General features: G+C 33.0%; 9 protein-coding genes, 2 non-coding genes and 2 pseudogenes across 13 annotated transcripts; 8 read left to right on the top strand and 5 right to left on the bottom strand.

Annotated features, from left to right (window-relative positions):
* Nucleotides 1-10329: 10329 nt before the first annotated feature.
* LOC137818860 (G-type lectin S-receptor-like serine/threonine-protein kinase LECRK3) lies at nucleotides 10330-12988 on the top strand. Its single transcript, XM_068622488.2, has one exon. It carries the CDS (start codon nucleotides 10402-10404, stop codon nucleotides 12934-12936), a length of 2535 nt encoding a protein of 844 aa, XP_068478589.2. The 5' UTR covers nucleotides 10330-10401; the 3' UTR covers nucleotides 12937-12988.
* A 2783-nt stretch (nucleotides 12989-15771) lies between these two features.
* LOC137818862 (small ribosomal subunit protein eS6y) lies at nucleotides 15772-19499 on the top strand. Its single transcript, XM_068622491.2, has 6 exons — nucleotides 15772-15835; nucleotides 15937-16001; nucleotides 16995-17052; nucleotides 17160-17268; nucleotides 17546-17818; nucleotides 18931-19499. Exons 1-6 carry the CDS (start codon nucleotides 15830-15832, stop codon nucleotides 19167-19169), a joined length of 750 nt encoding a protein of 249 aa, XP_068478592.2. The 5' UTR covers nucleotides 15772-15829; the 3' UTR covers nucleotides 19170-19499.
* A 6937-nt stretch (nucleotides 19500-26436) lies between these two features.
* Nucleotides 26437-32167, top strand: LOC137818487 (serine carboxypeptidase-like 20). 2 transcript variants are annotated; one of them, XM_068621942.2, is made up of 15 exons: nucleotides 26437-26642; nucleotides 26899-27045; nucleotides 27151-27296; nucleotides 27720-27796; nucleotides 27943-28065; nucleotides 28174-28276; nucleotides 28355-28392; nucleotides 28463-28564; nucleotides 29038-29118; nucleotides 29199-29444; nucleotides 30208-30273; nucleotides 30345-30466; nucleotides 31220-31333; nucleotides 31526-31571; nucleotides 31934-32167. In XM_068621942.2, exons 2-15 carry the CDS (start codon nucleotides 26900-26902, stop codon nucleotides 32015-32017), a joined length of 1494 nt encoding a protein of 497 aa, XP_068478043.1. In that variant the 5' UTR covers nucleotides 26437-26642; nucleotide 26899; the 3' UTR covers nucleotides 32018-32167. The 2 variants fall into 2 exon arrangements, with proteins under 2 accessions (XP_068478043.1, XP_068478044.1); XM_068621943.2 differs by having other exon boundaries at nucleotides 26450-26731.
* A 2055-nt stretch (nucleotides 32168-34222) lies between these two features.
* On the top strand, nucleotides 34223-41107 carry LOC137819358 (putative linoleate 9S-lipoxygenase 5). The gene is made up of 9 exons (XM_068623174.2): nucleotides 34223-34623; nucleotides 35129-35412; nucleotides 36070-36310; nucleotides 36739-37080; nucleotides 37333-37418; nucleotides 37724-37813; nucleotides 38550-38848; nucleotides 38988-39251; nucleotides 40117-41107. The coding sequence occupies exons 1-9, from the start codon at nucleotides 34404-34406 to the stop codon at nucleotides 40892-40894; spliced, it is 2604 nt and encodes an 867-aa protein (XP_068479275.1). The 5' UTR covers nucleotides 34223-34403; the 3' UTR covers nucleotides 40895-41107.
* A 2562-nt stretch (nucleotides 41108-43669) lies between these two features.
* On the bottom strand, nucleotides 43670-54500 carry LOC137818741 (ATP/DNA binding protein). The gene is made up of 5 exons (XM_068622322.2): nucleotides 54438-54500; nucleotides 52807-52985; nucleotides 49346-49556; nucleotides 45065-48707; nucleotides 43670-44942 (listed from the first exon to the last, which is right to left on the bottom strand). The coding sequence occupies exons 1-5, from the start codon at nucleotides 54469-54471 to the stop codon at nucleotides 43853-43855; spliced, it is 5157 nt and encodes a 1718-aa protein (XP_068478423.2). The 5' UTR covers nucleotides 54472-54500; the 3' UTR covers nucleotides 43670-43852.
* Nucleotides 54501-60514: 6014 nt separating this feature from the next.
* Nucleotides 60515-61869, top strand: LOC137812789 (uncharacterized). Its single transcript, XM_090296042.1, has 4 exons — nucleotides 60515-60592; nucleotides 60679-60859; nucleotides 60975-61785; nucleotides 61860-61869. Exons 1-4 carry the CDS (start codon nucleotides 60515-60517, stop codon nucleotides 61867-61869), a joined length of 1080 nt encoding a protein of 359 aa, XP_090152168.1.
* Nucleotides 61870-62382: 513 nt separating this feature from the next.
* On the top strand, nucleotides 62383-63336 carry LOC137812798 (uncharacterized; annotated as a pseudogene).
* Nucleotides 63337-73643: 10307 nt separating this feature from the next.
* Nucleotides 73644-85331, top strand: LOC137812810 (uncharacterized; annotated as a pseudogene).
* A 1699-nt stretch (nucleotides 85332-87030) lies between these two features.
* LOC137819487 (protein FAR1-RELATED SEQUENCE 5) lies at nucleotides 87031-90014 on the bottom strand. The gene is made up of 3 exons (XM_068623356.2): nucleotides 89885-90014; nucleotides 88753-89180; nucleotides 87031-87419 (listed from the first exon to the last, which is right to left on the bottom strand). Coding segments are annotated over exons 1-3 (600 nt in total). The 5' UTR covers nucleotides 89886-90014; the 3' UTR covers nucleotides 87031-87248.
* Nucleotides 90015-91552: 1538 nt separating this feature from the next.
* Nucleotides 91553-104632, bottom strand: LOC137818194 (Sec23/Sec24 protein transport family protein). 2 transcript variants are annotated; one of them, XR_016516219.1, is made up of 12 exons: nucleotides 103622-104629; nucleotides 102762-102935; nucleotides 101134-101295; nucleotides 98902-99044; nucleotides 97206-97281; nucleotides 96953-97128; nucleotides 96775-96870; nucleotides 94975-95052; nucleotides 93816-93977; nucleotides 93456-93719; nucleotides 92814-92918; nucleotides 91553-91886 (listed from the first exon to the last, which is right to left on the bottom strand). XR_016516219.1 is itself a non-coding variant. In XM_068621469.2 (12 exons), the coding sequence occupies exons 1-12, from the start codon at nucleotides 104351-104353 to the stop codon at nucleotides 91746-91748; spliced, it is 2295 nt and encodes a 764-aa protein (XP_068477570.1). In that variant the 5' UTR covers nucleotides 104354-104632; the 3' UTR covers nucleotides 91553-91745. The 2 variants fall into 2 exon arrangements, 1 of the variants encoding a protein (XP_068477570.1); XM_068621469.2 differs by having other exon boundaries at nucleotides 96775-96856; nucleotides 103622-104632.
* A 6591-nt stretch (nucleotides 104633-111223) lies between these two features.
* LOC137812816 (Putative membrane lipoprotein) lies at nucleotides 111224-111607 on the top strand. Its single transcript, XM_068615040.2, has one exon. It carries the CDS (start codon nucleotides 111224-111226, stop codon nucleotides 111605-111607), a length of 384 nt encoding a protein of 127 aa, XP_068471141.2.
* A 2168-nt stretch (nucleotides 111608-113775) lies between these two features.
* On the bottom strand, nucleotides 113776-113849 carry TRNAV-AAC (transfer RNA valine (anticodon AAC)). The gene has a single exon. It is a non-coding gene; the product is annotated as a tRNA-Val (tRNA).
* A 3131-nt stretch (nucleotides 113850-116980) lies between these two features.
* TRNAV-AAC (transfer RNA valine (anticodon AAC)) lies at nucleotides 116981-117054 on the bottom strand. Its single transcript has one exon. It is a non-coding gene; the product is annotated as a tRNA-Val (tRNA).
* Between the last annotated feature and the right edge of the window lie 5768 nt (nucleotides 117055-122822).

A 122822-nucleotide genomic window follows, 5' to 3' on the forward strand; every position in this document is an offset into this window, starting at 1 on the left:
GTAAACATATCTGCCAATTAGAGTCTTGAAGGGATGTACTCAGTGGCTTTAAGACCATCATCCAACTTCTCTTTAATAAAGTGTCGGTCTATCTTTACGTGCTTTGTTCGATCATGTTGAACCGGATTGTGTGCAATACTAATAGCGGACTTATTATCACATGCCAAGCCCATAGGAGCTTCATATTTTATTTTTACGTCATCAAGTATGATCTTCATCCATAAGAGTTCACACACCCCTTGAGCCATGGCTCTAAATTCTGCTTCTGCACTTGATCTTGCAACTACATTTTGCTTCTTGCTCCTCCATGCACCAGATTTCCACCCAAGAACATGCAGTAGCCTGTGGTGGATCTCCTATCAACAATCGATCCTGCATAGTCAGCGTCAGTATATACTTTCATGGATAAGTTTTCCCCCTTTTTGAATAACAATCCTTTTCCTGGAGAGGTTTTTAAGTACTGAAGAATTCTATCTACTGCCTGCGAGTGTCTTTCCCTTGGATCATGCATAAATTGGCTAACCACACTAATTGGTCACCTTGGCTTTTTATAAACAGAGTATGGTCACCTTGGCTTTGTCGGTACCCTAAAGATACCATAACTTGAGTAAACCAACCAAACCAAGCACGAGGTGATTGTTTAAGACCATACAGGGCCTTCTTAAGTCTGCACACCTTATTTTCTTCATTAACATTACCATAACTAGCTGGAATCTCCATGTATACTTCTTCCTCCAAGCTTCCATGCAAGAAGGCATTCTTAACATCAAATTGATGCATCTCCCAACCAAAGTGCACTGCCAAGGAGAGAATAATTTTGACTGTATTCATTTTTGCTACTGGAGCAAAAGTTTTCTCATAATCGATCCCATAGGTTTGAGTGTACCCTTTTGCAACCAACCTTGCCTTATATCGATCCAATGTGCCATTAGATCGAAACTTCACTGTGTATATCCACCGACAACCCATTGTCTTCTTATCCTTTGGTCTCTCTATAATCTCCAAAGTCTCATTCTTTTCTAATGCCTTCATTTCTTCATTCATGGCTCGAACCCAGTTCTCATCCTTTAAGGCTTCTTGTACTGATGTAGGGATTCTAATAGAATAAATAGCTAAAAGAAAACTCTGGAGCTGCATAGAAAGTTTTTCTATAGACACAAATTGAGATATAGGATATTTGCCACAAGATCTTTTTTTCTTTTCTCAAGGCAATAGGTAAATCATCTAGGTTAGTTTCATTTAAGGTGTTCTCAAAAGTCTCATAGATATGAATTCTTACCTCCGATTCAGACAATTGAAGTTGTTTTTCGATCAGGACGGGTTCTTGTTGCCTTCGTTAATATTGTTTCCCAAAGTATATGTCCTCATTATTCTTCTCTGGTAATGATGTTGGCATAGGGTCTTTGTCATTCTCCCTAAGAACGAAATCCTGCAACAAAGGAAAAGGTGGCAACTCAAGGTCCTCAACTTCTTGAATACTCTCCCCCTAAAGCTGAGAACTGGGAAAGAAAGACTTTGTTTCATGGAAGGTGACATCTTTGGAAATATAAACTTTACGTCTTTGAGGATGATAACATTTGTACCCCTTTTTGTTGGGGGCATAACCGATGAAGACACATTTGATGGCACGAGGATCTAACTTACTCCGATAAGGACTATGAACATGGACAAAAGCAGGACAACCAAAGACACGATTCTGAAGACTATTCAACATGGGAATAGAAGGATAAAATGTGGTCATAAGCTGAATAGGAGTAACACCCTCTAAAACCCGAGAGGGTAATCTATTAATCAAATAAGTGGCAGTCAGGACTACTTCCCCCAGTAAGATCTAGGAACAGATGTTTGGAAAAGTAAAGCTCGAGTAACCTCAAGGAGATGCCGATTTTTCCTTTCAGTAACCGCATTTTGTTGAGGAGTGTTCACACAGGTTAATTCATGAACAACTTAGAAAGGTTTTGGTTCACATATTCTCTTCCATTATCAGAACGCAATCTCTTAATTGGACTTTCAAATTGTGTTTGAATCATTCAGTAAAACTTTACAAATAGGTGAAAAACTTCAGACTTATCTTTCATGAGGAATATTCAGGTAACCCGAATACAATCATCAATAAATGAAACAAACCATTTTGCACCCGAGATATTAGGAATAGGTGAAGGTCCCCATACATCTGAATGAATAAGATCAAAAGGTTTAGAACTTGTATTACCATTGGGAGGAAAAGTTGTCCGATGGTGTTTAGCAAACTGACAAACATCACAATGAAATGACTCAACAGACACTTTTGTAAATAAAACAGGAAATAAGGACTTAGGGTACTAAATGGAGGATGACCAAGACGTCTGTGTTGAAGGCATATTGATAAGTGTCTAATTTCAGTAATATTTCATATTAAAATATAGGCACTTATGAGGATTTATTGCTAATTTACATATAAAATAATCCCTAATTTATGAATTTATACCTTTTTACATTTTTTATGATCTTTATTTGAATAAGAGTATTTTATTCCCAAATTTGGTGTTAATTGCAGATTTCTAAGGAAGATTGGAGATTTGGATTAAAGATGAATGATTTGAGCTAAAAAGATAAAGATAGAAGGTCCCAGAATGGAAAAGATGCAAAGAAAGATTGGGCCTTTTTTATGTTTTATCATTTAGCCCATTAGTGCGACACAATAAACAACCTAATCCTAGAAAACTAGGATAAATAGACGGCTAGAGGCTCAACCTTAGTGTGCCAGATTGAGAGGAAAACACCATAGAGTGAATTGTAACCCAATTGGGGGAATGGAAGGTGATAGAAGTATGCGTGGCTAATTCTACCCTTTGGAATTGGGAGTAATCTGCTCAAACTCTTATGTATTGAGGTGATATTTTATATATTAATATTCAGTTCTTGATTGATTATTGGTATTGTTGTTTTACTTTTAATTCTCCGTGACAAATTGAGAATCTTAAATCTGACCGGGAGGTATTTTTAGGGTTCGGACCTAAACAACAATACTTAACATATTTGAGTGCTAGAAATAGACTTGAAATGTTAATTGTTATTAAACGTCTGAGCTTCGTTCTAAGTTGTTCTTATAAGTATGTGAGGGATCGATAGTTAGGGAACATTCTTAAGGATTTTATATGCGAGGAATCGATATAAATGATTTTTATACGGGCATCAATTTCAATTAAAGAACTTAATATTAACATGCTAATCAAAATACATGAGAGTGAGAGAGATGAAACTTAATCCCAATTTTTCCAATTGAAGCAACTAATTCTTTGTTTGTTTTCTTATTGATCAGTGCCAACATAATCACTTCACACTCTTTTTTATTGTTCTGTTGTTATATTTAGCGAATATTATACTCGATGATTCATTGTTCTTTGTGGAATCGATATCCGTCCTTAGGGACAATTATTACTTCTGACAAATGCGGTGCACTTGCCGTAAAAAGTCATCAAGTTTCCGTTGCCGGGGACAGGTTTGATTTGTTGAGTATAATTTCCTAAATATTGTGAATATACTAACTATTTTTTTTATGTGAATAATTTTTTTTAGTTTTTATTTTTTTTTTAATTTGAATATTTTTGTAAATATTTTGTTTTTCTTTTTAAATGTGAATAATTTTGTTTTTTTTGTTTTCTAGATTTTTTTTATTATTTTGTAAAGATTTTGTTTTTTTTTCTCTAGTTTTGAATACGTACAAAGTTTTTTTTTAATGTGAATATGTTTGTTTTTTTTTTTTAAAAAACTGTTATTTTTATGTTAATATTTTTCTTTTAAGTTTTTTTTTTATTTGTTTACTTTATTTATTTTATTTGTATTTTGTTTTATTATGTTTTATTTTATTCTTTACTTTTTTGTTTTATATTGTTTACGTAGTTTTTTTAACTGTAATTATTTTATTTTGTTTTGATTTTTGTTTTTATTATATTTTTATTTTATTTTGATTTGGATTTTGTTTGATCATATTTTATTTTTACGTTTAGCTTAAGTTGTTTATTTAGAGTTTACGTAGTTTTTATTTATTTATTATTTATTACTATTAGTTTCTGTTTTATTTTTGTTTATTTTTTAATAGTTATTTATTTTATTTTATTTTATTTTTATTTTTAGTTTTATTGTTTTCTTTGATTTCATTCTTAGTTTTTATTTTACGCAAGTTGTTTTTCTATCTATATATTCTGTTTTAGTTTTCTTAGTTAGTTATTTAATTTTGTTTATTTTGTATATTTTTAGTTTTTATATATTATTCTTGTTTTTATTTATTTTATTTTTCTTTTTGTTAAAAATTATAGTTTTATTATTTTATTTATTTTTTAGTTTTTATTTAAGTAAGTTTTTGTTTTTTTTTCTGTTTTTCATTTACTATTTATTTCTCTTTCTCTTGTTATTTTAAATTTTCTGTTTTCTTTATTTCATTTTTTTAAAAAAAAAAAACTATTTACTTGTTATACTAATCTTTGCTTGTGTTGTCTTATGATATTAAGAAAACAAGTTTTTATAAAATTGAGAAGACAACCCAGAAGAATAGAAGTTAAAAATAAAGAAAAAAGAAGCAAGGAGAGAAGTTAGAAAAGACTGAGAGATGATGATGACGGTACCTATCACCAGTTGAGGGAGAACATATGGTTTTAATAATGAAGTGGCTAGGAAATTCTGTCTAGCCAATCACTTCTATCAAATAAGCCCAACTGGTAAACCATGGAGAATTTCAAGGGAAACCTAACCTATGTTATGTATTTTGACCTGGGGACAGGTTTTATTATTTAGGGGCAGATCCAGCAAATGAAGCAAAGACTGTAGATAAAGATCTTAACAAAAAGTTGGATGATTTCTTAAGAAGAGAGGATTGAGCAAAAATATGGTTTTATCTTTCTAATTCTCTTTTCTTTTCAGTTATTTGAATTTTGTCTTATTTTATCTATTTTATTTTTCGGTTATTTTGTTTTCTGTTTATTTTCTTATTTGTTTAGTTTGTTTATATTGCTTATTTTGAATAAATTTCATGTTTTGTTAGTTTGTTCGTTTTAAGTCTTGAATTATCTTTCTTGAATAAATTTCAGTTTTAATTTTTTTATTTTTTTATTTTTTTTCAAATAAAAAAGAACTAGAATATTAATTTTGAATTGTGGAAAAAAGAATTTGTGTTTAAATATTAAATAGTGAGATGAATTAGACGCAGGTTAGAAAAGAAAATATGATTGAATCCCTATTCAAATGTAGTTAAAATTATGATACATGAAAATTTAACAGGATGATTGATTAGGACAGATAATGACAAGACAAAAAGGAATGAGACCATTTAAACCAAGTGAGTGTGTGAATCTTAAACAGTTTTGAGAGTTTTACTGATGATTTGACAGTTGTGGTTGCTTAATTTTTATTTTTGTTGCATCATAAAAGAGCATGAAGATGATTGAGGCATTTGTTTGTGTTAATTAGGAGTCAGGGCCAAAAAGCCAACCTTTATATTAGAATTCCATTTTTTTATATCCCCTTTGGGCTAAGAAATTTTTTGTTAATATTGCACCTTAACCTTTATTGATATAATTTTCTACCCTTTAGCATGTTTAAGGAAGGAGAACATAGATGCAATACATATAGAAAAGGGAATGGTTGGTTCTGATTGTGAAAGTCAAAAAGTTGAAAATAGGAAGAATCTTTTCCTATTATTGAAAAGAAAAAAAAAGGAACAAAAGAATAAAAATAAATAGAAAAGAAAGATAGAAAATTTCATGAAAATCATGAAAAGTCAGAAAGAAAATGAGGGAAAATGTGACATCGAAAGAAAGTGGTAATTAGATAACATATATGTTCTCTATAATTGAATTGTAGATATGTTCTTCTTCTTTAATATGTGCATTTTGTTATCTAAGAAAAACCAATATTTTTTGGAAGCCCAACCTCATTACAACCCTGGAAAAGACCTCAAGATTCATGTTTCTAATATGTTTGTGATTTGAAGATGAAATGAAAAGCAACTGTGATTTGTTATGATTCAGTGAAAATAGAGAGAAACAAACACTTACCCGTGAGCATATGAGAAGATATTCCTTGATGAATTGTCATTTATTTGTTTTGATTTGATCCTGGAAATTGATTGTGTCTATAATTTTCTATATTTGAATTTGGAAGCATCATAAGTTTCTAATTTGATCTGTTGTTTAATGAATTAAGCTGTTTGATATTTAAATTCAAATATATTCATTTACTTTGCTTGAGGACAAGCAAGATTCTAAGTTGGGGAGAGCAAAAACTTGATGACTTTTTACGGCAAGTGCACCGCGTTTGTCAGAAGTAATAATTGTCCCTAAGGACGGATATCGATCCCACGAAGAACAGTGAATCATCGAGTACAATATTCGCTAAATATAACAACAGAACAATAAAAAAGAGTGTGAAGTGATTATGTTGGCACTGATCAATAAGAAAACAAACAAAGAATTAGTTGCTTCAATTGGAAAAATTGGGATTAAGTTTCATCTCTCTCACTCTCATGTATTTTGATTAGCATGTTAATATTAAGTTCTTTAATTGAAATTGATGCCCGTATAAAAATCATTTATATCGATTCCTCGCATATAAAATCCTTAAGAATGTTCCCTAACTATCGATCCCTCGCATACTTATAAGAACAACTTAGAACGAAGCTCAGACGTTTAATAGCAATTAACATTTCAAGTCTATTCCTAGCACTCAAATATGTTAAGTATTGTTGTTTAGGTCCGAACCCTAAAAATACCTCCCGGTCAGATTTAAGATTCTCAATTTGTCACGGAGAATTAAAAGTAAAACAACAATACCAATAATCAATCAAGAACTAAATATTAATATATAAAATATCACCTCAATACATAAGAGTTTGAGCAGATTACTCCCAATTCCAAAGGGTAGAATTAGCCACGCATACTTCTATCACCTTCCATTCCCCCAATTGGGTTACAATTCACTCTATGGTGTTTTCCTCTCAATCTGGCACACTAAGGTTGAGCCTCTAGCCCTCTATTTATCCTAGTTTTCTAGGGTTAGGTTGTTTATTGTGTCGCACTAATGGGCTAAATGATAAAACATAAAAAAGGCCCAATCTTTCTTTGCATCTTTTCCATTCTGGGACCTTCTATCTTTATCTTTTTAGCTCAAATCATTCATCTTTAATCCAAATCTCCAATCTTCCTTAGAAATCTGCAATTAACACCAAATTTGGGAATAAAATACTCTTATTCAAATAAAGATCATAAAAAATGTAAAAAGGTATAAATTCATAAATTAGGGATTATTTTATATGTAAATTAGCAATAAATCCTCATAAGTGCCTATATTTTAATATGAAATATTACTGAAATTAGACACTTATCACATATCTGAGAGGATGACCAAGATTCACGACCTTGCTGAAGATTAGAAGTATGTGCCTGTAGTCTAGCACACTTTTTTATTTTCTTCATGCTGTAAATAATATAATCCGCCCTGCTCTTTAGCAATTCCAATAGTCTTCCCCGTGGCAAGATGCTGAAAAACACAATGGGAAGGGAAAAATACCAGTGCACAATTTAAATCTTGGGTAATCTTTTGAACAAACAAAAGGTTATTTGATAGTTTAGGGACATGAAGCACATTTTTTTAAAGGAAATGAAGGTTGGAGGTGAATGTTACCACGACCATTAATGGGGGTAGTGGAACCATTAGCAACAGTAATATATAGGTTACCAGATAAAGCAGTGTAGGATGAAAAAGAAGAGGAATGAGGTGTCATATGATCAGTATCACCAGAGTCTATAATCCAAATATTTTTAGTACTAGAAGCATTAAATGATAAAAAACTAAAACTCTTACCACTCATAGTAAAGGAACAATAGCTAGATGGCTTACTAAGGGAGTCCGTGAGAGCTCAAAACCAACTGAGTTTTTCGGATTGGCAAAATTTGATCTTGTTTACAAAAAAAAATCTGCTGGAAAAATTTTCTAGTGGCGGTTTTCGGTGGCCGGCAACAGTTTCCGGCGAGCAGGGCAGTTCCAACGAGCGGTGGTAGTTTCCGACGAGCGACGACGGCTGTGGTCGGTGGTGGTGGTCGGCGACGGTCAATGGCAGTGGCAATAACAGTCAATGGTGCAAGGTGGTGGTGGTGGTCAATGGAGAAAAGACAAGGAAAAGAAAAAGTTGCAGCAATGAAGGTTGCCAAGGAAAATAATTGCAACAATGAAGGCTGTCAAGGAAAATGATTACAACAAGGAAGACTGCCAAGGAAAATGATTACAGCAATGAAGGCTGCTAAAAAATTTTGCAGAAGCAGAGTCTCCCAGATCAAGAGCTTTGATACCAAGTTGAAAGAAATAGATGAAATATATGAGATATTTTACAAATGTGATTACAGTCTCTATTTAAGGAAAGAAATAATAGGTAATGAAAGCCATAAATAATGGGTGTTTAAAGTTGTACAAATCAAATCAAATCAAATCACTAACAAATTTGTCCTAATAAATATAGAATGGAATATGCACTTAATTATAACATAATTCTCCTCATTATGCAACAACTTCTAACTAATGAAAAAGGTGCAATACTTCAACTAATAAAAGTGTTGGGCAGTTGGTAATTATAAAAATTAGACAACAGATACCGAAGGTATTGCTTTAGTGGAAAGGTATGCCGAAAATGGAAGCAACACGGGAAGAGGTAGAAGTGATACAAAAGCATTATCCCAATTTCAACCTTGATGACAATGTTAATTTCAATGAAGGGGGAATTGTAAGGGACTCAAATATAAAGAAAATTGTTACTGAGACAAGTAACAAAGGAAAAGAATTTAAGTCGATTGGAGGAATGAGACACATGGCATAGGATCATAAAAGAGGGGACACGTGTGAAGGACCAAGTAGCAAAGGGAAAGAATTTGAGTCGATTGGAGGAATGAGACACATGGCATAGGATCATAAAAGAGGGGACACACGTACGAGAAAAAGAAAGTGCCTAACAGAAGGTAGGGTGACTACATGATTTAAGGATCATGGAGGTGGGAAAAAAAAGAATATTAGATAAAACCTTTATGTCCCGAATTCTCTCCCTATTTTCCCTTCCTTGTCTTGTTCTAAATTTTGTTAGTATAAAAAAATAGTAAAAAAGATTTAAGGGCAAAGTAGTAAAACAATATAGGGGCAAAAGACACATGCGCATCATATGACATTTGCTACTTGACCGTCACATTAAACTTTGCGGTTATGAGACTTGAATACTTATCTTAAATGATGTGTTCGTGTCGAATACACGTATTGACACTGACACTCATAAGACACGTATCGATGAAGTATCTAATTTAAAAAAATATTTATTGGATTTTACATTGGCATTAACAACTTAGCACTGAAAAAATTAGGTTTTCTTTCCTTCCATTCATTCATTCCAACGCTCAGGTTTTCCATTCATTCTATTTCTCCACTGCCACTCCGCTCTATGCAGGTTATTATGAATCCATAACTGTCAACTTAATTATGTGTTGAAAAGATGCATGTCTTGTCTGACTTTTATTTTTTCTGTGCTTCTATCCATTTTCAAATTGAAATAATACACAAAAAAACATATCCAGCTAATTTTTCATTTTGCAGTGTTATATATTTTTCTCTTGGTATTACATATCCCTAATTCTATTTTTTTTTAAAGTAAAAAATTAAACCGTAAAATTCACGGATGCATAGACTTATGGGTCTTTGCCCTAGTGCTAACCAAACAAATAAAATAGACTTTTTCACTTTCAAAAGCGTGTCCAATCCATTGATAATAATTGAGAATTCACAATCATGACATGTTCATTTAATTTTTTTTGTTATATGACATTATTTTTAAGTTTTTGTAATAAGTTGTTTTTTCAACACTTTTAACAAAAATCTATTTTAACAATTTTCTAAAAAATTATTGAATACAGAATTACTTTTAAGATAAACAAATATTTTTTTATTTCTATAATTCAATTCAATTAAATTTTATATCATGCTGTTAAACTGATGTCTTAAACTCATTTCAAGAGTATGACTGGTATGAAACGAAATAAATGTTGTGGAAAAAGTGAAACACTAGTAGAATTCAAATGTAGAAAAAAAAATTAAAGCAATAATAGCTAGTTATATTGGTACATTCGTGTTGGATACGCACTACATTTGGGTCGTGATTGACTAATAAAAAGTAAAATTAAAAGTAGATTTAACTTGTATTAAATAAATAAATGCTCATTATAATTGGTAAAGTACTAGTTGATTATTCAATACAAATATCGATTATGTATTTTAATAATATGAAAGTCTGATACAGAATAAATAAAATCCTAAGCAGCTAAGAAAAACATTGCATGATTTACATAAACAAAAACTCAATGAACATATGATCCAATTTGTTGATTCTAGGTGGTCATGGCTTCACCTCTGTTTGCCTTTCTTCTTTGCTCAATGGTGCTGCTACACATCTTTGTTGTAGCTGAAGCCAGAAGCAACAAAATCATTGATCACTCTCTTCTTAAAGAAACTAGCAAAGTCTCAGGGGTAGTTTCATCTTCTGGTGAGATAAACCAAACCAGAAGAAACATAACAGTTGGTGATTCTCTTTTTGCAGAAACAACTAGCAACAACAACTCCTCAACGTGGGTGGTTTCACCTCTTGGTCACTTTGCCTTTGGTTTTCTTCCACTTGAGGACTCTAATCATTTCCTACTTTGCATTTGGTATGCTAAGATTCCTGACAAGACTGTTGTTTGGTATGCCAATGGAGACAGTCCTGCTCCAAAGGGGTCAAAGGTTGAACTCATTGATGATGATGGGTTAGTCCTCACTGCCCCAAATGGTGAACAGTTATGGAAAACTAAGAGCCTTGATGGAAAAGTTCAGCAAGGTTTCTTAAAGGACAATGGAAACTTTGTGCTTCTTAATGAAAATCATCGGGGTGTGTGGGAGACTTTTAAGCATCCAAAGGACACCTTGCTGCCCTCACAAACTCTTGAAAAAGGTGAGAGGCTTTCATCAAGATTTCTAGAGTCAAATTACTCAGAAGGAAGGTTTGAGATGCTTCTTCAAATGGATGGCATTCTTTCCATTCATGCTTTAAACTCACCCTCTGCATATGCCAATGAAAACTACTATGAAAGTAGGACTGAAGAGTCCAACACATCAAGTCCTGGAACTCGGTTGGTGTTTGAACCATCAGGGTATGTGTATGTTTTGAGGAAGAACAGTGAGAAATACAACTTGTCAACATGGAGTGGAGCCTCTACTGATCAATCTTACTTCAGAGCAACTCTTAATTTTGATGGGGTGTTTACACTCTATCAACATTCTAAGAGTTTGCTTGGGAGTGATGGTTGGAGTGCTATTTGGTCTCAGCCAGATAACATATGTCTCAGTAGGCTTGCTACTGAAGGTAGTGGTGTTTGCGGGTTCAATAGTGTCTGCACCTTGGGAAGTAATCAAAGGCCAAGTTGCCAATGCCCAAAATGGTACTCTTTAGTTGATCCTAATGACCCCTATGGTAGCTGCAAGCCAGATTTCATACAAGGATGTGCAGAAGATGAGCTCATTGGAAAAGAAGATATAGCTGAATATGATTTTGAGGTGTTGATAAATACAGATTGGCCACTTTCAGATTATGTGCTTCTTAAGCCCTTTACTGAGGAACAATGTAAACAGTCATGTTTGGAAGATTGTATGTGTGCAGTTACCATCTACAAATCAGGTAATGATTGCTTCAAGAAGAAGTTGCCTCTTTCAAATGGTAGAGTTGATGTTGGACTCAATGGTGCAAAGACTTTCATCAAAGTGAGGAAAGATAATTTCTCTTTGGTTGTTCCACAAGCCAAAGTGAATGAGAATAGTAAGAGCTCTTTGAGTTTGGTTGCTTGGGTACTTTTTGGAAGCTCTTCATTTCTCAATGTCATGTTTATTGCAGCCTTATGCATGAGCTTTTTCTTCATTTTCCAGTACAAGAAGAAGCATAGAGGAATTGTCAAAAGTGACAATGCCCTTGAAACTAACTTGCGTTGCTTCGGTTATGAGGAGCTTGAAAGAGCTACAAATGATTTCCAAAAAGAGTTAGGAAGAGGGTCTTTTGGTGTTGTTTATGAAGGAGTCATAAACATAGGCTCAGCAATTCCAATAGCAGTGAAAAAATTGAACACTTTGCTTTTCCAACAGGTTGAGATAGAGTTCAAGAATGAGTTGCATGTCATTGGTCTCACTCATCACAAGAACTTGGTGCGGTTGATAGGCTATTGTGAGGCTGAAAAGGAAAGATTGTTGGTTTATGAGTACATGAGCAATGGCACTTTGGCAAGTCTTATTTTCAATAAGGTGAAACCTGAGTGGAAACTAAGGTTAGAGATTGCATTTGGGGTTGCTAGAGGACTAGCATATTTGCATGAAGAGTGCATCACCCAGATTATCCACTGTGACATAAAGCCACAAAACATACTCCTTGATGAGTACTATAATGTCAGAATTTCTGACTTTGGATTGGCCAAGCTCTTGAAGATGAACCAAAGCAGAACCAACACTGCCATAAGGGGAACAAAGGGGTATGTGGCACTTGAATGGTTTAAAAACATGCCTATCACAGCCAAAGTGGATGTGTTTAGTTATGGGGTGTTGTTGCTTGAGATCATTTGCTGCAGAAGAAATGTAGAAATGGATCTAGAGGAGGAAGAGAAGGGTATATTAACTGATTGGGCTTGTGATTGCTACTCAAGAGGCACTTTTGATCCCTTGGTTAAAGATGACAAGGAGGCATTGGATGACAAAAGGAACATGAAGAAGTTGGTGATGATTTCCCTTTGGTGTATCCAAGAGGATCCAAGTCTTAGACCAACCATGAGAAAAGTGACACAGATGCTTGAAGGTGTTGTTGAAGTCCAACCTCCACCATTCCCCTCACAATTTAGTAGACATTCTCAAAATCCCTGAGTTTTTTTATGTAACATCAAGAAATATCAAAATAAAACATCTTTTTTATTTACTAATTTTATGTTGTCTCTATTACATCTCACGAGATTATGAATTTTTCTTATATTATCTTATTTTTTATAATATATTTATATAAGGTTTAGATATTACTTTTACCGGTTTGAACAATTGTTTCTCGTTCCTCTCGGTTGTTCTTCGGTCACTTTTTTTGGTATTCTTTTTTGTACTCGTTCTTTCATACTCATTCAAAAATGATTTTGCAATATGTTAAGTATACCTTACTCTATGTATAACTATGTATGTTTATTTATTGTATTTATAGTTAACTATTTTGTTTATGAGTCGTACTTAATACATATATTTATTAAAATAATATTATTATATTTATCACGTATTACCGAATCTATAACATATTATCTGATTTGTCATGTATTTCTTTATTTTATTTTAATATATTAAATCTATCGGATTGATTAATTTTCTAAATATTGTAATCCACTCTTTTATAAGCAATTCCAAAAAGTTGTGTATTTCTTTATTTTATTTTAATATATTGAATCTATCGGATTGATTAATTTTCTAAATATTGTAATCCACTCTTGTTTATAAACAATTCTAAAAAGTTGTTTATGGTTAAGTAGATTTGTGATAGGTTGTCTTGTGTTGGTTTGATGTATATGTTTGGGGAAAGTTGATGGTTTGGTTGAGTATATTTGTGTTTAATTTGAATGAAAAGTGATACTAATAGGTAAAATTATTAGTTACAAACTGAAGGTGTAAAAATATTTTTCACTAATATAGGTATATAAGCTTAACTCTTACTCTTTTTTTTGTTAGTACCTGCTACAACAACTTCTTTTTTTTAAAGACATTTAATATTTTAATAATAGATCAAATTAATACTTTATTATATAAAAATAAAATATTAAATAAGACTAAAATCAGACATTTTTAATCTATTAATTTAGTTATAATAAAAAACAAATAAATATATATTTATATCTATGTACCAAATAATTTCACAACTATGGATTTCATAGAGTTTATTTTATTGGATTAAAAACCATACAAATTACTAATATAAATATCATCTAAAAAATTAAGGAGATGATAATATAATTTGCACTTATGATATAACATATTATTTTTTCATTCTTAAATTTATTATTTCTTTCACCTTGACTCTCTTCACACTTTTATATAGTTATAAAAAAAATTATTTTCTCTCTCTTAATTCTTTCTTTGTGTTACTCATAAAAGTAAATAGAATATACTATGACTGTTTTCACATTATATATATATATATATATATAATATTTTTAGTGTCATTTTTCATTAAATAATTTGATTTTTTAATATTTATATTATTATTATATAAAAGGAATGTATTTTTTAACTGCTTTTATTATAATTTTAAATTATATCATTTTATCTTTTAATAAATAAAGTAATTTTTTATTTAATAAAAAATGTAATTGTATAATTTGTCTTGTGTAAATTTTCATTTAAAATAATTAAAATATACATTTTTTTAATTTTAAATTGTTCTTTTAAAATCATATTCTCTTAAAATTATACACTTTTTTTTAAACTGCATTATTTGAATTTAAAAAAGAGAATATCCGCTAGTATATAATAAATTTATTTACTTATATTAGAAATATTTTAAGGAAACGTTTAAACAAGAGGGATTTCTAATTTTTCGAAAATCTAAATTATATTTCTCGTGCTTAATTTTTTTTTCTTTAAATAACATTCTCATAAACCAATATTTCTCAAAAATAGTTTTTGACTAAGTTTCTCACAAGATTACTTTCATGAGAATCTTTCCTAAATTAAAATATTTTTTTATAAAAAATTTCTTGTTACTCTTATTATACCATTTAATTAAAACTTGACAACAAATTAAAAATATTAGTAACAGTAACACATCTTCTTAGAAAACTTACATATAAACATTTTTAGAAACATTTGTTAAATGAAATACAATTTAATCATTTTATTATTTGTTATTCTTAAAGAATCAAGATTCTTAAACATGAATAAACACCTTCTGAAAGTTATTTTGCCAATAAGTTTACATTATCTAATAATTTGTACCTCTTAGAATGGATGCAATTTTTTTTTAAAATAAAATCTAATTGACTAGGTTCTTAATGAAGTATTATTTTTTAAAATTTATAGTAAGTAAAAATAATATAGTTATTAAAAAATTATGTTATTTTAAAAAAATAATCATTCTCTATTTACATTAAATTTAAAAACTTACATAAATTTTAGATTCTTAATATATAACTGATTTTTACTTTTGAGTTCGGAATAACTTTCTAAATTAGGGTAACTAATAAATTAAATATTTTAATTTAAGGTTGTTGTGTTAAATAGTTTCTTATTGAAACATGTGGCCACAATCTAAATTATTAACTTTTTTATTAAATAGATTCTTTTGCATATTCTAATAATATACATTATTATATCAAAAAAAGACATTGATTAACATGATAAAAAAATAAGTTTGGAAATTAAAATACTTTTTTTAAATATTTCAAAAAATTAGTTAAAGAAATAACATAATATAAAAAATAAAATATAAATAAATAATTCTATAAATAAATTAAATTTTTTAATTAACCAATTTGTAAAAATAAGTAATTTGATATTCAAAATTAAATATTATATTGAGAATCTAACACTTGTTTAACTTAAAATTAAAATATGAGTAATACTTAACAAAATTTGAAAAATGTAATTTGGGCTTTTTAGCCCATTTCCGGGCCCATAATACCCACAAAGCAGGGTTAAACCCTAGTTCAATTTCGTGCGCCATTTTTGAGTGTTGAAGCTCTGAGCAGAGGCATCGGTCGTTCGCTGGCTCGCAGGAAGAGACTGCACAATGAAGGTTTCATATTCAAACCCTAATAATTATCCAATATTATCGCTTCGATGTCTCCTTCCTTTGTTTCTCAATTTTCCTAATTTTCTTTTTTATCTTTTTCGCAGTTCAACATTGCAAATCCAACCACCGGCTGCCAGAAGAAGCTCGAGATCGATGACGATCTGAAGCTGTAAGTTCTCCACTTTTTTGTTTTTATTTTGGTTTTTAAATGTTATATGTTGCATTTGTGCTGTGTTTCTCCGTGTTAAAAGCTGGTTGTAGTTTGAGTTTAAAAGATGTTAAGTTCACTTACACGTTTGTTAGGGGTGTTTTCTGCAGTGAGTTGACTGGGGTAGCTTTCTATCGATATAATTTTTTCTATTTTAAGTATGTATTTTAGTTATGCTTATTGTTGAATCTTAAATTAAGAATCTTTAGTAAAGTGTTGAAGTGGAAGTGGGTTTAGTTGGATATCCTTCAACGGATATGTGGATATGTGGTTAGCGTACGTTCCATACCGTTTGCCAATTAGAATTAGAGATTCACCTTGGTTAGGTGACCTTTAATTTATCATTAGAGGGCAGTATATTTTGTTATGATGAAATAACTATTCTAATTGGAGAGCAGTACTGTAAGCACACAAGAAACTGCAACCAAATTTTTTAATTGAAGATCAAGACAAGGAAATGATGATGCATGCATCCATGTCCTTAGACCTCACCAGTGTTGTTAAATTGGAGGTGGCACCGAGGCAGACTGTTTGCCAACTGCAATAGGCAATTTATAAAGGGAGGCCTGTTATGGATGTTGCCAAAGGCCGTGATGATGTGTTTCTAATGCATAATTTTGGTCTTCTGCTGTATCCGTCACCTGAAATTGATAACACTGAACCATGTTGGCTTTGCTCCATGTCACTGTTCTCATCCCGTAATGTGATTATTGCAAATACCATGATAGCTTCCAGTGGGATGCATGCTGCTTGCATTGTTGCTCTTTATTTTATCCTTTTGCCAGTATTACCATTTGTACAGAAAGCCACAGTCTGAAAACCATGTTTTTTTTCCCGATTTTTAAGTACTTTTCTATTTTTTCTGCCATACAACCTAGGTACTTCTGTATCCTGTGCTAAATATTGGGCCGTGTGACTTGATTTCCTGTTAAAATGTTCTTTTGAAAATTGCAGGCGAGCATTTTGGGACAAGAGAATTTCACAGGAAGTCCAGGGAGATGCTCTGGGCGAGGTATGTTCTGTACATTGAAGCCTTCATATACCTGTTTCAATATCTTTTGAGGAGCATCAATAATTAATTAATTGATCTGTTTTATTTTACGATTGTGCTACTGACAGGAGTTTAAAGGATATGTGTTCAAAATCACTGGTGGTTGTGACAAACAAGGATTCCCAATGAAGCAGGGAGTGCTAACACCTGGTCGTGTTCGTCTTTTACTCCACAGAGGTAGAACAAAAATGAAGCTTTACTTTTATACTGTGCTGATTTACCAGATTATAATGTGGAGTTTGGGCAACCTTCTGATCTGCATTATCAGTGACTGTAATTTTTCTAGTTGTCATTCATAACGTTCAATTCTTTGTTTATGAACTTCTTATATGATTTTTTTAAGCTTTAAATGATGTAATAAAGGAAACCATTCATGGAAGATGCATTTCTCTTTATGCCTTTTGAAGATAATCCAGAGGGATATTAATTCTCCTTGCATTGATTGTGTAAACAGGAACTCCTTGCTTCCGTGGGTATGGAAGGCGCAATGGAGAGCGTAGGAGGAAGTCTGTTCGTGGGTGCATTGTCAGCCCAGATCTCTCTGTTCTGAACTTGGTAATTGTGAAAAAGGGAGAAAGTGATTTACCAGGGCTTACTGACGTTGAAAAGCCAAGAATGAGAGGTCCAAAGAGAGCATCCAAGATTCGTAAGCTGTTCAACCTGTCTAAGGAAGATGACGTGAGGAAGTATGTCAACACATACCGTCGAACCTTCACAACAAAAGCTGGTAATTTTCCCTGCGCTTTTAAATTTGTTTTTTGGCCTTGTCTTATAATTGATGTAGCCAATCTGCCATTGGATTTGAGAGAATGAATGGTTTTATTATAATAATGAGAAAATGAGTAACCTTTGCCCATCATAGTAAAATTGGGATGTCGTGAATCAGAATGCTTATTTTCTAATTTGGAAGTGGAATCGTACTGAATCCTAAGAATCATGATCAATATCAAATTGTAGATATTATATATATATATATATATATATATATATAAATGTATACTTGGATTTTTTATATGTTTTACGCACATTAGCTTAGCATTTTGAAATCAAGTAGCTAACAGTGAAATATAAGCTTCAATTTAAACATACAAATCATACAGCCATAATTGCAAGAAAATTGTGGCTACTGTTGCTACACATTCATCAAACAGTAGTTGGTTGTTGACATACAATTCAGCAATGTAGCCTCCATAGAAGTAGTGGCTGTGTGTTGGGTTTTGTCAGGTGGACTATGGGGACTGCTTTTCTTGTACCGACCTGGTGGTAACAGTTGAGTGTGAAGAAGATTTTAAGAGAGACCGGTTACGTAAACCAACAAATCCTTGAAACCAACCTTTGCCCAAATTTAGGAGACCACGAATACCTGATTCAACCAACCAAAATAAAAATCCTTGAAACCAACCCGTGCCCAAATTTAGGAGATCACAAATACCTGATTCAATGCAAGCCCCAAAATTAAAAGTATAATTGACCACACACCCATAAACTAACAACTAATTTTTTCATGACAACAAGCTGCAAGCGGCAGCCTGACCAATGACAATCCGCTTGTCAAACACACATCATTGTCAGTGACAATGAATGTAATGAGTTTTTGTATCTTGCATTAACAAAAACGTGCTGGACATGTATTTTCTTTTTCTGGAATTTTTCTTCTGTCTTTTGGTTTATTAGATGTTATTATTGTCATAATAAAAGATAATTACGTTTGTTTGACTTCATTCCTTGTGAAACAACAGTTTAACTGTGCTAAGAAACTGGTTCCTTTTCCAACATCGAATTAAAGTTAAACTGGTCATATTATGTATTTTATTCTCAATAACGGACTTTTGGTTTCAGGGAAAAAGGTGAGCAAAGCTCCAAAGATTCAACGACTTGTCACTCCATTGACACTGCAAAGAAAGCGCGCAAGAATTGCTGATAAGAAGAAGAGAATTGCAAAGGCAAAGTCGGAGGCAGCTGATTATCAGAAACTTCTTGCCTCCAGATTGAAGGAGCAGAGGGAACGCCGCAGTGAGAGTTTGGCAAAGAGGAGGTCCAAAATTTCCAGTGTTTCTAAGCAGCCTGCTGCCGCATAGGCCAGCTGCTCTCACATATGGTGAAGATGAATCTCATCATAGTTTTGGTAGTGTCACTCCATGATGGCTGCTTTATGCTTATGATTTTGCTATTTAAGCACACTTGAGTATATTCAATGTTTCTTGGCGTTGTATTTGAGGTGACCTAATTGAATAGTTTTGCCTGCTTGAATTTTGTACCCTTTCGAGTATGTACTATGTAGCATTTCGTATTTGTGAACATGAATATATTTTACTCTTCATTTTATGTCTATTCAGGGATTAATATGAACACAACATTTTGTTTCAGCTATTTTATGGGGAAAACTGTCTGCTAGCCTTTTGTTGCAATTGTGTTTGGTCCTAGTTGTTTCATGGGTTTTCTTATTTCCTATCTTATAGTCCCGATACATTGTTAAACATGTATTATATTATGAAACTGTCAATTCACGAGTTTATTAGCAGAAACATAACACTGCATTTTATAAATTCTTATTTATGTCGTGTCTTGTATTAGAAAACAGTAAGGGAGTGATTGATAGAATACAAATCTTGGTTTTAGGGACTGAGACTGGAAATCTATTTCTTGAATTTACTCTAAGTCCCAAAATCCAAGTAATTTTAAAAAGGAACATTAAAAAAGTATTTTACTCATCACTAATGTTTGCACTCAAATACTTTATATTTATGTAATTATCTTATATTTCTATTTCCCACAAATAGAGTTCAAAATTATTAGTCCAAATAAAAAGAACCCATAGTTAATAATTGATATTTGTTTTTTAATAAAATCTTAAATCCATTTTATTCGAAAATAAATTGTATGGTTTGATGAGATCCTGTTTATAAAATTGGAATAACCAGATAAATGTTGGGAAAAATACCAATATGACTATGCAAGATGTGCACAATTGTCATAGTGGCTAATATGGTCACAACAACTAACTTAATAAACTACCTTGATAAATGTATTAATGATGAGTTGTTTTGATTCAAGCAAGAGCTATACCACTAGGATGAAAAGCATTCTTCCATCTAGTGTGAACTAATAGGAGCAGGTATCTTGATGCCTACAAATCGAAACCTTGGGATACTTGTAAATGAGAGGGGTATTTCAACTTAGTAACTCACTTCCTAAGAACTCTACAATAGGTAGGAAACTTGATGACTACACAAAACAAAAATAATAGGAATCTTAATTCAAATAGGATGTACAACTGTAGACACTTTTCTTAAGTTTTTGGTAGAAATATGGAACTTCAACTTGAAAAATGGTAAACCCTTATTTCTCATAATGGACTTGAATGAATAGAATTATAAAAAGTGAAGAGAACACATAGATATATGGTTGATGGAACATTATACAAATATAAATAGAGATAAATATAATGAAGAAGGGGAAAAGGAAGTTCAAGAATAAATAAAGAAGCAAAGAAAATCAAAAAAATAAAAGAATTAAGAAAGAAGATTTTATGAAGACTTTCAAGGGAGATTCAAGATAGGCGAACTAAAAGAAGTAGAATGAGATATAAAGAAACTCTCAATTTTTTTGTAAACTTTTAGATTATAAAATATTTCTTTATTCTTTTTTAATATTCTATATTCCAAGAGTCATCAAGAGATACATATGAGACGAAATTCATGAGTGTAGAAGTCATATGAAGAGTTTCTAATCAACACATGTTACGTATAAATGTAATGATGGTTGTAACTATTTCACATAACTCTTAACCTCTCACACATGTGCTTCTTGGAAGTGTAATGATGAGTTTTCCCTTAATTTTAAGACCTATCATGTGCCTTTTTCTATTCTTAAGAAATCACTTATGTGTTAGGATTAATTAGAAGTTAACATAAAATTAGTTAAGTTAATTTTAACTTAAGTAGTACTTATGTTTGCATTTGGATTTTCTAATATTTCCTTGAGGTGTTTTTTCCTCTTCAAAACCTTGGCATGTGAGTGAACCCCTTTTATAAAATTACTTTTTGAAATTGATTGAAGTTCTTCTTGTGAATTCACTTTGAAAACCTTAAGAGTTTTCTACCCATTCTAAGGAGGTGTTCATCACCTTCTAAGTAAGTGTATTCTTCAAGAATAAGTATGAAACCTAATTCTATTTGGATGTGATTCTTTGTTCTTTCTCATGTTCTTCCTTTCGTCAATAGTATTGATGTTGTTTAGAACATGTTTTTTCTTTCTTTGTTTTATTCCTTCTTCCATTAGTCAAGTCATTGTATCCATATATTGTGAATTGGTCAAATATTTTCTAAGAAAAATGGTATGAAGTTGATGCTTGGTTTATTTTGTTGTGTCTTGCTTTGTTCTTTGAGTTTTTGTTTTGTTCTTAAAGTTTTCTAGAATTTTGAAAGTATTAAATATTTCATGAAAGATTAGCTAATATTAATATTGAACATGTTTTTGGAAGATTTGAGACTCATTAATATTTAGATGCAAGTCACCATTTTCTTTTGGTTGTTCATGTGGTGATTATTTTCAAGAATAAAAAACTTAAACAAAATCAATCTTTAGACATTCTACTTTGCAGTTTTGAGACACATTCAAGCCTTAAAAGACCAAGAAATGTTTTTAAAAAAATGGTAAAAGTTAGAAGAAAAATCACTTGAAAAATTGATGTTTTATGATTAATTTTTCCTAACTTCTTGAATTAATAGACTATATGACTTTGAGTTGGGATTGTCAAATTGTCGAACCATTTTGTATGTGTTTTGTCTCCTTTAATGTGTATATTTTGGGTACCTTTCATTATAATATTTAACAAGAATCCTACGGTTAAAATTTTTGCTTAAATTTTGCCTTTGTAAGTCTACTATTTTTTAATTTTTTGTTTGTAATTTTTGGGTAATTTATCATATATTTTGGTGCATCTTTTGGTGTCATTTTCTTGCTTAGAAATCAGTTTTCTCCATTGATTCCTTTCGGTTTATGATTTGAGTTTTCATATTTTAAAGATTTCTAAGTGTATTTAGATTTATTTTTATTGAGTCCTTTTAGTTTATATCTTGAGTTTTCAGTTTTTAAAGATTTCTAAGTGCATTTAGATTTATTTTTATTTCACTGGACAGAAAGTATTCCATGATTTGAACTTTGAAGCAAATTTTGAGAACTTTTGAGCTTTCTTTTCGAGTGATTTGAGAGAAACCCACCTTTTGCAGATTTTAATACATCTTTTACAGAAAAGTTGAAGCACTTTTTGAGTGAAAACACTTAAGAGAGTATTAGGAAATTTTTTACAAACCCATATTCTAATGTTTTTGTTTTCTTGTGTTGTTTTTGAATTGTTTTACAAATTTGTCTACAAGCCTTTATAAAAGCCAATGAAAAATAGTGAGGAGTGTGGAGAAAGAACATGAGAAAATGATTATGCAAGAGCTCCAATAAGAGATGCAATGACAAAAACTAAAATTGATTGAATTAAGATAAGAAAGAGAAAGAGAAGATAGAAGAATAAAAATGTTATAAAGTTATTCTTTTTTTCTAATGAAGAAAAAAAAATATTATTATGAAAAAAGAAGAAGAGGTTCAAGAACTTTTCCCTCTTATCAAAGTGCAAAAGATTATGAACAATGTCAAAATCAATTGGGCAGAGGAAAAGCAGATTCGTAGAAGAGAGAGGACATTCTACCATGTGTGCATGGTAAACTTTATGGGAAAACTACATGCTTTTACTTTTGTAAAGATTCTTTGCATAGAAACTTTATCCATTATAATTTAAGTGAAAAACTTTTACTAAAAATCATATAAGTTTAGGAAATTCAATGGATTTTGAAAAGTAGTTCATAACTTTGAGAATGCATTGGTTTGTTTTTGACCAATGAATACAAAAGGGTAATGAAATATGTAAATATTATTAATAATTTTGTTTTCTTTAGAAATAATACTTGTATTTCTTTGTTTTGTAGGTATGCTAAATAATAGTCACAACTTCAATGATTGTAACTTATAAAAAATGTAGGTTATTGAAATTTCATAGACAATTTTTCTCCTAGATGGGGATGAGAGTAAACATGAATAGGAAGAAATCTAAAAAAAAAAAAAGGAGAAAAGAAACTTAAAGAACACATACAAGAAACAAAGCAAAGAAAAGAAAAAAAAAGAAAATAAAAAAGAAGACTCCATAAATTTTTTATGGAAGATTCAAAAGAGACAGGTTCAAATAAGAAGATATAAAAAATTCACAATTTTTGTAAACTCTTGGATAAATATTTAATTCTTATGTAATATTATACAATTAAAGAGACACGTGTGGGACGAAATTCATAACTATAATAGTCACATAAAGAGTTTTTAACCAACACATATCACTTTCATAAGTATAATGATGATTGTATATACTTCACATGACTTTTAACATTTCCATGAACATGTGCTTCTTAGAAATGATGAAATATTCCTTAATTTTAAGATCTACCATGTGTCTTTCCATAATTTTAGGGAACCAACCATGTGCTAGGATTAATTATGAGTTAACTAAGTGTTAAACATAGCATTAACTGAGTTAATTTTCGCTTGTACATTGATGATGATATAACTCAATTATTTTTATCGGTCATTGGACGAGTTCATGAGGGATTAATTCAACCATCATCTTTGACATCTAATTTAGTTAGAGTAATGTTTGAATCAGTTCAAGATGTTGATGTTTGAGTCTTTATACCCAATGAAAATGTGAGGTTAGTGAAATAAGTCATATATACTTTTATTACTTGTCCTAAACATTTAGTATGGTCTCTTTGGAATAATATACACTTTTTTCTTTAATTATAAAAATGTAATGTCGTTTAATATTTTTTTTTCATGTTAAAATTAATTGTTTATGATATGAGAATTTTTTTTTGACTAAACATATTTAAAATAAATCAACTAATATTAGACTAAATTTTTTTTGTAAGATTTGTATTTTCATTAATAGCCCACAACTTTACAACTAATCTTATGTACTTAGAATTTGGAAGTAAATAACAAGAAATTTTCTTTGTAGCACTTGGAATCAGAAATGTACAATCAATATGTAAATGTTGTTTTACTATTATGAACCACGTAAAAACATCTTAACTATTCATTTTCTTCTCTAAATTACACTAAGAGACAATGTAAATTTAACATCTAATTTTGAAATAATTTCATTATTTCAAATTTTTAAATGAATTATTTAAAAATTAGAGGATTGATAAGATGTATTTTTTGTGGAGTTACAACCAAATAAATTCCTGGAGCCTAACATATTATTCAATATATAGTTCAATATTTAGTTATGTACATAATTACTCTTAAAATATTAAAATATGAATTTTTAACTATATCTCTTTTAACATTGACTTTGAAACCAATATAAAATCTTTTAATGGTATTATTGTAGTAATGATACACACCTTCCAATAGAAAAGCAATTAAAGTTGGACAATTTTTTTATTCAACCTCAATGTTTACGCAATAGTGTTTAAATTCTCACATTCAAAGTAAAAAATATGTTAAGAGTCTAGTAAACAATGGCAAGAAAAATGAAAAAAAAGTTTTATAAAATAAAAAATATATTTATTACTAGTTTGACATCCAATCGAAACCACATATTATTTATATATAAAGTATAATCCACTTTAAAACTTGAAATTCTGTGAATATTTTGTCCTTAAAATATATTTCGTTGAAACCATTAATTTATAATTATTCATCTCCTTAACATTAATAAATATTTTTTAATTTACTAAATCAATCATAAAATAAATCAATATCACTACCAGAAAATCATGAAATAGAAACCAATTTTTAGAGACCAACATAATTAGTTACAATAGTAACTAAATTAGAGACAATTTTAAAAACTAAAAAAAAGATTAATTTCTAAATTAGTTTATATTATTGTTAAATAGTTTCTAAATTGGTATCTAATTAACAACTAATGTTTTAACTACCAATTATTTAGTTTCTAAATTTGGTCTCTAAATCCTTATATACTAATTTAGAAACTATTTAACAATAATATAAACTAATTTAGAAACCAATTTTTTTTAGTTTATAAAATGGTCTCTAATTTAATTACTATTACAACTAATTATTTTGGTTTCTAAAAATTGGTTTTTAGTTCATGATTTTCTTGAAGTGTAGAAAAGAAAGGGTGATAAAGTCATCCAATTATAAATGCAATATTTTTTATTTCTTAAAATAGCAATGATGAAAAAAAAAAGACTACTTAAAGGGGAAATAAACAATATCATCCAATTATAAATGCTATCATTTTTTATTTCTTAAAATAGCATGATGGGAAAAAACTACTTGAAAGGGCAATAAACAATACTCAAATTTTTTAAAAGATAAAAATATAATAATTTTCACAATGAAAACTATGAAAATAGAAATAATATATTTGACCTAAAAAGGAAAGCATATTTTTAAATACTATAGAAGTTTAGCATTATTATAGTGTTCCAAAATAAATACTTTAGAAGGCTAACATATCTTGTTAGATTAATATATTAGACGATTAATGATAAAATATTGTTATTTTTATAGCCAAACTCTTCAAATTAAAACTACTAATTTAATAGTGAACACGTTTCAAATGAAATATTTTATAATTAAAAGAAAATGCCAAAGACCCACCCATTCATGTATGTCTTTTCTTGCATTTTTACTGTATATTGTTAAATGAATCTTAGATAATACAAATATAATTGTATAAAATTTATTGGACCACAATTTTATTTTTTCAATGTAGTTGTTTATGACATCAAATCTTGCATCATTCTTATTGCACATATAACTAGATTTCAGATTTCAGAGTTGATGGATCATGTTTCTTCCATTTTCATGCATGTTTTGTTAATGTATTTTGTTTTCCAAAATAATGCATATTAAATGTCCTTTTATGTTACTTTTGAGTATATTTTTTATTTAATTTTTTACTTTGAAACACAATAAAAATGGGATGCTTGTTATGAATTTGCAATTAAAATGTTCCTTAATTGTTTATGCCCATTAAATAAAGATAGTCACATCTTTTTTAATGCTTTTACAATGTTTAAGATGAAAAAAATTAAGATTAAAATTCTCATTCAATTTTTTCCTCTAGTGGTAGGTGAAAGAGACATAACTTGTCCTTCTATTATTCTCACAAATAATTAATGAGCATCACATGATAATTCCAAAACAATGATTTTAAATTATTGAGAAATGAGAATTAAATAGAAAACTAAAAAAATTAAAATATAAACTCACTTTTATATAATCTTTTAGTCATGATTAAGGACTTAATATAAAATCCCTTGACTTGGATTTCTTTAACATTTTCCATAGATCCAATGCTTAATACAGAAAGCAGTTTCTGCAGCAAACCAAATCCTTATCTTGGTTGGTTTCTCTCTCAACTATTGGGCCTTCATGGAACATTCAACTGCTTCTGCAGCATGCTTAATAACCTTAAACTTTTTCAACATCAACCATTCTTAGAAAGCCACTTTGGTTGTCTTCATAATTCAGTTAAGCATGTACCCTTATTGGGCAATCTCTCTTCTCTCTCCTATTCTTTATATGAGTAACTACTCTCTTGGCTTCTAAGATAACCAAGGTGCACACGTTTTGCAACTTGTAATAATGAAATATTGTGTGGACCTATCTCTGCTTCATATAGCACTCTTCTATAAATTGAGCCTCAAACTAGCTGTTTATGATAATTTATGAAGATTTTCTCAGATATTTTTATTTTCCTTGTTTCTCTTGATTGACTGAGAGCAGGATGGAGTCTTGTGGTACTATGTGCTTGTGTTTGGTCTTACTTCATATTTTCCTGTGCTTTGTGTCAACACAATCAGCACCAGAAAGTGCCACTGTGACACAGGTTCCTGGCTTCAGTGGGACTCTACCTTCCAAGCACTATGCTGGGTGAGAAGTGCTGTTATTTTCTCCAAATATGTCTTTTTGTTTTCTGAAATGTTGACCCTTTGGGAAATCAGTGTTGTTAACCCTCAAGTTTTTGGATTGTTGAAGGTATGTGACAGTGGGTGAGAATCATGGGAAGAACTTGTTTTACTATTTTGTTGAATCACAGGGTAAACCCTCTGAGGACCCTGTGGTTTTGTGGCTTAATGGGGGACCTGGCTGCTCTAGTTTTGATGGATTCGTGTATGAGCATGGTAATTAATTGTTCATTTTCTACACTGCCCTTTTTTCTTTTGACAGAGTTTAGGAAGAACATTAGGAATTTTGACCTAGACATGATTAAATATTACTCACACCGTAGTGTTTTCTTCACACCAATTGTAGTTGGGCCTAGTGAGGCTAATCTCTGACAATGTGATGAATCATGGTTTTGAATCCTTGCCAGGAGATGTTTCACATTTAGTGTTTGACTGTGTTTCAAACATCATTATCTCTGAAGAAAGATACTTATGCAAAACAAGAAAAAAACATTTTTTAATGAATAGCTGGTACTTTCTTCTAAGTAGATTTGATGGCTGTTCTAATAGGCCTTCAGCTGAAAATATGGTTCCGGTAGAGGCATTTGTTGTCCCTAGGTTTACTTTATGGATCATGTGACAAGTAATTATGTGTTTCAGGTCCTTTTAATTTTGAGGCAGCAAAGACAAAGGGGGGTCTTCCCACACTACACCTCAATCCATACAGCTGGTCAAAGGTATGTACTCTATAAACAGTGTGGAATTTAGATGGGGAAGAATGATGGTTTATTGTGTTACAGTTATGTTTTGGGTTCAGTCTCTGTAATTCATCAATCATTCAGTGGTTGTGTTTTCTTGTTATCAATTCTGTGTTGCATTATAGGTTTCCAGTGTTATATATTTGGATTCTCCTGCTGGTGTGGGGTTTTCATACTCAAAGAATGCAACTGATTACATAACTGGAGACACACAGACTGCCTCTGATTCACATGACTTTCTCCTTAAGGTAATTAAGGAAACAACTGGGAGATACTGAGTAAATATTTGAATCAAGAAGTTTGTGTTCATCACAATTCTCTAACATATATACCTTTTTGTGTGTTTTAAAAAAAAGTGGTTTGAACTATACCCTGAGTTTCTTTCCAACCCGTTCTTCATTGCTGGAGAGTCCTATGCAGGAGTGTATGTGCCTACACTTGCTTCTGAAGTTGTGAAAGGTAGTAGTTGTAAGTTGTGTTCTTAAAGTTTTGAATGATAGAGTCAGAAATAAGATGCAGTTTCTTGATGTTCCACAGGAATTGAGGCTGGTGTGGAGCCCAAGCTAAATTTCAAGGTCTTTATCTTTGATGGCTCAATTTATGTTTTCAAACCTGTGGATGCAATCTCATGGTCATTGTGTGCAGGGTTACATGGTTGGAAATGGTGTCACAGATGAACAATTTGATGGCAATGCTCTTATTCCATTTGTACATGGGATGGGACTTATCTCAGATGACCTGTTTGAGGTGAAAATTAATCCCTCATTATAGCAAAGGTCACCATTAATAGACCATTATATTATTTGATTGTCTTTGTTTTATAAAATATGTAAAATTTGACGATGTGGAACTAAACACACTTAGTCACACCCAGCACAAGGAAGGTGCTGGAGACTGCAACGAATGCCAGACAGAAGAAGCTCCAACTTAGGCGGGTTAGGAATGATATTGATTGCAATTAAGGAAACTTTCCAATATGTATTACAAAGCAATATGCACCAAGGTTATCAGATTCACGGGTCTACTCAAACTTGTGGGAGTTCTGTAAACTCGATTCGTAAACCCAATTTGTAGACTGATAAGAGTCTACCATGCACTATTTAAGAACACGTTTAGAACTTTAAATTTTTGGTTTTAACGAGTCTGTTTTCTGTTTGAAAGCTTGCTATGCTTTGTTGTCATATACATATGTTTCATTTAATAAGTGGTACTATCTGCAGGAGGTGACCAGTGAGTGCAACGGAAATTTTTATAATCCAACCAATGAAAGTTGTTTTATCAAGCTTGCAAAAGTTGATAAGGTGATTTAACTATATATAAATGATTGGCAAGAAATGAGCTAAGTGAATTTGGAACTCATTGATGATTCTTGTTGTTTTAGTTGATTGATGGGGTTAACATTTACAACATCCTAGAACCATGCTATCATGGCACAGAGGCAGTGAATATTACAGAATCCTATATTAGGTTGCCATCTAGCTTCCGGAAGTTGGGTGAGACTGAAAAACCTTTCCCAGTGAGGAAAAGAATGTTCGGTCGTGCTTGGCCCCTAAGAGCACCTGTGAGAGATGGAATTGTACCAACTTGGCCCCAGCTGATGAATTTGCAGCTTTCTCCACCATGCACGGTAGGTTCCATCGCTGCTATCTATGTATCTATTTTTACCATTCAACATCTACTTACCAACTACCAAATGGTTTTAATTTTGCTTGACTATTTCATGAAGTTCATGGCTACTTGTACACACCTCAGAACTGTTGATTCCTTTCTGCCAAAATCAAAATAGAACTTGTAATTCTTTCATCTTTAAAACAACTAGTGGTGATTTCTGAATTAGAAATTGATGAAAAATAGTCCTGAAAAAGAGAATGTGCCAAACTTAGTTAGAGAAACTCTTAAAAGTGTCCTCGATATTGTTCTAAAGCTTATATATTTGAAGTAATGCTTGTTTCTCAATTCAGACTAGAAATAAGCGATACTGGAAACATTTCTAACAAATAAGGATATGCCAGATTCCATTGGCACATAATGGAGTTCACAGAAAACTAAGTTTTACCTTCTAAATGTCATTACTATTGAGGGCTTTAACTATCTGAAGTTATTGTTCATTCCCTACCAAAAATCAAAGCTATTATATTTCTGACAACAACTTGTTTCATTCTTGTGTCATTTGTTGTGATTTGGTTTAGAAGTAAAGTACTAGCTTGTGACAAAATATTTCAATGTTGAAGGGGCAATATTATTGTCAGTCTGTCTTATGCTATCATATCTGCTTTGGTCAAAATGTTCCTGGGGTCTACATTCATGTTATAATTGGCATCATTTTTAGTGTATCTATCACCTTTTCATTGAATGTTTTAGCTAGTAACAAGATGTAATACTATCTTTAGGACGACGTGGTTGCAAACGCATGGTTGAACGATGAAGCAGTCAGGACAGCAATTCATGCTGCACAGGTGATGTTTCTTGTAAGAATCCTAAACTTTAGATATGAAAACACTAAATTGTGATCTTTCTGATGAAACAGGAAAGTGAAATAGGTAGTTGGGATATTTGCACAGACAGAATTACCTTTGATCATGATGCTGGGAGCATGATCAACTACCACAAGAACTTAACTTCCAAAGGTTATAGAGCACTTATATTCAGGTGAATTTCCAGATAACATTTTTTATATTCTGGTAACTGAGAATATTCCATTGCAATAATTTAGGCAATTAACTGTCCCAGTTGATTGTATGAAAGCAAATTTGGACACCTTTTCAGATGCAATAGTCCCTGTTGTTTTCTGCCAATGTTTACCAAAGGAAAATACATAGGTGAACATGTTTTAGAATAGCCACTGGAGAGTGTTGTTGAATCACCGTTTACTTTATTTGAATGTCAACAAATGTGCTGCTAAATTCTAATCAGTTTCACAAAGCTATATGCTTGTTCTATTTATTGTTTTCCTCTCTGTCTTATGATGCATTTGTACAACGAGTTTTGAGGTTTATGCCATGGAATATGTCAAAAGAAGTACATTGTTAGATTCTTTAACATTTTAGATTTCACAGCCATTGCAGAACTGCAGGAATCAAGTGTATTTAAGGGTTTGAACATACAGAAAGAAAACTGTCTTTCTGGAAAATACCATACTAGAATTCTATGCTATTTCCTCCATTTTGAGAAAATTCTGAAAAGGTAGAATGAAAACTTTTGAAGATGTCAAAAATAACTAAGGCTCTCAAATGTTATGATTATGACCACATAATGACTGACACTGCTAGTATCTACTTTCTTAACTTGATAAACTTTTCTTGTCACAGTTCATTGCATGTCTACTTATTTTTGCTGTTATCTTTGGTAAATGCTTCATGGTGTTAATTGGTAGAAAATTTAAAAGTTTCATGTTTCTGGCAGTGGTGATCATGACATGTGTGTACCATATACTGGGAGTCAGGCCTGGACAAGATCGATTGGATACAAGATTGTTGATGAATGGAGGCCATGGTCTTCCAATGGTCAAGTTGCTGGGTATTTCCTTGTTCCATTTCCCTGTTCTCTTATCCCTACTTGATAAATCATAAAATATTTGAAGTTAAATGGAAGAAACAACCTTTTTGAAACAAGCAACATTTATCATTTTAAAAATGCAAGAATACAAAACATGTTTGATCAAAAGTACAAAAGATAAAACATCTAATTGCTTGTCTTGATTGGTTGCAGGTATACACAAGGATATGACAAAAACCTTACTTTTCTGACCATAAAGGTTTGTCCATACATAACATATAAAACAAGAGAATTGAGCTAACCTTGCCCATGCTTAGGATCAAGATAACAACATGTGTTACCTCTCACCTGAAATTCCTCTTTAAGAATACATAAACAATAATTTTTTTATCATACAAGCATATTCAGATGATTACTTTTCAATTCATGATAAGTGTTTATGCATACAAATTTCTGATAAACTCATGATGAGATGAAATTATGAAGGTCTTATTAAATAAGAAATGGGACTGATTAAGACAGATAATGCCATGTGACATTTTTAATTATAGACTTCAAAAACTATGTAATAGTTTTATTGTTGATTGAGTTGTTTATAATATTTGGTTACTTTGGTTGCAGGGATCTGGACATACTGTTCCTGAATATAAACCAGTAGAGGCATTGGACTTTTACAAACGCTTTTTGGCTGGAATTCCAATATGAGAAAGAAACAAGAAACACAATGGTGCTTCTGATCTTCTATACAATTTATTATTAATAATAATGATGATTTCTGGATGTTTGCTGTCAGATTTATACATGTATTCTATGTTTATATCAGTAATATTAAACTAGACTAGATGTTATATTTTATGTAGAAGTCTTTCATAATTTTGGAATATTAACTTTAGGTAAATTCTTTTTTCACTGATTTTGACTTGAAAATAATTTTAATGAAGATAAAACAATATCATCAATTAATATTTTCAAACATTTAAATATCTTTTTAATGTTAAAACAATTTTTCTTTTAACAAATTGAGTGTATTAGAATTTTTTGGAAATTGTTGAGAAAATTTGATTCTAAAATGAAAATAAAGAATAAATCATAAAATTAATACGGTTTTTTTTCAAACTAACACACTTCTACTTTTCTTTTACCAATTAGTTTAGACAATTGCTTCCTACACCTAATCTTTTTAACCTGCACCCTACGCAGTTTTAAATTTCCAAAAATGCCCTTTTTCCGGAAATAAAAATTCAAAATTGAAAATAATATATTTTAGAAAAATAGATCCGAAGGAGATTATTAAATTCCATAAATAAAAATTCAGAAACAAAAGTTAAAATCCCATTTTCGATAAGAAAATTCGTAATAAAAAAAATTATTTTGGAAAAAAAATTCGGAAACATATTTCTGAAAAAAAAGAGTCCAGAATGTATTTTTAGATGTACTCCATTTTGTTGAAGGGCTTTTTCGTCTTTTCAACTAAAATTGGGTGCATTGATATGGTGCAAGAAGCAATTGCCATTGGTTTATTGTTCATTTCAAAATTCGATACTTGGATGTAAAATTCTTAGAAAACTAGTTTAGAATTCAGTTATTGAGGAATCGAATTTTGAACTGGATTTTAATTTCTTTTTTTTATTCTTCATTCATTTCTTTTTGTTTTTTTATTCAAAAATTAAGAGAAGATGATTTTAACATAATAAATAAATATTTTAAATAAAATCGTAAAAAGTTATATATTAGAAAATAAAATTTTAGAAAGGTATATATTGAGAAATAATATTTTAGAAGATTAAATATATATTAAAAATAATTTGAAAAACTAATTATATTAAGAAATAATTATTTTAAAAATATTATAATTCAAGAAACAAGTATTTAGAAAAATAAATGTTTTAAGAATTAGTTAATTAAAAAATAAAAAATGTGGAAATTTAATTTGTTTAGAAAATTAAATATCTAGAGAAGTGATTATTTAGTTTTGTATTCAATTAAACAATGTAATACTAATAGTTATTTATTTATACATAAAATACAAAATAAGTAAATGTAAATGTAAAATGTAAAAATGTAAAAATTAATCTTATATTTAATGCATTCTGTGAATTTTCAACTTTCTATTTATACAATTTTAAATTTATTTTTAATCGTAGACATAATTATTAAAATAATTACGATAATAACAACAGGGATAAAAATAAATAAATAATGTTCTTTATAAAATAATTAATTTCATAACTTATATAATTTCTTTGATTAATTAATTTAAAAAATAATTATTCATTTATAAATATTTTAATTATTATATTTATTATTCACAAATCAAGAATTTAAATTATATAAAATACTTTCCACTACTTTTAAAAAAAATCGTTTCCTTTTTTTAATGAAGCTTTCGTGCTGAAATTACAAAACAAAATTATTTCAAAATTTATAAATGTTAATTTTGTTAACAAATTTTCTTTTTTAAATAATTATTTTTTAAATTATTATGTTCTCTATAATTTTTTTAAATATGTTTTTGCAAAAGGACTATTTTCCACATTTTAAATAATTACCTTTTAAAATCTCAAAATGATAAATTCTTTTTCCATCATTTTTAAATAAGAAAGTAAACTAGAATCCTGTTTAACTAATTTTCTTGTAAAATCATACTCATTCACATTTAGAATTTGGTTGTCCGAAAACCTAATTCACAATGACTTAATAAATTAGTATAATAAACTATGTTATTTGAATAATTATTATTATTAGAGTAAAAGATATGAGAAGTTGCTACATTGGAAAAAGTTCCAAAACACTTCATAATGAAAATTTTGATCACAAAAACGAAAATGTTTGAAATGTTTTAGGAAAGATTGTTTTTAGAATCTTAATGAAAACTTAAAATTTAAAGAAACTAGTTGGTGCCATTTTCTTAGTCACAAGAAAACCTCATGGTGAAGACAAAAGTAAGGTATCAGATGCAATGTTACTAACAGGAAGACAAGTATTTGAATTGAACACAACTAAACCAGCACCATAATTTGATTACTATGGCTCATGCAGAAGCTGTTATTGCAGATTTTTGTTAGAAACACCAACAAAGTAAGAAGGAAGTATGAGTATGAATGAAGTGCCAAAAATGGCTTCAAGTAGTGTGCCCAGAAGGCACTCTTCTTCAGTCACAACCAAAATTGCTCATAACTTCAATCCTATATGCCAAGCTACTCAACAACTAACTCTCAAGGGGAAGTTCATTATCACACACAACCAAAGCAAATCCATACCTGGAAAGTTAATTTCTGTTCAGATTTATAGTGGGACTGATGTTGATCCTGGTAAGTACACACCTTTCTATACACATAACATTGGTTTTTCAAAAGAAATAGTCTTTTAGAAAAAGAGCTTTTGGAAATAAGCAAGTATTACTCCAAAAATGATGAACAAACTGTGTTAGAGGGTGTGTTGGGAGGAAACTTTGACTTGTATACATCAGTAAGTTTCAAAATGATAATTTTTTATGTAAAGATTGGTAGGAGAGAAGGTTGCATCCTATGCTTGTCTAGATCCATCCCTCTAGCTCTTGAAAGTGAAGGTAAAACTGAGAAAAATTCATGATATTTAGAGAGACAAAAATGTATGAACAAACCATCTTGATGAGAGGGGCTATATATAGAAAACATGAATACTAGATTATAACTTTTTTAATTAAGAAAACAAATTAAAAGTTAACTGTTTTTGCTTTATAAGAACTTGTTTAAATTGCATGGTTTAGTATATTTGGAAGATATGTTTTAATAAAGGGAACATATTGTGTTTCCAACTTTGTGTTGCACTGGACAGAGACTGGTAAAGGGAAATTGAGCGAGAAAGCATATTTCAAACAAGGAGAGAGCATGAAACACAGCCATGATGCACAAACCATGATATATAAAATTAAGATACATGTTGACTCAAATTTTGGAACTCCAAGAGCTTTTGCTATTCAAAACAAGTACAAGAAGAAGTTCTTCCTTCAGTCTGCATCTATTGAGACTTCTAGCAACGGCATCATTCACTATGATATCAATTCATGGATATATCCAATAAAGAAGACCAAATCTGATAGACTCTTCTTCTCAAATAGAGTATGTTCTATATTATTTTCTCTTTAAGCTAATCATTTGGATCATAAGTGACACTACGCAGGAACTAGTCCCTATATGAAAAGAAGACCTTGAGCTTTTTTCTTTTCTTTAAATGCCCTTATTAGTACATATAGGTCCTGCTATTACTAAGGGTGTGTTGATTTACATTTTCAATAGTTTTTTTAGTATTCAAGATGTAACTAAACAAGGTTGCTACACAGTTGGTCGAAGGTGTTAGGCAAAGAGCAGGGTATGGAGTTGAGTAAGAGATTAAACAAGATGACAACAAAACTACATGAGAAAATATTTCCCAATTGTTTCTGTTTTTTGGTTTTTAAACTCTTTATTGGGAACTATTTTCAAAATATAATAGATTTTCAATGAAATATTAATTGCTAAGTAGTGTGAAGTTGTTGCAGAAAACAGTTTTTAGGTCCTAAGTTCTTCTGGAGAAACTTATCTGAATAGGTCCTAAGTTTCTAATGTTTTATTGACCAAAAAGTTGTCTTGTAGTGACTAAAACATATTTTTTCAGGCAGGGACTGATTCTGAAATGAGTGTCAGTTGTAGGACCAAATGATTAGTTTAATCTTGTTTTCCTATTATACTTGGAAATTTTATGTTACATGAAAGTGCATAACTATGTGGTTGTGACAGTGTTATCTTCCAAGTCAGACGCCAAGAGCATTAGTGGAACTAAGAAAGGAAGAGCTTGATAAATTGAGGGGTAATGGAACTGGAGAAAGAAAGGAATGTGATAGAATCTATGACTATGACTACTATAATGATCTTGGAGATCCTGAAAAAGGTCCTGAACACCTTAGACCAGTTCTTGGTGGCACAAAGTTTTTTCCATATCCTCGTAGAGGAAGAACAGGTCGAAAACTGAGTGCAGCAGGTACTTACTTTACTTTCCCCTTAGATTCAGTTCAAGGTAGAAATCTAAATTGGCATGAACCAGTGGAATTGCAGCTTAATAACATGCTTTAATACCCTTGGTTTAAGGTTGGTTAAGCCTAACAAGGTACTGTTAAATCAAGGATGGATGCACCCTTACTTCATTACTTTATAGAACATCAATAAAAAGGATAAATCCTCAGAAAATACATTTGTTTTACAGACTAGTCTTAACATTTCAAGTTTCATTACCATTGGTACTTTTGCCTTTGCATCTGTGATTGGAGGACCTCAGTGGAAAAATGAACCTAAATAAGAATATAGTCCTTTGAAATTTAAGAGTATGTGTTACATTGTGTCTGCAATATATAGAGTAGCTTTTGAGTTGATTCTGATTCCTATTTTCATGTGTATATGGGGAAATTTTAGGTCCATCAAGTGAGAGCCGGCCACAACCAATGAACTTTGGCATATATGTTCCATCAGATGAGAGATTTGCCCCTAATAAATTGAAGGAGTTGAAATCAAATTGTTTCCATGCTATGGTACATTTTTTGTCACCAAAAGCAGAATTATTACCAGAGCGAAATTCTGCAAACTTTCAATCATTCGAAGAGTTACTTGACATGTTTTCTAGCAATGGGAGCCAAACAATTGAGGGATGGATGAAAGAGAACTTAAAGAAACTGATACCTTTTGCATACTTGAAGGAAATAACTATTGCAAACATGGAAAATCGTGAACAATTGCCTATCCCTCAAATCATATCAGGTAAAGAAAACTTGATACCATTTATTTGTATATAATATTTCAGTTAGTTGGTTACAATGTCAGTTGATTTAGGAGATCAGTTGTACAGTAAATAAATCATAGATTGAAAGGCAACACATTAGGAAATTTGTAACCTAGTTAAATTTCTAGAGTTCTCTCTTATAATGAATAGAATTGTTGTTTTGTCAAAGATACTACTAATTATGCTAAGTTGTTTCATGACATTGTTTTTTGTGATCTTTTGCTTTTCAGAAAATGATTTGACTTGGAAAGATGATATGGAGTTTGGAAGACAAATGCTTGCAGGAACTCACCCCACCAGAATAGAATGCTTAACGGTACTTCATACACTTATGATCTAGGATTTAGAAACACTCTGCTATGTTATATGATGATACATAAAAGCAAAACACTGTTTCTTACAGTGGAAACATATAATCCTTTAACACAATTACAAATTCAGTGTCAGTGTAAAGGTTTTTTACATTGTCATGTGATTGCATGTATGGTAAAATTATTGTTTTTTATAATATTTTGTAAAAGTCATAGAGTGATTTTCAATAGTTTAACTGTAAAAGTCTAATTGAAACAACCATTTCGTGACTTTTAACCTAATTATTTTTGGTTTCAATATTCCTTCCAGACATTTCCACCTCAAAACAAATACGGAGTACCGAGTTCAATACAGAAATCAATCATAGAACAGAAGCTAGAAGGATGGACACTTTCTCAGGCAAGTTGTCAAAGAAAATAAACTTTTTTTTCTTACTTCCTTTTGGAAGATATTAAATAGTATTCAAGTTGTAACCCTCAAGTTGTAGTCACAATTCTTATTTACTTTTTATAACCTTTCATGAGCTAAGAAATTAGAAAATTAAAATGCAATTTGTAAAACCTTAAGTTCTTTTCAAACAATAAGTATCATGGTTAAGATATTTGCCACAACAATCATTTGAAGTGTAGGTCATGATGAGATGATTAGTTAAGGAAATAGAGTATGTGGTTGAGTTGTTCATGTTGATACTCATTCCATTCCTTACTGAAACATAGTATCATTCTATAATCTATACCATCCTATTTTAAATAATACTACTCCATACCTTTCAATCAATCCTAACACAGATTATAACTTTCTGCATGCATGTTGTATTAGAAGAAAACTTAGATACTATTGGACCTGTAGGTACTGTTAGTGTTGTTCTCCAATCACATTTGAAGCTTCACCTTAGTAATATATGATGACATTTAATGGACTTTTGTTACTCAGATTACAGAGATGAAACTCCAAATCTGATTGGAGAATACAAACAGTAAATGTTTATTGGAGTTTTGCTCATTACATTTATTGGAGTTAATAAAGCAAAAAGAAAATTAAAACTTGGCTAAATTGACTGGTAGTTAAGGGTAATTTTTCTTCAATGGGGGTGTTATTTATTTCTTGTCCTCTCTTTCCTTATAAAATTGTGTAGGCAATGGAGCAGGGAAGAATATTCATGCTGAACCACCATGACTATCTCATTCCATATTTGAACAGAATAAACGGAAATGGGGTATGTGCTTATGCATCAAGGACCCTACTATTCTTAAGGAGTGATGGCATGCTTAAGCCATTGGCAATAGAACTTAGCTTGCCAGGCCCATCTCCTCACCTTGAAATCCATAGAGTTTTTCTTCCAGCCAAGCAGGGAACACAAGCAGCACTTTGGCAGCTTGCTAAAACTCATGTTTTAGCTAATGATGCTGTTTATCATCAACTAATTAGCCATTGGTGAGTTGAAATCTTTCTGCAATCACAAATATTGTTTTATTTGAGAAAATAATGAACTACAAAGAAATTCAGTAGTACACTTACTCTATTATCACGTTTTCTTTGGCATTTAAGTATTATGCAATGAAAACTTATGCAGGTTATGCACCCATGCAGTTGTTGAACCCTTTATCATTGCCACCAAAAGAAGACTAAGTGTTATGCATCCAATCCATAGGTTGTTGAATCCTCATTTCAAAGATACCATGCACATAAATGCCCTGGCAAGACTCATCCTTTTAAACTCTGGAGGAATTCTCGAGAGAATATTATTTCCAGGTGAAATCTGTATGCATATCTCATGTGACCTCTATAAAGAGTGGAGCTTCAATGAGCAAGGACTCCCTGCTGATCTACTCGAAAGGTACATCACAAACCTTCATTAAGAATTATTGAAGAACCCACGTTGACTAGAGATAAAGACCAAATTATAATGTATAAATGGGTGCAAACTTCACCTTACAAGTTGATTTGGCGAGGTTTGTAATTTTATAGCAAGAATTTAAATAGAAAAACTATGGAACCCTGAATTGTGCAGAGGAAACAGCAAATTATGACTGAGCATCGCCTGCATCTAACTTTTTTAACACAAGAAAACTTTAACCAATCTTACAAACAAAATATAAAATTGCAGAAACATTAAGTATTTTAATGATAGTTGAAAAATCTAAATTAACAACACTCATGTATGTGACACCAATGCACAAATCAAACCTTGTGTAAAATAAATACATAAGTTTTAGTCCTTATATATCCTTATTAGTATTATACTCCTTTTTGTTGCACTATGTTTTCCAAGTTCTAGACCCTATAGTATATGTCCTTTTTGGGAACTAAAACTTAAGTTTCTTATATAGAAGGACTGACTCTTAAATGAGTATCACCAATAAAATCCAGATGACTCATTTAACCTAAAAGAAGCATAAAAATGTGTAAAGGAGGTTAAACTATTCACTTGGTCCCTTTATTTCTTGTAGCAGTTTGTCATCATCAAAAAGTCTTTGTAGTAGTTTTACATTGCCAGTAAGTTTTCTATGGTGCTAACAACTGGGGTGAAAACTTAACTTTTATGCATAATATAAGAACTAGAACTTACAGTTTTCTCATATATAGACTAGAACATAAAACTAGAGTAACATGGTGAATGGTTTAATCCGGGTGGGAAAATATAGAGGTTCCATTACTTTTACCTTCATGCAGGGCTAATCCAACAACAACTAATTTTGCAGGGGCATGGCTGTAGAAGATCCTGACATGAATAACCCCACAGGGATTCAGCTTCTGTTGGTGGACTATCCCTATGCCACTGATGGACTTGAAATATGGGTAGCCATCAAAGAATGGGTTAAAGACTTTTGCTCATTCTTCTACAAAGACAACGAGGCCATTGAGGGTGATGTTGAAGTGCAAGCCTGGTGGTCAGAGATCAGAACTCAAGGGCATGGTGACAAACACAATGACACAGGGTGGGACCAAATGACAACACTCTCAAGCCTTGTGGAAGCACTAACAACCCTCATATGGATTGCTTCTGCCAAACATGCATCTCTAAACTATGGTCAATATGCATACAGTGGCTACCCTCCAAACCGCCCCACACTATGCAGGAAATTTGTTCCTGTAGAAGGGACAGTGGAGTTTGGTGAGTTCCTGAAGGACCCAGATAAGTTTTTCCTCAAGATGCTTCCTGATAGGTTTGAGACTAGTCTTGCAGTGGCATTGGTGGATGTTCTCTCAAGGCACACTTGTGATGAGGTCTACTTGGGATGCCAGCAATCACCAGGGTGGATAGACAATGAAGTGATTCAGAACAGATTTGCTGAGTTCAAACAAGATTTAAAGGAGATTCAAGCAAGGATCATGCAAAGGAATAGGGATCCTAAGCTTAAGAATAGACGTGGCCCTGCAAACATTGAGTACACTCTTTTGTACCCTGATGCAGCTACTTCTTCTGCCTCAACAAGTGGAATCACAGGAAGGGGAATACCTAACAGCATATCAATTTGACTTCTTGTTACAGCTTTGTGTGCACCAAGTGTTCATTGTTGATGGATAAAACTTATGTGTATTTCTTTAAACGTTTTTGGTGTTGTTATATTGAAAACTTATTAAGATCTTTAATGCAAACTTTAACTTTAGAACATTTCTGAAAACAAAAGAGAAATTATAAGTTGCTTCTTACAGTTTACAAATAAAAATGATATCAATATCATTTCTTTATGGCAACTTCTATTTTTGGTACATCAAGGCACATGCTTCTGTGTTACATATTTCTATGTCTCATAGTTGTATTGAATTTTTGCATATTTTTTCAGTACTTAGATATCTCATAAATGCATGCAAGTGAAATATATAAAATTTCAATATAAACACATGAAATAAATTAAAATATTTGTGCTTGATAAAAAAAAAAAGCAAATTCACACAAATATTGTGAGTTTAAATGTAGGACCAGGAGAGCTTTTAATTTGAGTTAAGTAATAAATTTGGGAATTTTTATTGTAGAACTTCCCATTTAAAGCTTATTAAACCTTTGAAAATAAAAATATAGTCAAAGAGTAACATATTTCCTTCCATTATGTTCACAGTTAAAATTTTATGCCAAGTTGATAATTTCACTTGCAAAAGTATTTACAATATAAAATCGAAAATTAAAATATAAAATAAATGTTAAAACTGTGAAAGACAAATTGAAAAGTTAAATGAAAGAAAAGAAAAATAATGGGAAATGTAAAGAAACAAATAAAAATGCAATATCTAAAGTTCAGTAGACAGTTTCTTCCTACACCCCTACTTTTTTCTTTCTGCACCCCGAAAATTTTATAAATATTGAAACTAATTTTCACCTTTTATTTGAAATCGGGATCTAAGAGTGTGCTATGGATTCATCAATCCGGAAGTGAATCATGTTGCTTTCTGGATGAGGGGGTGTTCCGGAAGCAAAGTTTGCATAAATTGTTGATTTTCGAATTGTTGAATCTGGAAGCCTAATTTCTATTGTGGATCCGGAATGATTTTTTTCAATTATGGATTTTTGAATCCAGAAAGCATATTTTGAATTACAAATTGGCGGATCCGGAATGGTTTTTTAATTATGGATGTTCTACATTTGTTTTATTTTGGATTAACATTGCCATTCATATACTACCGGAAGCACCAATCCGAAAGGTTACCGAAGGCACCCATCCAAAATTTTACCGGATTTTGTAATCCATAATACAAAAAAATAAATGTACAGTTTCTTATATAGGGATGAATTTGTCTTTGCACAACATTGTGGGATACAAGAAGAAAAATGTAAGGTTGCAAGAAGAAACTGCTAGTTCAGTATGATAAAAAGAAAATCTCATGAAAAGTTTAGGATTCTCTAAGTTTGAAGGAGTTAAATAAGAAATTTGTGGTCAAGGAAAGTCCTTTTAAAATGGAGATGGATCGATAGTAAAGGAAATAATGATTTTAGAAAAAGGGAGAGAAAAAGGGAGAAACATATGAAGTAGTTACAACCTTCACAAACACTTGAAAGTGACATGTGCAAGTAGTTACAACGTAACACATGACTTTGAAAGTGACATGTTGAAGTTAGAAACACTTCATGTGTCTACTCTACTCCCTTAGACTTCCAAGATTTCAAAAGTAGTTACAACAATCGCATGCACTTAAAAGTAACATGTGAAGGTAGTTACAACCATCACATGTGCTTGAAAGTGACACATGGAGGTAGTTACAACCATTACATGTACTTAAAAGTGACACATAGAAGTAGTTACAACCGTCACATGTGCTTAAAAGTGACATGTGAAAATAGTTACAACTATCACATGCATTACAAGTGAGACGTTGAAGGTAATTTATCCTTGTACATATAATTTATGACATAGAATATTCTTTGATGCGCTTAGAATATTCCATAATCTTTTAAAATTCACATTTGTTCTTCAACTTTTTGTGGTAAATCTCCCTTGAAATTTCTTTTTGTTCTTCTCTTTATTCTTAAGTCTTGTAGTCCATTTCTCTTTTTTCATTATATTTCTCTTTAATCCTAATCACATCAATTAGGCAAGGAAAACTAAAAGCTTGCTTATAAGACAATTTGACTTTTTGCAATCTGATTGTAGAATGATAAATGTTGAATAGTGCTATATTTTTATCCTATTAATAGCTTATATTTAAGCACTTATTTTGTTTTTTGGTTCAAATTTATTTTCTATTACTTCTATTGTTATTTTACATTTTTCTTTGTTTTTTCTCTTTTCGGGAAAGGAAAATGATTTTCATTCAAGCAAGCTGCCTCACTTTAAGGGGAAAAAAAACACTGGAAAGCCAAGAATTTTTTATCCAAGTGCTAAACCTCTTTCATTTTATTTATTCAAATGCTAAAATGTTGATTTTAGTTTATGAAAACATTCGTTTTTTCACCTTCTTCCATCAATCAAAGTGTGAGCTTTCTGTTTCCAAATGAGAAGAAGATAGCAAGTGAGCACCAGTTTTTTGTAGCTTACAAATGGTTGTGAAATGCTAATATGTTATAGCTTTCAAAGTAAATTGCTGAACAGGAACAAGAAGTTTTGCATATTTGAAAATATGTCTCTTGGGAAACACTTTGCCATAGAATTTTTAGTGTGGTAAAGAAAATTCCACCAAACTTCAGAACTCTGATTTTGGTATATGAAACAACAGAATTCAACATGGATCATGACTATTGTCAATGTTCATCAAAGAAAAGTACAGACATAGCATGAGAATATGTACACAAATACTAAGCCATACAATAAAAACAAAGCATTGATCATGAAATTGAGTAACTAAAATTTCTTCAAAATATTAACAGCAAATACCAAACTTTACTTTTGGTCATTAGGTAGTCACACTACTAAGACAAGGTAAAAAGAGTCAAACATAGTTTATGATGCATAGTATGTAGCAACAAACAAACCTCAATTAAAACATTTAAAACTATGGAGAAGCTTAGTTTGATGGGAAGGAAGAACTGAGGAAGTCCTCATCCTCACAGTGCAAGTTGTTTGACTCCATAAGAAAGTCAATTTCCCCACTGTTGAATTTCAGAAGAAAAGCCAATCTGATGAGCTCAGAAAGTTCAGGATATTGATCATGATTCTCGCGCAAAACACCCTCTGATATGGCTTCCGAGAAATATGTAGCATATTTGATCAAACTTGCATCTTCACTTTGCCAGTTCATTTGGGTGAAAAACTTGGAACTTTGTGTTTGCCACCTTACCAATCTATTTGTCTTTCTGGTAATGATTTCCCCTGATGATAGCTTCAAATTGTAACTTGCAGTGACTGGACCCTCTGTCTCAAAGAAACTCAAGTTGAGCAGATCTTGAACAGCTTCATGCCTCTTGTTTGGTTCCATTTTTAGGCTAGAACTTGAAAGGAAACCAAGAATAAGCTTAGCCAACACCTTTACATTACAAATGTTACCAGGATCAACCTGTTTGAGTTCAACACCTTTGATCAAGGATGACTCTTCCATGCATACAGATTCAGAGATATTTCGAGCACCAATTTTTCTGTATATGTCAAACAACTCACACCTGGTCAATGGTGCCAAGTTCTGAGGATACCAGACAAAGACTTTCTCATGTTCAAAAAGTTTCTTCAGATGAAGGTTATCAGGAATGAAAACATCATTCTTATCTAACAAAAATATTTCATTGTTGCCAGATAATGCAGGTAGTTTCACCAAGGAATCAGTAAGTTTCTTCTCAGATCTTGTGGTCAAATGCTTCAACATAAAATTCCAGAACTTAAAACACTGGTCATGTGACAACTGTTCCACTGAACTCTCCCAATCATTCCAAATATTGATATAATCATCAAGGGAGGGCCTGTTCTGGACTTGCAAGGCAAAGGAGAAAAATGGAAGAATATTCTCATCATACAAATCTTCCAATACATAAAATTCTGAACCAAAAAGCTTATCCTGGTCATGTATGACACATTGTTCAGAATTGACCCACTCTGCACTTTCTGGAATCCAAATCTTTCTGGCAGCTTTATCCTCAAATTTCCACTTGTGTTCACTTAAGTACCTATACACATGCACAAGGTTGTGATAATCAGACAGAATGAATCATAGATATGATCATAAGCTTAAAATTTTGAAATAAATGGAGAAAAAAGGAATAAACTTCTTGAGAGAAAAAGGATGTACCCATATATTTTCACAATGTTGTCATAATCAGAGAGAAAGTCAAGGTGATTAGAAAGCAAAAGGCACCCTTTCTCAACGTCAATGGTAACTCCAATTGCATTGAGTTCTTTCTTGTAAGATGCAATTTCAGGTCCATAGAACTTCTCATCAATGAAAGGCCCATCTGTTGGCTTGAGGTACTTATTCCACTTGGAATCAAATAACAAACACTTATCTGGAGACCTATATCCAGCATGTGTCTTCAACCAATTTTTAGACAATTTTTTCTTGAAGTCATCTTCAATGGTGACAACACCCCCTTTTATTTGAACACGGATGCATTCCAGCAAGGAAAAAACACTTTCAGGAGTAATGGTTGAGGGATCTGATGGAAAATTCAAACATTGAGGCACAAACTTGCACCCTTCTTTTACTTCAGTAACAACACCAATGCTCTTCAGCTCTTCCTTGTATTCATGTATTCCCTCACCATAGCATTTGTCACTGTCATCAATGAAAGGGAGACGAGCTATTGAAGAGATAGCTTTCCACTCTGGACCATATAAAATGCATTTTCCTGGACGCCTATAATCACCAACCCTTGTTTGCAACCACTTCTCAGAATGTATTATTCTAGAAAATTTTGAAGGGAATTTGTATTCAGTTCCCTTCAACAGCCTGCAGCATGAAAGAAATGACTTGACATGATGTTGGCTAAAGGAAGATTGTGATGCCCTCTGTTTGAAGAGATCAGCAAACTTTTCGATAGCCTGCTCAAAGTCAACCACCACACCTATTTGCTTCAGTTCATCCTTGTAAGTGAAAATTTTCTCTCCATAGAATTGATGATCTATTATAGGAAGACCATTGAATACCTCCAAAATGCAGCCCCATAGAGGATCATGCAAGAAACATTCACCAGGAGTTTTGAAACCCGTCTTTGTCTTCAAGAAGCATGGTACCTTCTTGAGTAAACTTATGAGTTTACTAGAAGAACGCGAGAATTGTATACATTCCATTATCAAAAGAACAGCCTCAGCTGTCAAATTGGCCAAATCTGAGGGTGATTTTAAGTGGTCAATGACAACTTGATAGTTTTTACTAAAACCAACTACCACACCCAACAACTCAAGCACCTCTTTAAATTTGTATATGTCCTCACCAAAATAAGCCTTATCAATGAAAGGGATGGAACTAATTTGAGATGCAACTAGCCATCCTGAATCATACAATACAGATCCTACCGGAGACCTTAGACCATGAGATGTCCGTAGCCAACTTTCCTCTCTGATGCTGTTGACGAACTGGTCTAAGGGAAGATACTTTTGCCTCAGATATTGGATGAAGTCAAGCATCAAAAGAATATGATTCCTGGTTAAAGTTAAAGAACTTGCACGCGACATTAGCTCTCTCCCAATGAATCCACATGCATCCTCACAACTGAACATCACCCCAATTGTTTTCAACTCATCCTTGTACTCTGATATTTGATTTCCATAGAAGCCCTCATCAATCAGTGGAATGTCAACAAGAACAGAACCACTTTGCAAAATTCTTCCTAATGATGAGCCAATTAAGAATGACTTTGATGGTGGTCTCCATTCATTGACTGTAACTTTAAGCCAGCTTCCTTCCTTTATGCATTTCAAGAACCTCTCTGGCAGATTCACACCCCTAGACTTCAGCTTTCGAATCCAATTCAAAAGCAAAAGGGCATTTTCTTTGGTAAGTGGTGTTTCTACAGCAGAAAACCCAGCATTTGGAGGATATATATTAGGTATATCAGAAGCATCAACATGATTTACCAGGAATTCTATGAGCTTCCCATGCCCTGTATATTGGCCTGCACAATCCAATGGTTGCAAGTACTCCTTTCCCAGCTCAACATAATCCTCCCTTCTCCATGGATTTGATACAATCAAGTCTGCCCATTTGCTCACATTTGCAGGCACAAGAACCCCTTTTCTGCATGCAGTCACATGTCCATAGTTGTCCACAAGTGGCATGGAACTACACAAACCTTTAACCTCACTACTTGATAAGTATCTCTTCGATAGAGAGTGATATAAGAAATGGACATATTTAATGGCAAGCTTGGAGTTATTATTTATTGAACTACAAAGGAGTCGTGCAAAAGTGTACACAGTCAAAGTAGTGACACGAACTTGATTTTCTAGCCATTCCAACAATGTCTGCCTGCGGGGTGACTGTAAGATAGCATGCTGTGTGACTTGCGGCATAAAGAATTTGGAGGTTTGGCATGAAAATTCGCTGTTCCAATCAATCATCCAAGAGCAAGGACAAGACTGACTTGGATCTGCTAGGACTACTAGCTTGGCACCACGGCTGTTACTACATTGACTAAGAGTGAAATGGGACAGATTATCATCAGAACCCACATACTTAATTAATGGAATGTCCATCACGTTGGAGCTTTTGAATTTTGACCAATTTGTGGCAATAAACAGTAAAAGCTTCAGATAAATAACTTCTGATGCTCCATCCACAAGATTAGAACTCTGGATGCACTTAGCATACCAATCAGTGCTGACTTGTTGCACCTCTAAAAAGCTGAGAATGTGATCATACTCACTTCTATCAAATGAAGAACTCAAGATTTTTCTTCCATTGTGAGATGACAGGTTATGCAAGTATACTTTTTCTTCCCGAGCCTCAGCCAAAATGTCCCAGAATTCTGGCAGTAGCCTGCTAACTTCACACGGCTTATAGAAGTGCTTCTGCTCCTTGTATGTCTCAATAGGAATGATGTTTTCTCCAAGAACTTTTTCTTTGATTTTCCCCCTCACATGATTTAACTTTTCAAAAGGAGAACTATCAATGGGAAGGAACCTAAAGATGGGTGGCAAACTGGAGATCGGAACCTCATCTGATCTTCCTATGATGAGCGTTCTGAATGCATCCATAAAAGCTGTTGGAACACATTCTAGTATCCCTTGATTCCACTTATTGTCCAAGAGAATTGTCTCCCTTGATGAAGCCAGAACAAAATCTGCTTGAATTATAAAGGGAAAATTTGTTACCATTTCTGTAGGAAGAAATGCATAGACTCCTGGTAAGCTCCTTCCCCTATGAAGCCTCTCCTGATTTGGGAAGGCTAATGTTACAGTCCACTCCTCCACATCCATTCTCCTTTCCACCACATTTTCCAACCTAACAGGAAACTTTTGCTTCCACATATAGTAGCTGCATTCCTTTCCAGAATGACCATTTTCCTCAGCAGAGAGATGAAGTGTGTAGGATTCAGCATTCATGTTTTTCCTGGTGCAAAAGTTAATCTCGCTCGAAATGGATACAGCATTCACAGTATTCAGCTTGGAGTCCTCATTATCTTCCCTTACAGACAGGTGTCTGATTTTAGAAAGGAACAACATAACTTCTGGATGAATGTTTGAGAGCTGCTGCTTCACAGGATTGACCTTGTCTGGCTTTAGAGGTAAGATAAGTGTTGTAGTTGGAAGAGAACCAGCAGCACCACCATATATCTGCTTTATGTCATCAAGGGTTGGCTTCTCCTCAACCCATTCAGGAACTATATACCCAATGTCACAGTGTTGACAAGGTTTCTCACTGAACCGTATCTGATATCCGTTGCTAAATATATAAGGATAAGCAGTGAGCAGAAATACACTCTTGAAACCAATACCTGCAATTCAACCAAAGGATATTTTCTTCAAACATTTGCATCTTTTTGTTTCACATGCCTACTTCAACGCATTGTTCTTTTGTCCTTCATTTAAAAGCCTTTTGTTTTATATGAATCATCCTACTTTTATTAACATGGCCTTTCAAAAAATACAGAACATTTTACTGAATAACATGTTTAAATGTTGAGAACTATGTTATGCATAAGAAACACAGTCCTGTTTGCTAACTCAAAAGTTGTTCCTAAAACAAAAGCACAATCGGTTCCACAAACAATAGAAAAACTATAAAAAATCCATAAGAGATTAAGTCCTAAAAATGAAAATATGTTATCTTTCTAGCTAAATGTTATGTATGGATGAAGTGAAATGCAGTACACAAAATTATGCATAAGAAACACAGTTCGGTTTGCTAAAGCATTGTGAAATTAAGCCTTTGTTATATTTTCTTTGGTAATATCAGTTACAGAGATTCTCTTCACAAAATCAAATTACTAGACAATGAATTGATTCAGGCTAGTTATATGTATGCATGTTTGTCCAATACAATTGATCAACATCTAAATACCATTAAATTGTTTAATTCTTATAACAAAACCACAAAAATATGTTGTTGAGACATGTGGGAGTGATAATGCACCTTTTTCACCGATGTAACCACTACTCCTGTTGCCTTTCTTTGTGGACTTTCCAACACTGCAGATAGATTCAATGTTTTCAGGAGAGAAACCCTTTTCATTGTTGAAGATTAGTAAAGTGGCTGGAGCACAAGTAGCTGTGATATCTTTTGAAGTTATGACGAACTCAAGTGATGGATTCACTCCTTCAACATACTTGTTATCTTCTGCATTCTGTGAATGTGACAAGAAATTTGTGATAGTTACTTAGTCACTATAGTTGAATGATACCATTGCATTATTCTTGTTAATAATATCAGTGAAGGCTAGAAATTATCAAGAGCAAAATGTCTTTTTTCCCTCACATTTCATTCATTTCTACTGCAAAATATATAGAAAGGTTTATGCAGTATAATTTTTTCCACTGCTGCAACCTTTCCACATAATTGAGATAATCACTTTTACTCAACTTTTGCTCAATTTTTATTCTTTTAACCAAAATCACACACGAACTCAGTTGATAACTTACCATTAAAAAGTTTCATATCCAACAATTCCTTAGTGCTAAAAATCTCAAATAAGTAAGATTCCTTTTAATTTTTACACTTTATCACACTGTAATTAGCTCTTAAATTTCTGATAAAGGGTAGTTATATTTAATAGTATGTGTTACTAGTCAATTATACTTATTTGTAAATTTTATCATTCAATTTTTTTTAATTATCCTTTTAGTCCTTGTAATAATATCAAAAGTCAATTCAATGTTAATAATCCATTTTTTAAAAAATATTTGTGATGGTTCTTTTTATTAAATTAAATTATGTTATTACCACGTTTCCTTTAAAAAAAAGTTGAAACCACCACACATAATTGTTTAAAAAAAGTGAGGACCACTTTAAACTTTTTTTAAAAAAAATTAGAACCACATTAAACTTTTTAAAATATGGGGATAAAATTAATTTTTGACCTTTAATATATCACTAAAAGGATAATTAAGTTTTTTTTTATTTGACCATATTTTATCACATTTTCTATTTTATTAAACAATTAAATATTTAATGCTTAAATCATAAATATATTAGAGTATCAATTGATAATTACTTTCTTATATGTGAAGTATCTATTTATTCTCATTCTGAATGCACACATTTTAACTCCATAAAATTCTTCACTAGATATATTAAGTTTTTCTATTCCTAAAGAATTATGATTAATACCTGATTTTTAGTAGACTAAATATGATTAAAACGTTTGAAATAAAAGAAAGGGCTTTAAATAAAGAGTTTCTTAAATAAGAAAATAAAGAAAATAGAAAATGATTTTTTTAGATGTTTTCATCAAATGAAATAATAAACAAATTCTACAATTTACCATAATTAGTACAAGAAACTATTTCTTACTTTTATTTGGGTTGAATAAAATTATTTAGAAAAAGAATAATTAAATATAATAAAATCAGCAAAAAAAATATGAAAACTTCTAAAAGAGAAATTGTAGGAATTATATTGTTATTAAAAGAAATAAAAAATAATATGGAAAATAATAAAATAATAGTTTCTTCACTTAAAATCATAAAAAAAATAGAGAAGAAAATATTAAAGATATATAAATATTGATTCTCACTTAAATTATATCAATCAATTATTACTTCATGTTGTCACTAGTAATAGCTAAGAAATATATAGAGAAGAAAATTAAAAAAATTAGAAAAGATGTTAATAAAAAACTTTAACCCCTATTTGGATCAAGCCATACATACGGTGAGAGACACATAAATACAAAGAAGAGTATTTTTTTTACCTTACAATGGTGAAGAGAAACATAGAAGAAGGAAGAAGAACTAAACCTACACTTATATAAACTTACTTATAATTAAAAATATTAAATATATTTTAATAAAATAAAAAAATTATATACAATAATAAAATAAAATAAAAATAATTAATTTTATTATAAAATTTAATACGTAGTTTTATAATATATAATCATATATAAATTTTATAACATAATTGATTATATTATAAAATTTATATCTATATATTTATATATATATATATATATATATATATATATTTTGACATAGATTATTTTATAAAATTTAGATATAATCGATTATCGATTATTGTACATAATTATTATGTATATAATATAATTAATTTTAATAATATAATATAATTATATAATAGAATAGAATAATATAAATATGTAAGTATTATTAATATTAATGATATAAATATTAAAAAAAATATTTAAAATTAATTTATAAAATATAAATAATAATATTAATCAAAACAAAACTTTCAAAATAGTGATAATAAATGTAAATTAAATAAATTAATAATTATTATTTTTATCTTATTTTGCTTGTATCAAATATTTAACAATATTATTAATAATAATAAAAATAAATTTATAATATAATACAAATAAATATAATTATTTATATAAAAAAATTATATAATAATAAATAATATTAACTCTAAAATGCAATTATATAAATTAATTAATTAATTCTTTTAAATATAAAAAAATTAACTTTTTTAATCACACTTATCACATAGTACCAACAAAATTTTAAAAAAAATATGTTTCAAAACAATTTATAAAAAAAAGTTTCAATAATAATAAAGAACTTATTTTTTTAAAATAATTATTGAACTATAGAAATAATTTATAAAATTTTAATTAAATTAAATCTACATAAAATAATTTATATTTTATTATTTAAATATTTTTAAAGAAAACCAAATTCTTCTTAAACTTCAATAAAAGTTCAATTTAAAAACACCAATTTTTTAATACTTTTTTTCTAAAAGTTCAACTCTCTTAATATCTCAACTTTTCACTTTTCAACTAAAAAAAACATAAATTCAGAAAAATTAAGAGATCTTAAAATAGGAAGAAAACCAATAATATTCTGTCCTTGATGAAATAAATACATATCTCGATCAATTAAAAATATCAAAACAATTTGATGATAATTTATGTAAAACAGCCCATTAAAGAATCCATTCCCCACCACCTTCAAAGAATATTTTTAGCCATCAAATAATAAGAAAAATGAATTAAATAAATTGTCATTTTGAATCAAAAACAAAGAAGAATAAACTTTTTGTATAACAAGTGTATAACAAGTGAACACACTATTAAATATTTAATGAACTGTTAAAATATGCATAACTTTTAAAACATTAATGTAAAATACTTTGATAGTAAAATGTATAAAAATACTTATTTCTAAAGATGAGTACTCCAAATTACAAATGTATTAGAATATCAATTAGTAATTTCTCTCTTATCTATACATTTTCTCATTCCAAACACATGCAAACACCCAATGAAGTATGCTATCAAAAACATTACTAGGGTAAAAAAAATATCTAAAACAAGCTAAGTTTGCACTATTAGATTGTGAAAAAACCAAAATAGCATTGATATAAGAACAAAAGTGAAACAGAAAAAAGATGGTAAGTGGGATACTTACTTGAATGAGTTCCATGAGAAAGTGAACATCTTTGGCATAAAGTTCAGTAGAGAGGTTCTTTGTTGCATGATGCAAGTCCTCACGCAAAGGGTTGAGTTCCCCTCCAATGGAGAATTTGGTCCTTCGAATCCTCTCAATGTGTTCCTTTGGGGTGACCTCCATAATAAGGGTACCTCTAACTTCACAAAACAACTAAAGGGTCACTCAAGAAGAAGCAAAGTGTGATGAGAATGTGAAGGGAAGAAGAGTGGTTTGGTGAATAATGGTCAAGTCTTGGTCTACTTAAAGATGAAAGATTAAAGACTACTTCGTGGAGAAGTAAACTAAAAAATGTTGTTCTTCAATTAAATTTATTATCAATTGTTGTACGATAAAGGGTGCTATCATTATTCTGATTTTACTTTCAGTTTCCTAGAACTTTCTAAGAGACCAATGGGAAGATACCATTGCAAAAGAAAAAATATCAATACGTTATTTTTAGATTATTGGTATATAATATTTACTAATTTTATTTGTAATTGATTTTTGTTGGACAACTTATTAATGGTTTTTTAATGGTTTTCTTTTCTTTTCATTATATTTTTTTTCAGCTAAAAAGTTTGATCTTGAGCATATGATTTGTCTTGTTACTGGGTGTATTTAAGTGGGGGAAAGAGAGAAATTTATTTTATTTTATTCCTAATAAGGTTTAAAATTATAAGTGATGTGGGTTTTTTAATATAAAAGTAGAGGTTTCAATGTGAGATGGTTCGTCCTGTAGTTGACCCGCCCCGCATAAAATCTGTGAATTATTTTTGTAGTCTACATTGCATAAGGGTTAATCCGCATAAGAAATATTTTTTTTTTAAATTATTTTTTAAAATAAATATTTTAAATTTTTATTATTTAGATGTATTAGGTAAATAGTTTTATAATATTATTTTTACAAGACATGCGTAGTAAGATGTTAAAATTTTCAGAATGTGAAATGTGAGGCTACATGAAGAAAATATAAAGGTGCAAAAAAAATTTCTACATTTTAAAGTTATGCGGGTTATGCGGACTAACTCGCTCCATCCCGCACTTGACCCACGCGGACTGTGGATTTTGTGAGACGGACCTAAACGAGTTAGTGGGTTGAAATAAGTAGCTCACCTCGCATTGCCGTGGGCCAACCTACACGACCGTCCCACTTTTTCAACCCTAAATATAAAGATAGTAGACAATATCTCTTGTGTCTAATTATTTTAAAATAAAATACTTCTGATTAAAATTAGTGAATTTTTTTATGATGAATATTTAGAAATTAAGCATAAAACTAATTTTGAGAAAAAAAATGGGACAAAATTTTGTTATCAATATATTAATAATTGCTTTTAAGAATTTTGATGAATTAAGCTATTGATATTGATAAGTAAAAATAAAGAAATTGATGTGAAAGGAGAAATAAATAAGGTAAAAATAATATTAAAAAAAGTAAATATTACTCATTGCAATGGAAAGACATAAATAAATGAATAAATAAATATGAAGGTTGATTCTTCATAGTTGCTTAAGGTAACTATGAAGGTTTTGTTATTAGAATGAAAGACATAAATAAATGAATAAATAAGAGAAAGTAAATTGAGAGAATTGGGCGAAAGAGAGAGTACCAACAGAGAGGGCTTCTTCTTCTTCCATTTCCATTTTCTTCTGCTTCACAATTTAAAAACAACACTTTTGAATATGAAAATAGAGAAAGAAAAAGGCGTTTGAGGGGTTTATAAAAGGAGTTTCAATTTTAAATTTTAAAAAATAACAGTTTTTGTTTGAGGGGTTTATAAAAGGAGTTTCAATTTTAAATTTTAAAAAATAACAGTTTTTTATTTACTCCCTCCTTTGATGATGGTTAAAAGAAACTGGTCACACACCCTCTATTCTAACCATTCTAATTTCTCATTTCTTTATTCTCTACTTTTCTCATAACCGCTCAACACACGTCTATCTATCAGCAACAATGGTCACAGTTATAGAATGTCACCGTCAACATTAATTAATGATGGGTTTAGAGGGGGAAAAGACACTAGATTTTGAATGATTTAAGAGCCTTAAACATGAATCTAAGTCCCTCCAGGATGATGTTGACCCACTTCCTTGTAGGTTGGAGATCCATCAATGAAAAGGATCCATAGAAAATCATTCAGATTAGGTTCGAAGCCTTTGGGTGAGAGTTTTGTCATGAAGTTTGCATATACCTAACCCTTGATCGGTTCATGCGGTTCATAGTGTATGTCAAATTCAAATAACTCTATGGTCCATCGCACCATCCTTCCTATAATATCAGATTTCTAGAGGACCTTCCAAATGGGTAGGTCGATCATTACCACCACGTTGAAACTTTGGAAATAGTGACAAAGTTGTCGAGCTGTGAACTCCATTGTCAAAGTTTCCTTTTCGATAGCTTGGTATCGAACCTCTGCACCATGCAACACTTTGCGTATAAAGTAAATCGATTTGTGTGCCTTCCCTTCCTCTTGCAAGATAATTGAGCTTATGGCTTGGTCGGTCACTGAAAAATACAAGCGAATAGGAATTCCTAGAGTAGGTTTGCTGAGAACGGGCGGATTAACCAAGTATTCCTTTAACTTGCCAAAAGCCTCTTCACACTCGTCGGTCCAAACGAAATGGTCGTTCTTCTTTAGGCATTGAAAATAAGAATACCCCTTATCGCCACTAGCGATAAGAAACACGATAGGGCGACCATGCGCCCAGTTAACCATTACACCTCCTTAACGTTGCCTACGCTTCTCACCTCCATGATCGCTACACATTTATTAGGGTTTGCTTCTATTCCTCTTTCGATTAGTAGGAAACCAAGGAACTTCCCTGCCTAGACACCGAAAACACATTTGTCAGGGTTGAGCTTCAAGTTGTGTCTTGTTATGGTGGCGAACAACTCGTCTAAGTCGGAGACATGCTCGTCCGCCATTGACGAGGTGATAACCATGTCGTCCACGTATGCTTGGACATTACGATCGAGCATTGGAAACCGGATCCAGTCCATGAGTCTCTGATATGTTGCCCCCGCATTCTTCTATCCAAAAGGCATGACCTTGTAACCATAACTAGCGGCTTCGGCCATGAAAGTCGTCTTACTCTCTTCCTTTGGGTGCATTCAAATCTGGTTGTACCCCGAAAAGGCATCCAAAAAGCTTAACAAACCACAACCTAAGAAACTATCTACCAAAGAGTCTATGCTCGGCAAGGGGTAAGATTCTTTGGGAAAGGCTTTATTCAAATCCGTGAATTCGAAGTACATCCTCCATTTTCCACTTGTATTTTTCACCATGACTACGTTTGCTAATCACTCGGGATATTGAATTTCCCTTATATGGCCAGCTACGAGGAGTTTTTTAGTTTCCTCTCGCATGGCGAGGTGTTTCTCCTCGCTAAATTTCCTTCGCCTCTGAACTACGGGTTTAACATTTCTCATCCATTGTGAGTCGATGACACAGAAAGTCGAGGTCAATCGTAGACATGTCGGCGAACGACCATGTAAAAGCGTTCATATTCTTTGAAATGACTTCGACGATTTTATCTTCCAACTCCTTACAATGTGAGGCACCGAGCTTGAAGCTTTTACCGTTTATCTCTAATTCCTGAACTTCCCCAACGGGTCCAGGTCGTCTTTCGTCACAGGGGTCAACTTCGGCTGAACGTTCTGCACCTCCACTTGTTCGCCTGTGAAACCGACAAGGCAACCATCACATGGCCTCAAATGGTCTAGGGAGATCTGCAAATTTACGAATGTTCCCCAAAACATCACATCAACCAAGGTTTCCTTGGTTGATGAGGACCCTCTGCACGTTTCGTCCTACGGACAAAACACGTCCTCCAGGTCAGACATTGTGAAGCAAAGAGAGGACTCAACTGACCACCCAGATTTATTTATATTTAGGGACATCACAGCTCTGGCATAGCGTTTTGCAGCTAGACGCCGAGCTTCCACCTCAAGAGAAACCTCCCACAATGGTATTCAAATCACCAAGGATTGGAGTTTCATGGTTTAGCTCTTGGGGTGTGGCCTCCCCTTTTAGTTCCTCTTGACCGACCTCAAGGTACTTCATCAAGAACCCCTCTTTGACTAGCTCCGAGAGTTGATAGCCTAGGGAGAGACATCGTTCGACATTGTGCCCCCACGCCCTGTGAAATTCACACTAGCTCTCCTTTCGTGACCCCAAAAATCGATCTGTCTTTTTGTGGAAAGTTTAGCTTATCCACTACCTCGGCCATGCCTATGAGTTCCTTGTAGGATACTCAGAACTTTGGCCTGATTAGGCTCTCTTCTCTAACTTGATTCTTCGACTTGTCTTTCTTCGCAATATAAGGAACGTACCTCTGGTCGGTTTTTTTACTTGTGGACATTTCGTCGCCCCTCAATGAGCGATCACGGCTAATCTCCTTATACATAGGTTGTGTTTGACCATGAACTATCGTTTTTCCTTAGTACGACTTCTTTTGCCTCAATATGAGTTGTAGCTCGTTCCCCTACTTCGGATAGTGATTTCGCCCTGTTTCAGATTAATGAGTCGCTGAAGGGGTTAGCCGTCATCCCTTTAACGAAAGAGACAACCACCATTTCCTCGTTCGGAGTCTGAAGTCTTACCGAGATTGCATAGAAACAATTTAGGTATTCTTTGAGCAACTCTCTTTCCATTTGTTTGACGTAAAATAGATCGGGCAACCGCAGGGGGTCAACTCTATTAATCGATAACTGCTCCTTAAACATTCTGGAGAATTGAGGGAAAGAGGTGATATGGCCTGGGATCCCACTGAACCATTGTAGAGTCGTTCCTGTAAACGTGCCAATGAGCATCTTGCATCGGATAGGATCTGAGCTACCCGAGATGATCATCTAAGCCTTGAACGCCTTTAAGTGGCTCTTAGGATCTTCCACACCAGAGAAAGGAGTGATCTTGGGCGTGATATAGTGAGGCAGTATGAGTTCTTCCATGATTTGATGTGAGAATGGTTTGGGGTCATCTCTCAAGGATATGTCTGGGGAACGAGCTCGAATGAGGCGTCGACCATGACAATGCATGTTCCTCCGCAGTTCCTTATTGACTTTGTGTAACTCCTCGTTAGCCTGTGCGTGCTCTTCCATGATTCTCTAAGAGACATCGATTTCCGCCATAAGACGTGCTTGATTAAGTCGTGTTTCCTCCCAAAGGCGATCTTGGTCGGCTCGAGCATCTGCTCGTAGCCATTCTTGCTCGATTCGAGCTTCTTCCCGAATCTGTTCTTGCCTCTGCCGATATTCTTCATTTGCCTACTGGAGAGCTCCCATGGTCTCGATGATTTGTTGCAAGGCTGGGACCTCGTCCCCCTCAGGAAGTTGTGCCCCTTGCCTAGTGTTCCTCATCGCGTCGGGTTACTTGGTGCTCCACGTCTCGACTGTAGAGCGTTGGTGGGATCAGTTTTTACCAGACCCTACGGTGGGCACCAAAGTTCTTGCCGGCTGACTTGGATCAGACTTTGGTGGTGGAATTTGAGCTGACTTTTCTTCTCTTTTTTTTTCCACTTTGCAATGCTTATAATTCACAGTGAAGGGAGTTTCACCTATTGACGAGACTCCGACGATCAAGTCAGTGAGAGCATATAACTATGAGTATCTCAAGACAGTGTATGTGTATGGGTGTAGTATCACAAGATTGAACTTACCTTTGTTCAGGGTCTTGATGCCCTTTTATAGCATTCGTAGATCTCCTTTTAGGAGTTAATAAACATAAAGATACTCTGTTAACATATCCCTTTATTTTAGGGGTGTAGGTAGAGCATTACATCTAACTATTTATTTTCATCGAATCTCAGAGTAACTATCTATACTTTAGCTAATTTAGTTATTCATTCAATTGTTTTTATTTTAGCTATCTTATTAAAATACCTTACCAACTATTTGGGTCGACCATCTCACGTGTTATTGGGGCCATCTCCATTTTGCATCAAGCTAAGCAAGGTGAGTCAGGATCATGCACTTAAGTGTTTGTATCGAACCCAAACACATCCGACCAGTACAATATATTTTTATTAAAATAAAATTAATATAAATTAGACGTTTGATTAATTCTGGGTTATACTTTGATTAAAAGGTGTTATTAGAATTTAAAAAAAATGAACAAGGTGGAGAGCCATTTCAATTGAACGATTCACATACAACCGTGGGCCCCACCTCCTTTTGTGACCCACATGTAAACGAAATCTCTGAGTATGCAATTTGCTGTTTACTTTTCGTAAGCTCATTTTTCCAATGCAGAGTTGAATAAGAAAAGAAGAGTGGGCCCCACAGATGTAACAGGTACAAAGAAATAAAAGCTGCGTTTTCTGAGCGGAGATTGTGTGGGATTTTCTCAGGAGTGTGTTCGTACATTTTCCGTACGTGTGGTGATGTGTGGCACGTGAGTGAGAAAAATGGGTGAGGCAGAGTGAGGGGGAGGTGTGGAGAGTAAACATTTAGAGATGAGTGGGCTAGGCCCAAAACATGTTTTTAGGGCATGTATTTATTAAAAAGAAATAACTACCATTTTCTAAAAAAATATTTGAAATGGAAAATTTATCATTTTAAGATTTTATTTATTTATTATTTTTATTAATTTTAATATGAAACAAAACATACTAACAACAAAGGTAAATTTCTATAATAGAACAAGCGTGTACAAGTTTGTAACTAAGTGCAGTAAGCTATAGCATGTGCCCTTCACTTCATTGATTGGCCATATCATCTTAAACTCTTATTCATATCTTCTTTGGTTCCACTTATTCGTGCTCCATGCACACCCTAAGCCTCTTTACATCCTGACAACTTCTTCCTGCACCTCCATGATTTTTTCGGGCTCCTCCACAAAGTTTTAAAATATCAAAATTATCCTTTTAGTAAAAAGATAAAAATGAAAATGTTGTTTGTCTGCAAGTGAAAAAAAAGAAGTTACTTCGTGTGGTGGGGTGCAGCGCTTGAGCTCGAGTGGTGGTGGTCCTTGAAGTGGTGCTGGAGGTGGTGTTTGAGAAGGTGGTTGAGGTGGTGCACGGTAATAGGTAGCAGCAGTGGTAGGTGGTGTTGACATTGTCACCGTTGGTGAGGTAGTCATTCTCATACTCTGGTAAGTTCTCATTCTCATTCTTCTGCCTTAAATAATTATTTACACAATAGTTAATCTGGTGAATCAATGAATCACACAATCTGGTGCCTATGTAAAGCGTTCTGGGTAAGATAACTCCTGTGCATACCAGATTCGGAACCTGCCAAAGTCATACTTCTGGATTATGTAATCCGGTACCAAATGAACTATGGATTACACAATCCGAAAGTGATTTTAGAACTTTCAATATGCCTTACTTATTACGTAATCCGATACTCATTTTGCTATATGAATTTCACTTATGCATTACGCAATTTGGAAGACATTTGGAACATCAAACATGACTTATGGATTACGTAATCCGGAAGTCATTTTGCTGTGAAAATTTTGACTTATGGATTACACAATCCGGAAGTCACTTAAAATGACTTATAGATTACATAATCCGGAATTCATTATGTTGTTAAAATTTGACTTATGAATTATACAATCCGAAAGTCATGTTTAAGTTGTCAATTACAAAATCTTCGAAAGTGAATGCTATTTTTGTTTTGCATACTTATGTGAATTTATGGAAATTATAATAAAATGAAAATTTATGTTTTATGAATGAAGGTATGGAAGAATTAATGAATTATGTGCATCAACATGGATTGTTTGAAGGGGACTATGGTATCCATTTTACAACAGATGAGGTGAATAAAATTTCATTTCATTCATGTTTATTGCATTATAATTTGAAGAAGTGATTTTGTAATATTGTTAGAATAACTTTGTGTAGGTGTTTCCTTCGCGAGAAGACTTACTTGAATGGGTCCGTAGGGTTGGTTATGGACTTGGTTTTGTTATTGTCATTATTAGGTCTGACATAGCAAATGGAAAGCAAGGGAGAAAGACATATGTCTTGTTAAGGGGGGGTAGTTACAAAAAGTACAAGGATGGTTTGGAGGTTAGTGTAATTGGTACTCGAAAATGTCAATGTCACTTTAAATTGCGAGGTAAACCTGTTGGAAAGGGTCAAGGTTGGGTACTTAAGGTAATATGTGGTACTCATAATATGTGGTCATCCATATGCAGGTAGATTAAAAACGAATGAACATTCAATGCTTGTTGATATGACTAAAAGCATGGTTAAGCCAGGTAACATTCTACGTACTTTGAAAGAGAATAATGAGGATAATATGACAACAATAAAGCAAGTATACAATGCAAGATACTCATACAAGAGATTAGTTAGAGGATCAATAACTGAATTACAACAGTTAATGATGTTGTTAGACATTGACAACTATCTTCACTGGAGTACGTGTCATGAGTCTTCCAATATTGTTAGTGATATTTTTTGGACTCATCCTGATGTTGTGAAACTCTTGAATGCATTTAACATTGTATTCTTAATGGATACAACTTACAAAATAAACAAATATCGATTGCCTTTGCTTGAGATTGTTGGTGTAACTTGTACAAGTTTGTCCTTTTCTACTGGTTTTGCATTCTTATCTAGCGAGAAAGAAAAGAATTTCATGGGGCCTGAAGTCATTGTTTGTGATAGAGATCTTTCTTTGATGAATGCCATCAATATTGTGTTTCCTAAAACAAGAAATCTTCTTTGTCGGTTTAACATCAATAAGAATGTTAAAGCAAAGTGTAAAATGTTGGTAGATTCTACCGAGGCTTGGGAAGTTGAGATGGATTCATGGAAGACTATCATTGACTGTACAAAGATTGTTAAATTTGATGAGTTTGAGAAAATTTTTGAAACTATTTGTTCACCGTGGCCATTACTTTTTGAATATGTGAAGAACACCTGGATTATTCCGCACAAAGAAAAGTTTGTCAAGTGTTGGACAAATTTGTTAATGCATTTAGGAAATACAACATCAAATAGGTATATGAATGCCTTTACTTTGTTTAGAACGTGTATAACGTGTAATTGTTTTATTATGTTTTATACCTATACAGGGTTGAATAAGCTCATTGGTCTTTGAAATGAATATTACAAAATAGCATGGGAAACTTGTGCTCGTGTTGGGATGCTATCAAGCATGTTATTATACTTCAACATAACGAGATCAAGGCATAATTTCAAATGAGTCTACATGTGATAGGACACACATTCAATGTGCAATTGTATAAAATGTTGGTTGACTCTATATCTAAACATGCTTTGATTCTCATTGCTGAAGAGTTTGATCGAGTCAATGATGTGGGGTTTGGTAGTGAACGATGTGGATGTGTTCTTAGACAGACTCACGGATTACCATGTGCTTGTCAGTTAGCCAGGTATGTTATGGGTGTCATTCATCTTAATGAAGTTCGTGTTATGTGGACGAGACTGAGTTTTTCAGGTTTATCTGAATGTGATTCATCATATCGGTTGTCAATTCAACAAGAATGAGATGTAATTCTATCCCGGTTCGACGAGGTTGATATTTGTGGCAAAGTGAAAATTAAAAACAAGTTGTGTAAAATTGCCTATCCGAACATGACAACATTATGTGCACCACTTAATGTAGTTAAGACAAAAGGATCCCAAAAGAATCAAGCAAATAAATTTCAGAGGTCTACAAAACGCACCCCTTCATATTTTGAGCATGTAGATCGCATCCATTTTGTAAATGATAATTCATCATCTTTGAAGACTCGTAAGGGAAAGGTTAAGGTGACGACCAACACCAATGCAATTCCCATGCTTGATCAATTTCATCTGAAATGTTACCCTTATATTTTGGATGTAATAGATGTTAAAACTGATGGACATTGTGGGTTTCGTGCTATTGCCTCATTGTTGGGGATGGGTGAAGAGTCATGGCCACTCATCAGAATGGATTTATTCAAAGAAATATCTCAGTGGCGTGAAGAATATGCAACATTGTTAGGTGGTCATCAACGAGTAGAAGATATCAAGAGGTCCTTACTAGTGGATGAGTTGTTAGTGGTAAGTGCATATTCATAAGAGTCATGTGCATTGATTAATTGAACTTGTATGCAATCTAATTTCATTATAGCATTTTGCAGGCTAGTGTTGAAAAATAGATGACAATACCAGATATGGGATACTTAATAGCAAATAGATACAATATTATCTTAGTCTGTTTGTCATTAAAACAAAATATAACTATTTTTCTATTGCGTACTGCACCCCCTACCGATGCTAGTCTACACCGATTACTATGTATTGGTCATGTGTATGATTCACACTTTGTGCAGGTAAGGTTATTACTCAACACATTATTTATATTCCTTTGTTTGTTAATTTCCATTTGTGGTGCAGGTAAAATTGCTTGATGATTGTCCCATACCTACCGCTGACATTTTATGGTGTACACATTGTTACCCAGAAGCAAGGTTATGGTCATCATATTACATTGCTTGAATGCAATCTTTTACCCAATTAATCAGTATTAGCCCGACATATGTGAACCTTGGAGACGATTGATGTAAACATAATTTATTACTTAAGTTCTGATTCATAATTTATTACTTCAATTCCGATTCATAATTTATTCGCATTTATGTCAGATAAAAATAAAATAACAAACACTATAACATAAATTAATTAAACCATATTGTACACATCCAAGGTTACTATTATTACAGTAATGTAATAAAAAAATATCAACGATGTCCACGAACATTACGTGATCGTCTCGTGTAGACTGCCCCGTCATTTGTCACGCTCCGGGCTAACTGCAGCGTTGCCTCCGTACTCTCATATGCGCCAGTGCCTTCAGTGACCTGACGACAATCTATCATGCGCTGGAGGATATTGACAATGCGCCTAAATATACCCTGCACCAATTTCAAAATAAATTAAACTTGTCAAATATATTGTTTAATCACATAACAATAAAAAAAACTTATCGTCTGTGCACGCTCATCTTGAGACGAATGACCTGCCTGCTCAACATTTGGACTACGAAGGCGATGACGTGGTACAACACTGGGTCGATCTCCAAGTTCACCTCTGCGAATGTATGGGTGTGATACCGCCCTACACCAAGACATGTACTCAGGAACACATGCAGATGGACTAGAAGCAACTCTCAAACCTGTCACCACGTGGTGATCAAAATGCAACCACCTTTGATCAATGACATGTGCACCAGGAGCCTCAGCCGCCATCGGTGATGGTGAAATGCTCTGCTCGTACCCAAATTGGTGCAAGACACGCTCGGGCATATGTCTCTGTGATAAGCTGCCCAATCGCAAGTGACCCGAGAATAAATAAATGGTCTCAAATGGTCTTCTCAATCTATGGTCCTCATACGGAGTCCAAATGATGTCATCGTGTGTGACCCCATCCAACTGCACCCACACATCACCAACTGTGCAAATCTGATGGGCAACAATATACCGTGTTGCCCGCGGGTGTACCTCGTCATATGAGGGATTAATATCCCTTCTTTCCATGCCCAAGAAATGCTCATAAATCCATGCCTACATAATTCAATCATATTATTTATAAAATATTTAATACAAAATATTATGGAATGTAACATGTGATTGCTAATTATTTGTATGGTTTCATACCTGAACCAGTGTCGCATAACTGGCCAACTGCTTCGTGTTAAAATAAGATGCATCCCCCAACTACTCATATAGATATGTAAGTGTTGTTGCTCCCCATGCATATCCATGACATATGTAGATTGCTGAATAACAATAAGTACGATATAGATACAGAGGTTGCACTTTTATCGCAAAACTAGTGCATCCAACCAAGCAGATGCAACAAGTAAGCCCTGGCAGCACAATCCCAAGCCTTCTGAGCACAACATTCCTTATATATATCTCGAAGCCAACTCAATCACACGTGGACACCTCGACACTGCCTCATCTCAGCCTTCCCCCGAGCCTCATCCACCCCTAGTAACTCAGCCAAAATTGTTGCAGCTTCGTTGTACTCTAAGGGCACATATGTTGTGAATTGACCCAAAATGGGGAGGTGTAAAAGAGATGACACATCATCAAGTGTGATGGTCATCTCACCTACGGGAAGGTGGAAGAAGTTTGTCTCTCGATGCCACCTTTCGACAAAGGCTGAAATCAATCCCTTGTCACCCACTTCATAACTTATATGGCACAAACTAAACAATCCATAATTTTGTACAAGTAGCTCAATATTAGCAGTACAAGTAGCTCAATATTAGCATGAGGCATCACAATTTTACATAATTTTCTCCCGTGGGATACCAATTTAAGTTCTCCCCGATCCTAATATAAAATTTGTAGATATTAAATATAATTAAATAAATTTAAACAATAGTTAATAAAGACAATTTAATTGAAGGTTTTTTTTTTCTTACCTCACCCTCCCAAAGCTTAACAACAACATGATCAGCAAAATTTACCAGTAAAGACATATCAGAAGGTCCTTTAGGAAACCCTTCTCCCTGGTCTACTTGGTCATCATTTTGTAATCCTTGTTCATTGTCATTATCAATATGAACATCATCACCAATACTTTCCTCGACACCACATCGGTCTCTTCTACGGACGGATGTCGTCGGTCTTCTGCGATCATGTTCCTGAGATCCAGCACCTCTAAATTTTGCCATATCTATCCACAACACAATTTGAATTTCAATTATTTACAAATAATAAATAATATAATCATGAATTTGTGTACATAATATAAAATTTAAAAAAGCTTTTACCAAGTGGGTTAGAAACTAAATACATAACAAAAACGCAAAAACACAAAAATCGCAACTTTGTAAGAACACTACTGGATTACATAATCTGAAACACTAAGTACACAATGTACATACTGAAGTATGTAATTCGAAACATGTTGTAAACCTAAACCAGATTACGTAATCCGGAATTACTTAAATACCTAAACCGGATTACGTAATCCGGAATTACTTAAATACCTAAATCGGATTACGTAATCCAGAATTACTTAAATAACCTAAACCAGATTACGTAATCTGGTATTACTTTACATTCTCAGTTGTACCAGATTACATAATCTGGTGCCTATTACGAAAAAACGCAGGTTTCAAACGGATTACACAATGAGTACCAGATTACGTAGCAGCACAAACGGATTACAGAGTGAGTACCAGATTACACAGCAGCTGATGAGCATATATTTATTCACACTCATTAGCCTTATTCATAGATTATTGGACTATAATAATAAATAAATCCATTGTTTTAATTAATATTCTTATAATTGGGTTTATTTGGGCCTTAACTATTATTATTGTTAATTTTGTGTTTTTAGAGTAAATTATCCAGAGGAAGCATCTACCTTTGTGAATGGGCCAAATATTCAAAAGTCCAAGTTGCTTCTTGAACCAAAACAGAAAAAATATTCTGAGGAGAAGAAAGAGAAAATAAAAGCTACAAGATTCCAGAAACAGAATTGGAAGCAAATCTTCTCCAAAATAAAAAGAATTATGGAAAGTGGAAACTGTTTACAAAATCTAAACTGCAATATTTTCCCAAGATCCTTGGAGCAGAAAAGCCTATAAAAGGACACAAGCATCAAGGAGAAAGAGAGAGCTTCATAGGGTTTTCTTAGTTTATTTTCTTCTTAGTAATTCTTTTGTTTTGCCTCCGCATGGAAGGCTAAACCTTTTTGGTTGATTCTTTTGTAATTCCCCATTGAGTTCTGAGGTTTTGTTCAATAAAAGTTTCGATTTTTAATTCTCTATAGCAGTTGTTTTTATTGTCTAATCTTCTGGAAAACTGGTTTTTGTGAGAGGTTGTACTTGAACGCATGATTGAGAGTCTTCCTTGTCTTAAACTTTGGTTTCTTAGTTAGTTCGCATTGTTCTAATTAATTTCTTGGGCGCATGATTCAAGGGAGAGGAGGTAAGCATTCCCATGGAGTATACACATGGAACAAAATGGGTATTGATTAAACTAGTAGACGCATGCTTTACTGGTGAGTTTCAGTTGAATCAGATCGGCGCATGTTCAATCTGGTTTAGCTCTGTTGGAGGATTGAAAAAAAGATTAATCTTTAGAGAATCTATGAAGAATTCAATGGTGGAAGAACTTAGGATCAACCGCTTTTTATTTGCTATTTTAATCTTTTTCTTTATATATTTTTTGCACAACTATCTCAAACCCCCTTTTTATTTTTATTGTTATTGCTAACTTTTATTGCTTGCAGATAGATTTTAAACTCTGATCAACTGATTTTACTATTGGATTTGTTGGGAGACGACTTGGGGACATTTGTCCACAATTATACTATCATCTCTTTAGTGTTAGACAAGTCTACGCTAGAATCATATTAATTTGACAGCAAAACGACAACTATCAGCAGCACAAACGCAGGTTTCAAAAGCAATGCAAAATCAGTAAAATTAAACTTACTAACCTGTGAACAAGACACTTGTGGATTTGTGAGTGATAGAGAATGTGGGGTTTAGAGAAATTTGAGAGATGAAGAGAAAGAAAAACCTTGGAATGGGAGGGGGTGGTGCGGTGCCACTGGAAGGGAAACAGAAGAAGAGGCACGATGAAGGTGAAAGTGAAGTTTAGGTTAAATGTTAAAAGTATATTAAAATATTATTTTAATTTTTTAATATTTTTACTGAAGGATATATTAGTAAATTTTCTTTTAGTATGGGGTGGGAGAAGAAGTCATGGAGGTGCAGGAAGAAGCTATCTTACATCCTTTATCATTTATCCTTTATCCTTTGGCTTACAAATTACATCCAACTAACCCAGTTTATCTTCCTATCCTCATTTCTCCCTCTCAATTTTTTTTTTTTTTTTGTCATTGCACACTCTTCACCAACTTCACTATCTAATTAGGTATTTTTTGAAAATTGAAATAAGGTATAGGGATTATAATGTTAACACTCATCTAATGAGAGATACTTAATAATGAGTACATTTCTATTCAAACTCGCCCAGAGTGTTTAATTTTGGTTTTCTTAGATTATAATTAAGAATAAATTATTTTAGATAAGATTTACCTAAGCCGAATTAATTGGATCTTAATTAACTTATATTTTAATATATTCACTCATTTTTCTTGTTTCGAATTATCTGTAGAGATTTCGTGCCTTGATGATGACATTTCAAATGATGAAACAAATTCCAAATTCAATCAACCCTTCTGTAAAGATATTTTTCAGATTTTTTCACAAAGATAATCCTCAGTAATTCTTACTCGATTTAGAGCAAATCTCCTTCCAATCTTTTGCAATATCTCTCGCAATAGATTCGATTATGCTAGGCTTAGTTAAGAAAAATCCAAATCGCATATCTAAACTAAGATTGGAAACTGTTCTCGCCTAATGACCTCGATCGGACTTGGAAGTGGGCTCCGGGTTGAAGCGACTTTACTTAGTGTATTGAACCGAGATGAAGATGCTTGTGACGAAGGAGGCTCCACCTATTGATGTCACTCCGACGATTAAGTCATTGAGAGCATTCAAACTATAAAATTTGTATCAGTGTAGAGTTCTCAGAAGAGCTTACCTTTACTCTGGGTCTTAAACCCCTTTTATAGACATTCCTTCAACAATTTTCATCAACCAGAATATAATTTCAACAGCAAGAATTTAATCTTAACAGCAAGAATTTAATCTTAACAGCAAGAATATTTTGTTAATGTGTACCTTTTATTTTCGGGTACAATGCAACATTATTCCTAACAGCTTTTACATCGAAATACATATATATATATATATGCTTAACTACCTCAGTTATTCACCATGTGGTTTTACCTTTAGTTATCCTTTCAATATGGACTTCCAATTGTCTGGGCCGACCTCATAACGTGTCATTGGGTCCATGATCGCCTCAAGTCGATCTAGGTATTTTCCATACGAGCATGTCTAATTTGAGCTACTACACTTAAGTGCATAGGTCGAGGACCCGAGCACGTCCGACCAGTACACAGCCCCCCAGGCTTAAGTCGAACTTGACAAGGTGAAGAGGCTCTTTTCACCAGTGGCTGACATGACCTTTCTCATAAGGGGTAGGTGGGGCGCGGTTGCCAAAGCGTCTCCTGAAAAGACGTCTCACCATACTAAATCTGGTGCGTACATGTGACACATTATCAACGGTGGAAAAATCCTACCATTTCAACTTCTTCTTCTTTTCCAAATGACCCATTTTGCGCTTCCTACGAATCAACCATTTTGTACTCTTTCACTCCAAACCCATCACTATGCTCGAACTCCCTTCTCTTTCCTTCTTCGCGCCACCCCGCACCGCCTTCTCCCACTGAAAAACCAGGTATGCTTTATCCACTGAATCTCCCTGGAAGATTATCATTTACCTTATTGATTCCACTTTGAGAAATGCATCTTAGTTTCAATTCATTTTGTCTTGTCCTAAATGGTATTCCTATTCTATCTTTGTTTATGCTTTAGTTGCCTTCGAAAATGGATTATAGTTCTGTGTATCCATGGGCTAAAAAGAAACTTCTTAAAGAGACCTCTTACTCTCGTTTAAAATTAGGGAGTTAAGGAAAGCAGGGTGTTGTCTGAGCAAAAAACATAAGAGTTTAGTAAAAGTAGTAGAGTGTAAGGAAGTGGAACCTATATGCTGCGATGAGTCATCGGATTCTATTGGTCCATTATGTTTTTTGTACCCTACGTTCTTTTAAAAGGTCCTACTTCGTTTGCCCCTGTCCATTTTCGAAAAAGAGTTATTGATCGAGCTGAATGTAGCACTCACCCAGCTACATTCGAATAACGAGGCATTCATTTGGGGTTTCATTATCTTATGCTCCAAGCTCGACATTTCGCTGATTGTAGAGGTCTTCATGTACCTTTTTCGAGGCCAAACACTCAGGTCACCAACTATGGGTTTCTTTAAATGGTGCCCCTGGGAGAGGTTTGCTCACTTTTTTCCAATCATCCTACAAAAATTTCAAAGGCCGATTTCTCAAAGTCTGAGCCTCGATGGGAGATATTTCCCTACTGTACGACTTTCCTTTGTATTGGACATCCAATCCTAAGTTCCAGAGTGCTCGACGCTTGGAAGATCTGCACCTAAGGGACCAAGGCATTTGTGAGGTTTTGGTGAATCTGAAAGTCGTCTTTGATACTTTGACACTGTTGACAAAAGAATATCTCTCTAGTGCTCTCAAAGCCTATATCGGTACATCTCCTTTCTTATCCTTAAAGGGAAAGTTTAAAAATATGACATCTAAGTGTTTTATTCATTTTTGCATATAGCATGCTTTCCAATATTAGCAAGGTTGAGCTTGCTGAGCTCACCAAGAAAATAAGGGCAGCTGGGAGATTGCCTAAGGATTCCTTGTCGCAAAAGAGAAAAGCTTCAGCTGGGGTTGCTCAAATTCAATCTTACCAAGACGAGTAGACTACCTCAGGGCTCGTCTTCAAAAGGAAAAGACCAGTAACCACTCCTCCTACCGAACATTCTCCTTCAGATGGTCGAGCCCCCAACCAAGAGGTCATCACAATTCAGAAGTGTGAGGCCGAGAGCTTGCGAGGAAAAAGCTTATGGGATCCTGATTTTGACGTCCCAGCTCATGGTGAGTCATACTTTTTACCTAGCAAGGATAAAGCTCGACTAATGTCTCATGACTAAGATCACCTTCTTCATGATATCGAGAAGCTACTCGAACAATCATTTGCATTGGCTTGCCTAGTCAATGTCAAGGCGAAAGATCGAAAAAAAGTTGAGGACCAAAGGATAAAGGAGAATATAGAACTCCATAAAGAAGTGGAACGCCTCCAAGATGAAGTTACCCGTTTGAGTGGCCTTCATCAAGAAGTCGAGTGTCTTTGAACTAAGGCTAATCGCTTGGATGTGGCTTTGACTGAGAAGACCAAAAAGGCACTAAGCTTGGCTGAAGAAAAGAGCAAGCTTTCAAACGAAGTTGAAGACCTGAAGAAAGAGGTGACGGCAAAGGGGAAGATCTTGTCACTAGCCACTAGCCAATGCCTCAGAGTCCATCATCCCTCAGAGGATCACTAGTAGCAGAGCCCAAGCAATGGGAGTTGAGCACCAGCTATTCTCTCTATTTTTAATTTCAGTAGAATAAAGTTCATATAGCATAAAAGAGGGGTGTACTTATCAAATTGGGCTTGTGCCAAGTCCATTAGGTTAGGAAGGTAGCCCTAGCTTCTAGAATCTAGGACTAGGGGCGACATTGACCTTGGTCAACCCCCTAGGCCACCCCTCTTCCCTCCCCATTTTATCCTTCACTCATATTGCCCTCCAAGTCACTCCTTCCTATATAAAGGGTTCCTTGACTCATGTATTTACACATGGAAATTGAATAATAAATAAATTATGCAGGAGTGATTTTGTGAGACTTGTGAGCTCTCATTTTTGGTCTTATCTTGGGTAGGTAACATCTCAAGTGGCAACTCTTTGCACCACTCATCTTGGAGTCCTCTCTTCTCCAAGTGGCGTGACATCTTTCTTTCTTCCATAAGCTCTCTTCACCTCTTCCTCTTTTTATCTTTATTTGCACCCTCCAATCCATTCCTCTTTATACTTTCATGTTTGTCTCTTAAATTAATGGTTATCTTTGCCTTATTCTCTTCAATTACACACCATTGCATCATTGTCACCATATAATTGTGTTTTTCTCTTTGCCCTCTAGAAGTGAACTTTAACACTTACTTAACGACTTGGTTAAGTTCGTGTCCAATGGGAATTTTCTTTGGGTTCTCACCTTACATTGATAAAAATAAAAAATCATAAACAAAGAGCAACCAATAAATGTGCAATCCTAAAATCAACTCACATCATTGGATTTCTTGGGAGAGTTAGTGTGCAGGAAAGGATTGGGAGTTTTGAAAAGGCGGAGGAGGGATATGTGAAAAACGGTATGAACTCGGGAAGACTGGTAGTCGGAGCTCGTACGCGACAACTTTGATGCGGCGAGTGATCTGATACGGGCCAGAAAATTATGGGTTAAGCTTGGGGCATTGGCGGCGTTCCATTGATTGTTGTCGGTATGGCTGGAGACGGCCCTAGACCCAGTCACCGATGTCAAAGCTTCGATCCTTGCGGTGGAAGTTAGCTTGATCACAATTCTTTGGCGCATTCTACGAAGGTGGTGTTTGAGGTTGTGGAAGATGATGGTTTATTGCTGGAGTAGTTCTGCGACAGTGGTTCCCGTGCGCGAAAGGTGCAACAGATCCACCATGGTGGGTGGCAGTCGACCGTAAAGAGCTTGGAAGGAGGAGATTCTTATGGCCTAGTGTAAAGTGGTGTTGTACCATAGCTCGACCAGATGAAGCTATTAGTACCATGTTTTGGGATGATCTCCCATGAAACACCTTAGGTAAGTTTCCAATCCCCTGTTGAGTACTTTAGTTTGACCGTCCATTTGTGGATGGTAGGAAGAACTTATTTTAATGTTGTTCCATGTGCTTCAAACAATTGTCTCCAAAAGGTACTGATAAAGAAAGAAAGGGTTGCAGTTGGAGACAATTGTTTTCGGTAGCCCGTGAAGGCGAAAAATTTCCACATAAAAACGTTTGGACAAAGCTTGAGTCGTGAAGTGTGTGGGCAACGTCAAAAAGTGTGCATACTTGGTTTGCCGATCACAAATTACCCAAATGGTTGTGTGACCCGCCGATGAAGGTAAATGTGTTATAAAATCCAGTCCTCCCACACTTGGTTGGGTATTAGTAGTGGTTGGAATAATCTTTCTTGTTTTGTGGGCAGGTATTCGTTTCGTTGACAAGTGGTGCACTGTTCAAGAAAATCATTAACATCTCGTGTCCATTTTGGCTAATAAAATGAGGCAGCAACTCACGTGAGTGTGGGCTTAAGACTCGAGCGCCCTGTTATTGGGGTTTCATGCAACTCCTGTAAGATCCGTTGGCAAAAATTGTTGACCCTGGTTGTCCATTTCTGTTGTTCTAGGGTCTGAATCGTTTGGGATAATAGGGTGTTCAAACTTTTTTGATCCATATATATCTTGAATTGTTGGCCTAATAAATACTGACGCCATTTTTTTACTACCTCTGTTATTGCATACATTTCACGAACAAAAACTGAGGACGCTTGGAGGCATGGACACATCTTCTTGTTGAAAAACGAAAAGGGATGACCGTCTTGGCTGAGCATAGCTCCTATTGCCACCTGTGAGGCATCTGTTTCTACAACAAAGGGTTTGGAGAAGTCTGGAAGATGTAGTGTAGACAACTTGGTTAATTGTAATATCAATTCTGTAAAAGCTTGTTGGGTTGTGGCAGGCCATTTGAATTTTCGGTCATGTAATAAATCAGTGAGAGGAGCGGTGAGTGTGGCATAATGATGCACGAATTTCCTATAAAGTACCGGTGAGACCAAGAAATCCTCTTAACTCCGTGAGTGAACGAGTTTGGTGATACCCTGTCTTCTAGTATTAAACGAATTTGGCGATACCCTGAATATAGATCAGTCTTAGTACTGTAGCTGAGTCTAGTTCATCGAGCAATTCATCAATGGTAGGGATTGGGAAGCGATCGTGGATTGTGACTAAATTTAAGGCGTGGTAGTCTACACATAAGCGCTAAATGCCATCCTTCTTTTTTATTAAAAGATCTAGGGATGAGAATGGACTATTACTGGGCTTAATAAACCCGTCTTGAAGCATTTCTAAAATTAATTTGGTAATGGTTTCTTTGTGGGAATGTGGGTAACGGTTTGGTCTCACATTGATGGGAGGGGTATTAGGTAGTAAAGGTATGTGGTGGTCATGGGGTCTAGGTGGTGGCAAGCCACGGGGTATTTGGAAAAAAATTTGGATTTTTATGAGAATAGAACAAATGGGCAAGGGTAGGGCTGCCAATGGGGATAACAGGTTTTGAAGGTGGTCATGCAATTGGTATGGTGAGGGTTGTACGGTATTGATGGAGATAAGGTGAAATGAGGCAATAGAGTTTGTTGACATGTACTGACACAATTGATGGTAAGTTGTAGGGGTGAGTGTAGATTGGGTTGTGGCTTGTAAGGTTATTTGTTGTTTACAGTGAGTGAAAGCAATACTAGGAATGGAGAAATATGCCTTTATAGGTCCTAGGGTGCAAAGTCATTCAATGCCTAAAACCACATCAACTCCCTCAATAGGTAATAGGTAAAAGGGAATGGAAAATGTAGATGTTTGGAGTGATATGTCTATGGATGGACAAATGCCTTGACATTGGATAAAGGCTCCATTGCCCACCATCACAGACAACGAAGGGCTTGGGGTTATAGGTAGGTGTAGGTGGTGGGTTATGCGAGATTGGAGGATGTTGTGAGAGCTTCCTAAGTCAATAAGGACAGTAACTGGGAGGTTTTGTATGAGACTAGTGAACCTAGGAGTTTGGGGGCATGGTTGTCCGGTGAGGGCAAGTGGTGACAAGTGGAAATGAATGGTTTCTGGAAACTCACTTGTGGGTGATTCTGGATTGGGTTCTGAGGGTTGATCATCTAACAATTATAGAAATCACGAAGTAGAGCATTTGTGGCCAGGAGTAAACTTCTCATCACAATTGTAACATAAGCCTTGGGCGCGACATTCTTGCATCTGTTGTGAGGACAAGCGCTTAATAAAGAAGGGTGGTTGTAATCATAGTATTCAAAATTGCGAGTTGCATCGTAAGATCGTACGATTTTACAATGTATACTCATGGTGCCGATCTACGATCACCAGAAAAATACTATTTCTGCAGATCACGTGGGATCGGCATTGTAAATCGCAACTCACGTGGAATCGTCGAGTTTCACGATATTGGAAATCGCCACAGGCAGCGCTTCTGACATCATCATTGCGACAGCGTGGTAGCATTTATAGTGTCGCGACGTGACGGAGTGTGACACGGTGGCTATGGTGTGGTAGCAACATTAGATGGGGTAGTTAATATTAGGGTTTCTGTTTAAAAGGAGACAGCAATAACATATGGGATAGTTTGAGATTAGGGTTTCTGTTTAAGATGGAGGCAACAACATATGGGTTCAATGAAATAAAAAGCCCAAATAACTAAAAAGAATTCACTCAGTGAAAGGAATCAGTTACTGCACAGTAAAATTTTTAATTTTTTACTCAAAAACGTTACAACTTCAACAAAAATAATTTTTAATTAATTATTTTTAAGTCATGCAAATAGACTCCCGCTCTCCTTTCCCATTCTCTTTCAACTTCTCCATTGCAGTCTCACTCTCCTCTGTTTTTTCTCTACATAACCAAGTGCAGATTTTTTTCCTCTTTTTTTCTCACTCCTCTCCCCCTTCCCTTTCAAGTTCCCGACTGCAATCCCGCTCTCCTCTATTTTTTTTTTCTGTATAATCAAGTGCAACTTTTTTTTCCTCTTTTTTTCTCACTGCAACCAAGTGCAGTTTTGTTTTGTTTTTCTCACTGCCACTAAGTGCAATTTTTTTTCTTCTTTTTTTTTTCACTGCAACCCAAACTGCAGTCCCAAATTCCCATCATTACAATGACTTCTATACCCGTGGCAGTGACTCCCAAAAATGCTCCAAGAAATAGGAGTGATGTTGCTTGGAAGCATTGTATCTCAGTTGTTGGGGATACTAGACAACTTCAATGCAAATATTGTCAAAAGGTATTAACAGGGGGAGTTTATCGATTGAAGCATCACTTGGCCGATACTCAAAAGGATGTTGGAGTATGCAAGGATGCTCCTGATGAAGTTAAAAAAGAGATCTGGGAAATTGTTGTTGGTTTGCAACAAAAATTAAATAAGAAATCAAGTTTTACTTTGAATGATGAGGAAATGGCAAAAGCTGGTGAGAAAAGAAAAAACAGTGAGGAAGAGTTCACTCAGTCCAGCAACAGTCCCAGTGGATGAAATATTTTTAAGAATAGGCAAACTACCATCAACAACATGTTTAAGAAAGGTATTAGAGAGGAGGCATGTCAAGCAATTGCTAGGTTCTTTTATAACAATGCTATACCTTTCAATGTGGCAAAGAGTGAAGAATTCACTGCTATGTTTGATTTGGTTTCAAGACATGGTCTTTGATTTAAACCTCCATCCTATCATGACATTAGAGTCAAATATTTGAAGGAGAAATTTACAAGTACATCACTTGCTCTACAGTCACATAGGGATGAATGGAAGAAAATGGGATGTACGATTATGACTGATGGTTGGACTGATAAGAAAAGAAGGACAATAATAAACTTCTTGGTGAATAGCCCAAAGGGAATTGTATTTCTAAAATCCATAGATGCATCTGCTATATCTAAAACAACTGAGAAAGTTTTTGAGATGATGGACAACATTGTTCAAGAGGTGGGGGAAGACAATGTCATTCAAGTTGTCACTGATAATGCAACAAACTACAAAGCTGTTGGTCAAATGTTGATGACAAAGAGAAAAAAGTTATTTTGGACACCTTGTGCTGCACATTGTGTGGATTTAATGTTGGAGGATTATGAGAAGAAAATCTCAATCCATGAGGAGACCATTCCTGATGTGATTCCAATAGCCACATAGAACAAGATTCTTGACACTTTGAGGAATCACCTTGAGCTGGAAAATAAAGAGGCACTTTCTTAGAAGTTGGATCATGGTTCTAAGATCAAGAACTCACCAAAACAAGTACCAAATCCCAAACTCATTTGGATGAACCAAATATTGTCAAATTGAATCAACAAAGGAGAAGGAAAAGAATAAACCGAACAGAATTGAACTTAAAACAAAAGAACCGAACAGAATTTAAAAACTAAACAGAATAAAGGTGCTGGAAAATTATAGGAACCGAAACAAAAACAACTCAAAACTCAAGGCAACAAGAACAAATTGAAGAAGAAGAAAGGAAGGAGAAGAGAATGCTCATGAAGATGGAGGAATGGTTGGATGATCACGCCACTAGAAGAATGGATGCTCCTAGATGAGTGTGGAAGCCGCCACTTGAGGAAACCATGGTCCTTCAAGATAAGACTAGAGAAGAAGCTCAAAGCTCTCCAAATGCTCACTCCAATTTTGAGTATAGTTTCTTTAGATAAAATTCAAATCTGAATTTTACAAAGGAAGCACCTCTATTTATAGCCTAAGGTGCTGAAAAATAGGTGGGAAATTTCAAATAAACTCATTTGAAATTCCCACCAAAAACAAGTCACATGGGAGGTGTGACCTTTTTCTACTATGACACCTCCCAAAAACTACACCTACACCTATCTACTAATACACCCCCCTAAAGGTCCTATTTAAAACCTAAAAGATGCTATAACAAAAGAGGTTTCTAAGGTTTCCCTCTAAGCACCTTCAACTAAAGACACTACAAAAAGAGAAAATAAATGTCCTCTTGCTCCCAAGGCTTTGAACATGCTTCTTGTAATCCTTTGAGGTGGACTTTGACCTCCATGGGCATCCTCCATTTGTGCCTCCACCTCTTCTTGAGCTTGATGAGTGGCCTCCATGTTCTCTTGGGCTTGATCTCCATCATACTCCCCGAGTTGGAGAGAATTCGACCACGAATTCTGGAGACCTACAGAAAAAGGAGTTAGATCGCTGACATTAAAAGTATGACTACCTAAGAATGTATCAGGCATATCTAACTCATAAGCATTGTCATTAATCCTCTTGAGGACTTGGAAAGGTCCATCCCCTCGAGGCATTAGTTTGGACTTCCTTTGAGTAGGAAAACGATCCTTCCTCAAGTGAAGCCAAACCCAATCGCCCTCATCAAACAACAATGCTTTTCTCCTCTTATTGGCAAGTTCAGCATACTTGCCAACCTTCTTCTCAATTCTCTTCTTGATGTCTTTATGCAAAGTTTTCACAAAAGAAGCCTTTTCATCCCCATCTTTGCACAAGACATCGTCAAGAAGGGGAATAGGAAGAAGATCAAGAGGTGTTAGGGGATTAAACCCATAGACCACCTCAAAAGGAGAATGGGAGGTGGTAGAATTTACTACTCGGTTATATGCAAACTCAACATGGGGTAGTAAATTCTCCCACACTCTAGGATTCCCCGAAATAAAGCATCTCAATAGTTGTCCCAAAGTTCTATTTACCACCTCGGTTTGACCATCGGTTTGTGGGTGGCAAGTGGTAGAAAATAAAAGCTTAGTTCCAAGCTTGCCCCACAAGGTCTTCCAAAAGTGACTCAAGAACTTAGGATCTCTATCGGACACTATAGACCTAGGAATCCCATGCAAGCGAACCACTTCTTGGAAGAAGAGGTTTGCAATGTGGCATGCATCATCCACTTTGTGGCAAGGAATAAAGTGAGCCATTTTTGAAAAACGATCCACTACCACAAAAATGGAGTCCTTTCCCTTTGATGTCTTGGGTAAGCCTAAGATGAAATCCATAGATATATCTACCCAAGGCATTGAAGGGATAGGAAGAGGAGTATAAAGACCATGGGGATGCATTTTAGATTTAGCTTTGCGGCAAGCTATGCATTTATCACACAAACTATGAACATGTTTATGCATATGAGGCCAAAAGAAATGTTCATGCAACACATCCAAAGTTTTAGCAACCCCAAAATGTCCCATTAAGCCCCCCTCATGAGCTTCTCTAACAAGAGATAATCTAATAGAGCATTGGGGAACACAAAGACGTTTTCCTTTAAAAAGAAAGCCATCTTGAATAAAAAAATCTTTGTGTCCTCCCTTAAGACACTCTTGATAGAGGAGAGAAAAATCAAGGTCATCATGATAAAGTTCCTTAATGTGATCAAAACCAAGATATTGAGAGGTTAAAAGATTTAGCAAGGTGTATCTTCTAGAAAGAGCATCCGCCACAATATTTATTTTGCCTTGCTTGTGTTTGATCACATAAGGAAATTGCTCAATGAATTCCACCCACTTAGCATGCCTCTTGTTAAGTTTGTTTTGGCTTTTCAAATATTTAAGAGATTCATGATCACTATGTATCACAAACTCTTTGGGAAAAAGATAGTGTTGCCAAGTAAACAAAGCCCTAACAAGTGCATATAATTCCTTATCATAGGTGGAATAGTTGAGATGACTTCCCTTCAATTTCTCACTAAAATAGGCTATGGGGTGGCCCTCTTGAAGGAGAACAGCCCCAATACCTATGCTTGAAGCATCACACTCAATCTCAAATGTCTTAGTGAAATTAGGAAGGGCCAAGATGGGAGCATTAGTCAATTTTTCTTTCAAAGTATCAAAAGCATTTTGTTGTGCTTCTCCCCAATGAAAGACCACATCCTTTTTCACTATGTCATTGAGTGGTGCGGCAATGGTACCAAAGTTTGGGACAAATCTTCTATAGAAAGAAGCAAGCCCATGAAAACTTCGGACCTCATTCAAAGATTTCGGTGTAGGCCACTTTTGAATGGCCACCACCTTGGTTTTGTCCACATGGACCCCTTTACAACTCACAACAAACCCTAGGAATTCTATATGATCAAGAGCAAACATACATTTAGCAAGGTTAGCATACAAATGTTCCTTCCTAAGGGTTTCCAAAACTTGCCTAACATGCAACCTATGGTCATTCAAAGATAAGCTATAAATGAGAATGTCATCAAAGTAAACCACAACAAACTTACCAATGAAAGGTCTAAGAACATGATGCATGAGGCGCATGAAGGTACTTGGTGCATTAGTTAAACCAAAAGGCATAACTAACCACTCATATAAACCAAAGTTGGTCTTAAAAGCCGTCTTCCATTCATCACCCGGTTTGATACGGATTTGATTGTAGCCGCTTTTAAGATCAATCTTTGAAAAGATTTTTGAACCATGTAATTCATCCAACAAATCATCTAATCTAGGTATGGGATGCCTATACTTAATGGTTATGTTATTTATGGCCCTACAATCCGAACACATTCGCCATGTGCCATCCTTTTTTGGCACTAAGATGATAGGCATAGCACAAGGACTCATGCTATCTTGCACCCACCCTTTTTCAATCAAAGCCTCAACTTGTTGGCGAATTTCCTTGGTTTCACTTGGATTGGTCCTATATGCGGGACGATTTGGTAAAGAAGAGCCCGGTATCAAATCAATTTGGTGCTCAATCCCTCTCAAAGGTGGAAGGCCATTTGGAGGATCTTGAAACACATCTTTGAACTCTTCTACCAAATTTTCCAAGCAATGAGGACTATCAACAAGTGTTTCTATGCTAAGAGTTCTAGGGATGGCTAAAAAAAGAGGATGATGAGCCACTATTTCCCTTTCAATGTCACGCCTAGACACAAGGAGTGTAGGCTTAGAACTCTTATCTTTTTTATCTTTTTTATCTTTTTCACTCTCCCTCTTTTTCTTCATGATAACTTGGTCCTCATGGACTTCTCTTGGAGAGAGAGATTTTAAAGTAACCTTGTGACCATGGAATTCAAAAGATAATTTGTTGGTAAAGCCATCATGTAAAACTTTTCTATCAAATTGCCAAGGCCTTCCCAAAAGAACATGAGTGGCTTCCATGGGCACAACATCACATAATACCTCATCTTTGTATTTTCCAATGGAGAAATGGATGAGGACTTGTTTATTAACAATTATTTCTCCTACTTCACTAAGCCATTGTAATTTGTAGGGCTTTGTATGAGAGATAGTAGGCAATCCAAGCTTATCTACTACTCTTGTACTAGCCACATTTGCACAACTACCCCCATCCACTATCAAGGAACAAATGTTGTTTTGAATAAGACATCTTGTATGGAAAATATTTTCCCTTTGACTTTCATCAAAAGGTTGTGAAACTTGTCCAAGAAGTCTTCTCACAACTAACAAGTCCCCTTCAAGTGGACATTCACTCTCTTCCTCACTAGATGCATGAGAATGCAATGAATGCTTTGAAGAATCCGAATCATGCTCACTAACTACAATGCCCTCATGCATGTACATACTTCGTTTTGAAGGACAATTTGCAGCAATATGACCATAACCCATACATTTAAAGCATTTAGTGTTAGATGTTCTAGTGGGAGACTTAGGTCTAGATGTTGATGGCTTAGATTCCTTGGGTTTGAAAGAAGAATCTTTGGAAGGATGTTTTGAAAAAGAAGTTTTGTTTCTCCAAGACTTGGAGTAGTATCCATTATTGGAAGCATTTTTAAAAGAGTTTTTCTTAGCAAGTTGGGCTTCCACCTTCATTGCAAGATGAACTAAAGAGCCCAATGATGAATACTCTTGTAACTCAACAATGTCTTGGATATCCTTCCTAAGACCACTCACAAACCTAGCAACCATGGCTTCTTCACTTTCTTCTAATTCAATTTTAAGCACAAGCGTCTCAAGCTCCTTATAATATTCATCCACATTTAGCGTGCCTTGTTGAAACCGTTGGAGTCTCAACATGAGGTCTTTCCTAAAATGTGGGGGCACAAACCTAGCGCGCATATGATCCTTTAAAGAGTTCCAAGAGTCCACGGGAGGACCCTTGTGATAGATAATGTCCTTTACAATCCCATGCCACCATTTCATGGCATAATCACTAAACTCTAGGGTGGCTAGCTTGAGCTTATGCTCATCTTGGATCTCATGGATCTCAAAAATTTGTTCACACTTAGCCTCCCAATCTAAATACACATTTGGATCACTAGAACCATTAAAACAAGGTAGTTTGACCGAAGGAAGCTTGGACTTTGCATCATGGTAGAAGCCATTGCCGTAGTGAATTCTTTCCCCTTGGTGATGATGTCTTTGTCCATGGACTTGGGGTGGAGGTCTCCTTCTCCTATGCTTATCTTCACGGCCAACATCATTTGAAGAAGCTCTTGAAGATGGTCTATGAGAATGATGTCCATCATGGATAGAAGGAGATGGTCTAGTTTGTTTGACCTCCATCTTTTGCAATTTCTCTTCCAACCTTCTAATTGTTCTTTGAGCTTCATGTAATTCACCAAGAATTGAAGCTTTGGAAGGAGAATTCTGCTTGGAGGATGCATCACTTGAAGATCCAGCCATTTGTAATTAAAAAACAGCAAACACACAAAACAGCAAACAAGTTAAAAATTAGCAAAAACAGTGAGCTTTCCAATTGAAACTGCCGAAGTGAATTTAAGGCTGAAAAGATATCACTCTCAAAGAAATAATGTTCTTGCACCAATCTGATCTTGAGGCCTTGGAATCCTCAAATGAAATATGTCAAAGCAAGCACACCAATCTTAAGAGCAAACCACCACAAAACCAATGAAACAATAAAGACAAACAAGAAAAGGTATAAGCAAGGAAAGGTAATTGCAAAAGGAAAACTATGTGTAAGACAAACTCAAAGAGTAAGAATGAAAGACAATCAAGAAAATAAAGAACTCAATGAGAAAAGTAGGCACACAAAAGAATACCTAAGGAAAAGCACTAGAGTAGATGAAGAAAACAAAAAAAATTTAGCTACTGGAAATTTTTTTTTTAATGCAAACTGTGTTTGATATTCACTGATTTAACTGGAACGTTGTAGAGCGAACTGGATTATGAAATTTATACCACAGAAACTTCAAGATGTTAACTCAAAAATGGCACTGGAATCAATTAAAAACAGTAAGCCAATTGAGAGAAATAAATTTTTTAAAATCACTGCCAGATTACCGTATTTTTTTCGGCAGGAATGTACACTTTTTTTATTTTATTTATCATTTTTTGTGTACTTCATATTTTTGAATGATTCTTTTTTCTATTCTTTTCTAACACTTTCAATATCTCAAATCCAGAATTTCAGAATTTTACAGTACGTAAATCAATTGCAATAAGGAAAAACAGTAAGCACTTTTTTCAGAAACAGAGGAATCCTAATAGGAATAAAAAAACAGGATGATGAACTAGCAAAGACATAATAGAAAATGATGTATTGGAACTTGTATAGGTCTAGAATACAAGTATGAACTCAATGCTAAAAAGAAAATGCTCAAAGGATCAACATCAATTCAGAAAAAATATATGACACCAAAGCAAGAAACAATCAAAACAATAAAAGTACTACTAGAAGTAATGACATATATGGAATAACATGACTAAGACAAAACTTAACAAGATTCAAAAATTAAAAGACACAACACAAATTGTAACAAGTGGAAGGAAGCTTAAGGTAAACTCTAGGAAGGATAATGCCATTCCAAAAGAGCAACCATACTCATAAGAATTATGAGTGCCATAAACCTTTCCTCAAACACTTGGAGCAAAAGAAAAACAGCAAGAAAACTCAATTAAAATTCTAAAACAGAAACTTAAATTGCAAGAAATTAAAAGAGCTCTTGAAATAAAGTGCACACAACTCAACAATTAAACAAGAAGAACCTAAGACTCATGATACCACATGATGTGATTCCAATAGCCACATAGAACAAGATTCTTGACACTTTGAGGAATCACCTTGAGCTGGAAAATAAAGAGGCACTTTCTTAGAAGTTGGATCATGGTTCTAAGATCAAGAACTCACCAAAACAAGTACCAAATCCCAAACTCATTTGGATGAACCAAATATTGTCAAATTGAATCAACAAAGGAGAAGGAAAAGAATAAACCGAACAGAATTGAACTTAAAACAAAAGAACCGAACAGAATTTAAAAACTAAACAGAATAAAGGTGCTGGAAAATTATAGGAACCGAAACAAAAACAACTCAAAACTCAAGGCAACAAGAACAAATTGAAGAAGAAGAAAGGAAGGAGAAGAGAATGCTCATGAAGATGGAGGAATGGTTGGATGATCACGCCACTAGAAGAATGGATGCTCCTAGATGAGTGTGGAAGCCGCCACTTGAGGAAACCATGGTCCTTCAAGATAAGACTAGAGAAGAAGCTCAAAGCTCTCCAAATGCTCACTCCAATTTTGAGTATAGTTTCTTTAGATAAAATTCAAATCTGAATTTTACAAAGGAAGCACCTCTATTTATAGCCTAAGGTGCTGAAAAATAGGTGGGAAATTTCAAATAAACTCATTTGAAATTCCCACCAAAAACAAGTCACATGGGAGGTGTGACCTTTTTCTACTATGACACCTCCCAAAAACTACACCTACACCTATCTACTAATACACCCCCCTAAAGGTCCTATTTAAAACCTAAAAGATGCTATAACAAAAGAGGTTTCTAAGGTTTCCCTCTAAGCACCTTCAACTAAAGACACTACAAAAAGAGAAAATAAATGTCCTCTTGCTCCCAAGGCTTTGAACATGCTTCTTGTAATCCTTTGAGGTGGACTTTGACCTCCATGGGCATCCTCCATTTGTGCCTCCACCTCTTCTTGAGCTTGATGAGTGGCCTCCATGTTCTCTTGGGCTTGATCTCCATCAATTCCAAAAGGTAAAAAAATTATTACCTTTATTTATTCAAGATCTTCTCTAATATCTCTACTTCAACATTTCACAAAGGGAAGAGATTTGGTAAGACCAGGTATTACTCAGTTTGCTACATCTTTTTTGACATTAGGGTGCCTCCATGAGAATAAGAGAGCTTTAATCAGAATGTTTACTAGTGATGAATGGAAGTCTAGCAAGTTTTCTAAAACAAATGATGGAAAAATAGTTGAAGAGGTGGTTTTAGACTAGAATTTTTGGAAGAATGTCATAATATGTTTGAAGGGAACATTGCCTCTCATTGAAGTGTTTCGATTGGTTGATTCGGATTAAAAGCCAACCATGGGTTTCATTTATGAAGCAATGGACCAAGCTAAAGAGAAGATACAAAAAGCTTTCAATGGTGTCAAAAAAAGGTATTTTATGTATTTGTTTGTTGAGATGGTGATTTTGAAATTCAAAACAAAAATCTAACTCAATGTAATATATTTTGGTTAGCTATTTGCCTTTGTGGAACATCATTGATGAAAGGTGGGACAAGCAACTCCATAGGCCTTTGCATGTTGCAGGCTATTTTCTTAACCCTCAAATGCATTATCGTCCTGGATTTAAAGCAGATTTGGAGGTGAAGCGTGGTCTAATGGAATGCATAACTAGGATGGTGGAGGATGAGGATGAACAAACTCTCATTGATGTTCAAATTGATGATTTCAAAAAACGAGCAAAAAATTTTGGTTGTCCCATGGCTACTAGGTCAATCAATTTAAAGACTCCCGCAGATTGGTGGGAGTCTTATGGTGATGAGTATCTAGAACTCCAAAAGTTTGACATTCATGTATTGAGCTTAACATGTAGCTCTTCCGAATGTGAGCGTAACTGGAGTTCCTTTGAGATGGTAAGTTAACTTAAAATATATCTCTAGAATATAATTAGTAGTCTATTACTTATCCACTAAATTACTTATAATATTTTTCTTTGCATTTGTTTAGGTCCACACAAAGAGAAGAAATAGGCTAAAGCAAAGCACAATGAATGATGTTGTTTTTGTTATGGCTAATTCAAAATTAGCTAAGAAGCAAACAAGAAAACCAACTCAAATTAATATTGATGATTGTTCATCCGATGACGAGTGGATTATGGAAGATGAGCATGAGCATAATGAAACATTTGATTTGGATGAAAACTTGGTTCCTATTGAAGTAGAGGAGGAAGAATCTTTACATAGTCATCACTTAGACATGATTGATTTGAATGATGAAGGAGATGAAAATCATGAAGTTGAATATGAATTTAACTTACAAGATTATTTGGTTTAGATAGATTATTATTTTCTCAATGTTTTGTAACTAGTAAATGGTTACTCTTATTATAGGATGTGTTGCTTACACCTAATTATGTACTCTTTTATATATTATGAGGTTCAATTATGAATTCCATAAAATTTGTAGGATTTTACGATTTACGATCTTACGTTTTATGATTCATGTTTATCTTTTCGATCCTAAGTAAGATCTCGATTTTGACTATCTTGGTTGTAATGCTAGGGGGTTGGTAATATAAGGTGGAGGTGGACGTTGTCTAATTTTAGAGTCTCTACATTTTTCTTCTATGAGCTTGGCTAACCCAATGGCTTGTGAAATAGAGAAAAGGTTTAGGATACCCAACTTTCGACAGAGTTCTGGTTGTAAACCCAAGATGAAACAATTGAGTATAGTTTGTGGAGTAAGTCCCACAATACAATTGCATAATTTTTCAAAACAGGCCTGATATTCAGTTACTGTGGTGACTTGATTGAGGTTGAATAGTTCTGTTTGGTGGTTAACATAGGTGGATGTTCCAAAACGCAGTTCCAAGGAACGGGTGAAGGAGGGTCAATCTGTGATTAGAAGGTTTTGATGCATCCACTTAAACCAGCTGAGAGCTAAAAAAGCTACCATAAATAATCTTTGCTCAGGTGGGATTTGATAAAAAAGAAAAATATTACTCTACTTGAAAGAGCCAATCCAAGGGTTCAGGAGCTTCAAAGAAGGCTAACTGAAGCTTGGGGGGTCAGATGGTGGGGGCAGGATTTTGATGTTGAGCGTGGTTTTGGGTGTGGTTAGGAATAGTCTGTGCCTCATTGGTGAGGGGAGAGGATGTTGCAATATTTCAAGTGATGTTTGCGCCACCTGGTGGCTGGACAAGATTCTCTATATGCGAAATAAAGGATACCTGATCAATGAGGAAGGTGGCAGTGGAATGAAGGGACTCGTTACAAGCTTCCATGGAAGCTTGATGGGTGTGGGTTTCTTCCATCTGAACTTGGATGGCAACAAGGTGTTCGTGGATGGAGTGGAGTATTTCCTCCAGATCTTTTGTTTGGGTTTGAGAGGCATGGTAGGTCAATGAAAGCACCAATTTGCTAAGCTTCTGCTATAGCTATACTAAGAGAAGAGAGAATACACTAATATAATTAGGACACAAAACCTTTGATGCATTCATTTTGGTATCAATACTCTAAATAGGTACCCTATGTGCCCTTAGGCCTTACAAACATCTATTCTTATGATAATATAACCTCCTTTTCTAACTTATTAGATTGCATATTGGTCCATCCATTTAGGTTGTCTAATTAATCTTTTGGGTCATCTTGGAGTGTTGGGTTGAGGTGTATCATAATCATCCTAGTTGTTAGATAATCATATCTTTAAGAATAATATTTCTATCCCAATTGGGTATCTATAAGTATGGAAGGGAAATATTTATAAAGAAAGATCAATTCTTGAATACATCTTAATTTGACACATCAGGGAATACATATTTGGATTATAATTTGTAAAAGTAACCTTGGTGCTGATTTCTACTAAAACTTAGTTTTAGATCAAATGTAAGTGCACTAATTTATTTTTATATGTTATAGCAATTGAATTATAATAGGTAGTTGGTTGAAAGTGTAAACATTTGTAGAAAGTGTGTGAGCATGAAGCCTTTTTAGATATGTTGAATGTTTGTGACTGCAATTGGATGATCCATTACTAACAGAAGAAAAACAATGTAATAATGATTCTGGTTCATGTAGCATGAATTCTATTAGGCTTAAAATGGAGATTTTTTGCCAAACCATCTCCAATATCCGATTCACTGCAATCCTTTACATTAGACCCATGTTAGTATAAAAGATGAAGCAAGGAATTTGCTTTCTACAAAATCCTGTGTGGAAGTTTGTCAGTGTTATAAAGTTTTTGCACTTCATTCTAAAGATTTTTTATATTGTTAACAACAAGCTCAACATTTTTTGATAAGCTTTCTGTTTGTTCCTCAACAGTCTCCAGAAGGGAGAATAGTTGTCTGCGATATTGCTGACATAATCGATCTCTGTACTCAAGTTCCTTTGTGAGTTGTTGAATTATCCTATCCTTTGACTCCTGGAAGTAAGCCAAACAAAAATTGTTAAGATTTCATAAATGCATTAGTTCAAAATTGTTAAGATGTTGATACAAATGTTTCTGGTGTAGTAGTACAAGTAAAACTCTTCAAAAGTTTCAGGTGTCTGAAGTGTTTGAACTTTGAAAATATGTAAGGAAAGTTCAGGTGAAGATGCTAAGATAAAAACATGTCAACTGTTCTGTAAATTTTCATTCAATGCAAATGATCATTTTGAGTAACATTATGCTTATGATTCAGAACTGATCTTCCAATAAGGAAAAATTCTCCACTGTCATCAATCTGCTTATGTGCCACAAAAGCTGCTGGAGATTTCCTATAGTAACATACTTAAAGTATATATTCACATCATATTTGGACATAATATAAAAAATAGGAGCCAAAAATAAAGAACTAAAATGTAACACAGTATATGAATGGTGCCTAAAGATAACTGGCAGATTCAATACAGACTAGAAGACTGTAGCATTCCTGCTACACTCTGTGTAACCATTAACTAGAAACCTAAATTATGAGTCTCCTTAAAATCAATTCATTCATTCCCTGACTTTTTGACACTGACAGAACACGAGAATGAATTATGGTAAATTGGGACAAGTTCAGGTCTGTTCAGAAGCATGGAATTAGAATGAAATAAGTCTTAATTCATTTTTTTGACTCAATAAATCTTAATTCTTAAAAACCAAAAAGAATGAATAGCTAAGATGAGATTTTTACATTGTGTTAAATTAATCTTTGTCAGCATTCTGCATGATAAGAAAATACAATGAAATAAGAATGAGCATACATCAATGTTGTTCAATCTAAACAAGTTTGGGGATATAAACAGCTATAGAAATCTTTAAAATATAGGAATCCATAATTAACTACATTTCCACTTCACACCGATGAACTATAATCAGTCACAGCCTCACATGTGTGACATTAAGAGATACACTCAACTCTACTGCTGGTCAAATATAATAGTTACTCACAAAACTTGTTGCCTAAAAGAACAAAAAGTAACAAATGATTTTACCTTTTCTATAAAGAGCAATAAATCTGTGATTTACTGATCTTTACATAACATAAATAGAGATATACTAGATTTGGCAACAAGAAATGAACTCCGATGGCAAAAATCTTTGATAATATTCAAGATTAAAGACTATTACTTCAACAGTTAAAGGTGTGCAAACAGGAATTACTACTCCACAAGACATTTGTTGTCCCAATTTGCAATAGATTAAAGTAAAATACAAAACTGTATTCAATTTTAATACCGAGACATGGAGAACTAAATATTCAACGTCAGGAATTAAAGATAAAACTCACAATCATTTTACTATATGAAGGAGAACCAGAAGCATTTAGCAGATGACTGTGCTCCTTCACAAATTTAGTAACCACCCACTTCCCACATTTATTAACTTTAACCAACATCATGGCTTCACAACCTTCTCTTATGCTAGTCCTTGGTTTATGAACAGGCTTGGTTTTATTTCTAACCCTCACATGAAAACCTTGCTTATTGCATGAAAAACGGCGCGAAATGATTCGGTTGTCAACCTCAGAACGATGGCAGCGATCAAGGCGCACAACAAACCCTTCCTGCCTTGCATACTCATCATAAAAGTTCTTGGCAGCTTCCTCTGAATCAAACTCCATACCAACATTTGGCTCCACAATAGAACTGCCTTCAAATGCTGCTGATATTTTATCAGTACAATTTTCAACTGTTTCTGCCACAGCTTCCAAATCCACTAATAAGACAACAGTGAGCAAATGATCATTCAGTGAAACTATTCAATCATGAGCTTATCTATTTAAATCTTGCATAACTACATTTTCAAAAGAAAAATCACTGAAGCAAAATCTTCAAATTTGAACAACCACCACCACCACCAAAGCCTTATTCTAGTAAGTAGGTTTAGCTACATGGATCACAAAGTTCCGTTAAGTTTGGTTTAAGACCAAATTTTTAGAGATACTATTCATCATAAGATCCCTCTTAACAACTTTCTCAATATTCTTGTTCATCTCCCTGTCTATCTTTACTCTCCTCAATGGTGCTTCAAATGGTTTTCCATCACTAGAGAATAACCACAACTGAAGACAAGTGCATTACTAACAATTTTCAATATGCAGCCCCAAACCAAATTGAACTTACCTTCAACAAAAAAATTGAAAGAAAGATGTTGAATCCCAATATTTTAAAATCTAAACAAACAGTAACAAGATGCTATTTTCTGAACTTATCTTACAAAATTACACAAACCCATTTGCTATAACAAAGTTTTCTCTCGTAAATTCAACCTTACTTAAGCTCTAGCGAATACATAAATCAAAAGGGGGAAAATGAAACTCCCCACATCATGAATTTTCCTGAAATTATACAGATTAATGAAAATGTGAAATTTTAAAGGCAGTGAAGTGAAATGAATCAAGAATGAGTAAGCTTACTTACTAGAAATTAACACAGGGTTGTGTGCAAGTAGGGTTAAATTGGTGGAAGATAATGTGAGAAAGTTGAGCAATGAAGGTGTGTGTTCAATGAAGGAAGAAGAATGTTATGACTTCTATGGTTTTTATGTCATAAAATCATTTTTTTGGCTGAATGTTGGTCTTATTTGGATGTTTTTAATTTTTTTGTCTTTCAAAAAATTAATTTTATGTTTAATCTTTCAAAAATTTGGTTTAAGTGATTTTCGAAATATTTTTAATTTTATTTATAAAATATTAAAAAATTCTTTTGATTTGTATTAAATACTTTTCGTTAGGTGGTAATGTATTAAGTGAATCAAAGCAATGTAAGAAAAAAAAATAGAACCACTATAACAACAAATAAAATAAAATATCTTTTAGGCTTTTTTAGATTAAGGAGTGATTAGAAAAAGAAAATAAATAAGAGATATATAATAGACTGTTGAGTTATTTTTGAGAGAAAATAAAAAATATTATTTGATTGATGTTAATGAATAAACCTTTTTATATTAATATAATGAAAAAATAATTTATAGGGTAAATTTTAAAATAATTCTTTTAATATTTTTATTCTAATTATTTAGTTTATTATTACAATAATTAGTTCTATTAAAATAATCAATTATGTTACATTATCAATAAGATAATTTATTAAAGTGTTAATACTTTAATATTTCTTACAAAAGTTCAAGCCACTTATTAACTACCTAATATTATTTGTTTGATTCATCCTTTATTGCTAGATATTCTTTTTAATAAAAAAAAATTGATTGTCAAATATTGGTATCAAAATATCTTTTCTAAATCCATTATATCATAATTTTTTTTTATTATTATTATATATGTATATATTTCGTTTATAATCAATTATACATAAAATTTGTATATCTTTCTTTTTATATTGATAAAAGTAAAGAAGTCTCACTCGAAAAATTCTTACACATTTAAGACAATTGTTTTACAGTAACTTTCTTCTATTCAATTTTATTTTATTTCCACCAAAAAATATATAATTTGTTAATTAAGTTGTATTGGAAATTTAGAACATTTCTTTCAAGAACTTCACAATTGTGTAAACTGGGATAAATTGTCTCTAACATTATGCATGAACACATTTTATGTGGATATTTTCCTTTTAATATGATTTACTCTAAATTTAAAAATAGTTTGAAATTTGAAACTTAAGAATGATCGCATTTTATAAGGATTAAATTTTTTTTAAAAGGTTCGAAAATAAGTATTTTTCTTTTACAAGATTGAAATGAAAACAAAATTAAATAATATAAAAACTATAATATTTATTAAATTCCACATCAGATAAAACTATGTTATTTTTTATATATTAAAAAGGATAAATAGGTGATTTAATATAACTATTATTAATATATTTCATTTTTAGTATAAAAGAATAAAGTCTTAATATGATAATTTTAATTTTTGTTTGAATTTTGTTAATGGTTAATATAATTGATTATGTTTGGTCTTTAATAATTTATTTGAATTTAAATAATGGTTTTTAATGATTAACATGATTAACTTAAATGAAGACAGTTGAATGGAAAAAATTAATGTCCGCCTGCTTAATTAGCACCAGATGATAGTTCCAGAAAGTAATTGAGTAGAAGATAGGAGAAACTTTCGCCACCAAGGAAAATCTTAAAGCCTGGATATATAGCTACAGAGAAAATAGATTTACTCCTTCTGTCCTTCATATGAGCGCTCGATTCCAAATAATTACAACATTTTGCACAAAATTGGAAATTGTAAGAACATACTAAAATGAAGTTAATGTACAGGCAGAAATCGAAGGAAAATTTTACATAAAAATTCCAAGGTCATATAATTTATTGAACTACTAATCTTTGCAAGTGATCCAGGAAGACCTCAAAGCTAACATCATCAGTAAAGATAATATCACCTCCAGGATTATAATTTTCGGTGTTGTAAGTCGCAGAAGGATTTAACTTTGCTAGTAGAAATCGAGCCTGCACACACATTAACACAAAACATCTTACATTACTGTAAAACGAATGGAGCTAGTCACACTGAAAAACAAAAATACTAATATGCATATGCATATAGCAGTTAGTTCAGAGCATATGAATCACATCAATTAAATTACAGCTATATTCAAAGCTCACCGATAAACAATAATTATTCTCATCATACATAAACAATTTGTATAGGGAGAGCTTTTCAAATGAAACTGACAGGTAAATTAACTTCCTTTTTTCACTGCCAATGGATCCCAAGGAAACCCACATACACACAAGGATTAAAGAAAACCATGGCATCAATAGTTTTTCGCCACCCATAAATTTTAATTCATTCTTAGCACATTCGGAGAATACTATATCGAATATCACCTTCATTCATTTGCTTTAGTAAATGCGGTATAAGCCCTTCTAGTCACACATAAAGGTCCAATAACTAACAGTTATGAAATACATGTTTCTCAGTGGCTACATTAAATGTCATTAATTGGATGAACATAGCATGTCAGTATAATTATTTAACAAAAAGTAATTTATTTCGGATTGTGTCAACAATATGTGATATTCATGCAATCTGGGTAGCATTGCAAAATACTACCATGAACTTTAAAATCACTAATGAATGGATGAAATGGCAAAATCTGAGCCCTCCATCCAAATCTCACGGAGAATGACAAAATAATAGATGATACTTTGGAGTTCTTAGCTGGTGTACATCTATTGAAGTGCGGAGTGAGATACAAAAGCAAAATTAAAAGAAAAAAAAATTCAGAACAATAATTCTAGGATGACACCATGGTAATTAGAAAACAATGAAAGGGGTAATTAATTAGAAGCAATGAAAAACAAACGGTAGCAGCAAGCAAACCAATTATTGTATTATCAGGTGATCAAGGGCAAGAAGGAATAGAAAGTAACCTGAGAGCCGTGCTGATCACAAATGACCAGGCGAGGTACAGGAAATCTCTCCTTTATTATTAAATCTGAATCATCATGAGGAGCTCGTAGCAATTGAGCAAATGCCTGAAAAATAGTCATTTAATCAAATAAATTGTCAATGTCAAGGTAAGAGCACTGGTGATCTAGTCCAGTTCTAGACATTATGACCTCAAGAAAACACTGATAGAAGCTTACAAAGACCAGGGAAAGATGCCCAAAGACCAATTCAAACTATCAAGTTGGTTCAACATAACACAGGCCATACCATGGATTTCTCACTAAACAGTTAATACAAGAATGATAAAAGTCAGAAAATAAAATAAAGCCCAAGTATTATAAACGGATGCCTAACTGCAGCCAAGGAGCTGCCAGATGTGTTAAAACTTTGCAGTAGCTGCATATATAGACCTATACGCAGCAAGCCCAAGCACCTTACTGAATTTAATCTTAAATCAATATGATCAATAAAAGCCCATAATCTACAATATTTTTTCCTAACACTGAAATTAACAAAAATACTGAAACAGTAAGTTGGATACTGTAATTCTCAAACAAAAACCTCAGACCAAAACTAAATAGAATAATTATTCTCAGATTAACAATAACACATTCGAAGAATACCTGATGTTCCGGTTCATTATGATATCCAGCCTTACGCCATTGAGCAATTGTTGAACCATGAAAAATAACAACAGTGAAAAATGAATCCAAAAGCAGGATCTTATCAGCCGCAATGGCAGCAACATCAAGAAGTGCTGGTTCTGGACCAGAATGGAATGAATAAGAGATCAACGAAGGCTGAACCATGACAACAGAATTAGCAACATTTTCACGGTTCAGTATCATTCTAAAGTAAGCCGTCTCGTCTGGGCTGTTGTTAAACACCTGTGATAAATATAATTAAGGAAATAGGTAAACATTGAAGTACAAAATATTAGTGCAGCAAATATCACAAACCTAAAAAATCCGATAATACAATACCTGAACAAACTGAGAACGTCGGAAATGAAACATAAATTGTGGGAATATTGACAACCTGGGAGACAAACTGAAAGAAGATGGTGCGTCCTTTTGAAATTCCCCAAATCGGGAACACAGATTTATCAATGCCTTGTCCAACCATCTGATAGGATCAAATTCAGCCTGATTCCAAAATTACGTCATTACAAAACATCACAACATTAAAAGAGCACAACCACAAAAGCAGGTCAGTGAGAAAGAGATGAGCAGGTTCTCAGTTCTCACAACTATGGGTGTATCATGTGGAAAAGTAGTACTTCTGAGACTCTTGATCTTTTGTCATTGTACTGTTTAGCGATGCACAAGTATGACGGGTTTTTCAATTGACTATATATCTTCGTTCATTTTCTTGAAAGGAGAAGCAAAGGAAACCTCATGCCATTTTTCATGCAGAATGTAGTTTTTAGCTGGATTATAACAAAAAGCTGTTGAATTTTCTTTCCTCTCTTGCAGAGTTTGATTTTGAAATCTAAATTAACAGAATAATTAAAAAACCTGTAGAATAGTTTTCCCAAATGATTTCTAAAACAGACAGCAATTAACTATAATGCATTTTAGTTCTGTAAATTAATTTGCACATACTACTGGGATCTACTTATTCAAGACATTTTCAAACTTGGACGTGATTTTCCTGGTTTGTGATATCTCAACCATAGCACTGCTATGAGACCAAATGATAAGATCAATTCCTGTCCAAGAGGGGGACAGTATTACTGAATTAGAGTGAAAGTGTTCACAGACAGTATTAACATACTCGTACCCTAAACTTTTTAAAGTTATCATATCTCCTACATGTACCCAGAACTGGTATACCCATATCCATGCAACATAGATTACCAATTTACCATAATTGGATAGAGCTCACAATATCACCAATTAAAATATTTAAATAATCTCTAACAACAATGAATGAATGATTTATCAATAACTGAGTATGCAAGGTCAAGATAATATCTCGTTATTCAACAATAAGATATATTAAACATTTATTCTACAAAAAATTATGAAGCAAAGTTAATGTTCGTGACTTCAGCAATAAGCGGATCCCTATCACACATACGGGAAGGTTGATACATTTATCCAAAAACAACAAAAGTGAAAAAAAACACCATGCACTCACCTCTGTTTCCATTTTGTAAGAGACTTGACGTGCCATGACTATAGCAGCTGCTTCTTGGTCAAATCCAGCAATCAAATCCTACATTTAGACATAAATGTTATAGAAACACAGAAATTTTTCATAAAATAACAAAAATGATTTTTTCATAACACCGAGAAAGAAAGACTTCTCAAGTTACTTGAAAAATTATCCCATGCAACATTGAACAACCATAAGCACTGATTATCACACATAAAAGACTTTGAAGACCCCCCCACATTGACGAGATATATGGCAAAAGCATTCTACAAATGGATTGAGCAATACCCCTACCTCACGTCAAGCTAGCTTTGAGAGGTAAGCTCAGTTAATTATAACATGGAATTGGACAAGGTATCAACAACACTAACCCGACCTTGATAATGGGGTACCTACAAATATCCAACAATCTAACAAACTTAATGCTCCAAATGTCCAATTCCAGCAGCAAGGGATGTGTTAGGATCCAAAGTCATCTTAGCATTCAGCCAAATGACTTGGTTAATGCTCGCCCCTTTTGGGGGCTTAAATTAAGCTCACAACTTTAGGACATGGACATAATACACCTTAGCAGTGGCTTCTTTGGGCTGCCTTAAATGCAGCATTGAAGGGGCAGTATGTAATCTCAAATTGACTATTGATATGAATTAAATAGTTCTTACAAGACTTGAACCATCCTCATCTTACAAGTTAATTTTTAAAGGTTGACTTAGACCCTAAATACAAATTATAAAATTATACTTGAATATGTCCTAGATTTGTTGTTGGGCCAACTGTATTCCCCTGTTCCAAGCCCACAGCCCCTAGTCATGAAGGGTGTGTAGGAAACCCGCCTTAGTAGTGGTCACCCCTAGGTCATAGAATCTCTAAAAGAACTACCTAAAGAGGGGTAGACCAAAAAGGCTAAATAAAATGTCCGTGTGGGGCCATTAAGACATGTACTATCAGAAGTTAAGATCCTACAATGAGTAGAGATATGGTCTAAGTAATGCTTATAAGGCTTAGGCAGTCCTAGCTGTACAAGCCAATTTTGAACGGTAAGGTTATGCCCGAAGCCACAAATAACCACTCGTCATTGTGTATGAGTAAACTAAAAATGGTGACAATCCACGAGGTATGCACATTGTGGTGTCCAGGGAGGGTAGATGTACCCCAGTCTAACTCCCACAACCATAGAGGCTATTTTGATAATTAGAATCTGTGTAACCTCAAAGTAACGAATCAGAAACTTACCATGACGCCTAAGCTCCCCCTCATACAAGAATGAAAAAAAAAAAATAGCTAGATCTTTCAGTTTTGGGTGAAGGAAAAGTTCAGTACAAAAATGACTACCATACATGAGAATTGTGATGAGTCCATTTAAAAACACAAAAAAGGAATACATGCATACATATATATATGGCCAATATTTCAGATCAAAGGAGCACAGCAGCCGACTTGGATATCATAAAAGGAAGCAACCTACTTTCTAAATACCAACCTATTCAACAATTGTCTTAATTTCACTTCAGAATCAAAGCCTACCAATAAGCTCAACCAATTACCCCAAAACCATTGACTTCCAACAAGGAAACTAAGCAAGGGAAGGAATATAGTGGTAGAAATAGTGAACAAAGAAAAAGGCTTTGTTTTGCATCACAATGAAAAATGTACAGTGTATCATTCCTAAACTATATTTTATCACATTTTCAATTTGATAACTCTAAACAAATTGATTTAGTAATGAATGGAGATCGAAAGAATCAGGTATAATGAATCAAAAGGCTGAAGATGAAACCTTACCTGTATACTTTCTGGTCCAGCAATCCATCTACGTGAAAGTGTCGTAACCCGTAATCTCATCTGCCCACTGTTATTCTGATAACTGAAGCAAAACATCTGTGATGAGTGAGAAATATTTCACGTACATTACCATAACAGACAAAACATTACTCGAGGAGGATAGAGACAGTTTTCATACTAAGTCAAGAATTGGAAGTAAAATTGATTGCTTGTGGCCTGCATGGCTGCCTCAGGACTTTCCTTCCTCACAACATCAAAAAATAGGCACAGCGATGTTGATTTGTCAAGGCCACACATCTTCCATGCACTTGTACCCCCTTGACCAATAACAACATCTGAGCATAATGGGCCTTTCTGCAGATACAGAGAAGAAGATAAGCATCTATGGGGTGGAGATAAGTAGCAGAAAAGAGGTGAGATATTCTAGACACCTTTTCAAGAGATGCACAAGGGCCAATAATACCCTGGATTTTCAAGTCCTTAGAGCAGTTTATCTCAAATATTCCACTGCAAAAAGAAGTTAGATAAGAAATAAAATTCATTATATAAAGCAATGCATGACTATCAGGACCAACTATACTAACTATATGACTTTAATATATGTTATAAATGTGAATGATATACATTTGCAGTAAGGCTATGTTCATGGCACCAGTTATGGTCTATTATCCAGCACTAACTTGGTAAAGCTTGGTTCTAATGGAGCTGATTGAGTCAACAAGTCAGCGGCCATAGAACATGCACCATATTATAATTAGGGATTCGGTACAGCTAAAAGTGCTGATCAATTCCTTCACTATTATTCCTTTTTTATTAGAAAGATAGACTGCCACAGAACAAGTTAAACTTGAGGACAGTATTAAAAGATATATGAATTAATAGATTGTTAGATGGTTTGGGGGCTTGGGGGCTAGTAGTACTAGTGCTTGACCAAAGTCTTAGTACTAATAGGAGTTTTAGGCAATGATATTGTATTACATCATCAATAATATATCCAACGTGATAATAGTTAGAATTGTATCTTTTTTCTGTTAGCATGTATAATGAAAGTGAATAAAGACAGTTGTTAGTCAGTAGGTTACAAGGTTATCAAACTCAAGAGTCTACTCAGACTCGTGGGAGGTCTATAAACTCGACTCGTAAACCCGACTCGTAGACTCATAAGAGTAATTCTCACAAAGGAAACCCTTGGCGAGAATTCCATTCCCCATTTTCTGTTCTGCTCTTCAATAAAGTTCTGTTATTTTGGTCTTCTCTAGTTACATCTTATTTTTTCTGGATTTCTATCAATTTCTCATTCACTTCTTTCCTAGCCCTAAAATTCATCATTTTAACAAGGATCAACTAGTTTTCCAATTTTACACAATTATACATTGGTACACTAATCACACACATGTAATGTAACTATAATACTATATTTAACTAACATAGTAGCTCAACTAGCAATTGGTTTGGTAAGATAGGTTTGCACCCACTTATACATTACATTATTATTTGACCATATCTCTAGTCGATGTAGGCTCTCCAACACAGACCTCAACAAACATGACTGAGATAGGCTCTGATACCATCTTAAGAAAGTGGAATTTAATCCTAACAAAATTGGCTTGTAAGGTGAGGTTTGCACCCACTAATATACTATAATTTGCCCTTATCTATAGTCAATGTGGGTTCTTCAATACACTCCATCATGCCAAGGACTGGACATTTCGAAAATGGGACTAGGGGGAACCCAATAGTAGGTGACAAGAGACTTAACAAACTTGAGTAGGATAAGCTTTGAATGACTTTGATACCCATCTCAAGAAAGTAGAATTTAAGTCTTACTTAATCTCACTAAATTGGCTTGGTAAGGTGAGGTTTGAAACCACTTATATACAATAATTGCCCTCATCTATCTTGAGCACAGGACTAGGAACTTGACTAAGATAGGTTTTAAATGACTCTAATGTCATCTTAAGAAAGTGAGATAAAAATGTAACTCAACCTCAGAAAACTTGTTTAATAAGGTGAGGGTTGCACCTATATAGTATTATTTAGCCATATCTCTAGTAAATGCGGGTTCTTCAACAACAACTAAGGAAGATCCATACATCAAAGAAAAAAAATGAAAATATTAAGACTTACTTTGAAGATAGACCCAAGTCATAATCACCCGACTGGAAAACACGCTTAAGTGAATCCTTGAACACTGAATGGCCAAAACTTTCAGCAAGTACAACAAGGCCTCCGGTCCTTTCAACAGCAGTTTTAAGTTCGGCAATTCCTACCTGGAGGATAAAGTATACAGAAGAAATTTAATATTTTTCAATATGTGAAAATTATACAAAAGCAAAACAACCACATACAGAAATTTCTAACATCTACAAAAATGAAGAATAACACTTTTGTCAGCCAATATAGTCCACCTAAAACTATAACGCTTAGCATCACACAACTTGACCAGAAATGAAATCAGATAGCAGGTAACAAAATCATCCCCTATTTTTTTATTTTATTCATAAACAAACCAGGGATTTCAGACTATAGGAATTATGAATTTGGACAATCTAATTATTAATGGCGAGAGGCATTAGAATTATGGCTCATTGGAAGAACTGCCTCAAACTATCATTCACCACTTAAGCTTCATATAAAAATAATGATTGAAACAATTATTTTCCATAAAATAAATCTAACAAATAAAAATAAAAGAGAAGATTCCAGGCAAGACAGAACAGGAATACTCATAAAAGCTAAGAAATCAGGGGAAGAAAAAGAAACTTGGTAAGAAAAAATTGTGTTTGTGGGAAAAAAAATCAATCATTATACTCATATGTTTCATATTCTCTTTGTTAATTCCAATAAAAGAAAACATTCTCTTTGTTTACTAGTTCTAGTTAGTTCTAAACAATAATATAAAATGAGTGGACTGCTTTAATAAAAGTCATTCCCAGTGAACCTTTTCTTCTCATAGCATAGAATAAATATCAATATTTTTATAGACTAGAGAGTAGCAAATGATAAAAGGATTGTAGCCATTAATTTAGCAATGCTTCTAAATTGTAGGCTATTGTGTGGAGTCAATACTGGTTTGAGTTATACCAAAGATGTTTATATTGATACAGTACAGTTAGCCAAAAATGGTTTATTATATGTCTATTTCTGAATTGTGACCTTCGTAGTTATGAATTACGAAAAAAACATCAAACTCTCTTTCTTTATCAATATTTTTTCATTTATATAAAATATTTTATAAATTTTTGTTACTGTACCAATAATATATCACACTAAATTTTGAGAAATTGTTATGTCCCCATATTTGTGTAATATTATGCCCATGTCATAACCAGGCTTTATACGTGGTTTTGGTAGAAGTAGAAGTAAGGAGATTATATTTATATGTAACATGGACTTTTTGCTACTATTTGGAGCATTTGTTTGAGCACAACACTTATATTCTATGAAGCAAGGACACTGCCACACCTATAATTTTTAAAATATAGGATGGATACAACACAAATATATACACACACACAGTGAACATTATTATGAATCATTTAAATTGAGAATGAACATTATATTTAATATCATCTACAAAAAATTTAATCAAATATAACAAGTTGGATGCTTTTTTCCTAATACAAAACGGAATCTAATCCATCCCTCTAAAATCTAAAAGTGAAAAGCAGATCTAATTCATTTAAAATATTTCGTCCCCTATTGATTACCATCATTGAAAAAGATACCATCTAAGTTAAATTCATCTAAAGACAAATTTAAACAGAAAAAGAGAAATACAAAATGTAAATATCAAAATGGATGTGTTTGTTTAAAGGAGAAATAGAAACTTACCTAATAAGTTTGTCATTTTCCAACTTCTTATAAAAATCATTTTGTCTTCTCTCATTAACATTTTGTTGGAATTGGATCGGATTATATATATCCTAGGAATGTTGGAGACACAAAAATATTGTTTTAAAAATTGACACTTTAATGGAGTGTCTAACACGTGTCCTAGTTCATTGGCTTATATTTTATGTTCAATAAGGTTTGAGCTCAACCACTATCACCCAATAAAAGGCTGAAAGGAGGTTATAGCATGAAGATTTGACATAAAAGCAAAATCTTCTGCATACATCGCTTTGGAAAATTAAATATATTAAAGAATGGGAAGAAGTAAATTACTGCTTAAACCATCGTCACAATCTCTTCATTACACTGGATAATTGGAAGTGTTCGTTTAAATATTCTAAGTTTGGCAAAAACTTAACAGTGAAGGTTCTTTAGGGGGAAACAGAGACAATCACTGGTCAACTTATGCACAAGTAAATGCTGTGTACCAACCAGAAAAGGATAGTTGATAAAGGTGAAAACTACCTGATCAAGAGCACAAGCAAAGAGATCTAGTACATGTCCTTGATGTACAAGCTGCTTCGAAAGTCCATCATAGAATTTCACACATTTATGGTAATGTGGCACAGAATCTTTATCCAGATCCTTGTGGGATCGAATTGGTTCAGAAAGTTGTTTGGATACAATCTGCAATATTCAATAGTTCATAAGAGAGAATCAGCTGAATGTCATCAACCAATCAAGTGAGATGGATTCATTATTGCCTATGATGCAAACTCCATTTTACTACTTCATCAAAATGAACTCCAATCCAAGCAGTTAAATACATTACCCTGAAGCAGGCATTCAAAACATTGAGATCCATTTACATGCCCTTACAAACATAGCAAATGCATTACCCTGATGCAGGCATTCAAAACAATGATATCCATTTACATGCCCTTACCAACATAGCAAAAGCATTCAAAACTAAAATATTCGAGTTTAGATTCTAAGATGAGGGGGAAAGCACAGCAGAGGGTGTGATATACTCTGAAAGAAACCAAAAGACTGAGAAAGGACCAAAAGGAAAAAACCCGCAAAAGAAACCTCAATTCAAAATACTCCAAAATCATAAGATGAACTGAAATTGGGAAACAATTGCTGTCATAAAATAAAAATAAAACTAGATAACTTCATCGGAAAAGAACTTGCAGAAATGTAAAGGAAGATTCTAAACTATAAAACCCAAAACAACTTTTTCTTACCCTAACACTAAAGCCAAATTCAAAACTTCAATAAAATCCTATTTAAGCGTTCATTCCTATATCCCTCCACAATTCACTGCAATTGCTAATCTATGTATTTCCTCCTCTGATTCCTTTATCATAATCTAGCTCTGACCAGAAAACAACTCAACAACCTCACCCTAAAGATTAACCAATATTTATCACTAATGAGTCAAGAAATTGTCATCCTTCACTACAGAATATACCTGCAATGGCTAATGGCATATTGGACATGTTGAGAGGATTAGTGACAGAACAAGTCGCTGGATGATACTGCTCTGGTATCATGTTGAGAAGATAGAAACCAAAAAGGAATATAATGAAGTCCATGTGTTGTATTCACACATGAGTATTCTTATTTGTAACGAAGAGACACAATAATAAAGAACAAAATCGATATCTAATAATGGGAAATATTTGGTAATATATTTCCCTATCAAATCATATTGTATCTCCCTATTTAATGTAATTTAATCATATCTCTAACATAATCAAATCATATAACTAACAAGACAACTTTTTCCCCCACATTTTTTTCATTTTTACTTAAAAATGACATATTTTGAGCATACTGACAATAGAGAACTCCTAAGATACAGTCATGATAAGAAAAATCAATGTCTGACCTATAATCACATCCTTATGGAATCTTTGAAGCCAAAACTTAAAGTATAATTATTAACCTCAACACTTTGTTGCTGAAAAGGTTCCTTTACTACCAGCCTAAACACTCCATTGATCACAGGCTTCACTTATTACAGTTCACCATGATAACCCACAACACTAACTAATTATAGAACTCAAATTTTGCTACATACACAACTACAAAAATAACTCATTGACAATATTATATATAACTGCATAAGTTTCATTAGTGGCTCTTACAGGAGCAGGTCCTTCAGTAGCAGGTCCACCAATAAAAGCCATTATTCTTGCGGCTGAACCAGGGACACATGCCCCTAACAAACTTGCTGCAATACTCAGAGCCGTGCTGGTACACCGAGTTGCTCTCTGATCTGCGGGCACTGCCCAAGGATCTTTCTGCAGCTCCTCCAAAACCTGCCAACCAAACCACAAGTATATCACCCATAAATTAACACAAAATACACTCCAAACTCATTTCCTTTCACTACAAGAAACACTCAACACAAAAGTTAACACCGAAAACACTCCAGATTCATTCCACTCCACTACAAGGGAAACTTAACGAACATTACCAAATTGAGAGTGGAGTGCACCGAATACAATTATAAACACCAAATGCATTTCATTCCACTACAAGAGACACTCAACAAACATTGCCAATTTAAAATAGAGTCTATACACAGAAATTAACAGCAGAGGCCAACGTCTTAAAAACAGTCTATGAACACAGTTTTGACCACAATGTCAATGTTTTTGAAGTATGTACACCACATGACATTTGCGATTGCAGCTGCATCAGCCACTTGTGTCTGCAATTTCCAAAAACACCGTGCACGGTGACAAAAAACGCTTCCACAATTTAAACCTTGCCAAATACAAATTCATTTCATTCCACTACAAGAGACACTCAACAAACGTAACTGAATTGAGAGCGGAATGCGTGCGCACACACATACAAGCAAATCAACACCAAATATATACAATCCCAATTCATTTCATTCCACTGCCATAGACACTCAACACGCATTACGAAATCGAGAGTAGCACCCGTGCGCACAGAGAAACTAACACCAAACACACTCTAAATCAACAACCATTACCGAATTGATTGTGAACTCGCACTCGGACGCCGGCACGAGGAACCGCGAAATACTGTCAGAGGAGAGCCCGTCGCGCGCGCCGGCGACCACACCGACGGCCGGGCGTGGCTTCTTGGCGAAGAAGCTCATCTGTTCGAGGAGCTGGTCCTTGGTGACATCCTTCGATCCCTTGAAGACGTACGTCTTCGGCAGCGCAGCAAACCCTAACTCATGAACATGCACTAACGTCCCGAAGGTGATGAGTCCGACAAGCGAATTCTCGGGGAGGAGCTCGACGGCCTGCGCCAGCGCGGAGCGCAGGAAGCCGATCTCCTCCTCGATGATGCAGGTATCGACGACGAAGAGGAACACGGGAGGCACGGCGGCGTCGGCGGAGGAGGAGGCGTCGGAGTTGTACTCGACGGTCGTGTACTGCGGGAAGAGCTCAGCGGGGAGGGATTCATCAGATATTGAGGCGTAGTGCGGAGGGAAGTGGTTGCGCTGGAAGCAGAACGGACAGATCCAGATCTTGGCGGCGAAGTCGACGATGCAGAAGGGATTGAGGACTGAACGGCACGTGCGGCAGCGGAGAGGCGTGTAATTGAGGACTGGCATGGAGGGGAAGTGCTTTATAGGAGTGTAGACAACGGAGACCGGAACGACGGCGTTTAGGGCGTCCTGCTTGGTGCCTGGGATCACGTTCCAGGGCATTCGCACGCCGTCTTGGGATTCGAGATCCAAGAATTCGGCCATGGTGAGAGGATCGGTGAGAACAAAGGGAAGGAACACGAGAGAGCGATCGTAGTGGTTTTGCTGCCTCTCTCTCTCTCTCCACTCAGATTGCTTGATCACAGTATTCACTGAAAAAAATAAGCATGCATTCAATATTGAATCAAAAACCGAGACACAATGGTGACTTTTGATTGGTTGGTTACTGCAAAGTTTGCACTAACCAGCAAACTTTCAAAGAGGGAGTTTGTTATTTTCTTTAACAAAAAATACATCACTCGCTTTTGAATCACTCATTCCACTAAAAAAAAATCGAGTTAGATTTTTATAGTTTTTATAAATTAAAGGAAAATAGACTATATTATTTATTTATATTTGAGTAATTTAATATTTTCAACAGAGAGTAAATTGAATAATAATAATAATACTATAATTATTAATAGTAAATAATTAATATTTTAATCCTTGAAATATTTTAAAATTTGTGTGTTCGTCCATTAATATCTTTTTATCATAACAACTTATAAGTTTTTTCATTATGTATGTACTATGGGAATACAACTATAAGAAGAGATTTAACACTACTTATGATTGTACGAGACATGAGAGAACTTAAAAAACATGTTCGACAATAGAATTGACAAAAGAAATAAAAAACAAAAAAAAATGTTAAATATTAAGTATTTATTTTGAAAAAAATATAGTAGATAGTTAAAACAAAAGTTGATCATATATTAGGAACTTCAAATTTATTTCAGTCATAAATTTTTTTTTTATAACTTTTAGTTACTTCTATTCATATGTTATACATGTACACTCTATTTGGATCAGGGTAAATACTATTCATCTGGATAAATTTGTGTTAATCATTAATGTTTGCATCCATGTTTTTTCATTGATTGATTTGGAGGTGTGAAAATGTAGAAAAATTTCAAAACATAGTTCACCCAATATGGTTAAGATTTATGAAGAAAGTCACAAAGGATTGTAGTATTTTACATGATTATTCTTGCATTTATTTTTAAGACATAATCGATATTCGAGAATTGGTTTTGTATGAAATTTTAATGGATAATCGATGTTGATAGTATGATAATCAATTATGCATGTAAATTTATGGGATAATTATTTATCTTTTCTCTGAAATTGATTATGGGTTGATTTTACAAATTTTTTTATATTAAATAATTTATATTTATATTTTTTTAAAACTTTGAAAAATTTAAGAATATAATTTATTTTTTATTTTTATTTAAATAAAATATTAAATAATTTAGATTCGTATTTATTTAGAATTTTCAATAATTTAAAAATTTTATTTAGGAAATTGAATAATTTAGAATTTTCAATAATTTAGGAATTTTATTTATTTCAGATTTTTATTTAAATAGAACATTAAATTATTTCAATTTTTACTTATTTCTAATTTTCAATAATTTATTAATTTTATTTATTTCAAATTTTTATTCATATATAACATTAAATAATTTAGGATTTGTATTTATTTAAGATTTTTCATATTCTAGGAGTTTTATATATTTCTTATTTTTACATTAAATATTTTAGATTTGTATTTATTTATAATTTTGTATAATTTATAATTTTGTATTTTTATTTAAGTATGACATTAAAAATTTTAGGATTTATATTTATTAAGATTTTTTAATGATTTACAAAATTTATTTATGGAAAATATATGTGCCAAAATTTGTAAAATATTTTTACATAAATTTTAATTTGTTTATACATAAAAAAATAATAATTATATTTTAATTTAATTTAATTTTAACCATAATGATAAATTTGTAATCTTACATTTTTATTTATTTAAAAAAATTATTTTATCAATCACGGATATGATATCACTCATTAACTTTAATAATTTTTTCTTTCACTTCTCATTATTTTTTCCTTAATCCAAACAACCTCACTTTCACCTCAAATCCACTCCATCAAATTCATCTTCAAATTCAAACAAAGCAATAGTGTCCAACTAAATAGAAAATATTTTTCAAATCTTATTTTATTAATAATATAAATTATTAACCATACAATAAATATATAATAAATTATTATATATCTTTTAAATTGAAAAAAACAAGTTATAAAAAAAATTCTATTAAAGAGAATAAGATCTAAACTAATATATTCATTATAGTATATTTTATGTTTTTATTTCTTATTGATTTACTTTAGCGTTAGATAGTCATTTGTAAAAGAACCTCATTTCGTGACTTGTTCATATCTCATTTGAAGAGTCTACCTCTTTGTGTAGTCAACAATTTGCTTATGAAACTCAAGGACTTATCGATCAATGTACAATGACTCTGTCACTTATGCTGACCCTATCCTCTTCTCTTCCACTCATCTTCAAAGAATTACAAAAATTGTTCCACACAAGTGAGAACCAACAATTAATCCACTCATGCACCCAAGTTCAATAGTTACCTAATATGTTTTCTACCAGCCACAACCTTTTATTCTTCCATTATGAAATATTTCTACCTTCCCCCAATGAGTTATGACAACGCATCTCATGAATCACCCACAACAAGTCACTTCGGTCTTAAGTCCAACCTTGCACATGTGGTAGCTTCCTTCTGTTGGCCCGAGTGAACTAAGGATGTTAGAACATTTATTCAATAACTCGCCACTTTCCAATGCAACAAGTAACTGCCACATAAATTACATTGGTTAAAACAACCTTTACCAATCCTAAATAATGTATGGGAAGACTTATATGAATTTCATCACACCCACCTACTCTCATCAGCAGGCCACATAATTATTTTGTGTCATTTGTGAGTGTTTAATCAAATACACTCATTTTCTATCATTACCCACTCATTTCACTGCCCAAAGTCTCGCACATCACTTCTCCATCACAATTTTCCACCTCCATTACTTACAAAAGACCATAATCTTTGATCGTGATTATCTCTTTGTCAGGACATTCTAGAAAAACATGTTCAAAGCCCAAGGAACCACACTTAAATTTAAATCTTCATACCACTCCCAAATAAACGATCAAACTAAAGTTTGAGACAAGGAGCTAGAGGCTCACTTGAGATGTTTTGCCAAAAATCATCCACACACATGGTACCAATATCTTTAGCTTGCAAAATTGTGGTGCAACACCTCCCACCACTTTACAATTAGCATCTCTCCCTTCCATGCAATATATAGTCGCCTACTTCCCACCACCTTTGATACGTTGCATGCATCCCTCTAAGAGTACAATTATTTTGGAATTCTTTCAACAACATACTCTCATTTTTTACACTCTCAGGCACAACCTCCATTGTACCCTTCAAATCATGGCTAATTAAAACAATTGTCATCACACCATTAGAAGCTTCAATGTCAACGACTAGGTCTAGGTGAGACTCCTACTGTATCAATGGCCTAATGCCTTTCCCCTAAGCTCAATCCTTGCTATCCAGACCCTACCAAACCACTTGTTGGATAGGCATTGTGGCTTACAAGCTTAAACTAGCCTTTACCTCATAAATCCACTTGATTTTACACACTTCATTTCTTCGACCATTCAAGGGCATTCTCCCTCAAACTCATCACATTATTACACAACTGAACTTAACACACCCACAAAACAATCCTCAAATTCATCCATCAATTTACCACCTAAAACATTAGTTTCATCATTCAAGCTCTCCACTCAAAACATGTCACCACAACTTCCTCTAGTTGTCCCCAACGTCAGTCATTCCCTTACCCTCCTTAAGCCTCTTAATTCCTAATGTGTTGAGGGAAATTTCATTTTTCACCCCTATAATTTCATTCTACACCCCATAAATATGAAAATCCTCACTTTGACCTTATAGTTTATGAAAAAAGACTTCCATATCATGCAATTCATAAGACATTTTTTGCATGAAAAAAAAATTAGATTGCACAATCTATAAGTCATTTTTTGCATAACAAAAAGCTTTTGGATATTTTTTACTTTTGAATTGTGTAATTTATAAGCTTTTTTTACTTTCCGATTGTACAATTTAAAAAGCTTTTTGCACAAACAAAATTGTTTTTGTATTGCACAATCTAGAAGTCATTTTTTCATAAAAAAACATATTTCCACTTTTGATTCTTTATTGAGTTTTGAACTCAATAAACAACTCAATCAAGGCATAGAAAGATCAAAACACACATTTGACATTGAAACAAAAACTGCAAAAATCATATAAATACAAGTGACATTATTTTTCGTATTTGTTTAAAGAGAAATATAATCATACATGATGATTAGACTTAAAAAAATTTTAGCGTCACATGATCATTAAAACAGTTATCTATTTAACAATTCAAATATATCTAAAAATTATCAACTCTTATTATTTATACACTATTTGCAAGTTATTATATTTTTTTTTCATTTTCATTCAAAATTTTATCGTTTTAAATTTTATTATTGAATATATTTTACTTTTTATTATCATTAAAATACACTACAAGAAAATAATTATTTAACGTCAAGCTAAAGTTCACATTAACAATTAAAAGTCTACGTTAATTAACCAATAGCATTGAATTTGCGTCGCTTGTGTGCAACTCTAAAATCGTTGATGCTAATTCATTAGAGTCGGCTTTTGAAGACCAACTCTAAGTTGTGTCGGCTAAGCTAAAGCTAATTTATCGCTCATTTTTAAATTTATTTTTTAATTAAAGTAATTTAGAGTTGACTTGGAGATACTAATTTTTTTATATTTTAATATATTTTAATTTAACATAAGCTTACGATAATATTTTTTATTTTAAATTTTATTTAATTTAGCATCTATTTGGCTCTCGCTAATATGTTTATTTTAAAAATTATTTAATTTAGCGTTCATTTGATCCATACTAATGTATTTTATTTTAAAATTATTTAATTTAGCATCCATTTGGTCATCGCTATTTTTTTGTTTTAAAATTTATTTAATTAGCGTTTACTTGGCCTACGCTAAATAAAATCTATTTTTAATATTATATTAATTTGTGTCGGTTTGATCGATGATGATTGGTGTAATTTAAAAAACAACCTAGTAAAACACCACATATTTAATAAAATAAAATATGAAAGAAAAAATAGAATTTTTTTTTGTAATGGATGAAGGGGATGAGTGTTGATGAATGAGATGCATGTGGATGAGTGTAAATGAAAGAATTAGGAGAACAATGTGGATGAAGGAGATATGTGTAGATGAAGGTGATAAGTGTGAATGAAGAAGATGATTGAAATGAAATAAATGATTGTAGATGAATGAGATGATAGTAGATGAAGGAAATGAATGTTGATTAAGGAAATGAGTGTGAGGATATTTATATAGGGAGTGAGAAAAAAAAGTTGTGGGTAAGGAGATTTACCATCTTTAAATCTGTGAGCTTTTAAACTAAAAATAATCTATGATTCTTGTTCATTGTCACGAATTCCTAAATTAAATAAATATAAATATCCAAACTAAAAATATTTAGCGTCCGCTTGACCCATACAAATGTTTTTTATTTTAAAATTTATTCATTTTAACGTTCACTTGTACCACGATAATATTTTTATTTTAAAATTTATTTAATTTACTGTTTTTTTGTCACACTAATATTTTTTATTTTAAAATTTATTTCATTTCACATCCACTTGACCCATGCTAATATACTTTATTTTAAAATTTATTTAATTTGACATTTGTATGACACACTAATATTTTTTATTTTATTTAACGTTTGGTTGATCCATATTAATATTTTTTTATCTTAAAATTGATTTAATTCGCTTAATCCACACTAATGTTTAAAAAAACCTTTATTAACATGGACTACCCTAATTCAAATATTAATTTAATTAAAAAAATTGAAAAATTATTTTACGTTTTTTAAATTTTAAAAACAAAATTGTTATATCACATTAGAGTATTTTAACCGACGATAACAACTTCACAATTTGACGAACACTCATATTTTGAAACTAATTTAATATTTTTTTATGATCATTTTATGTAAATTAAATTAATTTTACATAATATTTTATTTTATAAATATATGTTTTAATTAGATCTAAGAACTGGTTTTAAATAAAATCAAAACTTTTAAAAAATTACCAAACACCCTTTAATTTGAAAAGAACATTTAAGTAAAAGTACATGAAATAAAAGGATAAAACCTTCTATTTTTTTTAAGGTCGTATTTCTAACATTAATTTGAAATTTGCTTTTGAGTTAAAAAAAAGAGAGAGTAATATAATGCATTAAGGACAGTGCTAAATTCAAATTTGAATTTGAATTGAAAATGAAATCCATAATTAAGCCATATATCTTGTTTGATAATTAATGTTGTACCAATATCAGAAACTATACAAATCTCCTTTTTATACTTTTTAATAATAATAATAATAATAATAATAATAATATCACTCATGTTGGGATGAATCAAAATTTTGAAATTGAAAATTTAAAATGAGGAGAAATTTAAAATTTCTATATATCTCTATTACTAAGATTATTTAAAAATGTTAAGAACTTTCTTTTTCTCCTGTTTTATTTTCTCCTCCATCCAGCCAATATATATGTCTTTTAAAATATTATAAGGCTACTATCAGTAAAAAAAATTAGAAACTTTTAAGAATACATGGTTTGTATTTTTATTTAATATATACCAAAGTTACAAAAATTAAACATTGAGCTTATTCAAGCGTAATATTTGCTTGACCAATAAAGTTTCTTCCGATTTCAACGTTTCAAATTTGTCCCTTTCATTCAAACTGTCTAATGTTTGATTCCTAACAAACCATTCTCCATTTTCTGCAAAATTGTGTAAGAAGAAAGAGATTGGTGTGAATATAGATAGAGAATTGTTATTGATTGATCTTCTTCTTCTTCATCATCATCATCATTATCTTCCTAGTCAATGGGAGATGATAAAAATGGAGATGTTAGAGTATATCTCATCTTTGGGTTGTTTCTGGCATGCACTCTTGCAGGAGGTGTCTTTCTCGGTCTATATATGATGTATCCAGATTCAACATTTGTATATGACTATCTGGTTGCAGGCATGACCTTGGTTGCAATACCATGGTTTTTTTGGTTTCTCATTTATATATATGTATGGTGTAAACCCATGTTTCACCAATCTGGTAGCCCTGCTAGGGTTGCTGCTTCTAAAACACATACCCTTACAAATGTTGTGGCCAACAACAACCCTGGTGTTGAGAAAGCTCCTGATGGTGGTGGAGGACACCATGTTGATGTTGGAGGAGATGTTGGAGGAGTTGACATGGACAACAAAAGCTAAGAACATCATCATCATGAAGAAGTTGGCCAGAAGTAACAAGATAAGTCCAAGGAATGGGATCATCTTTGGGAATGGTTGAGACTAGAGAAAGTGAAAAATTGCCTTTGAAATCCTAATGGATGAGAATTTTATGCATGGTGGTGGTGTTCAACGGAATCAAGTTCAAGTGATGTATATGTAGTTGAATGTTCAACCATGGCATGCACCACAATTAATGTATAATATTGTTAGGGTTAGAGGTTGATGCATGCATGAGAATATGAGAATATGAGATGAGAGAAAACAGTGAGATGATGAAGCAGATGAATTGGTTAATTAGGTGTTAATTAATTGTAGAAAGATGACAAAGTGGCAAGGGAAAAGTTCACTAGGATGGTTTGTCTTCAAGAGTAGTGATTTTGTAAGGAGTTTTATTTTCTTTTGTAAGATAATGTTAATGGATGTATATAATAGCATCGAGTTAGAATTGAAATAGGAAAAAGAAAAGTTACAAGCCTTCTTAACCTTGATCTTTATTGAATTCTTCCCTTTTTTGTCTCTTATATACCTTTTTTATTTTTTTTCTCAAGTAAATAGGGCAAGATATACATGGACAAAGAAAAATCATCAAGGGTTTTATATCCTAGCCAAATCCAAGAACAAATGCTAAAATAAATTGAAAATAGAGAATGATAAACTTTTCAAACCATGTAGTATGTTGTTGGATTGTAATAATGAATTTTGATTTGGGGATATCTAGCATTTGTTGTATATATGAGTTGGAACATTCTTTAATAATAGTCTCATTATCGATTAACTTTTCAAAATATGTTCAATAGTTACTTCTCTTGGTTTCATTTGCATGTTTTCGTTTATATTGATTAAGTTGATGATCGAATTTCCTCACCATGAACACAAAAAGTAATCCATGTTGAGTAAAATGGAAAACACACATTGCATTGATTTTTTAAAAAAGACCTTAACATGTTGTGATGTCCCATAATACACAAACCATATAACAAGCACCCCAATAGTCTAATAAATACCAATATTTAATGTATATATGAAACTTGTTGCATCTTAATTAAGGGTCTCTTACGTCACACATGCTATATAACATATGGTAAAAAAAGTCTCATTGTTTTTATCGATAATAAAAAATTAAATAAATGAAAGTACTAAAATACTTTAAATTATGTAAAAAAAACTATAACAAAATATATCACTATACACAACATCATGTACTATCACTTTGCCTCAACATGAAAACTTCAACCTACCAAAAATCACAATATTATCTTATTCACTCATGACAAAAAAAAAATCTTCAAACTAACAACACAATATTCTCTAGTTACCAATTTCAAATTTAATTTAATTTTTTTATTAATAATAAATAGAAATCACTTTAAATATCAATAAATTTTTAGTTTATAAAATACTATCTTAGTCAATATAATAAATAATTTTTTTTATCTTTAAAAATAATAATAATTTAATAATTTTCTTATACTATTCAATGAAAAAAAATAGTAATAAAACAGTGTAAAAAAATAGTATATGAAGAAATGCAATATATAATGGATAATGGATAATGGATAATGGATAGTAAGTTGTTTTTCTATGAGTACATATAAAAGATGAAAATAAGTAGAAGAAAAAACTTATCATAAATTAAAACTAACTTATAAATAAGTAATAAAAAATTGACGTTGAAACAAATTAATGTATAAGTACTTTTATAAATTAAACAAGTTTTTATGTTTAAGACTGAAAGTCTTGATCATTTATGATTATTGAAAGTAAAAGTCAGTTAGTAAATACATGTAGCAAATGTTCTTATTTGTATTAACTTCTCTATACAATTTAAACTTAACATTATGAAAAATGGAACATGAAATCTTAGGTTCAGTTTAGTTTACAGAAATGAAAAATGAAAAATGAAAAAAGAAAATGAAAAATGAAAAATGAAAAATGAAAAATGAAAAAAGAAAAATGAAAAAAGAAAAATGAAAAATGAAAAAAGAAAAATGAAAAAAGAAAAATGAAAAATGAAAAATGAAAAATGAAAAAAGAAAAATGAAAAATGAAAAATGAAAAATGAAAAAAGAAAAATGAAAAATGAAAAATGAAAAATGAAAAATGAAAAATGAAAAATGATAAAAGAAAATGAGAAAGGAATAAAGCGTTGGCGTCGCCCGGATTCGAACCGGAGACCTTCAGTGTGTTAGACTGACGTGATAACCAACTACACCACGACACCATATATTTCAGGTTTTTCAACTAATATATTACGTAATATTATAATGTTTTATTTTACTTTTATTATTTCATATTATTTATAATTTTTTTTGTTAAAGTTTTATTTTAATACTTTTTTTTTATAAGATCCATACTTTAATTAATATTTCATATAATTATTATATTTTAATTAAATATTTGTAAGAAAATAGTATTTTTATTTATTTTTGTGATTCAATATTGTTTAAGAAACTAAGTTTTGATTTTTTTAACTATGAAATATGCCGTCGTGTACATTGTTTAAACGTAGCAGTTATTTTTGAGACCACGATTTTCAAAATCATTATCTTAAACTATTGCAATAAGTTCCAGTTTTTTTTAAATGTTTACACAACAATTTGTTTATAATTTTTAGACAATTGTTGGTTTTTTAGGTCACGGTTTTTAATTTTTATCATTACATTTAAATCATAATTTTTTTAAATAGTTGTCATTTCATTTCATTTCAAGAGGCTTTGAAAGAAGAGTTGAGGCCTTGAAGCTCCTTTCATTTAAAGGTTTTAAATGAAGAAATATTCGACAAAGAACAAAAGTATAAATACTTTGAGAGTGTGGAAATATTCAACAAAGAACAAAAATATAAGCACTTGAGAGTGCAAAACTTACTAGTTTGATTGGATTCCCGCAATATATTTTGTAAATATTTTATATAGTTAAAATTGGATTTAGTTCTCGAACTTGTATGCTCACATGAATAATGACTCATTGTAACGTGTATGTTATAATATTACAATATAGTTTATGCCAATATTTGAGATGCTATTCTTTTCTAACTACATTTATGCATGCTCTATATATATGTTTCATTTGTAATCTTTCCCAGACAATGAATAATATTTTTCATTCTCCTTACTTTTCTAACATGCTATCCTGAGCTAAAAGATTTTTTTTCCTCTCTCTTCTCATGACCTCTCACTCGTCTTCCTCGTCTTATTCTTCTTTTACCTATAATATTTCTGCCTTTGCCCACTGCATGGCTACCTTCCCAAATTTACCACTTCAATATCCCTATTTCCCACAAACTAAATGACGATAATTTTTTTGTATGGAAACAACAAGTGCTGACTATCCTGCGATGTCTTGAGTTAATGCACTTCTTGGATGGCAACAAGATTCCTCCCAAGTTTTTGCATAATCAAAATAATGAAAGTTTGAATAATTTCGTGTATCGGAATTATCACAAACAAGATCAACTTCTTGTGGCATGGTTGTTTGCATCCATGTCTTCTTCCCTCTTGACCAAGATGGTTGGTCTTGACTCCTCCGCTGAAATTTGGAAACATCTCATCACCTACTATGCTTCCTACACACGCGCCATGATCAAGAAGTTTTGCCTTCTCCTCAAGACTCTTAAGAATGACAAATTCATCTCCACTTACATTAATAACATCAAGAAAATAGTTGATTCGCTAGCTTAGTTGTTTCTCTAGTATCTTTTGTTGACCACGTTGATACAATCTTAGATGGTTTATCTAAGGACTTTGATGGTTTCATCACGTCCATTCTCTCTCGCAACGACCCATACAACGTAAATGAGCTTGAAGCTCTTCTACTTGCCCAAGAAGAAAGATCCGAAAAACACAAGTTGGCTTAAACCTCTATTCTTCAGGTTAACACTGTTTCTACTCCATTGCATTTCAACAATCAACACAATACCAAAAAGAAGTTCACCAATCACAACACTCGTGGGGGTTGCTCAAACAATAATTCAGGTTCATTTTTTCCTTCTCCTCGGTTCCCTGGGTCTCATCTTAACATTCGCACCCCATCCCATCAAACTTCTCCATAGCAATCTATCAAACATTTTTGTCAAATATGTCCCAAGCCTGGGCATACAGTAGACATGTGTTGGCATCGTTACGATCCACCTGCCACCACTTCCTTCAATGCAAACATGTCACAATATGCTCTTACTTTTGATCAAGATTCCACGCCCTCCATTCTTGGTGGTCCTTCCACCATAGAAGACCCTTTGTGGTACCCCGATACTGGTGCAACATACCATGTCACAAAAGATTCCAAGATTTTCACAAGATCACAAATTAGGTAATGGTCAAGGTACGAACATTTTGCACACTGATTCTACTATCTATATTGCTCCACACACACATACTACATTCAAACTTCATAATTTCCTGCATGTCCCTGCTATAACCAAGAACCTTATAATTGTTGCTAAATTTGCTAGAGATAATAACGTTTATTTTCTAACTAGGGATATTATTTTCTAACTTCATAAATTTCTAACGTGTATTTGCTAAACTTCATAGTTCCACCAACATAAGCTTAAATGGGGGATATTAGACCGTTGGTTGTTATTTTTTCTAACTGCACTTCTGCATATATGTTTCATTTGTATTCTTTCACAGATAATGAATAATATTTTTCAATTTTTTACTTTTCTAATAACTAGAACTCTCTTTACCCTATAAAAAAAATTAATGTCATTTATTGTCAATGACTCATTCCAATCACTTTCGTACTACAAGCACCGTAAAAATCTATAGTTTAAATAATGAGACGAAAATTAATTTTACATTGTAGTACAAAAAAGATAAACATATTTAATACTATAAAAATATTTATGTTTGATGTAAAAAGTTTATTATATAATAACTAGTGAAATAACATGAAAAAGTTTTCAATCAAAGATTTAAAATTAAGCATAATTTATCCTTTCATATTTACTTTAACATATTCCGAACACCTTTATTTTTTAATCTTTATGTTCCTATATATCTATTTCTAAAAAAAATTATGCAATCAACCTCGGCCATATACAAACATTTCCAAACTCATATTGCTATTATATTTACTTTATCCAACCAAGTGAAAAAGTGCAAGTTTTCTTTGAAAATGTGTTTTGTCATTTATAAGATTGAAAAATAATGAGCTTTTAAGAAAGTAATGCCTTAATCATAAGTCTAGCCAAATATATTTGATTTCAAGAACAAATTCAAGTTTTAGAGATAGAAAAGTAGTGATGCATTATTTATTTTTATAATAAAATAAAAAATAAGAAGAAGACTTCTTTATAAATTAAAACTAAGTAAAAATAGTATAAAAACTATCACATATTAATTTAGACAATAATGGCGTCGCCCGGACTCGAACCGGAGACCTTCAGTGTGTTAGACTGACGTGATAACCAACTACACCACGACACCATATAATTCAAGATTTTCAATTAATTAATTAGATAAATAAACTATTGTTATAATCAAAATGAAAAATCAAAATAATGTTTTTAACACAATAAGTTAAATATGTTTTTTCTGCAATATTTTAACATAAAATTAATTTTTATTCTTAGTTTAAATTTTAAATCTCTTTATCACTTATAAAAAAAATTATTAAAAATGTTTTTTATTAATTTTCTTTTACATATGACAAATAGATTTTTCAAAATTTGAACTAAAACAAAAAATCAAATTTCCCATACAATATATAGAAACGAAAAAATATTTAACTTTGTCATTTCATTTAACATATAAACAAGTGTTAATATACATAACTTTATCGAGTTGTACCTTAAACATTTAATAGTTTTAAAATATAGTTTATATATTTTGGGGTTGTAGCTAATAATAGTTTTAAAAATAGATTTATTCTTTTAGTCTGCAAATATAATGTATAATTTTAGATCACCAAATTATTTTAATGTGAAAATATGCTAAATTATATAAACAATTAGAAAACTATTTATTCAGTTTTTTACTAGATAATTAATTAACTAATTATATTTATTAAAAAAAGAAGATAAGTAAATTAATATAATATTATACTTTGTTTGTACTAAGATGATATAAACAAAATTTATAATATACAAAAGTGTATTTCAATATATAATTGAAAACATAAAAAAAAACTAGTTCAATTTATGAAAAATGCATAATTAAAACTAAAATTCCAAATTAACAAAATATCCAATTTAATTTTATATTTTTGTTAATGCATCTTATTCATCGTTTTCTTCAATATGATCTTTAAGTCAACTTCAAGAAAAGTAAAAAGAAAATTATACAATCTAGATCAAATTTAATTAAGTTGTAATAAGTTTATAACAACAATAAAAATAAAAATGAATTTTGCAAGAAAAAATTGAGTATACCAATAGAAAATGAATTCTGGAATCTGAATAACCATAAAATAAAATAAAATAAAATAAAATAAAATAAAATAAAATAAAATAAAATATGAATTATTTGAGTTCCATTATCTAAATGCACTATAAGACTACTAGTCACCACAATATATGAGAAGGTGCTGGTTATTTTCTGAAACTAGTATAATTTTATTTTAAATTTTTTTAAATGAGTAAGTTTTTTATTCTTAAAATGGACAAATCGTAGGTAGGTTTTAGATAAGGCAAAATCGAAAACCACAAATACGATTTAAAAAAAAAATAAAAACCATATTTTACATATATTTTTTTTAAAAATTTAATATATTAAAATATTAAAAATGTATATAGAAATCGTATTTTATATATACAATTTCTTATTTTTTAAAATTCGTATTTTAGGTTGGCAATTTTGTCTTATCGAAAAGGTACAAATTACCTATTTTAAAAAAATTGAAATGAAATTACATTAGTTCGAACAAAATCGAAGGTGCTCCTTCAATTTAAGAAAGTTGTCATTAATCAGTGTATACAAGATTTTAAACTCAAAATAAAATTATTTGAATTTATATAAAACTAGATAAAGCAGAAGTAATAAACACGTTTTCATAATTCTACATGTTTCTATATACTATATAATTAATATAAATAACATATACCATTCATATCAGAAAAATATAAACAATTTTTCAAAAATGGATTCAAATTGTTCACAATAAATTTCTTTCTCAGGTCTCAATCGTTCCCAGAAAAAGAAGATTAGAGAATACCAAACTTTAAATAAAAAAGGAAAGTTCATGAAATTAAATGATAAATCTAAATTGAAACAAATTAATTAAATGAAGAATAAAAACCTATATTATGTTGATGAGAGAACGAAATAAACTCTAGGGGAGTGAATGTTATGACTATGCGTCGACTCCAAATAATGGTCATTGTTACCATAGATAAACATTTGTTAAGACGAACATTATATATTAAATATTAATTTAGTATTGAATGTAGTATTGGACTCAAGAATTATAAAATTTAAGTATTTATTAAAATGTAGCATCGATGTACCCAATATTAAGTCAAAAGAAATATTAACTGGTTTAAATATAGTGTTGCTATTCATATGCATAATGAATATAAGCAATATAAAAACATAATGTCAGTCTAATAAGTGCTTTTAAATATAAAACATAAATAATTTAAAATGTATCATCGCTATGCTATTAGTAATTAAATATATAATTTGTGTAAAATGTAAACATCAATCTAGCCGACCCTTGTTATGATTAATAAAAAAAATATAGTTTTATGAATATGAATTCTAAAACAAAACTATTTTTATTCTTACCTTCCAAAATTAATGTTTAGTTCACAAAACAAAGGTGACTTGTTAATGGAAGCACCCTCCTCAAAGGGTAGTATTTCATCCATTTTCTAAAAGGTTTTAGTATCGATACTTGAGTAATTTACTTGAGTAACTTTCAAGAACTCGGCTCATGATGCCAATTGTTAGAATGTGTGGCCAAAACAAGAGGAGATGAATTTTTTTAACAAGATTTAAGCAAAGATTGGAAGTAGAGTGAAAAGTTCTGAAAAATCAACCAATTGATTTTCTGTTCAACTAGATAAAATTTCACTTTAATAGTTCTTTATAAAAAATTCAACTAGTTGTTTTTTCGAAACAACAAATTGTTTATAATAGAAAACAAAGAACAATTTACAAAGCAATGTGATACAACAGTGCCCAACAATAATAGGCCCAAACGTCAGATTGTTAAGCCCAAATGGATGAAAGACTACATTATGTAATTAATTAGGTATTATTAGAAAGTTTAGGGAACAATGTAAGGCCAGTCTGGCCCATACAACTTCTATTTAGGTCAGTTTTTAACAGTAATGAAAAAGAGGCGAATTTTGATGTTACCCTAGTGTTTTTTGAACCAAGTGGTGTTCAAGCTTTGAAGAATTCAAACCCTTTGAAGGATGTTGAAGCCTTGGCTGTGCTTGGTGTTGCTGTGCTGGTTTAGTATAGTTTTGGGGTAGTTTGTGTTTTGTAATCCACCCCTTGATCGAATCTAAAGCATAAAGCATCTCAATCTTTGTGAAAATAAAATGTTTTCAAACTAAGTTAAAACAACCAATTGTTTTGTCGAAACAACCGATTGTTTATACTTAGGTGTTTTGAGAAAAAAAAATTGAAAACTGTTTTTCAAATGGTTGAACTGTTAAGAACCAAAACAACTGATTGATTTGAGGAAACTACTGATTGTTTGTTTTGGGACCATAACAGAAAAATTGTTTTATCTTTGACTGAGCTTTAAATGATTTAACTGTTTACGCTCCAGTCATTAAATGCTTTGACCAATCTTTAAATGCAATTTAAGAGTTTGTTAAGATTTGATAACAAACTATATTTTTGAATATATTCAGAAAAACAGATTTGAGAATTAATCTTTGACAAGTTTTTGCTAAGAGTTTTTGAGTTTTTCAAAGAGTTGAGATTGCTAAAAATTTGTGATTGATCAAAGTTTGTGGAATAGGATTCTGCTTGTATTGATTTCAGATTATCTTCTGTAACAAGTGTAATCCTTGTACTCTGTGAACCAAGTTTCGTTTCTGTGTTTGCTAAGATTGGCTGTGTGTTCTTGAGGGGATCAAGATCAGCAATCTTGGTGTTGGTGTGTTGGCCAAGGAGAGTGTGTTTCTTGAGGTGTTCAAGGTCATTCTCTTGGTTGTTGTGTAAGTGATCAAGGTGTGATTGCTTAGTGGATTTCCTCAGGGTTTCTGAGAAGATTGGATGTAGCTCTGGTGTTGGAGTGAACCAGTATAAACATCTGTGTGCAATCTCTCTATCCCTAACACTTTAAATTCAGTTTTGATATTTGCTAATTGGTATAAAGAACCGATTGTTTTTACTAGTATTGTGCCTTTTGCTTTATGTTTTGAAAAAAACTGATTTCTTAATCAAGGTTTTCTTGAAGTATTTTCATTCAAGACTTAAAAGTTTATAAAAACCCTCTTTAAACAATTCACCCACTATAGTTTAAAGCCATATATTCTAACAGTGTCAATTATCTTAGTGTAGCCGTAGAAGGAGCCTATCAATTGGTGCTTTCATTGACCTTCCCAATGCCTCCTTCTAAACCCTAAACCAAAGACCTAGAAGAAATTCTACAATCCATTCAAGAACGTCTGTCATGTATTCACGTTCAGATGGACGATAATCACACCCGTCAGGCAGCCATGGAGACACATAATGATTCGATTCAATCCACCCTCACCTTTCTCATGAATCACATTCCCTCCACACACACCGATGGAAACACAAATCACCCCCCTGGCATCACCCAACATAATAGCAACCCCCCTTCCATTATTCGGCCACCCAAACTCCAGTTAGCCTTTTTTGAAGGCCCTGAACCTTTAGATTGGCTCTTCCAAGCAGAACAGTATTTTGCGTTTTATCAGATTCCACCTGAACAAAGGATTTCTATGGTAGCTTTTCACATGAAGGGAGAGGCTCTCAGTTGGTTTAAATGGTTGCATCAAAACAACCTTATCACAGACTGGCCTTCCTTCACTCGAGCCTTGGAACTACGTTTTGGACCGTCCACCTACACTAACCATCAAGCAAAATTATTCAAACTCCAGCAAACCACCACGGTAACAAATTATCAATCCCGTTTTGAGAAATTATGTAACTGCGTAGTTGGACTCACCCCTGATATTATACTTAATTGCTTTATTTCGGGACTCCAACATGAAATCCGCAGAGAACTCTCCATCCTCAACCCATATTCGGTTTCCCAAGCTATTGGTCTAGCCAAACTCATTGAGGACAAACTTCGTGACTCCAAACCTAGACCCCAACGTTTTCTTACCCCCCAAACAACCCATCCTACCACCAACTTCCCCATATTGCCTAGCAACAATCCACTGTCAACCATCAAATAACTCATCCCTTGCCCATTAAATGCCTCACACCAACCCAGTTGCAAGAACGTCGTGCCCTTGGTTTATGCTACAACTGTGATGAGAAATTTACCCCAGGGCATAAATGCACCACTTCTCGTTTCCTACTTCTCTTGGATGACTCAGACACTACCTTAGAAACTGTCAAGACTACACCCACAAACATTGAATGCCCAAACAGCATCCATTTTCATTTATCACCCCACGCCCTCACAGGCAACACATCTCCCAAAACTCTAAAATTTACTGGCACAATCCACAACCTGCCTGTAATTGTTCTCATTGATTCAGGTAGCTCCCACAACATTCTCCAGCCCCGCATAGCTCACCACCTCCATCTACATATTACACCAAGCCCCCCATTGTCAGTGATGGTAGGAAACGGGGCCTTCATACAATGCCAAGGGATATGCCCCTTAGTGGACATCTCTCTTCAAACTTCTACATTCACCATTCCTTTCTACCTATTACCTATTGAAGGAGCAGACGTAGTTTTGGGTATTGAATGGTTGCGCACTCTAGGGCCTATTCAGGCAGATTCCTCTGTACCCAACATTGCTTTCCAGAACAAACAAATCACCTTACAAGCTACCACTCCATCTGCCCCAACTTCAACCACTTACCACACATTTTGCCAATACCTATCCACCCATGCCATTGCATCCCTTCACTTGCTTTCAATAGACAACAACCCGATTCCATCAGTGACCTTGGACTCTGACCTACAAAACCCATCATCTCCATTATATTCCCTTCCTTTTTCCATTCAGTCCATTCTTCTACAAAACAAAACAATCTTTCAAAAACCCAAAGGTTTACCACCACCTAGACCACATGACCACCACA

The sequence above is a fragment of the Phaseolus vulgaris genome, chromosome 10 (genome assembly GCF_051622355.1).
Source record: "Phaseolus vulgaris cultivar YP4 chromosome 10, ASM5162235v1, whole genome shotgun sequence".
Taxonomy (NCBI): Eukaryota; Viridiplantae; Streptophyta; class Magnoliopsida; order Fabales; family Fabaceae; genus Phaseolus; species Phaseolus vulgaris.

Excerpts from the sequence above, each read along its gene's own strand:
- LOC137818860 (XM_068622488.2), top strand. The coding sequence starts at position 10,402 with ATGGCTTCACCTCTGTTTGCCTTTCTTCTTTGCTCAATGGTGCTGCTA.
- LOC137818862 (XM_068622491.2), top strand. Across the intron at positions 17,269-17,545 it reads TCGTCTTTTACTCCACAGAG|GAACTCCTTGCTTCCGTGGG; the intron begins GTAGAACAAAAA and ends TTGTGTAAACAG. Across the intron at positions 17,819-18,930 it reads AACCTTCACAACAAAAGCTG|GGAAAAAGGTGAGCAAAGCT; the intron begins GTAATTTTCCCT and ends TTTTGGTTTCAG.
- LOC137818487 (XM_068621942.2), top strand. The coding sequence starts at position 26,900 with ATGGAGTCTTGTGGTACTATGTGCTTGTGTTTGGTCTTACTTCATATT. Across the intron at positions 27,046-27,150 it reads CCTTCCAAGCACTATGCTGG|GTATGTGACAGTGGGTGAGA; the intron begins GTGAGAAGTGCT and ends GGATTGTTGAAG. Across the intron at positions 31,572-31,933 it reads TTACTTTTCTGACCATAAAG|GGATCTGGACATACTGTTCC; the intron begins GTTTGTCCATAC and ends CTTTGGTTGCAG.
- LOC137819358 (XM_068623174.2), top strand. The coding sequence starts at position 34,404 with ATGAGTATGAATGAAGTGCCAAAAATGGCTTCAAGTAGTGTGCCCAGA. Across the intron at positions 34,624-35,128 it reads TGGGACTGATGTTGATCCTG|AGACTGGTAAAGGGAAATTG; the intron begins GTAAGTACACAC and ends TGCACTGGACAG. Across the intron at positions 39,252-40,116 it reads CCTGCTGATCTACTCGAAAG|GGGCATGGCTGTAGAAGATC; the intron begins GTACATCACAAA and ends CTAATTTTGCAG.
- LOC137818741 (XM_068622322.2), bottom strand. The coding sequence starts at position 54,471 with ATGGAAATGGAAGAAGAAGAAGCCCTCTCTGTTG. Across the intron at positions 49,557-52,806 it reads TTCTCATGGAACTCATTCAA|AATGCAGAAGATAACAAGTA; the intron begins GTAAGTATCCCA and ends TCACATTCACAG. Across the intron at positions 48,708-49,345 it reads TGGTTACATCGGTGAAAAAG|GTATTGGTTTCAAGAGTGTA; the intron begins GTGCATTATCAC and ends GTTGAATTGCAG.
- LOC137812789 (XM_090296042.1), top strand. The coding sequence starts at position 60,515 with ATGGAAGAATTAATGAATTATGTGCATCAACATGGATTGTTTGAAGGG. Across the intron at positions 60,593-60,678 it reads TCCATTTTACAACAGATGAG|GTGTTTCCTTCGCGAGAAGA; the intron begins GTGAATAAAATT and ends AACTTTGTGTAG. Across the intron at positions 60,860-60,974 it reads TTTGGAGGTTAGTGTAATTG|GTAGATTAAAAACGAATGAA; the intron begins GTACTCGAAAAT and ends ATCCATATGCAG.
- LOC137819487 (XM_068623356.2), bottom strand. Across the intron at positions 87,420-88,752 it reads CTTCATATAGTAAAATGATT|GAGTCAAAGGATAGGATAAT; the intron begins GTGAGTTTTATC and ends GCTTACTTCCAG.
- LOC137818194 (XM_068621469.2), bottom strand. The coding sequence starts at position 104,353 with ATGGCCGAATTCTTGGATCTCGAATCCCAAGACGGCGTGCGAATGCCC. Across the intron at positions 102,936-103,621 it reads GCGAGTTCACAATCAATTCG|GTTTTGGAGGAGCTGCAGAA; the intron begins GTAATGGTTGTT and ends TTTGGTTGGCAG. Across the intron at positions 97,129-97,205 it reads CTTGTGCATCTCTTGAAAAG|AAAGGCCCATTATGCTCAGA; the intron begins GTGTCTAGAATA and ends CTGTATCTGCAG.
- LOC137812816 (XM_068615040.2), top strand. The coding sequence starts at position 111,224 with ATGGGAGATGATAAAAATGGAGATGTTAGAGTATATCTCATCTTTGGG.